The sequence below is a fragment of the Dipodomys spectabilis genome, unplaced genomic scaffold, assembly GCF_019054845.1.
Source record: "Dipodomys spectabilis isolate Male_0828 unplaced genomic scaffold, ASM1905484v1 ptg000238l, whole genome shotgun sequence".
Classification (NCBI taxonomy): domain Eukaryota; kingdom Metazoa; phylum Chordata; class Mammalia; order Rodentia; family Heteromyidae; genus Dipodomys; species Dipodomys spectabilis.
Window position 1 is genome coordinate 2,083,990 of NW_024870915.1, and position 144,179 is coordinate 2,228,168.

Here is a 144,179-nt window from a genome sequence, read left to right on the forward strand (position 1 = left end):
CTCTCTTTGTAGACACTAAATTCTGAGTTCAAAACTTCTACTTGTTGGCAGTCACTCTGAGAGTTAATTCTGTCAGCTCATTTTTAAATCAATCATAGCTTAAATAACTTGAAGCTTACAAGGTGTCTTTTGGCAAGAATAAGTGAAATAAGCCTAAACTCCTGCCTTTCGAGTAACTGAAGAAATCTTAACGTCTAGAATGTATAGACTCAAAATATGAAACACACAAAGAACATTAAGGGAAAAGAACAAATAATCTTATCAATAAATAGGTAAGTGAATTGACTAGATAGGTCCCAAATTAAATATAGATGTCTACAGAATACACGAAAAATATTCAATGTCTTTAGCAATCAAGGAAATGCAAATCAAATATATGTTGAAGTTCCATCTCTACCTAATGAGAATGCCTATTATCAAAGAAAACACAAATACTGGCAAAGAGGTGGGGAAAGACACTCTACACAGTGTTGGCAATTAAGTGAATCAATGTAACCACAACAGAAATCAGTGTGGAAATTCCACCCAGGAAATCCTACATATACACCTGAAGAAATTTAAGTCAGAGTTATAGTAGAGCTGTGTGCACACACATTTTTTATAGCAGGATTCAAAATAGTCATGTTTTAGAATAAGCCACCACAGTCAGGAAAGTATGTACAACTGTTATCTCCAATTAACAATAAAAACAAATCTGGGAATAGAGCTTTAGATCAAGTGGCAGAATACCAGCCTTGATGGATAAAAAGCCAAGCAAGAGATGAAGACCCTAGGGTCAAGCCTCAGGACTGCCAAATGTGCATGTACACATGCATTGTCCCCCTCCCCCGCACAATGCTGCCTATATTTTTTAGCCAAGCTTCTTATTCCCCTTTGATTCATGCACCTATGACAGAGCTAAATATAATGAGAAAGTGATATTTAAAATGGTAAACTTATACTGAATACCCAGGTATATTTCTCATTTTTTTTTTGTAGTCACTGGGCTTGATCTCACAACCTGAGTGCTTTCCTTGAGCTTTTTCACTGAAGGTTGGCTCTCTACAACTTGGAGCTACAGTTCAACTTCCGGTTTTGTGATGGTTCATTGTAGATAAAGAGTCTTTAGGACTCAGTCCTCCATACACTTTCTAACGGCAATTCTCAGATTTCAGCTTCCTGAATTGATAGAATTACAGGCTTGATCCACCAACACTGAGCTAGAACCTGAGTATTTTCACCATTGCCCATTGGAAGAATTCAATTCTTTTACCTCCGGAATGCTTGCCATGCACATTTCTCTCTGGATAGCAATTGAGCAAAGAGAGAGGTTCCAGTAGCTCACACCTATACATAATACCTACAGAAAAGTCTGATATCTGAGGATAGTCGTTCAAAGCCAGCCCAGACAGCAAAATCTGGTAGACTTTTCATCCCAATTAACCACAAAAAAGCTGTATGCTGAGCTGTGCCTCAATCAGTAGAGCTCTATGTTGATCAAATATCTCAGGGATAGACCTCAGTCACTGAGTTCAAACCCCAAGATCAGTGAACACGGGTACACACATGATGTGCATACACACACACACACACACACACACACACACAATTTTATAACAGAGTTCTCAAACCTAACAAGGTGCCATTCTAATCCCTTAATGTCATGCTTTGCCTGGGCTGCAATCCATGCGGGTAAACAGCATCTACAGGGATTAAGAAGCTCAGAGCCAATCTGGACCCACCTAGACCAGAAGCAGGAGTGAAGTAACACAAGCATGAGGCCCCAACTCACTCACACTGGAAGGAGGAGTGAGGTGACACAGGCATGCGGCCCCCTCTCATCCAGAGGGAACATAGGAGTAAGGTGACACAGACAATGGCAACTACCCAGCCAGACCAGAAGCAGGAGTGTTGTGGTGAAAGCCCACAGCCCCCACTCACCTAGACCAGAAGCAGGAGTGAGGTGGTGCAGTCAAATGGCCTTACCCACCAGACCGGAAGTGGGAGTGAAGTGACACAGGCATGTGGTCAGACTTATCCTTCCAGGAAGCAGAAGTGAGGTGACGGTAGCATGCCACACCAAAGGAGCCTCACGAACCATGGTGGCCCCCTGAGAAGGAAGGTATGGTTCTAGGTCAATGCAGCCTTCTCTCCTGGCCTTTTGTGAAGGGCTGCTGGGTTCAATGGTGCACTCAGTAGGTCATAGGGCTCAAGCTATGGAGCCTGCTGTCCTCTCCCAACTGGGACTGCACCTGCTGCAGCTTTGGCAGCAAACTTAATAAGTTCTAATTCACAGAATGTATACCATGAACCATTAGTGTCTTCAGGTACCATGTGACACTTGCTAGTCACTTAATATTACAGTTGCCAATGTCTTAAGTGCTTTCTGAAGAGAGGGAGAAGGGGTCATAGATCCAACTGTTCAAAAATGCCTTTGGATGACACTGTATTGGCCCAAGAATGAGTCGACACAGCTGGTATCCAGGTATTTTGGGAAATTCTTTTTGGCCATGCTTTCTGTTTGGCCTTGGAGAGTCTTAGACTTTTCTTTGTTGACACAGAAGATGGGAAAGTAATTGCTAAGGCTTATATAGTCAGGAGCCATTTCCTTTCTGCCCTTCTGAGATGGCATCTCACTACATAGCCAAGACAACCTTGGACTTAATGTGTTTCTGCCTCAGCCTCCCAAGTGATGGAATTACAGGCTTACACCACCATGCCCAACTATCTGTCATGGGCCATTTGAAATAGAAAAATCATGACATGTGTTCTATATCTACTAACACTCTTGTGCAAAGATCAAATAACTTACAGCCTGGTTGTTAAGAATATAGACTCAGATTCAACTGAATTTCAAATAAAATTCTTGTTTCTTACCTGCTTTTGGTTTCTTTAACCAATATAACACTATATCACTGAGCTTTATTCACTTGTATACAAATGTGAATGGAGCCAAGAACAGGTGGCTCATGCCTACACTCTTACTCAGGAGGCTGAGTTGGAAGGATTGTGTTTCAAAGCCAGCCCAGGCAGAAAAGGTCATATGAGAGTCTTAGTTCCAATTAATCCCTCAAAAACCATAAGTGGGCTGAGAAGGTGGCTCAGTAGAAGTGTGCTTTCCTTGCATGCATGAGGCCCTCGGTTGGAATCCTCAGAATCACATAAGAAGAAAAAGCCTGAAGTACACTATGGCTCAAATGGTAGAATGCTAGCCTTAACCTGAAGAGATGAGACACAGCACCCAGTCCCAGAGTTCAGGCCCCATGACTAGCAAGAATAACAACAACAACAAAATAAAACAGAAATGGAGCTGTGGCTCAAGTGGTGGAGTGCTAGAAAGTGGATCAGGGAGAGCACCCAGGCCCTGAGTTCAAGCTCCATGACCAACTAAACAAAAACAAAAACAGAAATGGAGCTGTGGTTCAAGAAGTAGAGTTCTAGAAAGTGAATCAGGAACAGGACCTGAGTTCAAGCACCACAATATACAATTGGATACTGGTATTTCCCATCTCCTAAGGTTGTCATGATTATTCAATGAACAGAATTTTTTGAGTATTTCCTATTGAAAAGAGGGGTTTTTAATGACCAGCAAATGATTTATGATGCTGCAGAGCATGCAATGGATACCCTCTACTTCAGTGGAGAATTGAATGTTAATTTTGTGAGTCCAGAAGCCAAACTGATGAGCCAGATACTCTTTTGGAAAATGGTTTCATATGGTAGACACAGTTTCCCACATGTCAGTTTGCTGTTCTGCTTCTAGTCAGAAGATCTCTAAGACTCAGGAAAGGATTCAAGCTCTCTGTTAAACCATGCTGTAGCCATTTTATTTGTATTAAAGGAATAAGTAATCTAGATATTGGTGGCTCATGCCTATTATCCTCGCTGCTTAGGAACCTGAGATCTGAGGATCATGATTTCAGACCAGCCCACGCAACAAAGTCCATGAGACTTGTCTCCAATTAAGCAGTGATAAACCCAGAAGAAGAGGTATGGCTTAATAGAGTATCTTTCCTAAGAAAAAGCTCTATTTAAGCTGTCCCTTATGTTGGGACATTGCCACCTACAATACTTCTGGACCATGTCTTCCTTTAGTGTGTTGGCTTATGGCCTGGCTTTCACTCCTGTGGGTATAGGCTGTTTGGCCATCCACCTTGGGGGTGGAATGATCCGTTTATCGAAAATACTGCCCAGAAAAAACAACTATGATATAAACAATGTTTGACAAGTTGTTAAGTCCAAAGTTACAGTGGTAAGGATGATTATTGTTTAGCTTTTTTTCATTAAATAGTTAATTACTTTTTAAAGTTTATCTGCTTATTTAATGTTATGTAGGAAACCAAAAGTTAATATTTGGGTTTTTTGGTAAAATTTGAAACTAGGCAAGTAAAAGTACTCATTGTCCCCAAATTCAACATTTAAAAATATTAAAACATTGTTCATATGTTTTAGTCACCAGAAATTTGGGACAGGCATGGTAGCTCACACTTGAATTGCTAGCTGCAGAGAGGATTATTAGGATTTGAGGCTAGCCTAGGCAAACATTCACTTTATTGGATCTCAATCAATATCTGAACCAAAATCATTGTGCTTTTAATTTCATCTACTCAGAAAAGGTAAAGAGAAGGATTGTGATCCATTCTGGCCTGCTCATAAACAGAAAACCCTGCCATAAAAATGGCTAAAGCAGAGCTGGCCACAGGTGGTTCATGCCTGTACTTTTATTTACTCAGGAGGCTGAGGTCTGAAGATCACAGCTCAAAGCCAGTCTAGGCAGGAAAGTTTGTAAGACTCCTGCCTCCAATATACCAATAGAAAACCAGAAGTGGAATTGTGGCTCAAACAGTAGTGCACTCGCCTTTAGCTGAAGAGTGCAGGTACAGTTTCCTGGCCCAGAGTTCAAGCCACATGACTAACAAAACAGAAGTAACTAAAGCAAAAAGCGCAGGTGTATGGTTCACCTTGTAGAGCACCTACCTAAAATGCATGAAGCCCTGAGTTTAATTGCTAGGATAGAAAGGAGGAAAGGATGTGAAGGAATGGAATGAAGAAAAGAAAGAAGGGAGGAGTTATGATATAATCAAATACTAGACTGACCTGAAGTATTAAAGGGATTACAAGTAGTTTATATAAAAATATACTGATTGTTTACTAAAAGGCAAATTTTAAAATGTTGAATTCAGGTTAAAATACATGTACAAGTTTTGTTTTTCTGTAAAACGATACTTATGTGCTCCTTTAGTTTAAAAGTAGTAAATGAGTTTAAAACAATACAAGAGTGGTTAGAATGAATAATTATTTCTTATCATTTTCTCTGCTACATCCACTACTTATAAAATCAAAAAAATGTTGATCATTTTAATTATTAATTCATTCGTATAATCTTTCATCTTTAGTGTATAGTCTATTGTACACATCATTTAAATGTTTGAACTCTTTTTGTTGTTTGTTTGTCTTTTGTGGGTCATGGTTCCTAAACTCATGGCCTGGGCACTTCAGCTCTTCAGCTCAAGGCTAGCACTCTACCACTTGAGCCACAGTGCCACTTCTGGCTTTTTCTGCTCATGTGGTACTGAGGAATTAAACCGAGAGGCTCGTACATGCAAGTCAAGAACTCTACCACTGAGCCACCTTTCCAGCAATGAACTCTTTTTTTTCCTTCAGATATGGGGCTTGAATACAGGGCATGGGTGCTGTCCCAGAGCTCCTTTGCTCAAGGTTAGGAGTATAGCATACCAGTTTAAAACACTGTGCCATTTCTTGTTTTTTAGGGATTAATTGGTAATAGGAGTCTCATGGGAACTTTTCTGCCCAGGTTGGCTTTGAACCACCATCCTCATTTCTTAGCCTCCCGAGAAGGTAGGATTACAGGCGTGAGCCACCTGCACATAGCTGCTCATTTTTTTCTTTTAACAGTTATACAAGTTTAGTTACACTCCGAATAAGTGCAAACTGGCTTTAAATAAACCACGAATTGAGGATGTTGAGATCACAAGTGATTGCAAATTCGTTTTTACTTATTTTTTTTATGTGGTGCTTGAACTCAGGGCCTGGTTGCAGTCCCTGCTCTTTTGTGCTCAAGGCTATCACTCTACCAGTTTGAATCTCAGTGCTCCTTCTGGTTTTTTGGTAACCAGTTAATGAGATCATAGTCTCACAGACTTTCTTACACAGGTTGTCTTTAAACCTCGATTATCAGATCTCAGCCACCTGAGTTGCTAAGATTACAGGCATGAGCCACTGGCACCAGCTTGTTAAAAAAAGAACGACAATTCATAAGCCAGGTACCTTGGGTCATGGCTGTAACCCAGAGGATGAGATCTGAAGATAATGATTTGAATCTAATGATGGTAAAACGTCTCTGTGATTCTTTTATCTCCAATAAACTGCACAAGAAAATCCAGAAGTGAAGATTTGGCTCAAATGGTAGAGTGCACTCAAGCAAAAATAAAGCTCAGGAACAGCACTTAGATCCCGAGTTCAAGCTCCATTTCTGGCACACACACACACACACACACACACACACACACACAAAACAAAAAGTAAATAGAAAATGTGAAGAAATCAAGGGAAAAAATTGAATATTGTAAGGACTTTTGGGTTTAGAGGTATGACTCAGTTGGTAGGAAAAAAGCTAATGATTGAAACTATCAGGTACCAAGGACTTACAAAAACATGATTATCTTCTCTTTATTTCCCTTTTTTCGTATGTTCTCATTTGGGAGCTTTCTTCTTTTTGAAAAAATATTGTTGTTTTAGCGGTGATATACAGCAAGGTTATCTTTCTGCATGTCAGGTAGCTAGTATATTTCCTTCCTTTTACATAGTCTAATCTGTTCCCCCATTCTGCTCCATTCCCTCCCATGTCGATCCGCAAGTTGCATGGTTCACTTTCATCAATGTCCAGTAGAGCTAGTGGGCTCCGCGGCTGCAATTTTTCATCCACTTTCCACTGATTCTGTGCCCTTCTCCCATCTTCCATCAGATATGCATGCATATATAGTGTATATTGGGTAAAGAATACAGAGTCATCAGAAAATGAAAAGAGAAATTAAGAAAAGTTCCTTGTATAGGTATGAGTCAAGCGGAAAAAGTCAGAGAATGTGATGTTAGGAAAACGAACCCTCAAATATGTATTTTAATGTTTTTGTTTCTTTCATGCATGTGTTTCTAACGCATTTATAATATTATTTCTTTGTTGCTTTGTATGGCCCTCCCCCACAGTGTAACCCCTGCTTTCACTATATTTGATGTCAGTATAACATGTGGAGGAGACGGGGACAAACAAGTCGTTTAAGGATTCAGGTGGACCTGTTGCAACAATGAGAAGTACAAAATGTCATGTCAAAACCAGCTTTACAATGTCGGTGGGGGGGGGGAGGGGGGGTATGATTGGGTGGGGGGGAGGGGGGAGGCTGGGAAGGGAGGTGAAGGGTAAACAAAGGAGGAGGCTGCAATGCTTGGTAAGAAATGTATGCATTTTTCTGCCCATGTAATTGTAACCCCTCTGTACAGTATGTTCTCAAATAAAATAAAATAAAATTAAAAAAAAAAAAAGAAAAGTTCCTTGTTTCTTTATCTTTACAATTCAATTTAGTATATATATATATATATGCATATGCATATATATATATTGTTTTATATACATAAGAAGAGGTGCTTGTGTATTATAACTTGGTGATTTTCTACAAAGGCTTTCCCCTACTGTACTAACTGTAGATGATGCCTAGAATCCTGTACAGTTTTCATATCCCATTGTGTTTTAAATCTAACTTCCACATAATCAGGAAGAAAATGTGCCATTTGTCTCTTTGATCTTGGCTTAACTTTATTAACATGATTTATTCTAGTTCCTTCCATTTCCCTGCAAATGACATTATTATATTCTTTCTAATGTCTCTGTCTTGTAAAATTTCATTGTATATAGATAGCATAATTATTGGATACATTCATTTATTGTGGGGCATCTGGGTGTGTACATATCTTGTCACTGTGAATTGAGCAGCAAGGAACATGGTTGTGCAAGTGTCCTTGCCATATTCTGGTTCATGATGCTCAGGGTAGATGCCTACAAGTGGTATGGCTGTAGGGAGGGTATTAGGGAAGGTCTGTGTTGCGATTTTTGAGCAACTTTCAGACTGCTTTCCAGAGTTGCTGTATTAGTATACATTCCCACCAGCTGTGCAGTAGGATTCCTCTTTTCTCCACTTCCCCATCAGCATTTGTTGTCAGAATTCAGAATATTTGGGTAAGATTGTATCTCAGGATTGCTTTGATTTACATTTTCTTTATGGCGAGGGATGAGGAACCTTTCCTAATATGTTTCTTTCCCATTCTTTACTTTTTCTTCTGAGAAGTCTCTTCTTGGCTCCCCTGCCCATTTAGTAATTGGTTTATGAGGTTTGGAGGGGTACTTTCCAGAGATCCATTTATACATTGAATATTAGCCCTATGTCTGATGTGTTGCAGGTAAATATCTTTTGCCAATTCCTTGGCTGTCTTTTTAGTTTAGTGGCTATGTCCTAGCCTGTGCAGAATTTTTTTTTCCTTTAATGTAGTCCCATTTGTTGGATCTATCTCCTATCTGTTCTGCCCCAGGAACTCTATTCAGGAAGTTCCTGCCTGTACATATAAGTTCTAATATCATCCCTATTATGTCTTACAGTAGTTTGGCTGATTTTAAGGTAGTTAATCCATTTTTAGTTGATGTTAGTGAAAGCACAGATCCACTTCTAGTTTTCTGCATATGGCTGCCAAGTTGCCCCAACAGGAATATTTGAAGAAGCTGTGATTTGTGTATGTGTGTGTGTGTGTGTGTGTGTGTGTGTATGTGGTCGATCGTGAGGCTTGAACTCTGGGTCTCGGCGCTGTTCCTCAGCTATCAGCTGAAGGCTAGTGCTTGAGCCACAGTTCCGGTTTCCATTTTCTTGTGGTTTATTAGAGATAAGAGTCTCATGGACTTCCCTGTCCCTGCTGGCTTTGAACAATTATCCTCAGATCACAGCAGTTACATAAGCTAGGTAATGAGTATATTTCTTATCATCATTGTTACTTCCTCCTTTGTTTTTCGCTACCATCCCTTTCCTCCCATCACCAAAACTACACTCTCACCCTACCCCCGGCCTAAATTGTAAAGGTCATTTTTCCACATAGTGTATTGTGCATCTCATTATTACAATGGGTCAACCTATATCTCTATTTAAGCATTTTGTTTTTCCCTTCCCCTCCCCAAATTAGAAAAGTGTATATAAAAGTTGCAAGGCACCAACATCAAATAGAGTGAAAACAGGGGTTTTACGATGGGGGGAGGAACATACAAAGAAACAAAAAAAAATCACATGGTATATTGTGAATACGTTAGAAACAATAGAAAGAAAAAAAAAAACACTTCGGTCCCTATCTTGAGGTTCATTTCTCTTAACATCATCTTATTGGGTCATATGTACATAGCTTTTGAACTTTTCTGCTTGTCCCTCAGATCTCTGCTTGATGTATACTAGTTATTAGAAATGAGGGAAACCATGAGACCTATGTTTCTTTAGGCCTGACTTACTTCACTTAATATAATCTTTTCCATTGGTCTTCAGATCTTTTTTATTTTTTTGTATTTTTCTTTTTTTATTGTGAAAATACCGTAAAGAGGAGTTACAATTACATGGACAAGATAATGAATACATTTATTAACAAGCATTGTTGCCTGTTCTTTGTATCCCCTTCCCCATTCCTTCCCATTCCCCCCCACCCGCTACTACCCCCCCCACCAAAGTTGTAATGTTTGTTTTTCGACATAACTACTTGTACATCTCATTGTTGCAATGCTTATGCCTGTATCTCTAGTTAAATGATTTGTTTTTGCCCTTCCCCTCCACAAATTATACCACCATCAAATACAGTGAAAGCAGGAGTTATATCATTGGGGAAGGACATACAAAGCAACATAGAAATCATCTTATAAATATGTTAGAAACAATTTTTATACCGATAACAAGCTGTTTTTGTTATTGTGGCTCTTTAGTATAACTTGAAGTCTCGTATAGTGGTACTGCCTGAATGGCTTATTTTGCCAAGAATTGCTTTGTCTGTTCTTGGTCTGTTTTTTTTTTTCCATATGAACTTTTGGATTCTTTCATTTATCTGAGTAAAGTACATCATTGGGATTTTGATGGGGATTGCCTTGAATTTTATGCCAATTTTTTGCATTATGGCCATTTTCACAATATTCTACCTATCCATGAACATGGAAGGTCTTTGCATATTCTGATATACTCTTTGATTTCTTTCTTTAGATTTTTGCAATTTTTACATCTTTGGTTATGTTAATTACTATTTTTTGAAGCTTTTGCAAATGGTGTCATTTTCATTATTTCCCTTTCTGCTTGTATATTCTTTGCCCAAGGAATGGTTCAGTAACCATTTGTTGTTGTTTTGGGTCCTGGTGCTTGAACTTTGAGCTGGGCGCTGTCCCTCATCTCTTCACCTCAAGGCGAGCAAAAGCGCCACTTTCAGTTTTCTGGTGGTTAATTGGAGACTCATGGACTTCCCTGCCTGGATTGGCTTTGAACAACGATCCTCAGATCTCAGCCTCCTGAGTAGCTAGAATTACAGGCATGAGCCACTGGTGCCTGGCCAAGGCTACTGAATTTTATGGATTGATTTTGCATTCTGATACTTTGCCAAAAGTATTAATTAGCCGTAGGAGTTTGGGAGTTGAGCTTTTGGGTCCTCAAGTATAAGAAATGGTCATCAGCAAATACCGTTAGTTTAAATTTTGCGTACTCTGTGTGGCTCCTTTAATGTCCTTTTCTTTCCTTATTGGTCTGGCTAAGAATTCCAGTATAGATTGAAGAGGAGGGGAGTGAAGGGGCAGCTTTGCCTTGTTCCTGATTTTAAGGAAAATAGTTTTAGCTTTCCCCATTTAGTATGGCCTGTTGTCTATGGCTCTTATTGTTTTAAGGAATGTTCCTTCTATTCCTTGTTTCTCCAGAGCTTTTAATGTCAATGCGTGGTCTTTTGTCGAAGGTTTGTTCTGGATTTACTGAGATGAGTATGTGGTTCTTGATATTGGCTCTACTGATGTGAATTATTGATTTGTATATGTTAAATCAACCTTGCATCTGTGGGATGAAGCTTACTTGATCATATTTTTATGACTTGTATTTGTTTCTGGGTTCTGTTGGCTAATATTTTATTGAGGAGTTTTGCATCTATGTTCATCAGAAAAATTGATCATTCATTCGCTTGTTTTGTTGGATCCTTACCTAGTTTTGGGATGAGTGTAATATTGGATTCCTAGAATGAGTTTGGGTTTGCTCCCTATTGCGTCTATTTCACAGAAAAGCTTGAGGAGGATTAGTATAACTTCATCTTTAAAAGCCTTATAGTGGGCTTGGAAGATAGGTTAGTGGTACAATGCTTGCCTAGTATACCTGAAGCCGTGTGTTCCATTCCTCAATGCCACATACACAGAAAAGCCAGAAATGGCATGGTTGCTCAAGTGATATAGCACTAGTACTAAAACTAGCCTCGAGCAAAAACAGCTTTGGGACAGGTTCAGATCCTGAGTTCAAGCCCTAAGACTGGACAAAATAAAATGTCTTATAGAATTGAGTAATGAATCCATCTGGTCTTGGACTCTTTCTTGTTGGAAGACTTCTGATTACTTTTATGTTATTCCTTTGTTTAGTTTGTTGGTATTTTCTTGGTTCAGTATAGGAAGTTTGTATGGGAAACTCTATTTATGGTCATGGGTCGCTGTCCCTCAGCTCTTCAGCTCAAGGCTAGTGCTCTACCACTTGAGCCATAGTGCCACTTCCAGCTTTCTCTGCTTATGTGGTGCTGAGGAATCAATCCCAGGGGCTCATGCATGCAAGGCAAACACGCTTCCACTGACCCACCTTCCCAGCCCAGAAACTCCATTCTAGGTGCTGGCACCCAGACAAAGAGGTTTGTTGGGCTTTTTGAACTGATGATGGAAAAGTGGGATTGTATGACAACTATTTCAACAAGTAAGAACTTGATAATGCTTACTTATTACTCAAATGACTGAGGAAAATATCAGCATGAATTCAATTTTGAGTTAATAAACATATATGCACATCATTATTATCTGAAAGACTTTCAAAAAATCTACCATGCTGACTAAGATTCAAAACTCAAAAATAAATAAATTTACTTATTTATTTTGGTGCCAATCCTACGACTGGAACTGAGGGTACAATGGTAAGCACTTACTACTTGATCAACCACTCCCATTCCAGGTTTTCATGGATAATTGGAAATAATGATTATTAACAAATGTTCTGGCCCAGGATGGTTTTGAAAATCTACGCCCAGGTCTTAGCCTCCTAAGTAGCTAGGGTTATAGGTAATTGGCCAGAGATATTTATTTATTTATTTATTTATACAACCAGACTTAGGACTTGAACTCATGTTCTGAGTCATTACCTGGACTTTTGTGCTCTAATACTTGAGACAGAGCTACAATTCCTGTTTTTTTAAAATAATTAATTGGATATAATTGTCTCCCTGAGTTTTCTTCTGGGTCTGCTTTAAATCTAGATTATCTGATCTCAGCCTTCTTGCTAGCTAGTATCACAGGCCTTAGCCACTGCTGCCTTGCTCAGAAATTTATTTTTAAAATATCTTTTCATTGGGTTTTAGGGGGAAACAGAGAAATGTATACATTTCCTGAATTGTGAACACCTTACAATACCTTAATAATAACAATAAATTATGTTTTTTTTTTCATTTTGTAGTAATTTGGCATTTGCAAACCACCAAAATGAACTCATTCTCTTTCAAAAACTATCATGCGTTTATGAAGTTGAAAGTCACATATTAAGTTAGGTTATTGTGGCTCAAATCTGTTATCCTAGCTACTCAGGAGGCTGTGTTCAAAGCTAGCCCAAACAAGAAATTCTGTGAGTTTGTAGGCAGGGGCTAGGTCTTCCTCCTTTTTGATCACAGTGAGCACAGTCCTTCACGTACTTGGCTCTTAAAAATCATACTTAGGCCAGGCATTTGGTCACTCATGCTTGTAATTGTCACTGGCCAGGATACTGAGATCTGAAGATAAAGGTTCAAAGCCAGACCCTGGAAGGGTTAGAGTCTTATATTGAGCTAAGCATAAAAAGTTTGAAACAGAGTTGTGTTTCAGATAATAGAGTGCTATCCTTGAGTGACAAAACCAAGCAGGAGCAAGCAGACCTGAATTCAAGACCCAGTACTGGTAAATATATATATATATAATAAAATAAAATAAAACCACCAAAAAAGTGCCTTTGTTCTTTTTAAAATTTTTGACATTTTTTCCTTACTTTTTTATCTGTATGTTCCTATATAAACAGACAGAAGTTTATGGAACAAAGTTAAATTTTAAGAATATTCTTCCATTATAGACCATTATACCTTCATTATACTTAAGAAAATTAATGATATTTTCATAATACTGTTATTATATCAAATACAGATACACATCTCTTTGTTTGAGACAGATATTATTCTTGCTATATTTCAAATTAAATTTTCAAATTAATTTTTCATTAGGGTTCATTTCATGTTGTTATGTCTCTTTTGTTTTTAGTACTCTAAAATATCATCCCAGCCAGGCATTGGTGGCTCATGCCTATAATCCTAGCTACTCAGGAGCTTAGATTTGAGGATCGTGATTCAAAGCCAGCCCAGGCAGGAAAGTTAGTAAGACTTTTTTCTCCAATAAACCACCAGAAAAGCGGAAGTGGTGGTTTGGGTCAAGTGGTAGAGCACTAGACTTGAGCATAATAGCTTAGGCAAAGTGCCCAGCCCAGATTTCAAGCCCTATTCCACTCCTAAAATAAATAAGTAAATTAAAATAAAATAAAATAAAATAACATGCCACCCCAGTCTTTCCTTTTCATGATACTGCCCTTTAAGTCAAAATATTCTAAATTAGTTTTTAAATAAGATATTCTTTATATTTTACTCGCCTAGCTATTTCTTTAAGGTGGATTCTCATTCGTTTTCCTTTTTTGTTGGTTGTGGGGTTTGTGCTCAGGTCCTGGATCCTGTCCTGAGCTTTTGTGCTCAAGGCTAGTGCTCTACCACTTTGAGTTACATTGCCACTTATGGTTTTCAGTGCTTAATTGGAAATAAGAATCTCATAGATTTTCTTCCCAGTCTGGTATTGAACCTTGATCCTCAGATCTCAGACTTCTGACAAGCTAGAATTACAGATGTGAGCCATTGGCTATGGACGCCGATTTGTTTTTCTTTTATTTAATTTTTTGTCAGTCTTAGTGCTGTCCCTGAGCTCTTCAGCTCAAGTCAAGTGCTCTATCATTTGAACCAATGCCCACTTTTGGTTTTCTGGTGGTTAATTGGAGATAAGAATCTCATTAGCTTTCCTACCTGTGCTAGCTCTGAACTGCAATCCTCAGATCTCAGCCTCACTAGTAGCGAGGATTACATGTGTGAGCCACCTGCACCCAGCTTCCTCATTTATTTTCTTATGGTGAGTTCTATCTGATTTCTCTACTTCTTGTATTTCCTACCAACTACAAAGTAGGCCTAGAGTTCCTCATCCATTACAGTAGTTCTTAGGTCCAAGTGATAGCTGAGTGCAGGAATGGAGATGAGTCCAATATAAAATACAATGCTGTCTTGGTATTTAAGAAAACTAACAATCACATGCTAGTGGTTCACATCTGTAATCCTAGCTACTCAGAATGCTGATCTGAGGATTATGGTTTAAATACAAGATAATTTATGCTGAATTTCGATAAAAGCTCCCTTGGTGTTGTTAAATGTAGGCTTTTATTTATTTATTATTCTAGTTTTTCTTATTGTGACTACCAAAAAGCTGAGTGACTTCAATGGCTTCTATTGATGGCTGACTTTTGAGGTGCTTTAGAGACTTCATCAGAAGCCAGACATGTTATAATCAATTGAGTAGCCAGCCACAAAGCTGTAAGTGACAATACTTAAAGTAAGCAAAATTACATAAAACCAAACATTCACTCAGTTTCAATAGCCATATTTCAAATAAAAATAGAATTCAAGTTTCAGGGAATGTTAGTAAAGTTTTAATGCACTCATTCTATCTGTGTCCTCTGTCATACTGCTACAGCAGAATGGAATACTGACAGCTTACCATGTGGCTCCCAATGTCTGGACATACTTACTCTGATCTTTACAGAAAATGTTTGCCTGACCTTTTTCCCTAGTGAACATCATTTATTATGCAGAGCTACCCTCTTTTCTATATGCAGTTATCTCTCTCCTTTCCTCCTTCCTTCTCTCTTCCCTCCCCCAATCGCTTCCACAATCCCTCCCTTTCCTTGTTTTAGGGATAAAACTCATGCATGTTAAGCTGCTAAGCTGAATCCCAGCCCTGTGTATGATTTTGTTTTTGGTGAGGGTATAGCTTTCCAGGGGCTTAAACTTTGATCCTGGACACTTTCTCTGACCTATTATCCTCAAGATTAGTGCTCTGCCACTTCAACCATAGCTTCACTTTTGTGTTTTTGATGGTTAATTGGAGATAAGAGTCTCACTGGTTTTCCTTCTTGGGCTGCGTTGGAACCACGATATTATAAGCTTGTGATTACAGGAATGAGAATTGGCATCCACCTTACATTTTTTTAAGTTTTCAAGTAGAACCTATATCCAAACGAATTCTATACCTTTTTTTAATTTAAAAAAGGACAAGTATGGGAACCATTCCAGAGAAGTAAACAACTTAAAACAGTGTAAATTTAAATAATTCTGTAAATATGTTAGAAACAATGGCAAGAAAGAAAAAAATTTGAATACTTATCTTGGGGTGCATTTCACCTAACATCAACTTATCTGACCTTTTCTGCATATGTCTCAGACACATCTTAGTTATGGCAAATAAGGGAAACCATGGGACCTATGTTTCTTTGCACCTGGACTATTTCACTTAATATAATTTTTTCAAAGTCTTTCCATTTCCAAACAAAGGGGCAATGTCATTCTTTCTGATGGAGGCATAGAACTCCATTGTGTATATATACCACATTTTCTTGATCCATTCATTAAATAATTCTGTATCATCACAAAATTGCTAAATAATTTTATTACTAAAATATTATACGGTGAATTTTCAGGACTAACACTAATAATGTAAATGGGGAAATGATATTGCTTTATTTTTAGGCATCCAATCCAGATACTTTATTCTATGTCTTAGCTGAAGAAAATCTGGGTCATTGTATACAATGATTCCTATCAATTTGTGAGGTACATAAAAATAATGACAAAGCTGGTTTAGTCATTGATTTTAGAGTTCTAAAACGATACCTACAAGATACTCTGTATTTTAAGTCATATAGTATAGCGATTTTGTCTAAAGCATGCTTTACTGACACACATCACTAGAAAAAATTTCCTTAAAAAGATAGTAAATTCAGAAAATCAGTCTATACTCAAATCTTGTCAAATTAAGAATATATTTGAATAGTCATGATATTTGGCTAAGCAATAACTTAAAATAATTATCACTGTCCTGACAGGTAGGATTAGTAGCTTCTTAAATTTCTAGTTGTCATAGTATTTATACTTCAGTAATGCTACAGCTGTATTAGAATACTTGGTAATTTTGAAATAGGCTGCCTCCAGGGACAGATAAGCAAGACACCAGTGGCTCACACCTATAATCCTAGCTACTCAGGAGGCTGAGATTTGAGGATCGCCATTCAAATCCAGCCCAGGCAGGGAAGTTTGTGAGACTGTTATCTCCAACAGACCTCTAAGAAAACAAGAAGTAAACTAGAAGTGGTGTTGTGGTTCAAGTGGTAGAGCACTAGCCTTAAGCTGAAGATCTGAGGGACAGCACCCAGGCCTAGAGTCCAAGTCCCATGACAGATAAAACAAACCAAAACAATACAAAACAAAACAATCCCACACTGGTTGAGAACTGACTATGTTTTCTAGATAAGGTATATTTAGGGTTAGTTTTTCTATATTTTGACTTACTTCATATATTAAATATTTTTTTCCAATCAACTGAAGAAGGTTCTGAAATGATTTTTAAATGAATAACTGAGTTTGTAGTAAAATCATTTTCGTAAAACATTGTTTATTTTCACTATTGCTTTTTAACTTTTAAATCTTCCTCTGTTCTGCACCACCTTCCACTCCAAAGACGTCCACAGATTTCCAGGGTGTACCATAAGAAGTCTGTGTACACTTTAGCCTGGGGTTCACCAGTGCCTCCCATTTCATTTGGTAAGGCTATGCAACATTCTTTAACAAATATGTAGGGTGTTTCTTTCCCTTTAATCCGAATGCATTTAAACTAGAAGAAGTTAAAAAAGTTCTAATTCAGTGACTGCACTTGTGTTTTGCTGTGTACCCAGAGATCGATGGAAGCAGTAGTAGCATGTGATAATGGAGCATCTAGGAGTTACTATTTACCTGTAAGTAAGCTCCGCTAACCTCTAAAGCACTGATAGGGCAGATATTTTTCATTTTACACATGTTTCTTTTTAGTGTCCTGACCTTTGATTAATACATTTGGTCGCTTTTTCTCTTCTAGCCAGTGTAAACATTGTCTTTGTTATTTTTTTTATTGTGAAAATACTGTACAGAGGGTTTACAATTGCATAGGCAAGGTAATGAGTACATATCAAGCATTGTTACCTCTTCTTTTGTTTTCCACTTCCCATCCCTTCCCATCTCCCCATTCTGCCCTACACTCCTGCATCCACCCCTTTCCCCGCCAAAGTTGTAAAGTTCAGTTTTTGACATAACGACTTGTACATATCAAAGAAATAAGTCAAACAGAGCATCAGTAACTCATGCCTATAATCCTAGCAACTCAGGAAGCTAAGATCTGAGCATCATGGATCATGGTTTAAAACCAGCCTAGGTAAGAAAGTCTATGTGCTTCTTATTTTCAGTAAAATTATGGTATTTCTTTATTACAATGAAACATCTTAAACATCTATAGTTCTTTTCTTAGATAGAGGAGCTAGATTATTAAGTCATCAAAACTTAATCAGTTAGTTTTTTCCAGCAATATAAGAATTGCTGTATATATGAGTGAAATACATGCTTTAGAAATGTTATAGTTGCTAGGCACTGGTGTCTCATGCCTCTAACGCTAGCCACTAAGAAGGGTGAAATCTGAGGATCATGCTTCAAAGCTAGCTTGGGCAGTAAAGTCCATGAGACTTTTATCTCTAGTTTACCACAAGATACCTGGAAGTGGTATTGTGGCTTACATAGTAGAGCACTAGTCTTGGGCTGAAGAGCTGAGGGACAACGCCTAGGCACAGAGGTGAAGTCTTATAACCAACAAAAAAATCTTATTGTTTAGTCATAGCAATTTTTGCAGTTCTGTATATTAAAATACCCAAAGGGTAGAATATATATGTGTGTGTGTGTGTGTGTGTGTGTGTGTGTGTGTGTGTGTGGCCTTAGTGGAACTTGACCTCAGTGGGCTCCCTAATTTTTTTCCAACCAAGCCTGGTACTCTACCCCTTGAGCTACACTTCCACTTCTGGTGTTTTTGCTGCTTAATTGGAGATGAGTCTCAGGATTGAGTTTCCTGCCCATGCTAGCTTTAAATTTCTATCCTCAGATGTCAGCCTTGTGAGTAGTAAGGATCACAGGCATGGATTTCTGGTTCCCAGCTTAGAATGCTGATTGGTTTTCTTGTAAATGAGAAAATTAAAGCTTGGTTTGCTAAAATTTTAGATTTTTTTATGAAAATTGAAATAACTATTTTTGAAAGTCTTAAAAGTTTTAAAACATACTTTTAAATAAAAGGAATGCTCAAAGACTGGTTAATTTATGAGCAATGAAATTTTATTTGGCTTATGGTATTAGAAATTTCAAGAGCATGGTGTTCACATATGTGACTAAGGTATTTTTTTCTGTCTCTCCCCATGAAGGAAGGTAGAAAGGAAAAAGAGCATAAATGAGAGACTGAGAGAATAAGATGGAACTGATTTTGCAATAGGATCATTTTCATAATGAAGTCATCTGTCTATGAGGGCAGCATTCTCCTCCATGATCATCTCTTAAAGATTCTACCCCTTTTTTTCTGTTCTTTTCTTTTTTCTGGATGTAGGGCGAGAATTCAGGGCCTGAGTGTTTTCCCTGAGCTCTTTTGCTCAAAGCTAGTACTCTACAACTTAGAGCCACAGTCCACTTCTGAGAATGCCTGGGCACTGATGTCTCACACCTATAATCCACGAGACTCTTATCTCCAATTAATCACAGAAAAATCTTGAAGTGGCACTGTGATTCAAGTGGTGGAGCACAAACTTTGAATAAAAGCAGCTCAAAACCCAGGACCAGAAAAAAAGAAGAGAATGCTACACAGATACCTTGAAGGAAAATATAGGAATGTCTAGAAATAAAGCAAGGCTTTCAAAAAGCAGTGATGATTAGGCTATGATCTAATATATTAGATATGAATTATCTGACTTAATACTGAAGCTGTCTAAAATCTTAGACTCTTTTCCCAAAATAACAAACAAAATTGAAATAAAAAAGGCTTTGATATCAAATATGATATGATTTTAAAAGTATGAGTCTTTATATATTGGCTGATAAACCTGCATGACCAAAATAATTAATTTCAGGGGATGTGGAGTATGGGTTACAATTCTCAATTTTTGCTTTAGGAACAATGTCTTTTCAGATTCCAGCTTTGATGTCCCAGAAAAAATGTTTAAAGTAATCATTTTCTGTCATAGAAATTATCACAGAATTAAGAATATCTCTTTTAATCTCTCTCCAACTGCGCAGAGCATCGTAAGGATAGTTTATTCCAGTGTATTAGATTACTTCAGATTTTTATTTTTTTATTTTCCTAGTGTTATAGTCATACTCTAAAATCAAATCCTTAAGATGTTATAAGCATTTTTTGTGCTACAGGAGTAGGACACAGAATTTGTTTCACTTTATACAGCTGTGGAGGGGAAGGGATTGTCTTACATCATAACTTTTGAACGCTTAGTGGTGAGGTCTTTGACATCAACATTCACATCAGGGACACCAATTCAACCAAAGTGAGTTGCTGTGATCTGAATTCTCCCCTCCCCTTCCTCTGTTGCCATTTTGCAAGCTGCATTTCCCATGTGATACCCTCCATGCTAGCCAGACTACTTAAGTTTTGTTGAAAGGCTATGAGTGAATGAAGGTGTTATCTTATGGTACTTTATCATTGAGTGACATGAACAAATTAAACACAATAGAAATCAGTCCTCAACTGCAGTGATTTATGAAGAGATTTCATATCTTAAAAATAAAGGTTTCTTTTATGCCAACTACTTTAACTTGAACCAAAATTATGTCATGGCAAGTAGAAACTATCACAGGGTTTTTAAATCCAACCAATAAGTTTCTGCACATGACAACATACAGTGAGCTAGCCTCATTTCCAGATTTAATAATTGTTTGACCATATGAAAATTCTTCATTATGATTAAAATCTTAATCTATTTTTAAAAATAAAAAATAATTTAAATTCCCATATTTGCATCCCATTAGGAAGTTGAAGTGAGGACCAGAAACACTCAGAACTGAATTTATGTCACTTAGATCTTTTTATGTGTGCTAGTATTCTTTTTGCTGGTTTTGTTTTGGTTTTACTTTAGGCTAGTGCTCTACCGCTTGCCATAGATCTACTTTCAAATGTCATTTTTTTCTAGTGGAGATATAGAATTCCATTGTGGATATATACCACATTTTCGTCATCCGTTCATCTACTGAGGGGCATCTGGGTTGGTTCCATATCTTAGCTATTGTAAGTAATGCTGCAATAAACACAGTTGTGCTGGTAGCTTTAGTATGGTCTTGTTTGTTTTAATTTGGTTAAATGCCCAAAAGTGGGATTGCTGAGTCATAGAGGAGCTCTATGTGGAGTCTCTTGAGGAACTTCCATACTACTTTCCAAAGTGATTGAACAAGTTTACACTCCCACCAACAATGCAGTAGGGTTCCCTCCTGGTCACATCCCCTCCAGCATTTGCTGCTATTAGAGTTCTTGATTATAGCCATTCTAACTTAGGTGATGTGGTATCTAAATGTTATTTTGATTTGCATTTCTTTTTATGGCTAGAGAGGTTGAGCATATCTTCATGAGTCTATTGGCCATTTGTATTTCCTCTTCAGAGAAGTTTCTCTTTAAGTCTTTAGCCCACTAATTTATTGGGCAGTTGTTTCTTTGATGATTTGTTGTAAAATGAAAATTACTGTTATGAAATGGTAGCCATTCTATACAACACATTAACAATATCATAAAATTATTATTATTATTAGGAGGAGAAATAGTAGTAGTTTGTATGGGGCTTGAATTCTGGGCCTGGACATTTTCCCTGCACTCAAGGCAAGTGCTCTTCCATTTGAGCCACAGCGTCACTTCTGGTTTTCCAATGGTTAATTGGAGATAAGGATCTCATGTAGTTATGGGAAGTTGGCACAGTGGTAGTGTTTGCCTGGCATGCATGAGGCCCTGGGTTCGATTTCTCAGCATCACATAAGCAGAAAAAGCCGGAAGTGGCACTATGGCTCAAGTGGTAGGTCTCTAGCCTTGAGTTGAGGAGCTGAGGGACAGAGCCCAGGCCCGGAATTCAAGCCCAGGTCTGGCAAAAAATAGTTTCATGGACTTTCTTGCCAGTGCTGGCTTTGAACTATGATCTTTAGATCTTAGCCTTCTTAGTAGCTTGTATTACAGCCATGAGTCACCAGTGCCAAGCTAAAATTATTTTTAAACCATAATTAAACTTTCTTTTATCATAATGTGGAAATTGCTATGTATAATGCTTGTTGTGGAGGCTGATGGATGGCCTCTTTTTCCAAAAATGCAGTTGTTTCTGTGCCCAATCTAAAAACTTTATTTTATCCTGGATTCAGTAACTTCCCATTCTGAGATTTGGTTTTTAGTTCTTTTAGGCATTATTATTTCAAAAATTACATTTGTTTTACTTTAAAATTCACGCATGCCAAAATGGTTAATGTAGAAAATTGCTAGTCCCCAGTGGCTCATGTTTTTAATCCTAGTTGCAAGGGAGTCTGAAATTTGTAGGTTCTCATTTAAAGCTTGCTGGTCAAAAAATTTGAGACACAATTATATCGGATTAACCAACCAAAATCCAAAAATAGAGATGTGACTCAAGGGGTAGAGTAATAACCTTGAACAAAAACACTAAAATTACTGAGAAGAGTAGTTCAAACTCCATTTCTCACTTATGGCAAAGTGCATGCATGCACACACACACACACACACACACACACACACACACACAAAACACATTTCTCTTATAATCTCATCCTTTAGTAGTAATCAATGGTATAAACAACACCAATTTTCTGCAACTTTTTCAGATATTAACCTAAATATATACATATGATAATATGTAGTTTTACATTTCTGTGTACTAATGTAAGAGAACATTCTGCTTCATTTGATGTAGAAGTCAAGGAATTGTTTTGTCCTTAACCTGTCCTTTACCCTGAGGGTTCTTTCTTATACATTCAAACCTAAAAACTAAGGAAACATCAAATTCTGTCTCCCTTTGGCCAGTTATGGACATGTTCTCCCTCCCTTCATGTCATCAGCTCTGCGCTCTAGAAGCCATTTTGCTTCTTCCAAACCCTTAAGGTAAGTCTGGACTTTATACTTAGAAAAAAAGAAAGGTTGTGATAACTATAGCATCCCTGTAAATCATCTTAAAAATAAAAAGAAATTAAAAAGGATGCCAGAGCTGGAATTTCAATAAAAATCTGAGAACTGCTAAAGCTAAGAGGATAAACATTGTAATTTATGGCTATTCAATATGGATACAGAGGACTTTTATTCATCTTCAAGGAGATATCAATCAATTTTTCAATATGGTGATAACATTGTATAGGTTCACACACCACTATTGGGTATGGATGCTCCAAATCACTTGGATATATAAACTTTAGTTGTTTCTTTTTTCATCTTCTCATAAAAAAAGAAACGTAGTGATAAAATATTTTTACACATTTCATTCTGATTTTCTTTTTTGCCAGTGTAGGGGCTTGAACTTAAGGTCTGCACACTGTCCCTGAGCTTCTTTCACTGAAGGCTACCACTCTACGACTTGAGCCCCAGCTTGGTTAACAGCTTTTTTAGTTTATGTGTTACTGAGGAATCAAACCCAGGACTTCAGGGTAGAGCCCCAGTGGGAGCAAAGCAGGAATGGAAGACAAAAGCTACATCCAAGAGATGCTGGAGGCAATGACTCAAGAATTAAAGCGAGAAATAGACCAGAAATGTAAAGAACACTGGGTCAAAATATCAAAAGAGATGCAGGATATCAAACAGGAGATGCATGCGAAAATAGAGGCAGCACACACTTCACTAAGAGGTGAGATTAGTGTAAAAATAGAGGCAATACACACCTCATTAAGAGGGGAGATTAGTAGTTTGAGAACAAATATCGAATGCATGAATGAGTCCATTTCCTCCATGCAAACCACAATGGAAGCCATAGATAACAGAGTGAACGAATTGGAATTTAGTGTCAGATCCAACAGACAGAATACACCAACTAGACCAAAAAATGACAGATATGGAAAAATCACTTAAATTATGCCAAAGGAAATCCAAGAGCAAGTGGATAGTGCCAAGAAATTTAACCTTTGTATAATTGGAGTGGACAAAGTTAGGGAATATCAAAGCAAGGGACTGCAACAACTATTCACCAAGATAATCGGTGAAAATTTCCACCATATCAAAAAAGAATATCTTACCTACATAACAGAAGCATATAGAACACCAAAGATGCAAGATCCCAGGAGAAACACTCCTAGACATATTATAGTAAAAATGATAGATCTGAATAATAAGAAAACAATTTTGCATGCAGAAAAAATGTAGAAGGAGCTATACTAGAATGGGAAAAAAAAATAGAATCACTGTAGATCTCTCCACAAAGACACTGAATGAAAGAAAGGCCTGGGAAAGTACCATGGGCCCTGAAAGGCAATAACTGCCAACCCAGGCTGATATACCCGGGAAAGCTCTCATTCACATTTGCTGGAGAACAGAAAAATGTTAATAGCAAAGAAAAACTAAATGAATACATAAACATTAAGCCAGCATTACAAAGAATACTAATGAAGGGAAACACAACCTAAAGAAAGCAACCAGGAAGAGAGACCCGCACCCAGACAGGCATTAATAGAAGTCTAACTGAGCAAGCACAGGAGGAAAGGTAAGAAGAAAAACTGAGGAAAACAGGAATGACAGGGACCACAGTGCATCTCTCCATACTATCTCTTAATATTAACGGTCTTAATTCACCAATCAAAAGAAAAAGAACTGCAGATTGGATAAAAAAAAAACAAAAAAACAAAAAAAAAACATGACCCATCCACCTATTGCCTTCAGGAGACCCAATTCTCAGCCAAACATACAAAGAAACTCAGAGTGAAGGGTTGGAAAAGTATCTACCAATCAAATGCCCCCAGTAGGAAAGCAGGTGTAGCAATCCTCATATCGGACAAAATAAACTTTTTACTAAAATCAATAGAAAAAGACAAGGAAGGACACTACATATTAAAACAGGGAACAATCCAAGAGGAGGATATTACCATTATTAACTTATATTCCCCAAACATTGGCAGACCCAAATATGTTAAGCAAATACTCTCAAATTTACAGAATAAAGTAGATCCTAACACAATAATACTAGGAGACTTTAACACCCCACTCTCACCAAAGGACAAGTCTACCAACCAGAGGATTGGCATAGAAGCTACCGAATTAAATGAGGATATACTTCAAGCAGAACTGACATCTATCAAGTATTTCCCCTAAAACAAGACAGTACACATTCTTCTCAGGAGCTCTAGGAACTTTATTCAAAATAGACCATAACATAATTCATGCAAGGAACTCAAGCAAATAGAAGGGGATTGAAATAATCCCTTGTATCTTATCTGACCACAGTGGAATCAATCTAGTTCCTAAAAACAAAGCGTACCGCAGAAATTACTCAAATACATGGAATTGAACAGCACACTTCTAAGTAATACCTGGTTAACAGTAGAGATTAAAGAAATAATTAAAAAATTCCTACAACTCAGTGACAATGAAAACACATCACAAAGAAACTTGTGGTACACAGCAAAAGCAGTCCTGAGGGGCAAATTTATTACCCTCAGTGCCCCCATCAAGAAAATAGAGACAGACCAAGTATATAATCTCATGTTGCAATTAAAACAGCTAGAAAAACATGAAAAAATGGAATCTAAAGTTACTAGATGGAGCCAGAAAACTAAATTAAGAGTGGAAACTAATGAAATAGTAGGAGAATCATAGCTAAAATTAACAAAACAAAAAGCTGGTTCTTTGAAAAAATAAATCAAATTGATGGACCATTGGCAAGATTAATTAAGAAAAGAAGAGAGGAAACCCATATTAAGGGGTGCCACGGGGAAAATCACAAGTACCCAAGATATCCAAACAATTTTAATGGACTGCTTTCAAAAGTTATACTCTCTAAAGAAAGAAAACCTGGCAGAAATGGATGCATTTTTAGAGAAATACAAGTTGCCCAAACTGAGCAAAGAAGAAATAAATCAATTAAATAAGCCAATATCTTACAACGAGATACAGGACGCAATCAGAAGTCTTCTAACAAAGAAAAGCTCAGGACCAGATGGATTCACAAGGGAATTCTATAAGACCTTGAAAGAAGAACTAATATCCATACTCCTTAAGCGCTTCAGAGAACAGAGAAGCAGGAAACTAACTCAAACTCATTCTATGATGCCAATATCACACTCATCCCCAAACCAAGCAAAGACCCAACGAAAAAAGAGAACTACAGGCCAATTTTCTTGAACACAAATGCAAAGATCCTTAACAAAATGCTAGCTAACAGAAGCCAGAAACATATAAAAAAAATCATACACTACGACCAGGTAGGCTTCATCCCAGAGATGCAGGGATGGTTTAACATACGTAAGTCAATCCAACACATCAACAGAGCCAAGGTCAAGAATAACATGATTATCTCTACAGATGCAGAAAAAGCCTTTGATAAAATTCAACATTCATTCATGCTAAAATCTCTGGAGGAGATAGGAATAGAATTTTAAATAATGAGATTCATCTACTCACTCTTGTCTGCTCAGTTTCCAAATAAGGAAGCGGAAGTTCTCACAAATATGGTGATAAAGTATAATCAAAGTGAAGAAAGTTCCATTGGATCCTAATTGCATGCCTGTGAATTATCTGAGCTTTGTGTCTTATAGAATTCAGTCATCACTCACCGAGCTTCACTTTCTTTTTTTGTGTCTGTTGTGGGGCTTGAACTCTGGGTCTGAGGGCTGTCCCTCAGCTCGCTCAAGGCTAGAGCTTTTCTGTCTTATAGAATTCATTCATCACTCACCTAGATTGATAGCTGGGAAGAAAGGGGTGGAGATAAACACAAGCTGCTTGGGATACAGAGAATTGCTCCCTGAAGGTGAAGGTTGAGCATGAATTTTTGTATATTTAGTAGACAGCAAAATGTGAAGAATCCTGTAGGTAGAAAAATAATGTTTGTATTTCAATATGTCAAACAGGTGCTTAGTGTATCAAAATGGAGAGATGTCAGAGAGGTGAATTCTATGAATATACAAATAAACACAGAAAATTTGCTACATTCTATTCCATGATAGGGCCTGGAATGAACTTTGATTCTTTGCACATACTCTGTAAATATGCACACACTAAAAAACAGAAATGTAATCCTTTATTACTGTTAAAATACATAGAATATCTTCTTAAAATATATTTGTGGATGTATTTTTCCCTTAATTTCTTCCACACCTGCATTAAGAAATGGGTCTAAGAGAAAAGTTTCTAGATGTGTAAAATTTGAACTCCATCAATTTCTTTTGTTGAATTGTACTCTGGATAGGATTGAAGTCCCTATTTCAACTTAAGGCTTAGAACTAGAAAAAGAATAAGTATTCTCAATAAATTGTCATGCCTCATTTTTAAAGAGAGCTATGTATTTAATAGGAGAAATATGTATTGGTCTTGGTAGCTAGGAACCTTCAAGAAACAAAAGAAAAACAAAAATTCCATGGCAGTCTCAAGTACTTGCATATCTAGATGTGAACACTAACTCCTCTATATTCTATATTACATTTTCAAGAATATTTTTACAAGCTATTCCTCAGCTATTGTCATCCTCCAATGTAAAGTTCAGGCATGCCTATTGCTCATTATTGAGACCGTAGTTGCTCAAAGTCACAATCCATTGTTTGTATAGGTTTCACATGGCTATCTTTACTTAGTGGCACTGAGGGCTGGGAGATTCACTTCAAATATATAAATACACACACAGACACAAATACACACACATCAAAAATCATCTAGCATCTTTAAAAATGTGACATGTTCATTATTAAATTTCAAGTAGCTTAGATCTCTAGCTTCACAAAATTCTAAATACTCATATGAAGAAAAATATATACCTAGAATTTTGGTGTGATTCTATATTATGAAGCTCTTACTTTTCATTTTATTTGCCCGGAGGAGGCAACAATGTTCCATAGGAAAAGTACTTATTACCTTGCTTATGTAACTGTAACTCCTCTGTATTCTTACAATCAAAAATGTACAAAAAGGAAAAAAATGTAATTGAAAGTCACATATTTCCCATTAGAACTAACTAAATTTTAGGGCTGTAACGTTCTACAGGTTTTTAAGTACCTAATAATTTGTGGATATTCCCCAAGGCCTTTACTAAAAGCTGAATGAGAGAGATCCAAAAGTGGAAGTAGACTGGCAACCAGAGCATAATTATGTAGCTTTAGTTCACTGTTACAATAACAGAAGTGTAAATCAATATGATGGTTCATAGTTAGAGGACCAGAAGCCATACAGGAAACTGACATCAGAGAAGGGTTATTCATTGTAGGGAAACACAAATAAGAATGCACCAAAGGATTTAATCAACAGTGTCCCAAAAAGAATTTATGTTGTGACAGATGATACATTATGGATGAATCTTTGGGACACTCTGCTAAGTGAAATAAGCTAGTCATAAAAAGATCAAATATTACATGATTCTACTTATATCATTTACACAGAACAGTAAAATTGATAGAGACAGGAAACAAAATCGAACTTGATGCATATCTTGAAGCAGAGGAGAGTGGAAAATTGTTTTAATGAATATAGAATTTGCATCGTGGAAGGTGAAAATAGTGTGGACCTTGAACTTGTACAATATTGTACATTTACTTACTACAACTATGCAGTATTCTTAAAATGATTAAGATAATAAAACCTGGGAGAGGAGAATGAGAATGATGAAGGGGTTAGTATAATCAAGGTACATTGTATGCCTATGTGGATATATCAAAATGAAATCCACTTATTTATCTAGCTAATGCTAATACAGTGTTTATAAAAGATAATAAATTCTAAGTTGTTTGCGTTTGAACACAAATATGGATAAAAAGAAAAAAAAAAAAAAAACAACCACAGGCTGGGAAAACAATTAAAATTGCCAGCATTCACGAAACCTGAGTTCAAAATTATATCTTACTTAAGTGTGTAAGGCCATTTGTTTAAACATGTTTTTATTTTTATTATCTTTAAGCTGTTGCATAAACAAGTTCCCATTCTACAAAACAGCCTATGAATACAAGGGGGCTGACAATATTATCACCCATCCTTCTTAAACCAACCTTTCTCCCACTGTTTTTTTTTTTTTTAATTGCGATAAGTAATTACATTTTACTCATATATTTCACAGTATTGTGGAAGCATGATAGTTAGTTAATGCCATAAACATGTTTTAAACTACACAAGGAAAATTATCATTTTCATGCTTAATAAAGTTTGTGAATTCTATGAGCTTTGACAATACAAATTATTATTCCACATCAGGTTATGTTTACGTTTCTTGCCTTATGCTTAATGTAGGCTATTCCTTCTTTCACTCTTATTCCTCCCTTCCTATCAGTGTTTTTGGATTGCTTAGTTCTTTTCCTTCTATGAGCAATGCAGCTGATGAGCCTCTTGGTTGTATGTTTTTCTGTTTCCCACTCATCCCTCCTCCTGGCTTCCCTCCATAGAGTGTGGTGAGATTGTTTTTTAATGTAATGAGAGTAGGCTCAAGGAAAAAAAAACACCTTTTGTCAAAATATATTGTAAATTTGCTGTAATTTGGATGTTATAATACACATTTTCAATATATTATAGCATATGTAACATATAAGGTACCTTAATCTTTTTCTTATACTTGAAAGTAGTTTCTAATTGCAAATAAAATGCATCGTCTATTCCCTATGAAAAATAGTAAAATATTACATATGAGGTCTAGAGCCCTCGATATACATAGCAAAACATCTCAGGTGCCTACCATAATATCCACTCTTCTTTTTTGAATCAATAGAAAGACCTTGATCGATATCACTCCTTTTATCATTTTTCTTTCATTTGTTCATCAAAATGTCATTACCAGTTATATATTGAACATACTGTTCTGCTACTAAGAACTTGCTTCATCTGCAGTTTAGACTCCTAGGTATATGCTTTCAGATGCACAAATATGATCTTTTGTCTGAATGCAGCTCAGAATGTACCTTCTGGAGAAATTATTTCCCACATAAAAATGTAGGACTATGAAGATAATACATGCACTTTGGAAATGGTGGCTCCTACTTCAACGGACTTTAGAAATACAGTCCATTTATTTCTCTGCCCTAGATTTGCTAAAGTTATCTTAGTATGTTGGCTCAAAGCAGAACTGAATTTGCCTTCTGCAAGTAGAAATCAAATTGCATTCAAGGTAAGTGTGCATTTTTAAGTCAGAGGGCTTTGCTGCTTCAAAACAGCAATGTAGACAGCCAATCTCTTTGTCATCATAGTGTTTCATGGGACACCACAAGGTACAGTGCCCTGTGAGTGACAAGTGGAGATGTGCCACTCAGAGGGAGTTAAATCACTTCAGCTAGGTAGTTATGGATAAAAGATGATGGTTAAAACAGGTTCCAACCAGGCGTGGCTGAATGACACAGCAAAAAATACACACCTTGCTCCCATCAACCTTTAAGAGCTAACACATGCACTGTTTCTGACTATGGTCTGGGGAGTGTCCCTCTACTTCCCATCCAATCAAAAGTGTTTTCCGCACTTGTGCTCTGAGATGGGGCATCCAATAAGCAAAATTCCATCCTTATGTTCTGAGACTGGGAAACCAAATATGAGACCCCATGTAGCACAAGCCCACCCATTGACCAGTCAATCCAGGAACATGCCCTAAGGAGCAGAGACAAAGGGCTCTACATGTACCTGAGGGATGTGGGCCCCTTCCAACCAGCTCTTGTTCCTCTTTTCCCTGAGGAGTATTTTTCACTGCTCTGTTTTCACTTTGATGAGGAGTCTGTTTCACTGCTCTGTTTTCTGTTTGAAGGAGACGGGCTTTAAAAACTTTTCTGCTCTCGAATTCTTTAAAGAAAACAAAGGCGAGACATAGACAATACTGCTATTCTGAAGATGTTGGTTGGAGGGAAGCCTTGGTCTTCAGCTTTGAGACTTGATTTAGAATTTGATAACTTAGGTGGTGTGTTTTCAAATTATTCTGAACCAAGCTAATGTCTGCATTGGCTCAAGTCTTCTTACTAGAATCTCTAAAAGAATTAGCGATGAGATGTACAAGATGTTATGTAGAAAAAAGAACTTTACAATTTTGGCACAGCAGGAGCGGGGAGGAGGGAAGGTGGGATATGGAGGCAGATGGGAAGGGATGGGAAGGGGAAACAAAGAGGAGGCACAAAAAATAACATTAAAAACAATCAGGAAAACAAAAAAAAAAAACAAACGAAAACAACAAGAACCCAGTACTAGGGTAGCAAAGGGTCCAGAAATTATCAGCATTTCTTTTTTTTCTTCTATGTATCTAACAATGAAACTTAATGCAGAGGCTAGTATGTTTAAGAAGTTAAATTCTGTGGAATGTGATTTCTTTTCTTCCTCTTGTTCTGACATAGAAGTTTATCTATTCTAAAGCCAAAAGATATGCTTTCCTCACCAGCTAGATCAGGTTTGCTGACCTTTTTCTGTTTTAGAAACTGCTTAACTCCTGTAAGAGCGAATTGAAGACTGCCAAGCAGGAGGGATTGAGTGTAAGTTGTGGGCAGTGTTCTCATCCTCTGCAACTAGAGGGCTAGAAAACATGTTGATCTGCTCGCTACCTCAAGAATTCAGAAAGTGGCTTGCATTTTCTAAAATCTAAATCCAAACTTTCACCTCCTTACCACTAAGAATTCTCCCTCAGGCCTCTTCCTACCATAGTGTCTTAGCAGCTTAGAACTGCTTTGCCTCAGAAATGTGGCATCAGAATTGTGCCTTGTGGTCAGCCAAGAAGCTGGGATCTGACTGATTCATCTATGGCTCTGAAAATGCTGCAGCCCAATCTGTTCTCAGGGTTCAATATGTGTCCTCCAGCTGCGTGCCTCAAGAGAGAGCAGGCTTTCCTCTTTCTATTAGCAGTAGGAGCAGAGGTACAAGACAGCTTCTTTGTGATGAAGCAGCCACACATAGCTGTTGGTTTCATACCCACTTGCGAGGTGAATTTGCCTAATGGAGCCAACGCAATATATGAATAAGTTGTTTTTAACTGGAATCTCTTAAGCCTCCATTCCAAAGAGGGAGCTGCTGATAATAAATTCTGTCTGAAAATGGACTGTGTAGGAGAATCTGTTTTCTCTGAATGTGATTTCTTGAGGGAAAGTATTAACTAAGAGTAGCCATCATCTTACAAAAAGCTATTTAAAGTAAAGTTTATCCTGTAACTAAAATCGTTCTAGGGACTTGAGGCATAGTTTAATCCACAGTGCACAAGCTGAACAAGAATTTTCTAACAATTTCTGGTCTGGTTGTCCTGGTTTAGTGGAGTGCTCTGAAACTGTTGACCCCTTTCAAACTGGCCAGCTGAACTACAAAAGAGACAATTGAGCAAATTTGTGAACACAACTTATGATCAATACCAGAATTAGTAACTCAATATGGGTAAAACCTGGGCAGAATTACTACTAAGAGTGGTTGATTAATTGGCTTCCTGTCAATAACAAGCCCTTGAACAGAACTAAACTTTGCCTTGCTAAGTTCCTTTCAAGTTGGTGATCTTTCTTGGGAAATTGGGTTACACTGTGAGAGTAGTCGACCAATTTGTGGAATTGTCATGCAAAGGGAATGCGGGGAGCCCCTCAGGAGGAAACTCATTTTGCCTTGTTGAAGTAGCTCAAGGTTGGGTTAAACACCATCCATTATGGTTAATGATGGAAAGCGTATCAGCAATGTCACGCAAGGGCCCAAGGAAGAACACAAATAACAAGCAACCTCATGCATTGGCTATGAGAGGAAAAATTGGACTGGAGCATATTACCTTGTTGTTTGGGATTTTCATGGGCTGAGTGAGTCTTAAGCACAAATAGAACATGAGTCTTGATTTGTGTTTTCATTCTCTGACCCAAGAATAAAAATTTGGGAGCTGGAGGAAGCCATTTTTTAGAAATCTCCAGTATGGGGAGAGTTGAGTATGAGAAGGGTGCACAAGAAACGTACAATAAGGAGGATTAAGTGCATCAAAAAATCACAAGAGACTTGCTAAAATGGGGGATAAGAAGTCTAGGCCTAAAGAACCCAAGAAAAGGGCTGGGAAGGTGGCTCAGTGGTAGAGCACTTGCCTTGCATGCTCGAGGCGCTGGGTTCGATTCCTCAGCAACACATAAGAAAAAAAAGCCGGAAGTGGCGTTGTGGCTCATGGTAGAGTGTTAGCCTTGAGCTGAAGAGCTGAGGGACAGTGCCCAGGCCCAGAGTTCGGGCCCCACGACCGGACCAAAAAAAAATAAAAAAAGAACCCAAGAAAAATGATCCAAGGACAGGATTCTGTTAATCCATTGGGAGAATGGTCAAAAAGGTCTGAGAACACTATTTATTATTTAATGGATGATTTTCATTATTGAGCTCCATAATGTGCACTTGTCCAAACGAAAACTTGTTATGCACATGTGCTTGCATGTGTGTGTTTTTAAATCTTATATCCTGAAAGGGGAACTCAAAAAAGTTCTACTCACTAAACTCCTTCAGCTGCCCACTTTGACTCTGAAGCCTGGATTGATCCTCTAGCTGATCCAAGGATATATGACATTGCAACCTCAGTTTCAGAAGCAGACTCTCTGGGTAGACTTGCAATTCAAGTCCAACGTCGGGAGCCAGTGGCTTGCACCTGAATTCCTATCTACTCAGGATCTGAGGATTGGGGTTCAAAGTCAGCCGGGCAGAAGAGTCCTTGAGACTCTTACCTCCAATTGACCGCCAGAAAACTGGAAGTGGCGCTGTGGCTGAAGTAGTAGGGGTTTCACTTTGAGCTGAAGTGCTCAGGGACAACTCCCAGGCCCAGAGTTCAAGTCCTATGACTAACAAAAATTAATACTTGTGTGAAATGGATTAAATATTCTGCCCACCATTACTGTTAAGATTGTGTGGCACAGAGACCAAAAAAACAAGTGGTCCACTTCCCAGGGAAAATATCTGATGGTATTGTGGAGCTCCTGTGCTGGAGACCTTCCTGGCCAACTAGAGTAGAACCTGTGCTTTGGTTCAATTTACCATCACTTACATCCTAGCATTTCATCCACCTGTCCATTCTAAAACATTTTATACTAGTTAGGAGAGACCCCTTCCCTAGAGGGTCATTCGTATTTCATATTTACATAGGTACTATTCAGGATCCTCCCCCAAATGTTTCCAAAAATTCAAGCCAGGCCTCAGATAGCAGTTTATGAATCAGTATAAATAAATTAGTATAATTAGTATAAATAAAATGTAGTTTGGAGGCTAGGAATATGGCTTAGTTTTAATTGTTTGCCTAGCATGCATGAAGCCCTGGGTTTTATTCCTCAGCACCACATAAACAGAAAAGGTTGGAAGTGGCACTGGGTCTCAACTGGTAGAGTGCTAGCTTTGAGCAAAACAAGCTCAGGGAGCAACAGGACTGGCCAAAATAAAATGTAGAGTAGAACAAGATCCACAAAGATTTGTTAATTATACTAAAAGATTTTTTAAACCCATAAATTAAATGCTCTATTCGGATGGCATTGGAAAATTAATTCTAGAAACCTTATCTGTAAAGGGTAGAGTTTGTGTGGTGATTGGAGGCAAAGCTGCACAAAGGCCTTAGAAGAATTCCACATTGGCAAGTGAGTGAACTAAAAACTCAGATGAAGGGCTGAGAAGGTGGCTCAGCAGTAGAGTGTTTGCCTTGCATGCTTGAGCCTCTGGGTTCGATTCCTCAGCACCACATAAGGAGAAAAAGCCAGAAGCGGTGCTGTGGCTCAAGTGGTAGAGTGCTATCCTTGAGCTGAAGAGCTGAGGAACAGTGTCCAGGCCCAGAGTTCAGTCCCAAGACTGACCAAAAAAGAAAAAAAGGCAAGCTACACATAAGGGTTTCCTACCAAGAGAAACAGAGGGTTTCCTACCAAGAAGGAGGGAGTTTGGTAGATTTCTATCTAGCAGGAATGCAAGTTCCCCTTCTAGTGGGAGAGGGATTGCCTTCTAATAAGGAGGGTGTTAATGATCAAATTGGTCAAAATCATCATTCAGTTTCATAATGCCCAGATAAGTGTCTAATGTTTGTCAGGTATTGACTTGTGATAACATCCTGCTTAGGGAACTCCAAACAGTCTTAATGCCCTTAATGTGAACTTGCTTAGTTCCAGGGCCTCAATGGACCCTCTAGTTAATGCTACAATATGATTGCAAATTCAGTCATGGAGCAGACACTCTGTATGACTTCCAATTTTCAGTCTAGCCAGATTGAAATTGTTACTGGATAAGCGAGGTAAATATTGTGGTGATTCTGTCCACATACTGAGTACTGCTATGACTGTGTGGCAGGGAGGCCACACAAAAGGTCCTCTTTGTGCTGTCATCGAGCTCAGACCGATGGGCATGAAATTCATGATAGGTCAGCAAAATATGATATGAGACAACTTGGAATACACTGTTGCTCTTATCAAAAGAAAGAGTCTATTTCAAAAACCCTGAAACTGACCAGCTCCATTCTTTCAAGGTCAACTATACCTGGGGAAAATTTGACATTTCTGGGAAATTTACCTGGATGTAGTGAAGGCCAACCCTTTGAGATGAGCAATAAGTACCAATAGCCAGGGAAAATGTCTGGTGGTATTTCAGAAGACCACTATTGGAGAGGTTACTGGCCAACTGGAATGGAATCTGTGCTTTGGGTCAATTTTGGTATGGCTGCATGCACAGTGGAAACATTAAAATTATTAATCACCCAGAACCTAGCCTCATCATAACATCTCCAAACTAGAAGAAACAGCCATCTCCTTATTTTGTGATACTCAAATCAGATCTCCTTCCCATTGAACTAGCCTGGAAGGACAATCACAAAATCCTGGGTAAAGCAGAGCATTTTTCTGCCTGCTCAAACAAACTGACTTAAAAAACCAACCAAGGCATAGAAAAATCAAACACCACAAAGACGATCAAGAGACTGGTTTATGGACACAAGAGAGATATAGGATCTTCCCATCCCCCCAAAAAATCAAAGAAATCTTTTTTTTTAACCCTTTATAAAATTTTTTTTCCGAAACTTTTTTCTAATATTTAATTCCTAACTTTTCAAAAACATTGATTTCTATTAACTTTTTTTTTCTTCCTCCTATAATTTTTATTTTAGGAGTATGTGTGTGTGAGCTTTTTTAAATTTTTTTTTGTTTATCTCTACTGACATTTTGATCCTTTTATTTCACTACTCATTCTTTTCACATTTTCTTCTCTTTTGTAACTAAATTGCATAACTAAATTGCTGTTTTGCTCATCCACAGATATACTTGGAGTCGATTATTAGACCTTATCCCCCATTGTGACACTTAATCCAGAAATTTATTAGTCAATTCAAAACCCCTTAGACTTAAATTCCTTAATAGCAGTACTACCTCTTTATTCTTATATAATATTTAAACATTTTTATATTTAAGTAATTTACCTCTCCTTTATATACTTCCCCTTCTCTTATTCTATCCACGTTCTTTTCTGAATATTATGATTTTAAATTTGCATATATTTAAGTGTTCCACTTTTTTTAATATTTGCTTTTCTATTTTTTCTTATCTCTCTTTTTCTTTGTCTTTCTTCTTCTTTCTCTCTCTCTACAATCATTCTATTCAACCACTTTTCTGCTTTGAGTTTAGGACTTAGTTAACTCTCCCTCTGCCTTTCCACATCCCTCTATTCCTATTTTAACCAACATCTCTCCCTAAACCTAATAATTTCTGGTTTGCCAAATTCTTATTTGCAGTTCGAAGCCCATTAATACATAGTTCTTTGATGTTGAATAGGTATATCTGTTGAACTAGATTGTATCTGCAGACTATTGTCTGTGCAACTACAGACTTTGGTTGATGCTTGCCTTAAGATAGTGTTCTAGCACAAAACAGGTCTTACTTTCATCCCACATGGGCAGAGCAAGTAGGAAAAACACAAGAAAAATGGCAAGTCCAGGTATCTGATCTCCCACTCGTGATAATCAGGGGACAGAACAGATAATGAATAATCCAGAAGAGGCTTCCCAAAAAGCTCTACAAACACAACTGGTAAACAGGGCAAATGAAAAGATGGGAAACCTGTAAAGGACTCTGTATGAGCATGATAGGGAGAGAGAGGAGGCAAATCAAAGGTCAATACAGGAATATCATGAGCCAAAGGAAGCTACTTAAAGATTCATACAGGAATTGCATGAGCTGCGTGAGAACTCTCAAAGATAAATAAAGGAATGGCATGAGCAGGCTGAGATCAGTCAAAGCGACAGTCAGGAATGGCGTGAGCAGGCAGAGAACACTTAAAGAAAACTACAGGAATTGTGTGAACATGAGGAAGCTAATCAAAGAGTAATACAGGAATTGAGAGAGAAGGATGAGAATACAGAAAGATCACTAAAGGCATTCATGGAATCCATAAACAGAGAGCTGAATAAAGTTAGGGAGACCACAAAGGGAATACTGAATGGAACCCAACAGAAGGAATGGGAGTCCAAGGAAACCACAACCCATCAACTAAGTAATTTGAGAATAAACACTAAGAACCAAATTAAGGAAGTAAAGAAGTTCATATGAGATCTAAAACAAATCCCCAAAAAAGAATTTGAAGCCATCGAAGTCAACCAACTAGAAGGAAAAGAAATTTTAAAAAAGTAGAAAGTCTTGATAGTAGGTTAGACCATGCAGAAGATCGAATCTCAGGAATTGAAGACAGCCTAGATATTACAGAGAAAGAACATACAACCATCCAAGACAAGTCCAAGAAATATGAGAAATCTATTCTAATCTGAGGATAATGGGTATAGAGGAGCATCTAGAGACAGAACTTAATGGTCTAGGAAATTTGCTTAACAAGATCTTAGCAGAGAACTTCCCAAACATGCAAAGAGATAGGCCTATTCAGATACAAGAAGCTTTTAGAACTCGAAATAGAGCAGACCAGAATAGGACATCCAACCATCACATTATAATCCACACAGGATAAATTCAAACCAAGGAAAAGATCCTTAAAGCTGTCAAGGAGAAAAGAACAATCACCTATAAAAGGAATCCACATAGAATCACCTCAGATTTCTCAGCAGAGCCAATCAAAGCAACAAGAACCTGGAATGATGTATGCTATGCCCTAAAGACAAACAATTATGAACCAAGAATTCTGTACCCAGCAAAACTCTCCTTCAAAACCTAAGGTCAAATAAAAACGAAGGATTTATTTTTTTTTTCAGGTAAGGGCTAGGTTTATTCAGTAGACCTGCTGGGACCAGGCAAGGGTGGCACTTCACATGGCTCGGAAAGGCCTGGGAAAGAGAGAGAGAGCTAGGAAAGGGAGAGAAAAGATATAGAAAAGAGCTAGAAAAGAGCAGCGAGAGGGTTTCTGGGCCTGGGCTAGGCCTTATCTAGGGTATGGGCAGAGAAAGGTGTGGGCACATCAAATCCAGATGTGACCTCAGCAGATGCAGATGTGACCTCTTCCAGGTGCCCCAGTTGCCTAGGTAATGGAGGTACTGGGTGGAGACTTTGCTGCGAGGAGGGTGGAGTCTGCTAGCTTTCCAGGAGCGGACCTTACATTCCAGCCTTTTAATAATCATGAAATCGGGTGCGGATTCTCTCTGGCTCCTTCCTGCTGACATGGGCTTCGACAATAGTGGTAAAAGGCTGGAATTTGGTTTCCTCCCAGAGAAGGCAGTGAGCACCAGCTGTCCGTTGGTGGCGTGAGTCCTTAGTTGAAGTCTGGAAAAGTCTCATGAGCATTGAGGGGCTGTAAAAAATACTAGAGAGCAAATAAATGGCAAGAGGAAGGACTTGAGGATAAAAATATTGGTAGAAATGTCCCTAGCTACTTCTGACATCTGGCGACTAGGTAGAGAAGTCCGGTGACAAAGGCAAGAATATAAATTCCAGTTCAGTTAATAGGTAGACAGGCATAGACATTGGATGGGCAGGCTTCTTACTTCTACTGACCTCCCAGCTCTGGTTAATTTTGAAAGGGCAGGCACAAAGTTTCTGATGTAATATCATGTCTTACTCCTCTCCATGGTCCTTGTTCCCCAGACTGGCTGAGTCTAGGTGCTTGTTGATGGGATGGCTTGTCCTAGTTGTTATTCAAGGAGGTTTTAACTCAAGGACTGGGCACTGTCCCTGAGCACTTCTGCTCAAGGTCAGCACTGAACCACTTTGAGTTACAGTACCATTTGCAGTGTTTCCTGGTTAGAGATGGGAGTCTTGAGCCATGCTTCCAACTTGAATCTATGCAGGTTATTTGGGAGATAGAGTCTGAGGGATTTTTCAGCCAGGGCTGGCTTTGAACTGCAATTTTTGCCATGAAAGCTCGTTATTATTTCCAATTAAAGCAACAAGGAGATCTACTAGAATAAGTAGAGCTTACCTGCTTCTTATCAAGAACTGACCAACACATATTCTGAAATGACGAAACTCGTTGTATGTGATGAGAATTTTAGCACAGATATAGTATTGCTTTCTTTCTGATAACCCTAACAATTCTTAAGCTAATCAACTTACGGAAAGAGCCTTACCTTTTACAAATCCAAAGCAATTTTTCACCAGGAAACCAGCTGCATGTGATGGAAACTAGCAAGACTCCAGTATATTTTTACCATGGTGGAGGTAGTCAGGATGGTCTAGTCAGGATTGAGGCCTGTCTTCCAAGTTGGAGGAGATGGACTGGATCTGGACTGCATGTAGACTGGCTATCCCTGAACTACATATCCAAACTAAACACACTTCTGGAATCTCAGACAATTTTAGAAATAACCTGATAACAATGCCAGATAACAAGTTCACACAGACACAGACATAAACACATAGGCATATACACAAAGAATCAAGTTGAGGTGGTGCAAAATCAAGTTGGTGGGAAATAGCAGCTGAGCTCTCAAGATGCCAAGATGGCACATCCTCCACTTGGTCAATAAAAACAAAGCTTTTTATAGCAAAGAAAAATTGAAACAATATATCTCCACCAAACCAGCCATACAAAAGATTCTTAAAGATGTCCTACACATAGAAAACCAACAAGACCACAATAAAGGCCAAGAAACTGCATCCAAACTGTGAATCTAAGAATCATAGGAAGAACCCAGTTGTTGTAACACCAAAGAAGGTAGATAAAATGGCAGGAACTCCCAAAAACCTCTCAGCACTATCTCTCAACACTAACGGACTTAACTCTCCAATTAAGCGACATAGACTGTCTAGTTGGATTAAAAAGCAAGATCCTACTATCTGCTGTATTTAGAAGTCACATCTTGCCCATAAAAACAAACACATTTTCCATATGAAAGGCTGGAACACAATCTACCAAGCAAAGGGCCCTCATGAAGAGGCAGGAGTTGCAATCCTAATATCAGATAAAATAGACTTCAAATTAAAATTAGTGAGAAGAGATAAAGAAGATTGCTACATGTTAATTAAGGGATCTCTCCTTCGGGATGATATTACAATTCTAAATAGCTATTGTCCAAGCAAAAGTGCACCCAAATTTATCCAAGAAACACTACTTTCCTTCAAAGCTCACATAGATCCAAAGACATTAATTGTTGAGGACTTTAACACACTACTTTCCACACTATATCAACTCGGCAAAAACTCAACAGAGAAACCACAGACCTAAACAACTTCAGAGATCAACTACATTTAACAGACATCTACTGAATATTTCACCCAGCAGCATCAGAATACACATTTTTCTCAACAGCACATGGAACAATTTCCAAAATAGACCACATTTTAGGTTACAAAGCAAACTTGTCCAAATTCAGAAACATTGAAGTTATACCTTGCATTCTCTCTGATCACAAGGGAATAAAATTAGAACTCAACACCAAAAGCCACCAAAGGAAATTCTGTAACACATGTAGGCTGAACAACACACTGCTGAATCACCAGTGGGTCATGGAAGAGATTAGAAAGGAAATTCAAATGTTCATGATATTCAACAAAAATGAACACATAAATTACCAGCTCAGCTGGGACACAGCAAAGACAGTAATCAGGGGCGAGTTTATAGCTCTGAGTTCCTATATCAACAAATTGGAGAGCTCTGAAACTAACGGTTTAATGTGACATCTGAACCTCCTTGAAAAAGATCAGCAAGATAAACCCAATCCAGTTGAGGGAAAGAAATAATTAAAATTAAAGCAGAATTAAATGAATTAGAATCCAAAAAAACCATAGAAAGAATCCACAAAACAAAGAGTTGGGTCTCTGAGAAAAATAACAAAATAGAGAGACCATTAGCAAGTCTTATCAGAAAAAGAAGAGAACACACCGAAATGAATAAACAGAGATGAGAATGGAAACATCACCACAGAAACAACCAAGATTCAAAACATTATAAGGGAATACTTCTCAAAACTTTATGCTAATAAGTTTGAGAACCCGGCAAAAATGGACCTTTTCCTAGCAAATATTGACATGCCGAAACTAAGTCAAGATAAGTTAAGCCATCTTAACAGGCCCATATCCAGCATTGAAATAGAAACAGTACTAAGAGACCTCCCATCTAAGAAAAGCCCAGGACCAGGTGGATTTACAGTGGAATTCTACAAGGCCTTCAGAGCAGAGCTCACACTAATACTCCTCCAACTCTTCAATAAATTTGAAAGAGAAAGTTCATTACCAAACTCATTCTATGAAGCCATCATAACCCTCATCCCAAAACCAGGCAGGGACTCTTCAAAGAAAGAGAACTATAGACCCATTTCTTTGACGAACATTGATGCAGAACTCCTCAACGATTTTGCCCAATCGACTTCAAAAATTCATCCAAAAAATCTTACATCACGATCAAACATGATTCAATTCAGGGATGGAAAGCTGCTTCAATATATGCAAATCGATTAATATAATTCATCATATAACAGGAGCAAGGATAATAACCACATGGTTATCACAATAGCTGCAGAAAAACATTTGACAAGTTCCAATACCCTTTTATGATGAAGGTTCTGGACAGTTTGAAGTCAGCCTGAGCTGGAAAGTCCATCAGTCTCATCTCCAATTAATGAGATGAGACAGGAAGTAATAGTTTTAAACTTGAGCAAAAACCCTCAAGTTCAAACCCATGTCTAGCACACTCAAAAAGAATTTAGTTGGGCTTTCCTGCAAAAGCTAGCTTCAAACTGTGATGTTTAGATTTCAGAATGGATTAAAGGTATGACTCTATATTTAAAAAACTAATTGGCTCTTTTCTTCTTCACATATATTTATTGTTTATTTTGTTGGTTCTCTGGCTTGTTTTGAGGGCCTCGCCAATCCTGCTGAAAGATAGCATGCTCTAAAACTTTAGCCACAGTTTCACTTTGGTTCACTTTTTGCTTTTAGTGGTTAGTAGGAGGTAAGTATAGAGACTCCCACAGCGTCCTGAATTGTGCTAATTGTGATTCAACGTCAGGGGGCAAGGAAAGTCCATGAGACTCTTTTTTTCACTATTTTTTATTTGAAAATACCATAAAGAGGAGTAACAATTACATCGGCAAGATAATGAGACTCATCTCAAGTTAACCTCCAAAAAACCAGAAATGATCAAGCAAAACCTTTTAGTTCCTATCCCAGAAAGGCACATATACACACACACACAACACACACACACACACACACACACACACACACACACACATAAACACACACACACACACGCACGCACACACACACACACACACACACACACACACACACACACACACACACACACACACACACACACAATGGTTTTTCCTGTCCAGGCTGGCTTGGAATGGTGATCCTCAATTTCAGTGTTTTGATTACCTAGAATTACAAGTGTGAGCGACCAGTTTCTTGGTCACTTTATCATTTTCAGTAGACTGTGCTCTCTTCCACTTTTTAAAAAATATATTTTGTGGTTGTCTTAGTGCTAAATCTGACTTACACTTAGCTTTTTTTAACCTTTTTTTCTTAGCTTTTTCTTAACTTTTTTTATGACCAAGGTTGCTTCTGTACGAATTCAGGCACAGCTCCACTTCTGCCTTTTTGCTGTTTAGTTGGAGATAAGAGGCTCATAGATTTTCCTGCCCAGGCTGGCTGTGAACCACAGTCCTCAGATTTGAGGATTCTGTGTAGTGTCCTTGGTTCCTGTGGTACATTTCTGTCCTATTTACCACCAAAGGAAAAGAGGGTGGGGCAGAAGTTGATCTGTGATTCAAATAAGAGAGCCTGCAAGCCTTGAGTTAAAAGAAATGTAGAAGTCTAATTCTGGTACTAATTGTACGCATTGCTTGATCTATTCAAACAAAACAAAAAAAATAAAACAAAAAACTTATGCACAGTGACCAGGTAATAAAGATTCGTGACTGATAACCAGGAACTAATTCTTGAACTCATCTCCTATAGCCTTTTTTAGATATACATGTCCATTTGGGTAAGCTGAGGAGAGATTAAAGACCACACTTTAAGGGCCAGTTACACAGTACTTGGAAATCAGGATACATTGACTAAGCTTTTCAGAGAGTGACTAAAAACTTACTCTTCAACATTGCAAATGGTTCTTCCCTCTGTGCAAGGGGAAGAGTGATGAGAAGGTATAAATATGGGAAAACTAAGAAACTTCAAATAAGATTAGGAATGTTAACTTTATAGATAAAGTAAAACCTAGGTGTTCAGTTTGAAGTCCAGAAAAGGACATGTCACTTCTGTATGGATCCCAGTTAATTTAGTTAATAAAATTAATCGATGGTAAAGAGGAAAACCCACTATTGTATTTATGGAAAGGAGGTACATGGCAGGCAAATCACTTCACTAACCTCTAGGATTTTGAACACAAAGGAGTGAAAGTGTTTGGCTTTGCTTGAGCAACAGGAAGGAACAGAGCTAAAGAGGACTGAGATGTGTAGACATTCCCAAGAAAGAACTCACTGACATCAAGTCTTCAGATGCATGCTGGTTGCTAGGGGCTCATGCTTGTAATCCTAGCTACTCAGAAGGCTTATAACTGAGGATTGTGTTTTGAAGCCATCTGAGATAAGAAAATTTGTAAGCCTTTTATGTTTTACACTCAAGAATGGTCTTATTTATTGCTAATCACAACCCAAAGCAGTGCAAATGGATACCAAGCTGAAGAAAATTAAAAAATACACAGACAAGTGTAGATAAAAAGAACAAAATCAGTGAGGACACGGGATCCCAAGGCTCACTGGCACCTGGGCCCCAGGTCACACAAGCAAACATATTTATTTGAATTCACACTGGGAAGGTTACTATGGATACATGAAAAAATGAAGCATCGATACTATAATCAGAGCCACACGGTGAGTGAGAAACACTGACTCCCTTATTGTTTTGAGAAAGAAGACTGCAACCCAGAGAAAGTGCAGACATGTGGTCTACTTTATCTAGCCTCCTAGGTTAAGTTATCATTTCTTTTACCTCCCAGGCTTCAAGGACTTTAAAGCACCATGGTGGGGGACAATAGATTAACCCTCTCCAGAGCTGTGTTTTCCACGGACAGATCTCAGCTTTCTATGTAATATTGAGGTGGTGTTCAACCTTTCAAATTTTTTTCAGGTTCAACAGTTCAGCTTGAGTCCCCTACTCCTATTAATATTAATAGCATGGATTACAAACACAGTAAAAATAGAAAAATAACATTAGACATTTAAACAGAAATAATTGACTCCATTCTTTTATCCAGTACAAGAAATTTGGCACTGCTGTTTAAGTCACTAATAACACTTTTTTAGGTATAATTTCCCGGCTTTCAAAGAACCTCCTATATAGTCCTTAGGGTGTCTTTTTGCTTCCCATTTTTATTTGTTGCATTTGCATAGTAGTATAGTATATCAACTTTAAAAGCATATTACCTCATAATTAAAGTTTATCTTGTAAGTAAATACTTGTGAGGATCAAAAAAAAAATTAAAAAAGCTGGAAATGGTGCTGTGGCTTAAGAGCTATAGTGCAATCCTTGAGCAAAAGAAGCTCAGGGGCAGTGTCCAGGCCCAAAGTTCAAGCCCAAGTGTCCAAACATACACACCTCCCCACCCGCCACCCCCAGAAACAATCAGATGATAATGTGTATCAGATTCTTCCTTAGGATGGTTTTGGTGATGTGAGCAACTGTATCAAGATTCTATCTCTCTTCCATGCCTTTGTTGTAATAGACAGCAGAGTCACTTATTATAACAGTACACATCTTGGGACTTTGATGGGACCCATGTACTCTTCAACTGGCTTTCCCATATTCTGTGTGACCTGCTTCAATGATTCACCATCCACGCCAAAGAGGCTTTCATAACCTTTCCCAAATTATCTGAATCCTGGATGCCAGAGACGTCATGGAAAACCTCTATGGCTATTCCCCTCCATGACAGGCCATTTTACCTCCTATGCTCTCCTCACAGATGTGGGCAATGGTCTCTGAGAGACTTCAGTGTCAGATCTTAGAGAGATTTAGTTTCATTGTGTCCATAAGCTTTGGGAAATCATGCAGTGAAGGGTCCAGTTTAGAAATATAGGGGTATGCATACCTCCTCTTTCTGGAAGTTTTCACATGTGTTCTCTTGGCCACTGAAAAGAAGTGGGGTCTCTGAAAGGAAACTTGTATGGTGATCTCTGTCTGCCTTGGTTCATACAACATAGAACCACTTTCCCATCCCTTCAATGATTTTGACATTCTCCATGTTATTTGTGCTGAACTGCTCTCAATGCTTTAACAATGTAGAGGTCACAACTGGATGTTGTGTGGATGGCTGTCCATGCTTAGGCATGAGTCCCCTTGCCAGGCAGGGCCCATAATTCCATGCTGGGAAAGTGAGAAGATGATTAGCTGCCTTATATCTGTGTAGTCTGAATGACCCCAGTAGGCATTGAGGCCTCATCTTCTTGTCCAAGGCCCCTCAGCATATTGATAAAGAGTGGTACACCATGGCCAGTCATCATCAAAATGCTGAGTTGTTCCTGGGCATTATCTCCAGGATCTTACCCACTTCTAGCAACTTTCCTTCTTTCAAGGTCTTGCCAATTCTCCTCCTTGTGTTCTCAGGTAAAATGCTGTTGTCAGTGAGTAAAGAGCTGAGGACAAGTAAGCAGGTACCATAGAGAAAGTAAAAACTGGAGCCTCTTCCATGTTGAGAAGATAATGCAGCCTGCAACTATAGTATAGTGAAAGGGTTAAGATGTTTGTGCACAGTTTGTGCATGAAAATTCCAGACCTAGTTCAGAGTTTCAGCCAATAATCTTCTGTAACAAAGGCATCACAATTTCAGCTAAACCAAGTTGATAGCGTCTTTTCTTCTTTTATTTGGTGCCATTCAGGGTCTTGCACTCAGGAAATGGACACTATCCCTGAAGTTTATTTTTTCCTTTTAAGGCTACTGCTTTACCACTGGAACCACAACTCTACTTCTAGATTGTTTTTATTTTTATTTTATTTTTATTTTTATTTTTTTTTATTTTTATTTTTTGTGCACATACTGTACAGAGGGGTTACAATTACATGGGCAAGATAATGAGTACATTTCTTATCAAGCATTGCAGCCTCCTCCTTTGTTTACCCTTCTTGTACATAATTGGAGGTAAAAGTCGTACAGGCTTTCCTGCCCAAGTTGGCTTCAATCACTGATCATCAGCTTCATGAATAGCTAGGATTTCAGGTGTGGCCGCTGAGCCTAGCAGCAACTCTCTTCCTTTTTTATTTCCTTTTCTATATTTTCTTTGTCATTTATGGGCCTGAATTCTGAGCTTGGGCACTGTCCCTCATCTCTTCAGCTCAAAGCTAGTGCTCTATCACTTGAGCCACAGCGTGACTTCCAGGTTTCTTTCTGCTTATGTGGTACAGAGGAATTGAATCCAGGGCCTCATGTATGCAAGGCAAGCACTCTACCACTGAGCCACCTTCCCAGCCTCATCTTTCTTTTTCTTAAAAAAAGTATTATTAGGAAAATGATGTTCAGAGGGTTAACAGTTAAGTAAGTTGAATTAAACTGTCATCAGGTAAAGAATACATTTTTTGGGGACAATTACACCCCTTCCCTTGCTCTCAGTTTATCCCTCCCACTAACCACTTTTTTGTGGTTAACTGGAGATAAGAGTCTCCCAGAATTTGCTGTCCAGGGTGACTTTGAGCCACGATCTTCAGACATCAGTCTGCTGATGAGCTAGAATTACAGGCTTGAGCCTGAAAGACAGGATGACTGTTCTGAAGGTTGTTCTATATTGGCTATAGGGCTTTTGGCCTGAATGGATTTAGGCAGTGAATGCCAGGCAAGTCACTCATCTGGAAGCATGTGTCCCTTTTTAACCCTGACTGTCTCTCAGAACAGATAGGTGATGCTTTCAGAGCAAGAACCAGTGTGTACTAGTACAAAGGAGGTCCTCATTGTATTTGTCTTATTCAACAAATATTGTGTTGCTTATATTATCAACATTTTTGCTTTCTTAAGAACATTTTATTGTGAGATTGCAATAACTACAGATTCATAATGACCTAGGAATACATGTCTTTTATCAGCTTTAATATCTAAGGCACATAGCAGCTCCAAATCATGTTTTGTTGGTCTTAAAGTTGTTCTTGAATATCACTCTTTATTAGTAATGATATTATTAATATAAGTATTAAAGTTCTTCAAACATATTTCTCTTATTAGATGAATCCTTACAGTGACATTGAAAACATCTGGAGCAGCATTGGAAAAGATACTTGGTTAATACTAAGAATGAAGGATGAGAAGTGTGAAAACCAGAACTAAGAGACTTACCAGTGTGACTAGGAAACATCTTCCACAGAGCAGAATCTCAGACTTCTGGAGGCATGTAAGTTTGAGAACAAGTCTTCAACCAGTACACGTGACCACATGGATGAGTCTCAATGTTGCCACATAGATATTATTCTGATTCTTATATAAAAGTCTCATGTCTGACGGGCTTTCACATACACAGATTTATGAAAGTTTATTGTCTTCTTTCCTTCAATATTACTTCATAATTTTCTATTGAGTGCAATTTTTCTTTTAAAACAGGAAAACTCAACACCATCTCTTGGACTGAGGCATTTCCTGTCTCCCTGTGAATTGATCTGTAATTTAAGAGGCTTCCTGACAGGTGCCAGTGCCTCACTCCTTTAATACTAGTACTCAGGAGGGTGGGATCTGAAGATCACACTTGAAGCCTCCTGAGTACGAAAGTCCATCAAACTCTCATTTCCAATCAATTGCCAAAAAAGCCAGAAGTGGAGCTGTGGCTGAGGTGGTACAGCACTAGCCTGGAGCAAAAAAGGCATAAGGTCAGGCAGCACCCAGCCTGAGCCTGGGCCACAGACGAGCCTCCAGGCACACACACACACACACACACACACACACACACACACACACACAATCACACACACACACACATAAGTGGTTTCCTGCCAGACTTGTCCATTTGGTCCCTGAAATGGTTGGAGACAGCTCTTCAAATGGATGTGCCCTTCCATTAATGTGCAAATTGACAATCAGTCACATATAGGTCCATTGGTTCAGGTTGTGTACATTGTATCCCACTTCCTCTGCTCCTTTTCTGAGGTGAGTCTTGTAGCTCAACACAGCTGTCCATACACTTCAAGATGCTACTTATGGTCTCAGGGCCTGGATTCACACTCCAAATGGACAAGCCTCCTATCCTATGATAGTCTACTCAATTCCTGTACCATCTGGAGGACATCATATGGAAAAAGTTAACTTTCCTTCCAAAAGGGTCTCAAATGAACCTTAAAACCATAGCCTCCTACTGTCCTGATTTAAATCTTATTTTCCTTCCCAACTACAAATACATATAAACTTGTGGAGGGTTCTAGAGAGATGGACAAAGACTTATAAAACATATACTATATTTCACTTCTGTAGAAAACTAAAACTAGATCCTTATATACCACCCTGCAACCAAATCAACTCCAAATGGATCAAAGACCTTGGAGTCATAGCAGATACCCTGAAGACATTACAGGAAGGAAGCAGAGAAACTCTAAGGCTCTTTGGGACATGCCGAAAGTTTCTTAATAAAGACCCAGAAACACATCAAATTAAAGAAAGCTTGGACAAATGGGATTGCATCAAACTGCAGAGCTTCTTCATGGCAAAGGACATAGCTAGCAAGATCAATAGAAAGCCAAAGGACTGGGAGAAGATTTTCACTAGAAATAAAATGGTCAAGGGTCTCATATCTAAAATATATTTAGAACTCAAAAAATTGAATCCCCCAAAAACAAATCCTCAAAGAAACAGCTGCCAGATAAATAAGTGGGCTAAAGACTTAAAGAGAAACTTCTCTGAAGAGGCAATATGAATGGCCAACAGACACATGAAGAAATGCTCAACTTCTCCAGCCATAAAACAAATGCAAATCAAAACAACATTGAGATACCACCTCACCCCAGTTCGAATGGCTATAATCAAGAAATCTAATAATAACAGATGCTGGAGGGGATGTGGTCAAAAGGGAACGATACTGCATTGTTGGTGGGAGTGTAAACTTGTTCAATTACTTTGGAAAGCAGTATGGATAATCTTCAAAAGACTCCATAGAGCTTCCCTATGACCCAGCAATCCCACTTTTTGGCATTTACCCAAATGATCACAAACAAGGCTATATTAAAGCTACCAGCACAACCATGCTTATTGCAGAATTATTTACCATAGCTAAGAACCAACCCAGATGCCCCTCAGTAGATGATTGGATCAAGAAAATATACACAAAGTAATTCTAGACCTCTGTAAGAAAGAATTACATCACCCCACTTGTTAGGAAATGAAAGACTTGGGAAAAAATTATATTAAGTGAAGTAGGCAAGCCCCCCCAAAATGTAGGTCCTATAGTTTCCCTTTTTTACAATAACTAGTATATGTCTAGGACATGCAGAAAGGGTCAAAAGCTATATACATTTGACCATATAAGTGATGTTAAGCAAAATGTATCCCAAGACAGGAACTCAAGTGTTTTTTTTTCTTGCTATTGTTTTTAACGTATTTATAATGTACTATGCGATTTTTTTTTATTTCTCTGGTATGTTCTTCCAACACAGTATTACACCTGTTTTCACTGTATTTGTTTCTGGTGACCTGCATCTTATATGTATGTTTTTTATTTGAGGAAGGGAAAGGAAATAACTTAATACTTAAATAAGGATAATACCCATTGTAACAATGAGATATATAAGACAGTATTTTGAAAACAAACTTTACAACATTGGGGGAGCGGGGGAGGCGTTGGTGACGTGGTGAGGGAAGAATGGTAGGGGAAAAAGAAAGGAGGAGGTGACAATGCCGTTAGGAAATGTACTCATTATCTTAGTCATGTAACTGTAACCCTTCTGTACAATATTTTTACAATAAAAACATTTTTAAAACAGCTTAAATAACATATACTATGTTTCAATAAATTGAATGAGAAATCAAAGCAAGCATGTTTTGAATTTTCTTTATTTTTAAAATGAAATGAGGTCTGGTAAGGTGGCTTAGGAGTAGAGTGATTTTCTCGCAAGCATGAGGCGCTGAGTTGGATTTCTTAGCACCACATAAGCAGGAAAAAACCAGAAGTGGTGCTGTGGCTCAAATGGTAGAGCACTATCCTTCAGCTGAAGAGCCGAGGGACAGCGCCCAGGCCAAGAGTTCAGAATTCAGGCCCCATGACCAATGAAATGAAAGAAAACAAGAAAGAAAGAAAGAAAGAGAGAGAGAGAGAGAGAGAGAGAGAGAGAGAGAGAGAGAGAGAGAGAGAGAGAGAAAGAAAGGAAGAAAGAAAGAGAGAAAGAAAAGAAAAAAGAAAGAAAGAAAAGAAAAAAAGAAAGATGGAAAGAGGGAGGGATGGAGAAAGGAAGGAAGGAAGGAATGAAGGATGGAAGGAAGGAAGGAAGGAAAGAAGGAAGGAAAGAATGAAGGAAGGAAGGAAAGAAAGAAGGAAGGAAGGAAGGAAGGGAGGGAGGGAGGAGGAAGGAAAAAACAAAGAAATAAAGAAGGAAGGAAAGATATAGAGAAAGAATGAAAACATGTACACTGAGCCTGATCATATCAGGGAATGTTTGATGGTTTGGTTGCTGAGCTATTGGACTGGCTTCAACTTGATTGTCTGATTTCAGCGTGCTGAGTAAGTAGGATTCCTAAGTATGGAACCCCACTGTCTTGTGTACCTCAGGTGGGGGTGTGGGTGGTGGTGGTGGTCCCCCCTCACAGCTTCAAAAAACAAAAGCCATATATTACTTCTTTTATTTTGCCAGACTTGGGACTTGAACACAATGTGTGGGCAATGTCCTTGTGCTTTTTTTGCTGAAGGCTAGCTCTCTACCACTTGAACCACAGTGACCCTTTTGTCTTTTTCTGTTTGTGTGCTGCTTAATCATTGAGCCTAGGGTTTTATGCATGGTAGGCAACCAGTCTACCACTAAGCCAAATTCCCAGCCCAGGCCATTAATTTCTATGATATCACAGCCACCTTTCCCATGGCAACAAGTAGGTGTCAAGCACTAATCTTGTCTTATAGTGGACTCAGCTAGCCAGAGAGGCAAAAAGAATGAGAGGAAATGACAGCTAGCTACCAGACTACAGCTTGATGAGTTTTCCTGACTGGATTCTAAGATTACCAGAGCTGAATCAGGTTCAATTCCACAAAATGCTCCTCTGATCTAAAAGAGTTAGGACTACTGCTGTCTTTGGAGAGACAAAAGTGAGTGCAGCTGCCTCCATGCAGCTTTCACACTGGAGAAGAAAAACAGAAATCACTATGATAATTTCTGTAAATCAGAGGCATGAGGTTAGTGATGTGGTGGGAATAACTTCACAGTAGGGATGAGAGGAGACATCCCTGAGGAGGAGACATTTGATCTGAGAGCAAGGCCATTGTCCATGCAATTATTCAAGAGAAGGTTTTCCAGGCAGTGAGAACAGCAAGTAAAACCCCAATGAGGGGAATGGACGTGACTTGCTTCACAGCACTGACATGTTGAAACTCACGAAGCAAGAAAGGAATGGTACAAAAGAAAGAAATAGAACAGATGTGAAGACAGGAATAAATTAGACAGATATTGTATGTTACAGGTTACAAGGAGAAACAATTGATTTTGTTCTAATTGTTTTGTTACCCACTGCAGCCAAAGTGTTCAAATGGTAGCCACATATATCAGAAAAACCTAGAGAATATTTTTAAAAAAATTTATCATGAAAATAGCGTACAGAGGGGTTACAATTACATGGGCAAGGTAATGAGGACATTTCGTATCAAACATTGTTGCCTCCTCCTTTGTTTCCTTTTCCCATTCCTTCCCATCTCCCACCTCGCACCCCCCACCCCCCACCCCCACCCAATCCCTGGTGAAAGTTGTAAAGTTCGTTTTTCCACATAACGACTGTACCTCACATTGCTGCAATGGGTCCATCTACAAATTCAATGCGATACCTATCAATATTCCTACCTCATTCTTCAAGGAAATAGAAGAGGCAATCCAAAAATTCATATGGAACAATAAAAGACCCTGAATAGCAGAAACGATACTCAACAGAAAGAACAGAGCTGGAGGAATGTCAATACCAAATTTCAAACTCTACTACAAAGCCATAGTAATCAAAACAGCTTGGTACTGGCACAAGAAAGCCTTCAGGACCAATGAAATAGAACTGAAAACCCAGAAATGAACCTAAAGACAAATAGCCATCTAATCTTTGGTAAGGGAGCTAAAAAAATAGGATAAAGAACACTTAAAATGTGACTCTAGCCAAGTTAAGGTGCCTCAATCCTGGAATCCCACTTACTCAGGAGGCTGATATCTGAGGATTAGATTTTTTTTTTTGGGGGGGGGGGGGAGTCTGGTCGTGGGAACTGAACTCTGGGCCTGAGTGCTGTCCCTCAGCTCTTCAGCTCAAGGCTAGCATTCTACCACTTGAGCCACAGCGCTACTTCTGGCTTTTTTTCTTTTTGCATTTGTGATGCTGAGGAATCGAACCCAGAGCCTCATGCGCGCAAGGCAAGTGCTCTAACACTGAGCCACATTCCCAGCCCCCTGAGGATTAGAGTTAAAGCCAGACCAAATAGGAAATTCAATGAGAATCTATCTTCAATTAAACACCAACATTTTGAAGTGGAGTTATAGTTCCAGTAGTAGAGAACTAGCATGGAGCAAAAAAAAAAAAAAAAGTCAGTGACAGTTCCAGGGTCTCATTTCAAATTCCAAGATAGAGATGAACCAACAAAATGTGACTCTGATTCCTTATGCTTGGGGGTTCTAGTTCATGAGCCCTGGAAATGATATCACTACCAAATGTTCTCCTCCCAATCCTGCTTCACAGACACTTTTCAAGGCTCCAGCATCACCACTGTCTCCTGACAGTTAGCATAGCAGTCTACCACTGAAAATTGGAAGCCACAGCACCACTTCCAGTTTTCTGGCGGTTCGATGGAGATAAGAGTCTCAGGGTCTTTCCTGCCAAGGCTGGCTTTAAACTGTGATCCTCAGATCTCAGTTCCTGAGTATCTGGGATAATAGCCATGAGTTACTGACACCCGGCCAAAGATACTTTTCCATGCTTTCACCCTATCTCCTCAGGAGACTGAGATCTGAGGACTGCAATTGGATGCCACCTTTGGCAGCAAAGTCCATGAGAACTATTTACCTCCAATTAAACACTCAAAACAGTTGGAAGTGGAGCTGTGGCTCAAATGGTAGTGTGCTAGCTTTGAGCATCAAAGACAAGGGATAGAACCGACTCCCTAGTTTCAAGCTTTTTCTATCATACACCCACCCAAGAAAAGGAAGCAGGTGGGCACATGGGAGCTCAAAGCTCACACATAATACTCAAGCCTCCTAGAACAGACCCCATCTTGCTCTGATTCTCTATATTCTGTGTCCTATATCATGGCAGTCTTAGATGGGACTGACCATGTACCAAGTTAGGACGGTCAAGTACAATCTCATACTGAGGATCCCCTGACCTTATCAAAGACTCAGGATTTCTCACTTTTCTGCTTTGACACTGGCAGTGATGTGAGGTCTAGTTATCCAACCACAGGATGTGGGAATGAAAGGATTTCTCAGCCAAGGGATGCAGATTGGAGGGCTCTAGGTCCCTCTATCTCAGGAAGGAGAAAAGGGCTGATCCATCCCAGCAATGTTCCTGGGTTGTATCTTCAAAGAAACAACTCTTCTCAGAGCCCAGGGCCTCTTGTATTCCCACCAGCCTCTACCCAACCCTGCCCCACATTCAGTTGGCCCTCTCTGCATCCCAGATGTGCCATCTAGACTAAAGGCTGAGCCAGAAAAGAGACCCAGCTCTGCCTCTGAGAATGGCAGTCAAGGGGTCCTAGTGGCCCCTAGAGGAAGTCTCGGGGATACACGGGTCCCGACTCCTGCCTTCATTCCCTGGCTGTCCTGTGCAGTGGCACACTTACCTCTCTCTCTGGTGGAGGAATGAACACCAGGGGTGTTGTAAAGCCTAATTCAGGAATCCTTACCCAAAAGACCGCCAGAGACCATCACCAAGGCAACGGTTACAACACTTTTTATACACTTTTTTAGGTAAGGCAGGGCTTTGCATAATCATAATTTCTTGTAACATATCATTATAAACCACGGGAAAAATAATAAAACAACTCTATAGTATGATTGGCGCACTACAAAGTGGGAAAGGACCAGAAACAAGTTGTTGGTTATGGGTCCCGATGTTCTTTAAACTGTGGCTTGCACCACAGGGGAGTCTCAAGAGGATACATGCTAAACTGCAAAGTTCCTTTCTTAAACAAACACCACCTGTGGCCTGACTGCTGGTTCACCAAGCCCTCCAGCACCTGCCTGCCTGTTGTTTTACCAAGGATTGTTTATGTTCCTAGGATTGTTTATGTTCCTAGGATTGTTTATGTTCACCTGGGAATTGCTTCTTCTGTTCATTCCCAGATAGGGTTAATGGTCATCTGCATAACTCATACCTCAGAAGATGCTCACTAATTCAAGATAGAGTCACCCGGGCCTCAGGCTTCTCAGAGTCATCTTCAAATTGAGCTTGGGAAAGTCCCAATCCTCAAGCATCCTGCAGCAGATGACAGCCGGGTGGTCAATGGTGAACCCAACGTGCCAGGACTTTTAATACCCATATGGCTGGGTTGAAGGCTCTATCAATGATGGTCTAGGTTTCAGGCAAGGTAATGGCTCCAATGTCCTGACACACCTGACCTGGGATTTTCCTCCCTCTTCATCTTCCTGCTTGTACCTTGCCCCACTCACCCGCTTGACACTCTGTCACCCCAAAACCTCCTTAGCTCTTGGACTAGAAAATAAACTTGTTGGGGCTAGGGATGTTCAAAACCTGGTGACACACCCTAAGCCCTAGGGTCTACCTGAGGCTGCTTCCCTCTGCAGTCGGTGACCACAAAGCTCTTGGATGTCATGAAGTTGCTGAGGTGTCAGTGGCTTGGCCCTACATACTGGCTTTAGGCTCTGAAACTGTCCCACAGAGATTGTGAATGGTTGGCTCCCTTGATCCAAGGACTCCAAACAAAGGCTCGTACACTCCTTTCTTCCTTCCTTTCTTCCTTTTCTCCCACCATCCTTCCCTCCTCTCTCACTCTTTCCTTTCTTTCTCTGACTCCTGTGCCTTGAACTCGGAGCCTGGGTGCTGCCCCTGAGTCTTTTTACTCAAGGCCAACAGACTACGGATTGAGCCACACACCCACTTTTGGTGTTTTCTTTTTGGCAGTTAGTTGGAGATAAGAATCTTACAGGCTTTCCTGCCCAGAACTTAAGCCTCAATCCTCCCATCTCAGCCTCCTAAGTAGCTAGGATGACAGATACGAAGCACCGGCATCCAGCTCAAACCAAGTTTTCTTCATGTGTTGTGGAACCAGCACTGGAAATTTTCATCATCTATGACCCCCCGGAGCCTGGCGCACACTGTAACTCTGTTGGATAAATAAATGAGCATCTATCAACAATACTACAAAAAAGTCCCATCCGATTCTGGCAAGCATCTTGTGTGGGGGCAAAGCCTCATGTAGCTCTCCCACAGTTCTCCCTACTCCCTCTTCCTGCCTTTCTGGTGCTACTGCACTTAACTTTTTGAATCCAAGGATGTAAGCCACTATGTACTCATTGGATTCTGGGGCCTCTTGGAAGCCTGTCTTCCCAAAGATCTCTGTCCAGCGGCTGAGTAGCTTTGTGGCACTCAATTCCCCACTCAGGTGTGAACAAGTTTGCCATGAGCTGAACGCCTGGCTCAAGTGTCCTCCTTTCCGGCCCTGAGGCCAGACAGGATGGTCCACCATATGCGGCTCCCAACTTTCATGTTGCTTGAGGCATCCCGCGTCTCTGAATCTCCCAGAGTCCAGTACAGGTGCTGGGAATCATCTCTGCTCAGAGCTGGCAGGCTGGGGATGGTGAAGTCACAATCTCTGCTCCCCACGACGTCCTTGACTGTGGTGGTCACCCTAGAGAGAGCCAGAAGCTTATCAGTAGCTGCTGGAGAAAGGCAATCAGGGCACAACATTCATAGCAGGAGAGAATCTGGCTTGGGAACTCTGCCTGTGCTGCTTTGAACATCATTGTTTTGCAGCTGAAATGGTCGGTCTAATTTGACCCATAATCCCAGGTGTTAGTGGAAATTGCCAACTTCAAGAAAAAAAACCCTGAAAAAAGTGGCATTTCACTTTTCCCAATCAAACTTAAAGGGTTCCAAAGTCAGTGGGCCCTTTTCCTTCCAGACAGCCCTTCAGCAGGCTACAGAAACTGGCATTCAGAGAGTCCTAGCTAACTGCCATGTCCTCATACTGAGCAGGCTCCCGCAGAGAGAACGCACTTGCCTACCACTACCCAGCTGGAAATGGCCTAGTCGGAACACAGATTTGAGTCTACAGGACTCCAGGGAGGACTGCATAGGAGTGCACTGACCCAGAAGGGAATCCACACCACCAGTGGGGGCCTGGAGCCCCCGCCCAGATACCCACCGACACCATTAATGCCCTGTGTAAGGTTCCCCTCTCATCCTCTCTCGTGGTGAGCCATCTGCCATATCACACCATTCGCCACTACCCAGACCCTCCTAGCTTCACAGCCCCTGCCCTACCCCCACAACTCATTCCCTAATTATGTTTTGCAGAAACATTCCCAACCCTTGAATTAGCTCCAGCTATACACACGAGAGCAGAGTGTCTGGCTGGAAGAGTGCGGCTGTGGTCACACTCACCTCATGAGCCTTCTGGATGAAGACAGAAGGACAGGTGTCCACTCTGGTCTGCGGTTCACACAGGCCTCCTATGGGAGACCCACACAGGCCCAGCAGATACAGTGGGCTACGGAAAAGGGGAAGCGGGAGGTGGAAAGAAGTGGAAAGGAAATCTACTGAAAACTTCCCCAAAGGAGCCATGAAACTTTGAAGGAGAAAACAAAAATTGTGGCTGGGCTTGTACTGGGTATTCATAAAAAAGAACAACAAATACATATACACACAAATAAAATGCGTTTGCTCTTTTTAGACATGGTGACTTAAATATATTTTCATTGTTCTCATCTCCCTAATCTCCCAACACACACACACACACACACACACACACACACACACACACACACACACACACAAATCTAAACCGGTGACAGAAGACTCATCCATGCAGCACCTGCCATTTGCCAACTGATCATTTACCTGAGCACAGTCAGGCTGTGATCTCTCTCTCTGTCTCTCTCTCTCTCTCTCTCTGCCTCTCTCTCTCTCTCCTCTCCCTCTCGCTCTCTTTTCTCTCTCTCTCACTCTCTCTCTCTCTCTTTCTCTCTCTCTCACTCTCTCTCTGTCCCTCTCTCACACACACATAGACTCAGAGCAGTGTCTCTCCCAAGTTAGTTGGTTCCTCATCTGGGAAATGTAGAAGCTTGAGCTTGGGGGTTCCCTTGTCACAACTAGGACTCCCACCCAAGGGGAATATTGTTCTAATAACGCAGAACCACCCTGCCTTGCCCTTTCTCCAGGGCCAGATCCTACCCCTTGGTAGCAACCAGCTTTGACTCCCCATTCACTAAAACCCTAGGCCAGGACGCTGGGTGAAGGAGTCCCAGGATAGGTGGCTCCTCAGAACCGGGAGAGAAAACAAAGCAGAGGGTCATGGTGCCTCCAGAGGGGTGTCTGACCTGGAGTGGGGGCATTGTGGGGAATTTGATAGGGTCCTAAAGGCTATATACATGGATGACCTCCCTACTTCCATCCTAGGTGCTTCTAGGTGACTTTGTGGATTCATGGGGAGAATGAGGAGACCAGATGGACCGGGAGCACTAGCAGAGCTGGCAGAACTGGGAAATGTGATCACCCTGTGAGAACTGTTAACAGCTGGGGTGGGGGTAAGACAGGACAGGTGTATGTGTGTCAGAGGGGGTGTGTTCCTCTCAAATATTCACCTCCTATCTGACCCCCAGTGCCTTTGCCTCCCTACTGGGCTCTTCTGGGACCCTCCTCAGGTGAAAATATGACTGAGCACAGAAGACAAGTGATCCTAAAGCACCGGGGTCTCCATGCCAGAGTCCTCTACGTGGTCGGGAACCCTGACCTCTCCTTCGGCAGTTTCTAAACTGTCTTGAAGTTGCAATTCTTCAAAACCTCTCTGCTCCTCCATCCTTTCGCCCATTCCGGAGCCTGAGACGTCTGAAGTGGCGGTAGTGTCGGGGAGCTCAGCCTGTGCTGGCATCTGAAGCATGCTGTCCACGCCTTCCCCTGCGAGGAGCAACAGCAGCTCCCACAGATCTCTCTTCTTCTCCATCTTCTCCTAGGAGAGCTGGCAAACGTGCTTAGCTTTCTCCTGACACAGCTCAACCAGGACAAACTTCTGCTCTTTATACGCCACGATGGACTCTGCTATGATGCAAATGTGTGCCGACAGCTATCTGCATGTATGGTGGAGTTCATCCGCTGGACTATGGATGTCCACCTCATCATGCAGGTTATGAACGAAGAAGATTTTCTTCTCAGATGCCCGCGTGTGCCACATACTATCTTCACCCTTGCTGTGGTGGAAGCTCACAGCATGGGGGGCCTGTGGCTCCAGCTCTGTCTGGCACTGAGCTGCCTGGTGGGCCGGGCACCTACACCAGGGTCGCCGCTACTGCATTAGGAGTTTCCACCTGTGGATCTCAGCCTCTGAGAGTGCTCACAGAGCCATGTCACTCTAGGTCTGGGGCATGTCTTCAAACTCTGCGATGGTCACGTTGGGAGGCGTCACCTCCTCACATTTTGCTTCTCCAAGGCTCACACCTTCCCCTCCCAAGGGAAAGCCAGGAATCTCAGTTGGGCCTGCAGGTGCTCCTCTTGTGGTCTAGTCACTTCCAGGCACTTGAGAGTATCCTGCCACTTTGGGCGCACCATCTGGTCCCCCAGTTGGTTGGGCCCTACACTTGCTTCAGCTGCACAAGCAGCTGGGTCTGCCTCTGCAGGTGCTATTGCAGGGCCTCCTTTTCAGAGTTCAGCCACATATTGGAGGTAATGTGTTGCTCACAGGTGGCTCTGAGCTCCTGTAGGTTGTCCAGGGGCTGCTCCTGCCGCTCCTACAGCTTCCAAGCCACTTGGCTCTCTCTCTCAGCTTCCTCTTTCAATTCCTCTATCTTCTCCTCTGGGTAGTCTAGCTGTTCCAACAGATGTTTCTTCACCTGCTGATCTGAGTCCAGGATGCTAGCAAGCTCCTCCTTCTCACCGCTCAAGCTGTGGAGAGCATCCCACAGCAGAGCCAGCTGTTCCTCTTGCTATGCGTTGCACACACATGCGCATCATGGGATCTTGGGATCTCCTGCAGATACGTGACCTTCTCCTCTAGTCTCCATAGTTGCTCCTGCTGCTCTGCATTCTGGAGACAGAGACTCTGGTTTTCCTTGACCTGGATGTGAAGTTGTTCCTACAGGTTTTTCAACTCCACCTGCGTGTGGTAGGCCTGTGCCAGCCACTGCTGCTTGGCCTGAGATGGTTCTGCCGCTTCCTTCGTAGTTCCCCCAGCTCATTCTCTATGTCCAGCACCTGCCTCATCCTTTGCTCCTTCTCCTCTGTCAGTTGGTTTACCTGGTCGGTGAGCCACTGAAACACCTCCTTCCATGCAGACCTCTCAAAGCTCAGATCCTCCGTGATGGTGTCTCTCTTCAGATTTGCAGAGGTCACCATCCAGTTCATGTTGTACAGTAGTCCCTTCAGTACACATGCCTCGCCAGCACTTGTTGGAATATGAAGATTCTGTTCTTCCTGTTACTTTTCTCTTTTCAGAACACTTCCAGCTTCTCCTGCAACTCTGTGTTCACTTGCTCCAGTCGTCGAACCTTTTGGTCTTTTCCTCGAGCTGAAGTGTCACATCTTTCATCTGTTTGAAGAACATTTCTATCTCCTTCTGTGCAGTAGTGACCACAGAAGCCGCCATCTCCAACTCCGCCATGCGCCACTTTGCGACCTGCAGGCAGCTGGTGAGAGCTTCTCGCTCCATTTCTTTTCCATTGACTGCGTGCTTGACTTGGGCTGGTGCAGATTGTAAATCGCTTTCTGCTGAAACCAACCTCTGTATGGGTGGCTTGTGGATCTCTAGCTCTGATTTTGGTGCTTTGTGCGCCTGAGCTATCTTCTCCCTCTCTTTCTCCAGTCAATCCCACAGGTCTGTCTTTTCCTGCTTCAGTGGTTGGATCTTGGCACAGAGTGCCTGGTTTCTTTTGCTGCAGTCCAGGGTGGGCATCACGTGTCGCTAGCACCTCTGCAGATCCTTGGTGGTATCGGGAACATTGACACTCTGGACCCTGGTGGCTATGACTGTGGTAAAAGGCAAGGGAGGCCCGCAATCAGCATCACCTTTGGCCAGACCCTCCATTGAATCACGCTCCCCAGTGGTGTTTGTCTTGGGGATCCCTCCCTTTTTTGTGTTGTTTGTTTTCTTGAATGTTGCAGGTCTGATGGGAGGATTCTTCCACCGGTGTTCTGGTAGTAGTTTCTTGTCTGTAGCTCTCTTATGGAGTCTTGTTTCAGACATCTGAGCACTGGGATGGGAAAGATGGGCTGGCCACATTCCTACCCTCTGGGAAATCCTCTATTCTCCCACTCACTGACTCGGACATCAATTTCCTATTCTAATCCAAAGTCTCCTTGAGTCTCCTGCTCCCCTCTATGTTCCTCAACTGCTGGTGGTAGTGTCAACCAACTGAGGGAATCCTGGTGATGGGCAGCATGGAATGTGGGCATGGCTACAATTCTTGTACGCATTGATCAGAAAGATCCATGAAAAAATGGGGGTGTGGCCAGAATTCTGTGATGCAAGCAGCATGGCCAGAGTCAAGCTGACAGCACCTCCCCCAGCTCCTTTCCCAGGGAACTCGGTCCAATTCAGTTGGTACAAGAGGGTGACCTACTTTAGCCAGATAGCTGCACAGATCGTTGTATATATCTGCTTGTTGCCAGTCCTGGACCTTTTACTCAGGATCTGGTCACATTTCTTGAGCTGCTTTTGCTCAAGGCTAGCCCTCTACCACTGGAGCCACACAGCTCTACTTCTGGCTTTGTTGGCACTGAAGTTGGATGGGGGTCTTAAGGACTTTCCTGCCTAGGGTGAATTATACCATGATCCTCCTATAACAGCCTTATAAATATCAAGGATGACTGCTGAGAACCACTGGGGCCTGCCTAATCATTGATCTTGCTGTTCTTAGACAGACCAGTGAGTACCCTATCCTCAGGTTTAAGTGGTGGGAGCTGGAACCCACAGTTGGAATCCTGGTCCTGCCACCACCAAATGGCAAGAGAGCCATAAAAACCCATTTCTATCTATATGAATACCAGTGGAATGTGATGTATGTTATGACTGAATAGGCAGTTCTTGAATGATTCTAGGAAAAAATTATGCACAATTTTATTATAGGATACTGATTGATTCCAATCAATACTTTATGAAGCATTTAAACAATCACATTCATTGAATGTAGGCATAATGAAATACCTAAGAATTGGGCATCACATAGTATAAAGGTGCCAATTTTTTCTGCCAGAACTGGGATTGGAACCCTTGGTCTGCATAACTCTGTTGCACTGTGTGGGTAGGGGAAGCTTGCCTCCTTGATGTCAAGAAATTCATGTATGCTCCTTAGGTCTGAAATGATCCCCAGCAGTAGATGACATTTTATTCATATACATTTTAAATATATGATATATATTTACACACATATGTTGACTCTATATTACATTCAGTGTATTCATTTTATGTTTTGTTTCATTCATGTAGTGACTATTTTATTGATTATTATAGCACATAGAACATTGATTACTTTGATTACATAGGATATAGGTCTGCATATGTATTACAGTTATACCTGACACCAAGGACTTTCACAGGAAAGGAAAACATGTGTCACCATCAGCTTCTTACTCCACGATTCATTGTCTGAACTCATGGCCTATAGGGCCAAATTCATGAATGGGTGAGGGTCAGCATGCCATCCTGGGACAAATGGAGCTGACAGGCAGTTCCCAGGACCTGAAATAGAGCCCCAGGGGTTGACAAAATATGAACAGATTGACATTCAGATTGCAGTACACAAATATATATGTTTATAGAGTGCCAGAGATGTCTATACATTATTCAGTTATAGAGACTATATTCCTACCAATTCTTGGGTATTTATTATGCCTCCATGTAATTAATGTTATTATTTTCATTCTTAATAAACTACTAAGTAAAGTAGTGTCCTGAAATTATTGCATCCCTGTGAGAATCAGTATTTTTAATACTTCATAAGATAATTAAATAAAATCAGCCAACTGATATCATGAAGTCTAATTTTATATGACTACCATTCATGAACAACTTATTCAACCGTGACATTGATAACATTCCATAGTTATTCCTGTGGATGGGAACGAGTCTCTTAGGATCCCCCACCATCCAGAAGTGACATGACTGGGATTCGAACTGCAGGGCTATGCTGCCGTGCAGGACTATGGCTTCCCCAATAGCCACAATTAAAAATATTATTTAGCTTCCTGGTTCAGAATTTGAGCAAATTTTTCTGCCAGGCCTGGGATTTGAACCAAGGTCCAGGTAAATATGCAGCACTGTGAGGGAAGGAAATCTGACCATTCTTGAAGAAATGAAATTCAGGACTGTTCTCTAGGCCAGAATTCAAGCCTCAGGCCTGGAAAACATACTCCTTATATCCATTTTAAAGATAGGATTTATACTTCCATACAGATATTCAGTCCATATCGTGTTTGGTGAGGTTATTCATTATATTTCTTGTTTTATTCATTTATTTACCATTTATTTTATTGAATCTGATGACACCTCTACCATTTGTTACATTGTTTACATCCTATCACATAGCATCCAGATTTGTAGATATGTTCTCCATCATGCCTGACACCAAGGACTCTCCTAGAAAAGGAAAACATGTGTCTCTCTTGGCTTGTTATTCCAAGATTAAATTTTTGGCAGTGCTGGGATCTGAATTCAGGGCCTAGCAGGCCCAATTCATGAATGGATGAGTGTGAGCATGGCAGCCTCTAGCCAATGAAGCTGTCGGGTGGTTCCAAGGTGCTGACATCCAGCCTCAGGTTTGGCCAAAACAGTGATACATGGATATGCAGATGGTGGTATACAAATAAATATATATTGGTAAAGAGCACCAGAACAGTCTATCTATGATTGAATGACACCTACTACGTTCCTACCAACTCTTAGGCATGTATTATACGACAATTGAAGGAATATTATTCTTTTCATGGTTAATAAACTATTAATTAGGATCAATCAGCTTCTTAGGATTATTGCATCCAATTTTAGACTATAACAAAGCATGACCTACTCTTTCAATTGGTATTCCTATGCATAGGAACGAGTCTCTTGTTATCTCCTGCCATTGGTAGGTATCAGGACCAGGATTTAAACCCAGGGCCTATGTTCACAGATTGGCCTTTGGCTTCCCTGATAGCCCGCCATCTTCAGCAATGGCAGGTCAGGTCCACTTTGCAACCGTGTCATTCAGACCCAGGATGGTCACTGCAAAGGATAAAACGTAAAACCACCAGCCTTCTGCAGTTTCCCACGTTTTGTTCTATACTACTTTTTCTTCTTCTTGCAAGCCCCGTGGGCCTAGGATCCCAGGACTGGCTATGGGTCCAGAGGCTGCACTCCAGCCTAGGGAGATTGAAACTGAGGCAGAGTTGCCACTACCTGAGTTCAAGCCGCTTGTTGGCAAAATAAAGAATAAATTAAAAATTAATTCATTATTTAACTAAATTAAAAAAGAAATAAAAATCCCTGGTTGGGAATTTCTGCCAGTTTTGTTTCCTAATCTGGGATTTGAATTCAGGGTCTTGGTAAATCTGTAGCAGTGTGCGGGAAAGTGCAGAGTTGCCACTTCTTGAGTTCAAACCCAGTGTAAAGACAAAAATAAAAAATTAGCTCACTGAGTTCAGCAGGGGGAAGAGATGTGGAGATGGGAGGAAAGGGATGGTAGGTGGAAAACAAAGGAGGAGACAACAATGCTCAAAAGGAGCATTACCTTGCTCATTTAACTGTAACCCCTTTATACAATATTTTTAAAATAAAAAATGAAAAAAAAGTAGTGCTCAGAGAAGCAGTTTGGGGGTAAGGGAAAGACATCTGAATAGATGTACAAAATTCTACACTGCTTTCATTTTAATATTCAGTATGGAACTGAATAAACAAAACTGCTTCCATTAAAAAAAAATAAGTCACTGTCTTGGAACTGGGACCAGAATTCTCTTCAGTGCTGGGATTGGATCTCATCATCCAGGTAACATTTTTGCACCTTGGGTGAAAGCAAACTCACTGTCCTTGAGGAAAAGTAATTCAGGTTCGAGTTACCAGGGTCTGAATGAAGGCCCTGCAATGGAAAAATATTTCTATATATGTGTAATATATGATATATTTACATATGTATGTTTATAACATATTATGATTTGTATTATTGATTTTGTATTTATTTTAGTTTTTATTTGATTCATTTATTTTAGTTTTTACTTGATTCATTTATTTATTGTCTATTGTATTTAGAATTATTATTTTTTTTTGGGGGGGGGATCTGGTCGCAGGCCTGAACTCTGGACCTGGGCGCTGTCCCTCAGCTCTTCAGCTCAAGGGTAGCATTCTACCACTTGAGCCACAGTGCCACTTCTGGATTATTTTCTGCTTATGTGGTGCTGAGGAATCGAACCCAGGGCCTCGTGCATTCAAGGCAAGCGCACTACCACTAAGCCACCTTCCCAGGCCCAATTTAGTATTATTGTACACATAATGTTTAGTACATGTTGTACATCTATTATAAAATTATACACAATAGTATGGGATATTGACTCATTTTTATTAATACTTTTTTAAGTGTTGAAACATGATACATAATTAAATAGAAGCATTTGTCATAGTCTTCACATGTTTAGATTCCCTCCCAAATATAAGCTTTTTCTTCTGTATCTTTGGATAACTTCCTATACGGATTTCTTTAAATGATTTATACTCAGAAGCCTTTTCTTGAGGACAGGAAAGTTGAGGGATAAAATTGTAAGGGTAGGGCTAGAAATGTGGCTTAGTGGTAGAAAACTTGCTCAGCATGCATGAATGCCAGGGTTGAATCCTCAGTGCCACATACAAAGGAAAAGCCAGAAGCTATGGAGTGACTAAAGGGGTAGAGCGCTAGCCTTGTGAAAAAGAAGCTAGATACAATACCTAGGCCCTAAGATAAAGCCCCATAACTGTTAAAAACAATAGGCCAGATGCCAGTGGTTCACAACTGGAACACTAGATTCTCAGCAGGCTGAGATCTGCAGACCACAGTTCAAAGACAGCCTAGTCAAGGAAAGCCTGTTAGACTCTTACCTTCAATGAACCACCAAAAACCCTATGTGGTGTTGTGGCTCAAGTGGTAGAGTGTTCGCCTTGAGATGAAGGGCTCAGGGACAGTGCCCAAGTTTGAGTTCGAGACACACAACTGGAAAAAAAAGAGGGTTAAAGTACTCTTTTCTATTTTCTAAATAGGAGAACATTCTCTGGAAAATGAATGCTGATGTACACCAGAATTGGAGTCAGAGCTCAAGGTTCAAGTGTAGCAGCTCCAGATGCCCAGCCTATCAGACTCTAGCATTATAACCTTGTGTCCTACAGGGTTCTGAAAGATCCAATGTTGAAAGGGTTAATATAATTCCCAACCCCATTGTGATAAGCAGTTGAATTGTATTGTCAATGACATTACAGTTCTGAACCTAGCAGAGCACCAGTAGCTCATGCCTGTCACCTTAGCTCAGGAGACTGAGGTCTGAGGGTCACAGAGTGAAACCAACCAGGGACACTAAGTCTATGAGACTCTGACTTCCACTTCTGAAAAGTCAGATGTTCAAGAGCATCCTGGGTTTTCCTTTGTGATATATTATTTGCACTCTAAATGTTCTTAGACTTCTTAAGCTATAGTAGCAGGAAAGAAACATTATTTACCAATTTTGGGTTCAAATGAAGTTCTCAGGATCTGAGCCCTAGCCCTGTTAGCAGGAAGAACTCCAGTGTAACACTGTATTTGAAGGACAGGAAACAGTTTCAAAAGCCAGGCTAGGAAAAGAGACCCAGGCCTGCGGGATTAGGAGGCAGAATGTACACACTTAACAGGGAATTGTGCTACAAAACCACTTCATACATTCCAGGAACGCCAGCAATGAGGGGAAACCTGAAACATTTGTTAGAGTTACACCAAGGTCAGGCTTTTCTCAGCCTCTTGAAACAATGACTAATTAACATTCTCCTTCAGGTGAAGGGAGCCTCAGGCTATCTTTATGTTAACAATAGACTTGGAAAAATATTAAGTGAAGTAATCCAGGCCCAAAGGAACATAGGTTCCATGGTTTCCCTTATTTGCAATAACTAGTATATGTCCCAGTAAAGCAGTAAAGGTCAGATAAGTTGATGTTGGGGGAATGAACCCCAAGATAAGTATTCAAAAATTTTTTTTGTTTTTTTTTTTCCTTGCATGCAATTGTTTCTAACATATTTATAAGATGATTTCTATGTTGCTTTGCATGTCCCTCCCCCACGGTATAAGCCATGCTTTCACTGTATTTTATGTAGGTATAATTTGTGGAGGGAAAGGGCAAAAACAAATCATTTAACTAGGGATACAGGTGGACCCATTCCAACAATGAAGTGTACAAGTCGTTATGTCAAAAAATGAATTTTACATCTTTGGCGGGGAGTGGGCATAGGATTGGGTAGGGGGAAGGGCGAGTATGTGAAGGGATGGGAAGGGGTAACAAAGAGGAGGCAACAATGCTTGATAAGAAAGGTACTCATTATCTTGCCCATGTAATTGTAATTCCTCTGTACTGTATTCTCACAATAAAAAAAAGATAAAAAAAATAGAGAGTCAGTTTAATGGGGGAGAGGGGAGGATTTCTTTGTTGCTTTGTATGTCTCTCGCCCACCATATAACCCATGCTTTCACTGTATTTGATGTTGTTATAATTTGTAGAGGGGAAGGGAAAAACAAATCGTTTAAATAGGAATACAGGTGGACACATTGCAACAATGAGACGTACAAGTCGTTATGTCGAAAATGAACTTTACAATTTTGGTAGGGGGGCAGGAGGAGGGTTGGGGGGTGGGGGGAGGATAGGATGGGAAGGGGAAACAAAGGAGGAGGCTACAATGCTTGATAAGAAATGTATTCATTATCTGGCGCACGTAATTGTAACCCCTCTGTACAGTATTTTCACAATAAAAAAAGAATAGAAAAACACTGCTCTCTGATCTTAGGAAGTGGGTTTTTGACTCTCCATCTGTCAGATTTGAAGGCCCTTCTACATCTGCCTGTCCATTTTCCTTCCTTCCTTCTCCACATAATTAATGCAAATCCCCAGTCCAAGGAGATCCAGAGTCCTTTCTCTACTGTGTCTGAGCACTTGGGTTAGAACCTGGCTCTGCCTTCTTGGCTTTGGTGCCTTCGGCTGCCAGAGAAGTGGGACAGAGACAGTCTTCCTGCTCTGTGGTTGTGTGAAGGCGATGCTGGTGTCCTGGCACATTACAGTAGGCCTCATGACTGGGAATTGTTCCCTTCTTTCCTCCTGACGTTCAAGACCGTATTAATCTGTCATCTATCTATCTATCTATCTATCTATCTATCTATCTATCTATCTATCTATCTATCTATCTATCTATCTATCTATCTATCTATCTATCTATCTATCTATCTATCTATCTATCTATCTATCTATCTATCTATCTATCTATCCCATCCACCTACATACCTACCTACTTAACTATCTCTTTGCCAGTTCTTGGGTTGAACTCAAGGGCGGGGTAATGTCTCTAGCACTCTGCTACTTGAGTCACAGCATGAATTCTGGCTTTTTCTGTGTATGTGCTACTGAGGAATCAAACCCAGGGCTTCTTGCATTCTAGGCAAGCACTCTCTCAGTAATCCACATTCCCAGGCCCCTCATCTTTTTCTTAGTGGTAGTTTTTACATAATTATGCTACCATCTTACATTTCCAAGTTTAATTTTCTGAATACTGGTTATTTCCATGAAACCGAACCTTCTCTTCCCCTACCTGATTTGTGACTCTACTGGCCTTAGCCTCATAATAAAACGTAAATAAAGGCTGCTGAGCGTTTAAGTGTGCATCATACAACGACACAGACCTGGAACCCTAGAAGAGAAAAGCAATGGGCCTGAAATGAAGAGAATGATGTGGTATGTGCAACAAGCATATCTGAAAAATAAATCAGTAAATAAAAGCAGAGGCATTGCTTATGGTCTGTTTGCCCTCTGGGAGGTAATATACACACATAAGTTATTAGAGCACTGATACATAACATGGCCTTCACTTTTTGAATTTTTGTGGCCATCCCAGTGCCAAAAGTCAGGGCCCCATGTGTTCCTCAGATGTTTTGCTCAAGGCTGAGGCTCCACCACCACCACCACAGCTCCATGTCCAGGCATCTGGTTATTAATTGGATATAAGGGCCACCCAGGCTTTCCTGGTCTGTCCTGAATCTCCTGCTCGGCTCTCTAAAAACTGGAGCTCTACCCTCTGAGCCACTGCTCCACTTCTGATTTTCTGGTGGTGTATTTGAGATAAGAGCCTCACAGACTTTTCTGCTTGGGTTGGCTTTTGATGGCAATCTCTTGAGGAGGCTTCAAGCGGCTTTCCTCAGGGATTCATCGAAGAGTTGCTCAACACAATACATTATTCTAAATCTCGGGGTACTAGAAAAAATCAGAAACATGAAGATGCTTCTAGTGTGTTCTAGATACTTAAGTTTGGAGACACATAACATTCATAACTATTAGATCATTTTATAGGCAAAAGGACCAATGAAGACAGTGTGTGGATCACTCCAGCCTTTGGTCCTCTCATCCGGAGACAGTAAATTTACTGCAACTCAAAGCTAAGTGACAGAGCTGACATGAACTGTGGACTTTAGTTTCCAAATACTATGACACTCATTTCTCACTTTTGGCTTCTAACCTGTGACCAGAGGGGAAGATGAGGAAAGAAAATCCTTCTCAGAGAAAGCAGCTATAAAGAACATTGGGTAGTTTGCTTATAAATTCAAACCATGGGAATGACCTGGTGAAGAAGTCAGATTGTCCAGATTAAAAAAATGAAGAAAAGAAAGGCAGGTGCCAGTGTCTGCTGATTATAATCCCAGCTCCTCAGATGGATGAGATGTAGAGATTCTCAGTTTGAATATAGCCCAGGTAGGAAAGTCCTTAACATGCTTATTTCTAAGAGAACACAAAAAAGCAAAACAAAACCCAGAAGTGTGATTCAAGGGTAATGAGCTACCCTGGAGCAAAATGAGCTCAGGGACAACCTCTAGGCTCATAGTTCAACTTCAGGACTTTCCCACCAAAAGAGCCTGTACCTCCATGTCTTTGTGTATGTATGGATGCACTCCATATATGCATTCCATATATATGTGAATCTCCAGAGTAGCTATTATGAATGGCATCAAGCTAGGAAATTTGTTCTCAATACAATGATTTCATAGCACAGAGATGGTTTTCATGACAGTGTTTGTTCTGGGGCTCCCCTCACTGTTCCCAGTGTAGCCTGAGGGTTTCTCTGCTCCTCAGGCCTGCTGAAAGAAGTCTTTCATATTGTCTGAACAGGCACACTAAAGGCCTCACTCCTGTACAGCTATATAACAAACAACTCCATCTGGGTCAATTAGTGAGGATGAGTCTGAGCAAGCTCGGAAGGTCAGGGGAAAAAGGCCTCTTTGTACCCCAAGCTCTCTCTCTCCCCAGTGCACTGTTTTGACAGGAATCCTTTATTTGTGCCACCTTCCATGGCAGGCCAAGTTCCCTGCACTTATTCTGCCTTTGTGAGGCTGTGTTCTGGTATTCATATACAGTGCTAAATGTAATTCAGGAATCATTCAGGAACTCAACTAGGGCACTGAACCTAATGAAATGTTTCATTGCAGATGAGGATCGGCATTTGATCCCTCTCCTAGGATTCCTGAAGCTTGGGAAATCCAAGCACATGTCAGATATCACAATACTTCCTGTCATATGGGGCTGGTGAAGCTCATGAGGTTTTGAAACCTTTGACCTCTCCTAGTTGGGCCCTAGGTGGCTAGGTTTGATTGTGAACACAGGGCATGGATGCTGTCCATGAGATCAGAGCAGAAGACTAGTGCTTTATCATTTTGTGTCACAGCTTCACTTCTCCTTTCTCTCTGTGTGGTGTGTGTGTGTGTGTGTGTGTGTGTGTGTGTGTGTGTGTGTGTGTGTGTGTGTGTGTGTATACACTAGTCCTGGAGCTTGAACTCAGGACTTGAGCACTGTACCTAGTTTCTCTTGTACAAGGATAGCCCTCTCCCACTTGAGCCACAGAGGTACTTCAGGCTTTTTTCTGGTAATGTGGTACTGAGAAATCAAAACCAGGGTTTCATATATGCAAAGAACTCTACCCCTAACGCACATTTCCAGCCCTCTACTTCAGGTTTGTTAGTTTGTTTATGTCTTTTTGTTGTTGTTGTTGTCAGTTGTAGGAGTTGAAGTCTAGGCCTGGGTTCTTCAGCTAAAGTCGTGTGCCCTACCACTTGAAGCACCGGGCCACTTCAGGTTTTCTGGTGGTTCATTGGAGCTAAATGTCTCAAGGACTTTCCTGCCCATGATCTTCAGATCTCATCCTCCTGAGTAGCTAGGATGACAGGCAGAGCCACAAGCACCCAGCTTCCACTTCAGGTTTCTTAGTGGTGAATTGGAGATAATAGTGTCATGAGACCTTTTGTGTCCGGAATAGTTTGGAACCCAGGTCCTCAGATCTCAGCTTCCTGAGAAGGCAGGATGATAGTCCTCAGCTATAGACCCCTAGGTCATGGCACTCTGTTGCAAGGGGGTCCTTGGCTCCACATGGTAGAGTGCTGGCCATGAGCACAAGAGGTAAGGGTCAGCACCTTGGCCCTGAGTTCAAGATTCATGACTGAGGAAAAACAAAACAATTGTCTGCAGGAGACAACTCACCAACACTTTGGTAATACATAATTTTGTCCCTGCCAAGGGACATATCTGGGCGTCAATATTCGTGTCTTCATAATCATCTCAGTTGTGGAGCTCTTACAAGGACCAGATGCAAGAATGCACCCTATGAAGGACACAGCACATAGCACTCTTTGAAGGACTCAGCCCACAGCATCATGTGATAGACTCAGCACACTGAACCCTGTGAAGGACTCAGCACATAACTCTATTCCACAAGCTGTCATTAGAATTAGGGTGCTTTCATCAGTATCACCATTCTTTGAGGAACATTTTATAAGCCACACAAGTTCATATCTAATAGTTTATTGGGGTGATTTTTTTGGGGGGGTTATACATGGGACTTGTACTAAATGCATAGGGATACTGTTCTAATAACATTTGCTCAAAGCTAGAAATCTACCTCTTCGAGCCACATTTCCAGGATTCTCACAGACTTCCTGACAGGGCTGGGTTTTAAAGCCCCCAAGCAGCCAGGATGAGGGGGGGTAAACCAGCAGTGTCTGGTTTCTTGGAGCTGAGTTGCAGCAGTTTACATCTGGCTGTCAGGTTAAGTGGCAGCTGTCAGGACCAGACTCCTAGCTTGCTCTGTGATGAGGTATTTGAAGTCCTAGCCTTCTACAGTTGCAGTTAGAACATTCTACCTTTTTTTGGCTGCAGTCCTGGGCTTTGAGTAAGGGCTTAGACACTGTCCTTAAGCATTTGTGCTCCAGGCTAGCACTCAATTGATTGAATGACAGCAGAACTTCTGGGTTTTCTGTTTATGTGGCCCTGAGGAATTGAACCCAGGGCTTCCTGCTTACTAAGGAAGCACTCAACCATCAAGCCCCATGACTGAATGAGGTATAAGTAGGTAGACTTTGCTGCATATAAATATTATGTACACAAAAAGAGACATCCCTATATTATTAACATAGATATTACTGCCAATTATTAGATATTAAATTATGTCTCCACTTAATGATGTGTCCCAGTTGAACAATTAATAAAGCATCAATTAAAATTACTCAATATCCTGATATTATTTATCATATATGTACATATATACATACATTTACATACTTTATAGAATAAGACAGATGTCAATATATAATTAAATATACATCATGTGTCACTACCAATTATTAGTTATTTAATTATGACTCCATGCAATTTTTATTCTGTTAGTGCTTAATAAAATATTAATAAAACTTAATACACATCCTATAATTATTGTGTCTCATTTTATCTAGAATGATTCACTAATTCAACCCTTCATCATTTATGGTAGTGACAATTATTCCACCTATGACATTTATTACCTTTACAACATCCTATTACATAGCATATAGATTTGCATCCGAATTATACATCCTAGTTGACACCGAGGACTTTTGAAGAAAAAAAAATGTGTCATGTTCGGCTTCTCACTCCAAGAATACATTTTTGGCTGTGCTGTGATCGAAACTCAGGGCTTAGAAGTTCATGAATGGGTAATTTTCAGCGCAGCAGCCTCTAGCCAATTCAGCTCCTAGGCAGTTCCCAGGCCCTGAGATGGAGCCCCAAATGTTGACTCCATATTGTGCCTAGTGTAGTTATTCATTTTATTTTTGTTTTATTCATCTATTTACCATTTATTTTATTGACTTATTATTACACATGGAATATTTATTACATTTATTACAGAGGTTATAGATTTGCCTATGTATGAAACTTCATACCTGATACCCAGCACTTTCACAGCAAAAGAAAACATGTGTCACCATAGGCTTCTTACTCCACGATTCAATTTTTCGGAGGGCTTGCATCTGAACTCACAGGCTACAAGGCTCAATGCATGAATGGGTGACTGTCAGCACGCCAACCTGGTGAATATTGAGCTGACAAGTAGTTCCCAGCACCTGAGATCGAGCTCCAGGGGTTGAGAAAATGAGAACAGATTGACATGCAGATGGTAGTACACAAATAAATATAGATCTTTATAGAATGCCAGAAATGTCTATACAATATTCAGTTATATAAGCTACATTCCTACCAATTCTTGGGTAATTATTATGCCTCCATGTAATTAATATTGTTTTCATCCTTAATGAATTATTAATTAAATCAACCACTGTCCTGGAATTATTGTGCCCATGTAATTAAAAGTATTCTTTTAATGTGTCAAAAATATTCAGTAATATCCATCAGCCTCCTAAAATCACTCTAATTTTATAATAGTATCATTCAGGAACAACTAATTCAACCTTGACATTCATAACCTTCCATTGGTATTCCTATGAATAGGAACAAGACTCTTAGGATCTCCCACCATTGGTAAAGGTCAGGACCGAGCTTCAAACCCAGAGCCTATTTTGTCCTGTTGGCCAATGGCTTCCCTGGAAGCCCACCAGCCTTCAGCAATGCCAGGTTACCAGCACTTTTCATGTCAATCAAACCCAGGAAGGTCACCTTGCAAAGAAAACAAATGTAAAACCTGCAGCTATCTGCAAGTTGCTGTTTTTTTTTTTCCTGTTTTGTTTTATTGTATTTTTTCCTGTCAGCCTTTGGGCCCAGAATCCAGGTTCGGCTGTGGGTCCAATGGCTGCACCCTAGCCTAGAGTGATCGAAGCTGAGGCAGAGTTGACACGACCTGAGTTCAAGCCCTGTCTTTGACAAAATAAAAATACATACAAAAATACATACATACATTTAAAATATTTTTAAAATTTTGAGGCTCCTTGGTTTGGAATTCATGCTATTTTTTTTTTTCTGCCAGACCTGGGATTTGAACTCAGGGTTGGGTAAATCTGCAGCATAGTGGGGTAAGGGGAAGCTCACCGTGCTGGAAGACAAGAAAGCCAGGCCTGCTCCCAGGGCCTGACTTCAAGTCCTACCACTTGTATACATTTTAAATACATGATTTATATTTACATACACATGTTTACTGCATATTTCAATTAGTGTATTTATTCATTTTATTTTGTGTTATATTTATGTATTATGTAATTTAGTGAGTATGATTACACATATAGTATTTTTTACATCCTATTACCTAGGACATAGATTTGCGTATGTATTATGCATCATTCCTGAGACCCAGGACTTTCACTAATAAGGAAAATAAGTAGAACAGTTGGCTTCTTCCACAAGGATTAAGTTTTTGGCAGTTCTGTGATTTGAACACCATGCCTAGAAGGCCCAATGCATGAATGGGTCAATGTTATCCCACCAGTCTGATGCAAGTGAAGTTATCGGCAAATTTGAGGACTGGAGATCAAGCCCTAAGAGTGGCCAATATATAAACACATACATGTGTAGATTGCAGTGTGTGTGTATTTACATATATATATGCATATATAAATGTATACAGAGACAGGTAAACATTTATGTAGATTCTAGTGTATAACTCTATATAGAGTGATGTCTATATCTTAATTTCATATGTTCTAATACTACCAATTATTTGGTCTAAAATTATGCCTCCAATAATTAATCACAGAAGAAGACTTAATTAATTATTAAATTAATCAATGACCTGTATTTATTGCATACAATCTTATATTAGAATGACTAGCTAAGTAGTAATTCAATTAGTACATTTCAAACATTCTATTAGTGTTCCTATACATAGGAGTGAGTTTTCTAGGATCTTCAGCAGTGTGTAGGTGCCGTTCCCAGGATCCAACTCAGGGCCTAGGTGTGTGAGTTGGGCTCGGGCTTCACTGACAGCCCACTAGCATTCAGCCAGGCAAGGTCAGGTTCAATTTTCAAGCTGAGTCATTGAGACCCAAGATGGTCAAGTTCAAAGGAAACAAAGGTAAAACGGTTGTGTAAAACTTCCTGTTTTTTTTTCTTCTCCATTTGTGTTGATTTGATGTTTTTATGCCAGTGTTGGGAGTGGAACTCAGACCCTAGGATCCCCAGATCATCTGTGGGTGTAAAAGCTGCACCCCAGCCTAGGGTAATCTTAGTTTAAGACACAATAAATTGCTTCATTTAGCAAAAAGAGCTCACGGAAAATGTCTAGGCTAACAGTTCAAGCCTCAGGACCTGCCACACAAAAATAGAGCCAGTAACTCCATGCATGCATTTCTATTGGTGAACATCCAGAGTCTCTCTGAAGAAAGGCACCCAGCTAGGAAATTTGCTTTGAATAGAATGATTTCATAATACAGAGAGTGCTTTCAAGACAGTTCATGTTCGGGGCTCTCCTCACTGTTCCCAGTGTAGCCTGAGTATTTCCCCACACCTCAGGCTGCTGGAGGAAGTCTGCCTCATTGTTGGAACAGGCAGACAAAAAAACCTCACTCCTGTACTACTGCGTAACAAACAATTCATCCAGGGCCAATTAGTGAGGATGAATGTGGGTGAGCTCTGAAGTCCAGGAGATAAAGGCCTCTTTGTACCCCAAGCTCTTTCTCTCCCCAGTGCTCTGTTTTGACAGGAAGCCTTCATTTGTGTCACCTTCCATGGCAGGCCAAGTTCCTTGTACTTATCCTGTCTTTGTTAGACTATGTCCCATTGTTGAAACAAACTGCTACAATTAATTCAAGAGTCCTTCTGGCAGACAACTGGGGAGCTGAACCTAATGAAATGATTCACCATTGGCAATGGTGCCTCACTTGGTTTCCAGAAGCTTGGTAAATCTAAGTACATGTGTAATATCACAATGCTTCCTGTCATCTAGGGCTGGTGAAGCTCATCAGGTTTTGAAACCTTTGACCTCTCCTAGTTGGGCCCTGGGTGGCTAGGTTTTGAGGTTGAGCACAGGGCCAGGGTGCTGACCATGAGTTCAGAGCAGAAGCTCTTTGCTTTACCATTTGGTGTCACAGTTTCATTTCTGGTATCCTTATCTGTGTGTGTGTGTGTGTGTGCGTGCATGTGGTGTGTGTGTGTGTGTGTGTGTGTGTGTGTGTGTGTGTGTGTGTGTGTGTGAGTGTGTGTGCACCAGTCCTGGAGATTGAACTCAGGACCTGAGCACTGTACATGAGTTTCTCCTGTATGAGGATAGCACTCTACCACTTGAGCCACAGAGCCACTTCAGGCTTTTTTCCCCCTAGGGATGTGGTACTGAGGATTCAAACCCAGGGTTTCATATATGCAAGGCACTCTACTAAGACACATTCCCAGCACTCCACTTCAGGTTTCTTGCTTTATTTTCTTGTAAGTTGAAGGAATTGAAGTCTGGGCCTGGGTGCTGTCTCTGAGCTCTTCAGCTCAAATCTAGAACTCTACTACTTGAGCTACAATGTCCCTTCAGCTTTCTGGTGTTTCATTGGAGATAACCATCTCAAGGAACCTCCTGCCCAGGATGGCTTTGGACCCTGATCCTCAGCTCTCAGGCTCCTGAGTAGCTAGGATGAGAGGTGCAACTCACCAGTTCCCAGCTTCCACTTTAAGTTTTTAAGTGGTAAATAGGAGATAATAGTCTCATGGGACCTTTTGTGTCTGGGATAATGTTGAACCCAGATTGTTAGATCTCAGCTTCCTGAGTAGGCAAGATGACAGACCTCAGCTACAGATGCCAAGGGTCATTGGCTCCACGTGATAGGACACTAGCCATGAAACCAACAGGGAAGGGTCAGTGCCTAGGCCCTGAGTTCAAAATTTACAACTGGAAAAAATAAACCAAGACAATTGTCTGCAGGAGACAGCTCATTAGAGTTCAGAACATCCAAAATTTTGGCCCTGACATGGGACATATTTGAGCCTCAACTTTCTCATATGCACAATCATCTTACATGTGGAGCTCTTACAAGGACCAGATGAAAGAACGCACCCCATGATGGACTCAGCACATAACACCTCATGAAGGACTAATCACATAGCTCTATCCCACAAGCTGTCATTAGGATTAGGGTGTTTTCATCAGTATCACCTTTTTTTTTCAGAAACACATCACAAACTGCACAAAGTTCACATCTAATGGTTTAATGGGGTGAGGTTTTTTAGGAGGAAGTTATCCACGAAGATTGCACTCAAAGGTTGGGGCTACTGCCCGAAGATTTTAGCTCAAGGCCAGAGCTCTTACACTTTGAGCAACAGCTTAGAGTTTCACAGACTTCCTGCCAGGGCTGGGTTTTAAAACCACCAGTGTTATATCTCAGCCCCGGAGTATCTTGGATGATAAGGGTGAGTGAGCCAGCAGCATCTGGTTCCGTGGAGCTGGGTTGCAGCAGTTTACCTCTGGCTAAATCAGGTTAGATGGCAACTGTCAGCACCAGACTCCCAGCTTGCTCTGTGATGAGATATTTGCAGTCCTATCCTTATATCGTTGAGGTCAGAACATTCTTTTTTTTCTTTTTTGGGGCCAGTCTTGGGTCTTGAGTAAGGGTCTAGACACAGTCCCGAAGCTTTTATGCTCAAAACTAGTGCTCAACTGCTTGAGCAACAGCACAACTTCTGGATTTTTCTGTGCATGTGGTAGCCAGGAATCGAACCCAGGGCTTTGTACGTACTAGGGGAGCAGTCTACCACAAAGCCCCAGGAGTAACAAGTGTATAAACAGATAAATGTGTAGATTGGTAGATAGATAGATAGATAGATGTATATGTATAAACTAAGAGAAATTTCTATATTATGAAATTGCGTATACGTTATTACTACTAATTATTGGCAACTAAATTATTCCTTCCGTTTTTAAGTATCATGATTGAATACATAATAAAGTATTAATTGAAAATTAGTCAATGTAGTATAATTGTGTATAATATGAAAATCATACACTACTAATTTGTTACTTTTATAACAATCCATTTGTATGGATGTATCATCAGAATGTATTTCTTAGAACCTCCCATCATTCATTAGTGACAGTTCCGGGATTAGAACTCCAGGCCCAAGTTGCCGGTTTTGGCTATGGCTTCCCTAATAGCCTGCCAAACATCAGCAATGCAAGGTCATGTGCAGTTTCTGGGCCTTGTCATTTAGACCCAGGATGGTCACAATACCAAAGGAAAAAAAAAGTAAAATCCCTTTCTTGAACTTCTCAGTTTTATGCTTTTCCTTGTTTTTGTTTTTTATTTTTGCCAGCCCTGAGATTTGAACTCGGGTCCTAGGATCCCAGGGTTGGTTGTGGCAGAGGTGCCAAGACCTAAGTTAAAGCCCTGTGCTGGGCCAAAAAATAAATAAATAATAATAATAAGGCCCTGGCTTGGAATATGCATCATTTTTCTGGCAGGCCTGGGATTTAAACTCAGGGCCTGGATAACTCTGTGACATTGTGGGTGAAGGAGAAGCTCACCATCCTTGAAGACAAGAAATTCAGAGCAGTTCCCAGGGCATGGACTCAAGCCCCAGCACTTGGAAAAAATAATATTCATATATTGTATCTATTTACATACATGGGTTTACTGCATATGACCTTTATTACCCTTATTTATGTGGTATTATTACACATATAACACTTCATTTATTACATCATATCACCTAGATTATATTTGCATACGGATTATACATCATATTGAGACTCAGGACTTTCTCAGAGAAGGAAAAAAAATGTGTCAAAATTGGCTTCTTACTGCATGAATAAATTTTTGGCCATGCTGGGATTTCAACTCCCTGCCTGCAATGCCCAATCCATACATGGGGTCACAGTCTTAACACACCAGCCTCCAGCAAACTGAGATGCCAGGAAATTCTGAGGACCTTTGATCAAGCCACAGTAGTGACCAATACATACATTGATAGATATGTATATGTGTATGTGTATATATATATATATATATATATATATATATACGTACATACACACACACACACATATATATATATATATATATTCCTTCGCATATATATACATATATATATATATATATATATATGAGAAGGAATGTGAGGATATTAATTTATATATATGTATATTATTACCAATTATTTGTTATTACATTATGGCAACATTTAATGAAGTATCATGGTTGAATACATATAAAAGCATTAATTAAAAATTAGTTAATATCCTTCCATTAGAGGAATCATACCATGGTGCTAAAATGGAAGATATAAATCCAATAATATTTGTGTGGCATTCTAAAATAGAATCATGAATTAACTGCAAATTTAATTATTATTTAATAGCATTCCATTAGCATTCACACGAGTAGGAATGAGTTTGTCAGGATCTCCCTCCATTTTTAGGTAGTAGTCCTAGCATTCGAACTCCAAGCCTGGGTAGCTTACCTTGAATGCAAACAATTAGAATGACACCATGAATATTTTAGATTGTCACTATTAAAAAAATAACAACAAGAAGAAAACAAAGCCAGGTGTCAGCAGCTCCTGCCTGTAATCCTAGCTCCTCAGGAGGCTGAGAATGTAGAGAATGCCAATTTGAATTCAGCCAGGGCAGGAAAGTCGGTGACACTCTTATTTCTAACAGATCACAGGAAAAAAAATGAGTGGGATTGTGTCTCAAGTTGCAGAGTGTTACCTTTGAGCAAAAGGAGCTCAGGGACAGAGCGTAGGCTCACAGTTCAACCCCAGACTTGCCTCCCCAGCCACCCCACCCAGAATAAAAAAGGCAGCAGTAACTTCATGTCTCTGTGTATGAAAGGATGTTGTATGGATGATGGGCATTCAGCAGGTTGCCCATGCTCAGCCCACCCAACTTGGGCAAGCTGGGACAAGCCCTCAGAGTTCCTAGGCTGTAGGAGTGGTGGAAGGTTCTGGATCCATATTCTCTATCCCTAGACCTCTAGGGCCTGGTGACTTTCACTCATTCATCATTCCTCATTGCCGAGTCAAAGACTGGTTCCAAATCTCGGCAAAGATATGAAATAGTCACCAATTTCTATGCCTGAAGGGATAAGCCAATAAATCTCAACCTCATAACTCCTGTTAAAAGTCAGCCTTGGGCTATGAATGTGGCTGAGTGGTAGAGTGCTTATCTAGCATGCAAGAAGCCCTGAGTTCGATTCCTCAGTAATACAGAAACAGAAAAAGGCAAAAGTGTCATCATGGCTAGCCCTCAGGAAAAAAATCTAAGGAACATGCCCAGACCCTAAGTTCAAGCCCCAAACTGGCAAAAATAAGTGAGCCTGGTGAGACATATTCTTCTGGGACTCAAGAGGGCTGAGGTCATAGGTAAGAGATAGAGGGCAGCTACTTGTGGCTCACCCCTGTAATCTCAGCTACTCAGAAGGCTGAGATCTGAGGATCATAATTACAAGTAGGAAATTCTATATGAGAAACTTTTCTCCAATTAAACACCCAGAAGTAGAGCTGTGTTTCAAGTAGTAGACTGCTGGCCTTAAGCAGAAAAGCTCAGGGATAGTGTCCACGCCATGAATTCAAACCCTAGGACTGGAAAACACACACACACACACACACACACACACACACACACACACACACACACACCAAGATAGAGCATTTTCCAGTAAGCCTACAAAATTTGAACCTCTAGAGAGAGAAAGGAAGGAAAGACTTGCTCCAGGAGGTGATATAATCAGTGCCAAAATTCCACAGGAGTTCTAAGGTGTGGAACAGGACAGAACCTCAGGCAGAAGGTACAGAATAGGCAAATATCCTGAGGTGTGGTATAGAGCAGGTGGTGTGGGTGGAATGAAGGTTCTGTGGCTTCAGAAAAGTCTGGCAGGGCATTCAAGGCTGGGTCAAGGTTTGTACTTGAGTCACAGGTTTGGAAGAGGGTGGAGTCCCAGAATGGGGTCCAGGGGGAAGATTAGCTTGGCTTTTCACCATGGACCCCAGCCATTTCCTGTGGCTGGAAGTCTATTTTTCACAGCTCCTGACCCTTGGGCCTCTTTTGCATTGAGGAGTCAGGAAAAATGCAGGGAAGAACCCTTGCTTAAGAAAAGCTTCTGGGCTGGGAAGGTGGCTTAGTAGTAGAGTACTTGCCTTGCATCCATGAGGCTCTGGGTTCGATTCTTCAGCACCACAAAAGAAAAAAGAAAAAAGCCAGAAGTGTCGATGTGGCTCAAGTGTTAGAGTGCTAGCCTTGAGCTGAAGAGCTGAGGGACAGTGCCCAGGCCCAGAGTTCAGGCCCCAGGACCAGAGCCCCCCCTCCAAAAAAAAGAAAAGAAAAGTTTCTACCCCAATGCCACCATTAGCTCCCTCCCTTTAGCTACTCAGGAGACTGGGATCAGAGATCATGGACCAAAGCCAGCTCAGGAAAGGTATGTTAGTGAGACTTTTCTTGCCAGTGAACTACCAAAAGCCAGAAATGGCACTGTTGCTCAAGTGGTGGAGTGCCAACCTTGAGGGAAAAACTTAAGTGACTGGAACCAGACCCTGAGCTCAAGGCCAGTAATGACATAGCAAAAAAAAGAAAAAGAAAAGAAAAGCTGTCAGGAGCTCCTAGTTCACTGTGATGAATGGCCAGATCAGCTGGGCGCCGGTGACTCACGTCTGTCCGCCTACCTCCTCAGGAGGCTGAAATCTGAGGAGCTTGGTTGAAAGCCAGCCCAAGCAGGAAAGTCTGTGAGACTCTGATCTCCAAGGAAGCACCAGCAAACTGGAAGAGGCACTGTGGCTCAAGCGATAAGCTGGAGAGCTGAGGGGACAGCACCCAGGCCCAGAGTTCCAGTCCCATGACCAACTCCCCTGGCCTGCTTGGAACTCACTCTTTGGATCTAGTCAGAGTATTTTCCAGTGGGCCCCTGAGTTTCTCCCAATGTCTAGGTGTCCTACAGGTCTTGAGAGCAGCCCATTTGGAAGCCTTTGCTACAGAGCAGGCCACATTATCAGAGAAGTTTCCAGCCTTGGGGAACAGAGGTCATCGGCTGGGTCATCAGAATGGCATCTGTGATGGGTGCAGTGTGGATCTGAGCAGTAAATCAACTTCTCAGACCACGGGTTTGGGGCAAGGAGGGCCAGAAGTTGCAACTGGCATGGCAGGTAACAGCCGCTCAAACGGGTATCACAAGTGTGCGAATCTGTCAGGCACACCTCCGGTGGGTGTTTATTTGGGCTCATGAAAGTCTTGTGGGATCACAAACCTACAGCCAGCTAGCTGGCTGCTGCTCGTAGCAGTCGCTATCCCAGGAGTCCCAAGGCTCGGATCCCTGCTTTCCTCACCAGTGCTCAGGGGCAGATGAAGGTCTGCAAAAGGGGCCCAACTACAAAGTTGCATCCACAGTGTCCTTTCCCTTGGTCCTGTGGCCCCATGGATGGTGGAGGTCAGGAGCTCTTGGCTCCCACTCATCATCCTGGCTATTCGGGAGTCTGAGGCCTGATGGTCGTGACGCAGAGCCAGCCCGGCTGGGAAAGTCCATGAGATTATTATCTCCCATATACCACCTGTCCCGCCCCCAACCAACACACAAAAAAGCCAGATGTGGTGCTGTGGCTCAAGTGGTAGAGCCTCAGCCTTGAACAAAAGAAGCTCAGAGATAACACCCAGGCCCTGAATCCAAGCCCTAGGACTCACACAATCATAATAAATGAACAGTGTACACATTTTATCTGAATACCAAGAAAGATGAATTCAGTCTTTGATCTGGCTGGTATTTTTAGCCAAAGTTAAGGGGCTTCCCTTGATGTTCCCCTAAACCTCTCCTTCTCTCCTTTATCTGTCCAGCCTTCGGTTGAAGGACAGAATTCGGATCATACCCCTGGATGTGACCTTAAATACCCTCTCCTATCCACCTTCCTTGGGGTCAGAATACTGGATGCACTTCCTGCTGGGAAGATGAGGCACTGAAGAGAGGAGGGTAGGTATCCCCGACACTTACACACACACACACACACACACACACACACACACACACACACACACACACACACCCTAAGGCCAACTCAGACTAGCCTTTTCCAAAGACACTTTAGTGACAGAGCTCCTGATCCACAGCCCACATCCAGAATGAGAGGGCCACCTTGGGTTCCAGCCACATGGGGATGCTCTGCTCGGCCACCTCTTCCAGCACCCATTCAAACAGTTCCAGTTCCAGAGAGAGAGAAAGAGAGGGAGGGAGGGAAAGAGAGAGAGAGTGAGAGAGAGAGAGAGACACAGACAGACAGACAGACAGACAGAGACAGAGAGAGACAGAGACAGAGACGGAGAGGGAGAGGGAGAGGGAGAGGGAGAGAGGGCCAGAATTACACTTAAGCCAGTTGCCGGTGACTCAGGCCTATAATCCTAACTACACAGGAGGCTGAGATGTGAAGATCATGGTTCATGGGTGGCCAGGGCAGAAACATCTGTGAGACTCTTATCCTCTAAGAGCCACAAGAAAAATGGAAAAGACATTGTGTCTCATGAGGTAGAGCACTAGCCTTGATCTGAGGAGCTTGGGGACAGCATCCAGGCCCAGAATTCTAGCCCCACGAATGACAAGAAGTGGACTTCCCACCACAAGAAGTGGACTGAATAACACCCACTGTCCTAAGGAGCATGGCAGAGAAGTCAGGCTGAACTTCCTGTCAGCTGGGGGTCATGAGTAGTTCACCCAGCTTCTCCATGCCACGTTTTCTCCAGCTGCACAACTGATTACAGTGAAGGATTCCCTTCCTCATGGGGATAGAGTAATGATGAAAGACAGCCATGTTTTGTTTCATAATCCCACACGTGTTGCACGATTAATAACAGGCCCCATCTGAGCCCTTTCCTCGTAACTTCCTGTCATATGCTCACAGAATTGCTGACAACCGTATCTGACAGCTGCACCATTTGTGCCTAGCCCTGCTCAGGAGATCCCTCTGTATAAGTTCCTTATTTTTCTCACAACTCTCCTGTGAGGAGACTGAGGTCCGATGGATGACGTCCAACCCAGAGCTTCACCTGGGTTCAAGAATCAGCTGCTGTGGACTAAGAGTTTGGGACAATCCATCTAAACCAATGACTGAGCATGGCACTAATGTCTACCATCCCACCCACCCCCCCCCCCCCCCACACACATCCACAGTCCTTTGCAGGCAAAGATATTGTACTTTCTTTTTGTTGGTTGTGGCGCTTGAACTTTGGGCCTGGATGCTGTTCTGGAGCTCCTCAGCTCAAGGCCAGCACTCTACTACTTGAGCCACAACACCACTTCTGGTTTTCTGGTGTTTTGTTGGAGAGAAGAGTCTGAGGGTCTTTCCTGCCCAAGCTTGCTTTGAACCGTGATCTTCAGATCTCAGCTCCTGAGTCCTTAGGATGACAACCATTAGCCACTGGCACCCGGCCAAAGATGCTTTTCCATTCCTGTCATCCTATCCCCTCAGGAGGCTGAGATCTGTTGCCTGCAGTTGGATGCCACCCTTGGCAGCAAAGTCCATGAGTACTCTTATCTCCAATTAAATACCCAAAAACCTTGCAAGTGGAGCTGTGGCTCAAATGGCAGAGTGCTAGCTTTGAGCATAAAACAACAGATGAGACCCAGGCCCTAGTTTTTAGCTTTTTCTAGCATAGACCCACCCAAGAAAGGGAAGCAGGTGTGCACACAGGAGCTCAAAGCTCACAAATAATACTCAAGACTCACAGAATAGATCCCATCCTGCTCTGATTGTCTGGATTCTATGTCCTAGGTCACAGCAGTCTTAGATGGGACTGACCATGCACCAAGTCAGGATGGTCAAGTACAATCTCATACTGAGGATCCCGTGACCTCATTAAGGACTCAAGATCTCACTGTCCTGCATCGACACTGGGCAGGCAGGTGAGGTCTAGTTATCCAACCACAAGATATGGGAACGAAAGGATTTCTTGGCCAAGGGATGCAGACTGGAGGGCTCTCGGTCCCTCTCTCTAAGGAGGGAGAAAAGGGCCAATCCATCCCAGGAATGTTCCTCGGTTGTGATTATCCTCAATAAAACAACCCTGCTCAGAGTCAGTGCCTCTGTTTTTTCCACCAGCCTCTACCCAGCCCTGCCCCACTTACAATCGGCCCTCTCTGAATCCCAGATCTGCCATCTGGACTAAAGCCTGAGCCAGCAAAGTGACCCACCTCTGCCTCTGAGAATGGCAGTCACAGGGTCCTAGAATCCCCTAGAGGAAGTCTCAGGGCAACACGGGTCTAACTCCAGCCCTCATTCTCTGGCTGTCCTGTGCCAGTGGCACACTCACATCTGTCTCTTGTCAAGGAATGAACACCGGGGGTGTCCTCTTCAGATAGAGCCAGCAATAATCCCAGTCCCCAAGGATGTACCGCACAGGCATCCTGCAGTGGATGACAGCCAGCTTTTCAATAGTGAAACCAAAGTGCCAGGATTTTTAACAGCCATGTGGCTTGGTCGAAGGCTCTATCACTGATGGTCTAGGTTGTCAGGTGAGGTCATGGCTCCAATGGCCTGACACACCTGACCTGGGATGGTCCTCCCTCTTCATCTTCCTGTTTATCCATTACCCCCCTCCTCTTGACACTCCCTCAGCCTATACCTCCCTATTTCTTGGACACTTTCTTCTTATCTGACCAGAAAATAAACTTGGAGGGCCTGCGGAGACTGAAATTTGGTGACACATCCTGGGCCCTAAGGTCTACTGGAGGCTGTTTCCCTCTGCAGTCAGCGAACACACAGCTCCTGGATGTCATGAAGTTGCTGAGGGTTCAATGGCTTTGTCCTACATACTGGCTTTAGGCTCTGAAACTGTCCCCACAGAGACTGTGAATGGTTGGCTCCCTTGATCCAGGGACTCCAAACCAAGGCTTGCATGTTCCGTTCTTCCTTCCTTTCCTCCTTTTCTCCCTCCATCCTTCCCTCCTCTCTTTCTCTTTCCTTTCTTTGTGTCACTTCTGGGCCTTGAACTCAAATCCTGGGTGCTGTCTCTGAGCCTTTTTACTCAAGGCCAACAGTCCACAGTTTGAGCCACTCATCCATTTCTGGCATTTTCTTTTTGGTTGTTTGTTGGAGATAAGAGTCTTACAGGCAGGCTGGGAAGGTGGCTCAGTGGTAGAGCGCTTGCCTTGCATGTTCAAGGCCCTGGGTTCGATTCCTCAGCACCACATAAGAAAAAAGAAAAAAGCCAGCAGTGGCGCTGTGGCTCAAGTGGTAGAGCGCTAGCCTTGAGCTGAAGAGCTGAGGGACAGCACCCAAGCCCAGAGTTCAGGCCCCACGACCGGAACCCCCACCCCAAAAAAAAGAGTCTTACAGGCTTTTCTGCCTGTGAATTAAGCCTCAGTCCTCCTATCTCAGCCTCCTAAGTAGCTAGGATGTCAGGTGTGAAGCACCCGCATCCAGCTCAAATCAAGATTTCTCCATGTGCTGTGGAACCGGCACTGGAACCTTTCATCGTCTATGACTGCCTGGATCTGGCACACACACTGTAACGGTTTTTTGGACAAATAAATGAGCATCTCTCTATGACAATATTACAGAAAACTCCCATCCAACTCAGGTAAGTATCCTGGAGGTGGAAGGATTGGTGAGGGAGGTGTCAAAGCCTATGTAGTTCTACCACAGTTCTCCCTCGTCCCTCGTCCTGCCCTCCTGGTGCCACTGCACTTAACTGTTTTGGCTCTGAGGATGTGAGCCATGATGTACTCGCTGGATTCTGGGGCCTCTTGGATGCCTCTCTTCTCAAAGATCTTTGTCCAGCGGCTGACGCACACTTTGCCACTCAGTTCCGCCCTCTTGCCACTCAGTTCCGCCCTCAGGTATGAATGAGGTTGCCATGAGGTGAACAACTGGCTCAAGGGGTCTCCTCTTCTCCCCCTGGGGCCAGACAGGATGGTCCACCACATACGGCCCCCAAGTCTCATGTTGCAGAGAAAGGATGCTTGAGGCATCTGTGGTCTCTGGATCTCTCAGATTCCAGTGCAGGTGCTGGGAATCATCTCTGCTCACAGCTGGCAGGCTTGGGATGCAAGGTCGCCGTCTCTGCTTCCCATGTTGTCCTTGACTGTGGTGGTCACACTAGAGAGAACCAGAGGAGGATCAGCATCTGCTGGAGGAAGGCAGTTATGGTACGATATTCATGACAAGAGACGATCTGGCTTGGGAACTCTGCATGTGCTGCTTTGAACATCATAGTTTGGCAGCTGAAATCCTCCATCTAATTTGATCTATTATCCCAGTCATTAGTAGTAATTGCCAGCTTAAAGATAAAACCCTGGAAAAGCTGGCATGTCAGTTGTCCTAATCAAACTTAAAGTGTTCCAAAGTTGAGGTGATGTGTCTGCTGTGCCAGCTCCATATGCTCTGGGCTCCTGGCCAGGACCTTCACTTCAATTGAGGCCTCAGACAGCCACTGAAGCCACTTCCTCTCATGCATGTGCTCGCTCCTCTCTGCTCTATGTCTCTCTGTCTCTCTGTCTCTCTCTCTGTCTCTCTCTCTCTGCCTCCACTCCTCTTGTGGGGAGCTTAGCCCCCTCCATGCATGCGTGCCTACCACTGAGAGACCCTGGCCACTGCTGCCACCACAGTGAGCCTCCTGGTCCATGCCTCCTCCTCCCCTGGGCCCCACCCCCTCCTCTCCTCAGCCCAGCTCCCCCACCTTGACTACTAGAGCAGCTCTGACTGGGCCCTAAGGCTTCCAGGCCATGGGAATTGCAACCTCACTTCAGCTCAGCCCTCCCTGCCAAGCCTAGTACTTGCCCGGGGGACCAAATCTCCCCTCAGCCCCACCTCTGGAGGAGACTCTCCTCCATTCTTCTTCACTCCACACAACAAGCAAGTGCACAGTGTTCGCTGTGTGTGTGTGTGTGTGTGTGTGTGTGTGTGTGTGTGAGAGAGAGAGAGAGAGAGAGAGAGAGAGAGAGAGAGTGAGAAAGATTGTTGGGGATAACTACCTCAGAACATAGCACCCTTTGGGATAACTCAGCACACAGCACACTTCAAAACCCAGCACAAAGCAGCCTGCGTAAAGGACTCAGCACAGTGCACCCTTTGAAGGACTTAGTATATAGTAACCTTTGGGATGACTCAGCACACAGCTCCCTTTGAAGGAGGAAGTCCATAGCACACAGTGTATAGGACACAGTGCATGGCAGGCTTTGAAAAACTCAGCACATAACGCTCTTTCCCAGAACTCAGCACATAGCACCCTGTGTGAAGACTCCACACACACACCACTCTTTGAAGGGCTGAGTATGTAGCACCTTGTGTAAAACATTCAGTGCACAGCACCCTTTGAAAAACTCAGCACATAACACAGTTTTTTTTTTTTTTAGAGTTTCATGATGATTTTTTTTAATTTAATTTAATTTTATTTGTGAACATACTGTACAGAGGGGTTACAATTAAGGACTCACACATACCACCCTGTGAAAGGACTCAGCACACAGCACCATTTGAAGGACAGTACAGAGCAACCTGTGTAAAAGACTCGGCATACAGCACTCGAAAAATTCACCTTGTCTCACTCTTCTCAAGGATGCAGCACATTGCAATCATTGGAATGATTCAGCACACAGCCTCTTTTGAAGGACTCAGCAAAAGTACCCTGTGTAAAGGACTCAGCCCACAGAACCCATTGAAAAATTCACCTGTCCCTCCCTTCTCAAAGGCTCAGCACATAGCACCTTTTGGGATGAATTGGCACACTGCACCTTTTGACGGACTCAGCATAAAGTACATTGTGTAATGGACTCAGGACACAGCACACTTTGGAAAACCCAGCACAGCCCACTGTTCTCAAGGACTCAGAACTTAGCACCCTTTGGGATGACTCAGTACACAAAATGCTTTTTGAGGACTCAGCACAAAACCCTCATGTGGGAAGGATCCAGAAAACAGCACCCTGTGAAGGACTAAGCACATAGCTGTATGTCACAAGTTCAGCTGTAATTAGAATTTGGGTGCTTTCTTCTGTATCACCGTTCATCAGAAACACTTCACAAATCCTACTAGCTCACATTTAGCTAACCTATATTTTATGGGGGAGGGTCAGCTGGGTGTCTTGAACTCAAAGCTTGGGGGCCCTGTCTCTGAGCTCTTTGGTTCACTGTTAGAGCTCTACCAGTTTGAGCCACAGCTCCAATTTTTTGGGGAGGTTGTTCTTTGACAGGTATTATGGGGATCAGGAAGGGCAAGTTGGGGTGTTCGTGGGCAAAGGCTCTTAGCTGGGCCTGGACCTGACCTCTCCCTTCCTTGTGCCCCTGGAAGCTGGGCCTCCTAGAGCTCTCTTGGCCTAGGGTAGAACAGATCTGCTCTGGAATCAGCATTCAGGGTGGGCAAAAGTCAGCGTGGCCCTGGTCACTTCCCCCAATTGAACTCTACAGGACAATAGTCCCCCACAATTGCATGAGGCCACATGTCCCACGTCCAGCTACAAGGGGACAGGAGTCTCCCACCATAGGGATTATACTTGCAAGTTGTGTTTACTCTTGCTTCCCTGAGGCCACCATTATGCTTCAAAGCCACCCTGGACAGGAAAATCCTTGAGATTCTTACCTAAAATTAACCATCGAAAAACAATTGGGGCTATGGCTCATGTGGCAGAGCACTAGCCTTGAGCAAGAAAACTCAGGATAGAGCCTAGGCCCTGAGTTCACACACACACACACACACACACACACACACACACACACACACATACACACACACACACTACACACACCACATGCATGCAAAATCAGATTTCTACACTGCAATCTTTGGATATTCTCTACCTTTTCTCCACTAAGCCTGGTGGTGGTTGACCTAGGTGTTTCATGCATCCAACACCAGGTGGCATCTTTAATTTTGGGGAACAGAATGGCTAGAACATCAGCCTTCCCCCATCCCAGCTCCTTGATTGAGTCAAGGTCTATCCAGGCCCTTTGGAGCTCCTTTTACAGACTTGCCAAGAAGCCTTCAAAAGGTATCACATGCTGGGCACTGATGGCTCATGTCTGTCATCCTAGCTACTCTGGAAGCTGAGATCTGGAGGATCACAGTTCAAAACCATCCTAGGCAGGAAAGTATGTGAGACTCTTATCCTCAATGAACCATCAGAAAACAAGAAGTGGCACTGTGCTTCAAGTGGTAGAGTGCTAGCCATGAGAAAAAGAACTCAGGGACAGTGGCCAAGCCCTGAGTTCAAGCCCCAGGACTGGAAGAACAAATCTTTGTTGGAGGCATGTTTTCCCTTTGAAAACAATTCATTCTTTGTGATAAGCATAACATGGGCCTCTTCCCTGGCCACCAATGGTCCATTAGATGTCACTTGAATATGGACCACCTCCTGGCAGCCTCTGCCCTACCCGACCCGCAGTTTACCCTTCCCATCACCTGTCAGATGGAGGCCTGAGAGAAGGGCACCTGACCACCTACTTGTGGTGGCTGCTGAGGCTTTTGAGAGTCAGTATGTCACATAAAGGGTCATCATCCACATCAGTCTACAGAAGAAAGGGAGGGAGTGCTCTTCACCTGAGCCCTCGAACTGTGGGCGATCAGGATGTGGTGCTTCTGTGGCAGGATGTGCTCCAAGGGGGAGTCCTCTACGGGGTAGGGAACCCCGACCTCTCCTCTGGAAGTTTCCACACTGTGTTGAGGTGGCAATTCATAAAATCTTTCTGTTCCTCACTCATTTGGCCACCCTGGAGCCTGAGGCGTCTGAAGTGGCGATGGTGGCGGGGGACTCAGCCTGTGCTGGTGTCTGGTGCCTGCTGTCCATGCTTTCCTCTGAGAGGAACCACAGCGGCTCCTACAGCTCTCCCCTCTTCTCCACCTTCTCCTGGGACAGCCAACACATGTACTCAGGTTTCTCCTGACACAGCTCATCCAGGACAAACATCTGGTATTTAAACGCCACAAGGGAGTCCTCAATGGTGCTGATGTGTGCCAACAGCTGGCTGCATCAATGGTGGAGCTCATCCTCTGGACTCTAGAAGTCCACCTCATCATGCAGGTCGTGGATGAAGAAGATTTTCTTCTCTGACGCCCACGTGTCCCACTTCCCATCCCCATGCAGGCTGAGGTGCCAGCCTGTGGCTCCAGCTTTCTCTGACACTGGGCTGCCAGATGGGCTGGGCACCCACAGTAGGTCTGCCACTCTTGGCACAGGAGTTTCCCCCTGTGGATTTCAGCCACTGAGAGCGCTCATAGATCCACATCCCTCTAGGTTTGGGGGACGTCTCCATCCTCTGCAATGGTCACGTTGGGAAGAGTTGCCTCCTCATCTTTTGCTTTTCCAGGGCTCTCATCTTCACCTTCCCCAGGGAAAGCCAGGAAGCTCAGCTGGGACTGCAGGCACTCCTCCTGTGGTCTGATCACTTCCAGGCATTTAAGGGTGTCCTGCCACTTTAGGGGCACCATGTGGTCCTTCCAGTTGGTGGGGCCCTGCACTTGCTTCAGCTGCTACAGCAGCTGGGTCTTCCTCTCTAGGTGCTGCTGCAGTGCCTCCTTCTCGGAGCTCAGCTGCTCATTGGAGGTGATGTGTGGCTCACAGGTGGTTCTGAGCTCCTGCAGCTGGGCAAGGGACTGCTCCTGCCACTCCTGAACTGCTTGGCTCTCTCTCAGCCATCTCTTTCCATTCCTATATCTTCTCCTCTGGGTGGTCCAGCTGTTCCAGCAGGTGTTTCTTCATCTGCTGCTCTGAATACAGGATGCTGGCGAGCTTCTCCTTCTCACTGCTCACCCTGTGAAGAGCATCCCGCAGCAGGGCCAGCTGTTCCTCCATCTGTCCACTGCACACACATGTGCATCGTGGGGTCTCAGGGATCTCTTGCTGATCCTTGGTCTTTTCCTCCGGTCTCCACAGTTGCTTCTGCTGCTCCGTTCTGGAAACAGAGCCTCTGGTTTTCCTGGACCTGGATGTGAAGTTGTTCCTCCAGGCTTTTCAACTCCATCTGCGTGCAGTAAGCCTGGGCCTGCACCTGCTGCTTGGCTGGAGATGGTCCCGCAGGGGGCCGTGGTTCTGCCTGCTTCCGTCTCAGTTCCTGCAGCTCCTCCTCTAGGTCAAACACCTGCCTTGCTCCTCGATCTTCTCCTCTGTCAGTTGGTTCATCCACTGGGTCTGCCACCGGGCCTCCTCCTTCTGCATGGACTTCTCAATGCTCAGGTCTTCCATGAAGGTGTGTCTCTCTAGATTCGCTGCAGTCACCATCCAGTTCAGGTTGTCCAGTAGTGTCTTTAGTAACTCATGGCCCACCAGCGCTTGTTGGAACTTGCAGATTCTCTTCTTCATGTTGCTCCACTGTGTCCAGAGCACTTCCAGCTTCTCCTGCAACTCGGTGTTCACTTGCTCCAGATCATTGAAGCTTCTAATATTTTCCTCGAGCTGAAGGGTCACATCATTCAGCTGTTTGAAGAACATTTCGGTCTCATTCTGTGAGCAGTGACCACAGACGCTGCCATCTCTAGCTCCACCAGCCTGCAGGCAGCTGGTGAGAACTTCGTGCTCTCTTCTCTGTCATTGGTCGCGTGCTGCAAGCGGGACAGTGCATATTGTAAATAACTTTATACCAAACCGACCTCTGTATGGGTGCCTGGTGGATCTCTAGCTCCGTTTTCAGTGCTGCGTACAGCTGGCCTATCTTCTCCCTCTCTTTCTCCCATTGATCCTGAAGGTCTGGCCTTTTCTGCTCCAGTGATTGGATCTTGGCCCAGAGCGACTCTTTACTTCTTTTGCTGAGATCCAGGGCAGGAACCTCATGTCAGTAACACCTCTGTGGATCCTTGGTGGTATCGGGACCATCGACACTCTGGACGCTGGTGGCTGTGACTGTGTCCATAGGCAGGGGAGGCCCGTGGTCAGCATCACCTTTGGCCGGACTCTGCTTTGAATCACGCTCCCCAGGGGCGTTTGTCTTGGGGATCCTTCACTTTTTCGTGTTCTTTGTTTTCTTGAATGTTGCAGGTCTGTCGGGAGGATTCTTCTGCCAGTGTTCTTGTTGCAGTTTCTTGCCTGCAGCTCTATCATGGAGTCTTGTTGTTTCAGATATCTGAGCACTGGGAAAGATGGGCTGTCCACGTTCCCAGGCTTTGGGAAATTCTCTATTCTCCGACTCATTGACTAGGACGTCAATTTCCTACTTTAGTCCAAAGTCTCCTCAAGTCTCTTGCTCACCACTCAGCCACCTCTACCTTCCTCAACTGCTGGTATTGGTGTCAACCAACTGAGGGAATCCAGGTGTTACCGAGCAGCATGGAATGTGGGCGTGGGCACCATTCTTATTTCCCATTGGTCAGAAAGAACCATGAAAGAATGGGGGTGTGGCAGGAATCCTGTGATGCAGGCAGAATGGGCAGAGTCAAGATGACAGCAGCCCCTTTCCCAGGAAACTCAGTCCAATCCAGTCGGGGACAAGAGGGTGACCTGCTTTAGCTGGATAGCTGCACAGATTGTTGTGTATGTCTGTTTGTTGCTAGTCCTGGACCTTGAACTCAGAATCTGGGCACAGTCCTTGAGCTGCTTTTGCTCAAGGCTAGCCTCAACCAGTGAAGCCACATGGCTCTACTTCTGGCTTTGTTGGCACTGAAGTTGGACAGGGTCTCAAGGAGTTTCCTGCCTAGGGTGACTTTGACCATGATCCTCCTATCACAGCCTTGAAAGTGTCAAGCAGGACTGCTGAGAGCCATTGGTGCCTACCTAATCATTGGCCTTGCTGATGTTCTGGCACAGACCAGTGAGTTCCCTATCCTAGGGTTGAAGTGGTGGGAACTGGAACCCACAATTGGAATCCTGGTCCTGCCACGTCCAAATGGCTAGAGATCCTAAGAAACTCAATCCTATCCATATGAATACCAAAGGCATGTGATATATGTCATGATTGAATGGGCAGTCCTTGAATGATTCTAGTATAAAATTGTACAAAATTATATTCTATGAAATGGATTGATTTTAATTAATAGTTTATGAAGCATTTAAACAATCACATTCATTGAATGGAGGCATAATGAAATACCTAAGAATTGGGCATCACATAGTATAGAGCTGCCATTTTTTTCTGTCAAGATTGGGATTGGAACTCATGGTCTGGGTAACTCTGTTGCACTGTGTGAGAAGGGGAGGCTCACCTCCTTGAAGTTGTGAAATTCAAGTCTATTCCTTAGGCCTGAAATTAATCCCTAGCACTAGAAAACATCCTATTCATGTACATTTTAAATATATGATTTATATTTACATACATAGGTTGACTCCATATAGCATTCAGTGTATTCATTTTATTTTTTGTTTTATTCATGTATTGACCATTCATTTTATTGAATATTATGGCACACAGAACATTGATTACATTGATTCCATAGGATATAGGTCTGCATATGTGTTCCACTTCATACCTGACACCCAGGACTTTCACAAAAAAGGAAAACTTGTGTCACCATCACCTTCTTACTCCACGATTCATTTTTGGGGAATGCTGGAATCTGAACTCATGGCCTACAAGGCCCAATTCACTAATGGATGAGTGTCAGCATGCTATCCTGGGGCAAATTGACCTGACAGGCAGCTCCTAAGACCTGAGATCGAGCCCCAGGGTTTGACAAAATAAGAACAGAGTGACACGCAGATGGTAGTATGCTAATAAATATATATCTTTATAGAGTGCCAGAGATGTCTACACATTATTCAGTTACATAGACTACATTTCTACCAGTTCTTGAGTATTTATTACACCTCCATATAATTAATGTTATTGTTTTCATCCTTAATAAACTACTAAGTAAATCAGTGTCCTGGAATTATTGCATATCTGTAAGAAATAGTATTCTTTTAATGCTTCATATTGAATGGAATCGGTCTACTGAAATCATGAAGTCTAATTTCATATGAGTAGCATTCACGATCAGCTCATCATTATTCCTATGGATGGGAACGAGTCTCTTAGGATCTCCCGCTATCTGGAAGTGGCATTACTGGTATTCAAACTCTAGGCCTGCAATGCCGTGTGAAACTATGGCTTCCCCAATACCCTGCCATCTTTCAGCAATGCAAGGTGAAGTACCCTTTGGAGCAATGTCATTCAGACCCAGATGGTCACGGTGCAAAGGAAGAAAATGTAAAAACGCAATCCCATCACTTTTTTTTTTTTTTTGGTCGGTCATAAGGCTTGAACTCTGGGCCTGGGCGCTGTTCCTGTGCTCTTCAGCAGAAGGCAAGCACTCTACCGCTTGAGTCACATCACCACTTCCATTTTTCTAGTGATTTCTTGGAGATAAGTGTCTCACTGACTTTCCTGTACAGGCTAGCTTTGAACCGAGATACTCAGATCTCAGTCTCCTGAGTAGCTATGATGACAGTTGTGAGCCACCGGCACCTGGCTCTACCTCCTTTTTTTGTGGGGAGGGGTCCAATCGTGGGCTTGAACTCTGGGCCTGGGCCTTGTCCCTCAGCTCTTCAGCTCAAGGCTAGCGCTCTACCACTTGAGCTACAACACCACTTCCGGCTTTTTTATTTTTGCTTATATGGTGCTGAGGAATCAAACCCAGGGCCTCAAGCATGCAAGGCAAGTGCTCTACCACTGAGCCACCTTCCTAGCCCTATTTTTTTCTTCCCACCACTTTTTTTCTGTGCACATTTTTTCCCCACACAAGGCCTGGAGATCTAGAATCTCAGGATTGTCTGTTGCTCCAGTGGCTGCACCCCAGCCTAGGGTGATGGAAGCTGAAGCAGATTTGCCACGACCTGAGTTCAAGATCTTGCTTTGCAAAACAAACACACACACACACACACACACACACACACACACACACACACACAATTTAGCTCCCTGCTTTCAATTCTCGCCAATTTTCCCTACCAGGCTTTGGATTTGAACTCAGGGTCTGGGTAACTGCAGCACTGTGGATGAAGGGGAAGCTCAACATGCTTGAAGACAAGAAAGTCGGGCCTGGTCCCTAGGCCTGAATTCAATCCCAGCCCTGGAAAACATACTGTTTATATACATTATAAAGATAGGATTTGTACTTACCTATAGATGTTCATTCTATATCCTGTTTATTGACTGTATTTTTGTTTTATTCATTAATTTACCATTTATTGACTGTGATGACATATGATATACATTCCATTTATTATATTGATGACATCCCATCACATAGTATCTAAATTTGTAGACGTGTTCTCCATAATGTCTGACACCCAGAGAAAAGGAAAACAGGTTTCACACTTGGTTTCTGATTCCACAATCCAATTGTTTGAAGTGCTGGGATCTGAGCTCAGGGCCTAGCAGACCCAATTCATGAATGAGTGTGTCAACATGGCATCCTCTAGTCAAAAAGTTGCAGGCAGTTCCCAGACACTGAGATTGAGCCACATGGGAGGACAAAATAGCCATACATGGATAGGCAGGTGGTAGTATATCAATAAATACATATTTGTATAGAATTCCAGAGACATCTACCTAGGATTCAATGACATAAACTACATTCCTACCAACTCTTAGGAATTTATTATGCCGCCATTGAAGGAATAGTATTGTTTTCATGCTTAATAAATCATTCATTAAGATCAATCAGCATCTTAGGATCATTGCCTCTAATTTTATACTAGACTGATGCCCGCAGAAACTTCTCATTCAATCATGAGTTTGCTCACATTCTATTGTTATTCCTATGCATAAGAACGAGTCTCTTGGGAAGTCTCTGCATTGGTAGGTGTCAGCACCAGGATTAAAAATCAGGGCCTACGATGACATATGGGCCTGTGGCTTCCCTGATAGCACGCTAGCCATGGCCAATGCAAAGTGAAGTACCTTTTATAGCCGTGTAATTCGGACCCAGATTGGTCACCATGCAAAGGAAGAAAATTTTAAAAATTCATCCCATGGCTATTTTTCTGTGTGGGGTTTTTTTTTTTTAACTTTTGCGAAGCTTCAGGGCCTAGGATCACAGGATCGACTATGGGCCTGTGCCAGCCCACCAGCCTAAAGTGATTGAAGCTGAGGCAGCGTTGCCATGAACTGAGTTCAAATACCTTGGTGAGCAAAAACAAAACTAAAAAAAGTAATAAAGCACCCTAGTTCAAAATTCACACCATTTTTCTGCCACAGCTGGGCTTCCAACTCAGGTTTAGGTAACACTATAGCACTGTTGGAGAAGAGAAGCTTACCATCCTTGAAGACTACAAGGTCAGGTCTGCTCCCAGGGCCTAAATTGAACCCCCAGCACTGACAAAAATCATATGCCTACCTATTTTAAACATAGGATCTCTATTCACATACATTTGTTCAGTGTAGTTATTCGTTTTATTGTATGTCTTAGTCATGGATGCATTTTGTTTATTGGGCATGATGACAGATATAACTGTGCTGGCATGGTTGACAATCTATTCTCATGTCTATAGAATTGCTTAAGCCTTCTCCATCATATCTGAGACCCAGAACTTTCACAGGACAGGAAAACAGGTGGACAGATTGGATTCTCACACCTGCATTCCTCGTTTGGCAGTGTTGGGATTTGAACTCAGAGCCTAACAGGCCCAATTGGAGAAAGGGTCAAGGGGAGGACACCATGATGTGAGCAACTAAGGAACTTGGCTGTTCCCAGGACCTATATTGAGCCCCGGGAGTAGGGCAGGTAGAGAGCACAATAGTCTTCCATTCATAAGCTGAAGACAGTATGCATATTTGTATAGAGTAGAAGAGATGGCAACCTGTGATCGAATTCAATCTACCCTGTGACTACTGATTGTTGGATCTTTCCGGATGCCTCCATTTCATGACTGTGATGATTATGGTCATGCTTCATCAACTCTTCATTAAAAATAATTGATACCCAAGGAATCTTGCCTATCATTTCCTGCTCACATCCTGCAGGAACTACTCATTCAAGGATGAGATTGATCACATTCCACGATTCTTACTAGGTCCGGAAATGAGTATCTCAGGATCTCCCACCATTCCCTCAATGAAGGGAGCTGACCGGGATTAGACCTCGGGGCCTCCGTTGCCCGGTCGGCCTGGGCTTCCCCAACAGCTTCAGGCCTTCACCAACTCCAGGTCAACTTCACTCTGTAGGTCTCCGGGTTCAGAACCACCATGGTCACCGTGCAAAGGAAAATGAATGTAAAAGCACCAGGTGGAAATTCCCACCGCTCTTTTTCCCCTCGTGGATTTTGATTGTCCTGCAAGCCCTGGGGTCCTAGGACCTGAGCATGGGCTGTAGGTCCACAGGCCACAGGCTAGGATGATCGGAGCTGAGGCAGAGTTGCCACGACTTGAGTTCAAGCACCGGGTCTGGTTAAAAAAAAAAAAAAAAAATATATATATATATATATATATACACATATGTATATATGTATATTTATATATATGTGTATACATATACATATATGTATACATATGTATGTATACATATATGTATACATATATACACATATGTATACATACATGTATATATACATATATACGTATATATGTATATATACATATATGTACGTATATATATGTGTATATATACATATATATGAAGCACCCTAGCTCAGAATTCACACCATATTACTGCTAGAGCTGGGATTTGAACTCAGGTCTGGGAAACATTGTTGCACTGTTGGGGAAGGAGAAGCTCACCATCATTGAAGACTACAAATCAGGTCTGGTCCCAGGGCCTGAATTGAATCCCAAGCACTGGCAAAAATCATATGCCCACCTATTTTACACATAGGATCTCTATTTACATACATGTCTGGAATGCATCATGTTTTCAGTGTAGTTATTCTTTTTATTGTGTGTCTTAGTCAGGGATGCATTTTGTATTTTATTGAGTATGATGACAGATATAAATGTGCTGACATGGATAACAACCTATTTCTATGTCCATGGAGTTGCCTATGCCTTCTCCATCCTAGCTCAGACCAAGGACTTTCACAGGACAAAAAAACAAGTGGACCGATGGGCTTCTCACATCAGGATTCATGTTTTGGCACTGTTGGGATTTGAACTCAGGACCTAGCAGGCCCAATTGTTGAAAGGGTCAAGGTGAGTACACTGGCCTGTGAGCAACTGAAGAGCTAGACTGTTCCCAGGACCTGACATCGAGCACCAGGGAGGGCCAGGATAAGAATAAATTCATAATTTAAACGTAGGATATATATATTGATAAATATGTGTGGACAGCATCTTGCATTCGGTGCACTTCTTAATTTGTGTCTAATTCATGGAGTTATTGTGTATTTTAATGTGTATGGTGACAGGTATAACTGTGCTAAAACTGGATGTCAACCTACTCCCATGGCTATAGGTTGGCTACATAGTATGCTCCATTCATAGCTGAGAAGCAGTACTTTCACAGCACAGGAAAAGGGGTGGATCAATTGGCTTCTCACATCAGTATTAATCTTTTGACAGTGCTGGGATTTGAACTCAAGGCCTAGAAAGCCCAACTGGTGAATGGGTAATGGTGAGCACACCAGCCCATGAGCCAATAGGGGGTTAGGTCCATCCCAGGACCTGTGATCAAACCCTGGTGGGGTCTATTATTGATACAAATTCATAATTTACAGAGATGTTCTCTATTTACATACATCTGTGGAATGCATCATGTATTCAGTGTAGTTATTCTTTTTATTGTGTGTCTTAATCAGGGATGCATTTTGTATTTTATTGCGTGTGATGACAGATATAACTGTGATGACATGGATGGCAACGGATTCCAATGAGTATAGAGTTGCCTATATAGCATACGGCAACCTAGCTGAGACCCAGAACTTTCACAGTACAGGAAAACAGATGCAACTCTGGGCTTTTCACACCAGCATTCATGTTTTGGCAGAGTTGGGATTTGAACTCAAAGCTTAGCAGGCCCAATTGGCTAAAGGGTCAAAGGGAGGACACTGGCCTGTGAGAAACTGAGAAGGTAAGCCTGTCATCGAGCACCAGGGAGGGCCAGGATAGGCATAAATTCATACTTCAAACATAGGATCTGTATTGACATACATTTGTGGAACCATCTTGCATTCAGTGCAATTCTCCTTAATTTGTGTCTAATTCATGGTAGTATTGTGTATTTTACTGAGTATGGTGGCAGGTATAACTACTGACATGGATGATGACGTGTTCCCATGGTTATAAGGTTGCCTATGCATTCATTCTCCATCCTAGCTGAGACCCAGGAAAACAGGTGCAACGACTGGCTTCTGACATCAGGATGAATCTTTTGTCAGTTCTGGGATTTGAACTCAAGTCTGGGTAACCCCATTGCCCTGGGGGGAAGGGGAAGCTTTCCATCCTTGAAGACTAGAATGTCAGGCCTGGTTCAGGGCCTGATTTGGAGCCCTAGCACTGAACAAAATAACAAGCCCCCCTCTTTTAATCATAGGATATCTATTTACATACAGGTGTGGTATGTGTTATTTTCTAATTTTGAGTCTTATTCATGGATGTATTGTGTATTTTATTGAGTATGGTGACAGGTATATCTGTGATGCCATGGATGACAACCTATTCCCATGACTATGGAGTTGTGTATATAGCATTTTCCATCCTCTCTGAGGCTCAGGACCTTCACAGGACAGGAAATCATGTGGAACCATTGGTTTCTCACATCAGGATGTCTCTTTTGGCTGTGCTGGTTTTTGAACTGAGAGCCTAGCAGGCAGAATTGGTGAATGGGTCAAGGTGAGCACACCAGCCTGTGAGCCACTAAGATGCTAGGCCATTCCCAGGGCCTGAGGTAGTGCCCTGCGATGGTCAATATATTCATGAATTTATAATTTAAACACAGGAGCTATATTTCCATACATAGGTGGAAAGCATCTTGCGTTCTGTGTACTGGTTCTCTTGATTTTGTGTCTTATTCATGGGTGCATTGTGTATTTTATTGAGTGTGATGACAACTGTAACTGTGCTGACATGGATGTCAACCGATTACCATGAGTATAGAGTTGCCTATATGGCATACTCCATCCTAGCTGAGATCCAGGACTTTCACAGCATAGGAAAACAGGTGCAATGATTGACTTCTAACATCAGGATGAATCTTTTGGTAGTGCTTGGATTTGAACTCAAGGCCTAGCAGACCCAAGTGGTGGATGGGTCATGGTGAGCACACCAGCCCGTGAGCCACTAAGCAGCTAGGTTTTTCCCGGGACCTGAGACTGAGCCCCAGTGGGGGCCATCGTAGTCATAAATTCAGAATTTAAACAGAGGATCTCTATTTCCATACATGGGTGGGCGGCATCTTGGGTTCGGTGTAGTCATTGTCTTTATCTGGTGTCTTATTCATTGATGTATTGTGTATTTTCTTGAGTATAGGATGACAGATATAAGTGTGGTGACCTGGATTACAACCTATTCCCATGAGTATAGAGTTGCCTAATCATTCTCCATCCTAGCTGAGACGAAGAACTTGCACAGCACAGAAGAACAGGTGCAATGAATGGTTTCTCACATCAGGGTGAATTTTTGGCAGTGCTCAGATTCAAACTCAGTGCCTAGGAGCCCCAATTGCCCAATGGGTCCTCATGAGCAAACCAGCCTGCGAGCCACTAAGGAGCTGGGCCATTCCCAGGAACTGAGATCGAGCACCAGGGTGGTCACAAGAGTCCTCAATACATTATTGAAACATGGGATGTATATTCACATCCATTGTGTGGACTGGTTCGCGCATTGAGTGTAGTTATCCTCTTTATTCTTGTATGCTATTCATGGACGTATTGTGTATGTTTTTGAGTATATATGACAGGTGTAACTGGGCTGACACGGATGAAAACCTTTTGCCATGGCCACTGGCCATGGCATCATAGCTGGGACCCAGGACTCACACAGGTAAGGAAAACAGGTGCAACATCTGGTTTCTGACAGGATGAATCTTTGGCACTGCTGGGATGTGAACTCACCACTTAGCAGGCCCAGTAGGTGAATGGGTCCATGTAAGCACAACAGCCATTGAGCCACTAAGGAGCTAGGGAGTTCCCAGGACTTGAGATCTAGCCCCGGGAGTAAGGCAGGGGGAGCACAATAATCGTCCATTCATCAGCTGAAGGTAGTATGCAAATAAGTACATATCTGTATGGAGTAGGAGAGATGGCGAGCTGTGATGTAATCCAATCTACCCTGTGACTCCCAATTCTTGAACCTTCCCCGATGCCTCCATTTCATGACTGTGATGATTATAGATATGCTTCATCAACTCTTCATTAAAAATAATTGATACCCCATGAATCTTGACTATCATTTCCTACTCACATTCTCAGGAACTACTCATTCAAAGATGAGATTGATCTCATTTCACGATTCTTCGTAGGTCCGGAATCGAGTATCTCAGGATCTCCTGCCATTCCCGCAATGTAGGGGGGCTGACTGGGATTCAACCTCGGGGCCTCCATTGCCCGGTCATCCTGTGGCTCCCCTGATAGCCAGCAGGCCTTCAGCCACATCCGGTCACCTTCAATCTGCAGTCTGCCCGGTTTGGTCCCACTATGGTCAACATTCAAAAAAAAAAAAATCTAAAAGCGCCAGCTGGAACTTCCCACCGCTTTTTTTTCCCCCATCCAGCTTTTCTTTTTCCTCCAAGCCCTGGGGTCCTAGGATCCAAGGATGGGCTGTGGGTCCAGAGGCTGCAGCCTAGGATGATCGGACCTGAGGCAGAGTTGCCACAACTTGAGTTCAAGCCCTGGGTGTGGCAAAATTTAAAAAATTATAAATGAAGCACCCTAGCTCAGAATTCACACCATTTTATTGCTAGAGCTGGAATGTGAACTCAGGTCTAGGTAACTCTGTTGCACTGTGGGGGAAGGAGAAGCTCACCATCGTTGAAGAATACAAATCAGGCCTGGTCCCAGGGCCTGAATTGAAGCCCCAGCTCTGAAAAAAAATCATATGCCCACCTATTTTACACATAGGATCTCTATTTACATACATGTGTGGAATGCATCATGTTTTCAGTGTAGTTATTCTTTTTGTTGTGTGTCTTAATCAGGGCTACATTCTGTATTTTATGAAGTATGATGACAGATATAAATGTGCTGACATGGATAGGAACCTAGTTCTATGTCCATGGAGTTGCCTATGCCTTCTCCATCCTAGCTCAGACCAAGGACTTTCACAGGACAAAAAAACAAGTGGACCGATGGGCTTCTCACATCAGGATTCATGTTTTGGCACTGTTGGGATTTGAACTCAGGACCTAGCAGGCCCAATTGGCAAAAGGGTCAAAGTGAGGACACTGGCCTGTGAGCAACTGAAGAGCTAGACTGTTCCCAGGACCTGACATCGAGCACCAAGGAGGGTCAGGATAGGCATAAAATCATACTTGAAACATAGGATATATATTGATAAATATGTGTGGACAGCATTTTGCATTCTGTGCACTTCTCCTTAATTTGTGTCTAATTTATGAATGTATTGTGTATTTTACCGAGTATGGTGACATGTTAACTGTGCTAACATGGATGACGACCTGTTCCCATGGTTATAAGTTTGCCTATGCATTCACTCTCCATCCAAGCTGAGACCCAGGACTTCCACACGAGAGGAAAACAGGTGCAACGACTGGCTTCTGACATCAGGATGAATCTTTTGTCAGTGCTGAAATTTGAGCTCAAGTCTGGGTAACCCCATTGCACTGTGGGGGAAGGGGAAGCTCATCATCCCTGAAGACTAGAATGTCAAGCTTGGTCAAAGGCCAGATTTGAAGACCCAGCAGTGGACAAAATAAGAAGCCCACCTCCTTTAAACATGGGATCTCTATTTACATACAGGTGTGATATGCATCTTGCATTCAATGTAATTATTTTTTAAATTTTGAGTCTTATTCATGGGTGTATTGTGTATTTTATTGAGTATGGTGACAGGTATATCTGTGCTGCCATGGATGACAACCTATTCCTATGGCTATAGAATTGCCTATACAGCATTCTCCATCCTCGCTGAGTCCCAGAACTTTCACAGGATAGGAAAACAGCTGTAAAGATTGCCTTCACACAGCTGGATGAACCTTTTGGCATTGCTGGGAGTTGAACTCCGGGCCTACCAATCCCAACTTTCTAATGGGTCCACATGAGCACACTAGCTTTTGAGCTATTAAGGATCTAGGCTATACCCAGGACCAGAGATTTATCCCCGGGTTGGGATTTGTGCACCATATTCATCCATTCATAAGCTGAAGCTAGTATGCTAATAAATACCTATTTGTATAGAGATGTGGCAAGTTGTGTTGGAATCCTATCTACCATGTGACTACTAATTCTTGGATCTTTCCCAATGCCTCGATTTCCTGAAGGTAATTATTATTGTCACACTTCGTGAAGTCTTAATTAAAAATAATCATTTTGCCAAAGTTCTTGCCTATCATTTCCTATATGAATCATGCATGAACTTCTCAACTCTTCCCTAGACCAGAATTCAAGCACTAGCCTGAAAAACGTAACATTTATAGACATTTTAAATATATGCTTTGTACTTACATCTATATATTCAGTCTATATCAAGTTTGCTGGAGTGATTCATTATATTTTATTATTGACTGATTGAATTAGCATTTATTTTATGGACTTGAGTGCACCTATATCATTTATTACATTTATTCCAATCTATTCCATAACATGTAGCTTTGCACACATATTATGTATATCATAACTGACACCCAGCACTTGCACAAAAAAGGAAAACAGGTGTCACACTTGTAATCTTATTCCAAGATGAAATTTTTGGCAATGCTGGGACCTGAACTGAGGGCTTAGAAGGCCCAACTCATGAATGGGTGAGTGTCAGCATGGCAGCCTCTAGCCCATTCAGCTGCCAAGTGGATCCTAGGACCTGGTATGTAGCCACATGTTTGGCCAAAATAGCAATACCTTTCTATGCAGACGGTGGTATACAGGTAAATATATATTTAGATATTTTGATACTGCCAGTGATGTCTATCTAGTATTAAATGACATATATTATGTTCATACAGGTTCTCGGGTCTTTAGTGAGGACTCCATTTAATGAATAGCATTCTTTTAATGCATAATAAACTATGATTTAATGCATAATAAACTGTGATCATTGGGTCTAAATTTATATTAGACTGATTGATGAACTACTCATCCAACCATGACATTGATTACATTTCTCTGGTGTTCCTATAGACAGGCAATAGCTTCTCAGGCTCTCCAGCCCTTTGTAAGTGGCATGACTGAGATTCAAACTCAGGGCATAGGTGTCCAGACTGGCCTATGGCTTCTCTGCCAGCCTGCCAGCCTTCAGCAAGGCCAGGTGACCTACAGGTTGCAACCATGTTATTTAGACCCAGGACAGTCAACATCCAAGGAAGGAAAAGAGAGAATCTGCCAGGTGACCTACAGGTTACAGCAGTGTTATTTGGACCCAGGATGATCACCATGCAAGGAGGGAAAACTAAGAAAACACCATCCATGGTCGGTTCCTAGATTTTTTTTTTTTTTTTTTGGTGCCGTTTTCATTTTGTTTTCCTCAGGTGAAGGGAGCCTCAGGCTATCTTTAGTTTAACAATCAAGAGCCAGTTTAGAGGGGGATAGGGGAGGAACAGAGTAGAAAACCTTGCTCGTTGGTTTTAGGGAGTGGGTTTTTGACTCTCCATCTGTCAGATTTAAAGGCCCTTCTTCTACCTCTGCCAGTGCTTTTTCCTTCCTTCATTCTCCACATCATTAATGAAAATCCCAGGTCCAAGGAGAGAGGTAGGGCTGTTTCTTTTCTGTCTCTGAACACCTGAGTTAGAACCTGGCTCTGCCTTCTTGGCTTTGGAGCCCTCGGCTTCCTGAGAAGTGGGACAGACACAGTCTTCCTGCTCTGTGGTTGTGTGAAGGCGATGCTGGTGGCATGGCACACTGCAGAAGGCCTCATCACTGGAAAGTATTCCCTTCGTTACTCCTGACATCCAAGAGCAGGTTCATCTATCTATCTATCTATCTATCTATCTATCTATCTATCTATCTATCTATCTATCTATCTATCTATCTATCTATCTATCTATCTATCTATCTATCTATCTATCTATCTATCTATCTATCTATCTATCTATCTATCTATCTATCTATCTATCTATCTATCTATTTATCTATCTATCTATCCATCCATCCATCTATCTACTTAGGTATCTACATACCTACCTAGCTATCTCTTTGCCAGTTCTTCGGTTGAACTCAAGGCCTGGGCACTATCCCTAACATTCTACTACTTGAGCCACACCATGCTACTGAGGAATCAAACCCAGGGCTTCTTGCATCTTAGGCAAGCACTCTTTCAGTAATCCACATTCCCAGGCCCCTATCTTTTCCTTTGTGGTAGTTTTTACATAATTATGCTACCAGCCAACATCTCCAAGTTTAATTTTCTGAATACAGGTTATTTCTACAAAACATAACCTTCTCTTCCCCTACCTGATTTGTGACTGTACTGGCCTTCACCTCATAATAAAATGTAAATAAAGGCTACTGTGAGCTTAGGTGGGCATCATATAAGGTCACATGCCCGGAACCCTGGAAGAGAAAAGCCATGGGCCAGAAATGAAGAGAATGATGCAGTATGCACAAGAGCATATCTGAAAAATAAATCTGTAAATAAAAGCAGAAGCATTTCATAGGGTCTGTTTGCACTCAGGGAGGTAATATACACACATTAGTAGTTAAGGCTCTCATTTTTTTGAATTTTTTTGGCCTCTCTTTTTGAAATTTTTTGTGGTCATCCCAGGGCTTATACTCAAGGCCGGATGCATTCTTCAGCTGTTTTGCTCAAGGCTGAGGCTCTACCACTGCCACAACTCCACTTACAGCCATCTGGGCGTTAATTGGACATAAGCGCCTCCCAGACTTTCCTGCGTGGTCTGGACTGTATCTACTACTTGGCTTTATCAAAGCTGGAGCTCTACCCTCTGGGCCACTGCTCCACTTCTGTTTTTCTGGTGGCTTATTGGAGATAAGCCTCTCACAGTCTCTCCTGCTCAGGTTGGCTTTGGATTGTGATCTCTTGAGGAGGCTTCAAGCGGCTTTCCTCAGGGATTCACCAAGAGCAGATTCACAGAAACCCTTAGTCTAAATCTCGAGAGCAACTAGAGTAAAACAGACACATGAAGATGCTTCTAGTGTGTTCTAGATAATTAAAGTGGGAGACAAAAAACACTCATAATAATTAGATCATTTTATAGGCAAAAAGAGCAATGCAGACAGCATGAAGATTGCTCCAGCTTTCGGTCCTCTCATCCTGAGACAATAAATTCACTGCAGCTCAATGCTAAGTTACAGAACTGGTATGTCTTGTGGACATTTGCTCCCAAATCCTGCGACACTCATTTCTCACTTTTGGCTTCCAACCTCTGACCAGAGGAGAAGATGACAAGAGCGATTCATTCTCAGAGAAAGCATCTATAAAGAACATTTGGTAGTTAACTTATAAATTCAAACTATTGGAATGACCTTGTGAAGAAGTCAGATTATCCAGATTAAAAAATGAAGAAGAAAAGGAAGGCAGGTGGCCAGTGGCTGCTGTAATTCCAGCTCCTACGGAGGCTGAGATGTAGAGAATCTGAGTTTGAATCCAGCCAGCATAGGAAAGTCTATGACAATATTATTTCTAAAAGATCAAATTAAAACACAGAAGTGAGGCAGTGACTCAAGGTTAATGCATGACCCTTGAACAAAGGAGTTCAGGGACAACACCTGAAATATGACCCTTAGGGTCATATTTCAACTGCAGGACCTGCCCCCCCCCAAAAATAGCCTGTACATCATGTCTTTTGTATATATGGATGTATTCCTATAGGTGAAGGTCCAGATTGGCACCAAGCTAGGAAATTTGTATTCAATACAATTATTTCATAACACAGAGACTGCTTTCATGACAGTACATATTTCAGGCTTCCTTCACTGTTCCCAGGGTAGGCTGAGGGTTTCTCTGCCTCCAAGGCCTGCTGGAAGAAGTCTCTCTCATTGTCTGGATATGCAGACAAAAGGCCTCACTCCTGTACAGCTGTGTAACAAACAATTCCATCAGGGCCACTTAGTGAGGAGGAGTGTGGGAAGGCTCTGACGGTCAGGAGAAAAAGGCCTCTTTGTACCCAAAATTATCTATCTCCCCAGTGCTCCATGTTGACAGGAAGCCTTCATTTGTGCTACCTCCTGTGGCAGGCCAAGTTCTGTTCACTTATCCTGCCTTCCTGAGACAATATAACTGGTGTTCAAATACAGTGCTCAATATAATTCAGGAGTCCTTCTGGCAGACAACTCGGGCAAGAGGCCTTATGAGATGTTTCATTGATGGTGATGATGGGCCTATGACATCTCTTCTAGGTTTGCAGAAGCTTGAGAAATCCAAGTGTATGTCAGATATCACAACGCTCCCTGTCATATGGGGTTGGTGAAGCTCATCAGGTTTTGAAATCTTTGACCTCTCCTACTTGGGCCCTGGGTGGCTAGGTTTTGGGTTGAACACAGGGCCTGGTTGCTGAGCATGAGCTCAGTGCAGAATCCCAGTGCTTTACCATTTTGTGTCATAGCTTCACTTCTGGTCTGCTTGTGTGTGTGTGTGTGTGGGTGTCCATGTGCGTGCACACTTACACCAGTCCTGGAGCTTGAACTCAGCACCTGAGTACTGTACCTAGTTTCTCTTGTACAAGGATAGCCCTCTCCCACTTGAGCCACAGAGACACTTCAGGCTTTTTTTTTCTAGTGATGTGATCCTGAGAAATCATGCCCAGGGTTTCATATATGCAAAGCACTCTACCCCTAAGGCACATTCCCAGCCCTCTACTTCAGGTTTGTTAGTTAGTTTCTTTCTTTTTTGTTGTTATCGGTTGCAGGAGTTGAAGCCTAGGCTGGGTGCTGTCCCAGAGCTCTTCAGCTCGTCTTGTGCTTTACCACTTGAGCCACAGAGCCACTTCAAGTTTTCTGGTTGGTCATTGGAGCTAAATGTCTCAAGGACTTTCTTGCCCAGGCTAGCTTTGAACCATGATCCTCAGATCTCATCCTCCTGAGTAGCTAGGATGACCAACATGAGCCTCAAGCACCTTGCTTCCACTTCAGGTTTCTTAGTGATGAATTGGAGATATAATCTCATGGGACCTTTTGTGTCAGGGATAGTTTGGAACCCAGATCCTCAGATTTCAGTTTCCTGAGAAGGCAGGATGACAGACATTGGCTATAGAACCCTAGGCCATGGCACTCTGCTGCAAGGGGCTCATTGGCTCCACATGGTGGAGTGCTAGCCATGAGCCCAAGAGGTAAGGGTCAGTGCCTAGGCCCCGAGTTCAAGATTCATGACTGAGGAAAAACAAAACAAAAAAATTGTCTGCAGGAGACAACTCACCCACTCTTTAGTAATACATAATTTCGTCCCTGCCATCGGGACATATCTGAGCCTCAATATTCTTGTCTGCATAATCATCTCATTTCAAAGAGACTCACTGACTTCCTGTCAGGGCTGGGTTTTATAGCCCCCGAGCAGCTTGGATGATGGGGGTAAGCCAGCAGCCTCTGGTTCCATGTAGCTGGGTTGCAGCGGCTTACATCTGGCTAAGTCAGGTTAAGTGGCAGTTGTCAGCGCCAGACTCCTAGCTTGCTTTGTGATGAGGTGTTTGAAGTCCTGCCCTTCTGTAGTTGCAGTTAGAACATTCTACCTTTTTTGCAGCAGTCCTGGGCCTTGAGTAAGGGCTTAGACACTGTCCTTAAGCGTTTGTGCTCCAGGATAATGCTCAATTGATTGAAAGACAGCAGAACTTCTGGGTTTTCTGTTTATATGGCACTGAGGAATCTAACCCAGGGCTTTGTGCTTACTAGGTGAGCACTCAACCACCTAGCCCCAGAAGGTATAGAAATTGCATAAGAAGAGAGATGTCTGTATATTATTAGTTTATAGATAATTACTACCATTTATTACGTATTAAGTTATGTCTCCTTAATGATTTGTCTCTGTAGAACAACTAATAAAACATTAATTAATAATTACTTAATATCCTGCTATTGTTTATAATATATGTATATACATCCATACATATAATTACATATTTTATAGAATGAGACAGATGTCTATATATAATTAAATTATGCATCATGTGTTACAACCAATTATTAGGTATTTAATTATGTCTCCATATAATTTTTATTCTGTTAATGCTTAATAATATAGTAATTTTACTTAATTCACGTTCTATAACTATTGTGTCTAATTTTATCCCAGAATGATTCACTACTAATTCAATCTGTTTTTCATTTATTGTAGCGACAATCCTTCCGCCTATGACATTTCTTACCTTTATGACATTCTCTTACATAGCATATAGATTTGCATCCAAATTATACATCCTACCTGACACTGAGCACTTTAAAAGAAAAGGAAAACATGTGTCACGCTCGGCTTCTTACTCCAAGATTACATTTTTGCCAGTGCTGGGATCTAAACTCAGGGCCTAGAAGGCTCAATTCATGAATTGGTGACTGCAAGCACAGCAGCCTCTAGCCATATTGCACTTAGTGTACTTATTCATTTTATTTTTTATTCATTTATATACCATTATTTTATTGAATGTTATTACACATGGAATATTTACTACATTTATTGTATAGGATATACATTTGCCTATGTATGAAACTTAACACCTGACACCCAGACTTTTCATAGAAAAGGAAAACGTGTCAACATAGTCTTCTTACTCCATGATTCAATTTTTGCGAGTGCTGGCATTTGAACTCACAGCATACATGGATCAATTCATGAATAGGTGAGTGTCAGCACTCCAGCATGGGGCATATGGAGCTGACAAGCAGGTCCCAGCACCTAAGATCCAGCCCCAGGTGTTGACAAAACAAGAACAGATTGACATGCTGATGGTAGTACACAAATAAATATATATCCTTAAAATGTGCCAGAGATGTCTACACATTATTCAGTTATATAGGCTACATTCCTACCAATTCTTGGGTATTTATTATGCCTCCATGTAATTATTGTTTTCATCCTTAATGAATTATTAATTAAATCAACCGCTGTCCCGAAACTATTGCATCCATGTAATTAATAGTACTCTTTGAATGTGTCAAAAGTATTCATTAAAATCCATTGGCCTCCTAAAATCACTCTCTAATTTTATACTAGTATCATTCAGGAAAAACTAATTCAACCTTGATATTCATAACCATCCATCCATATTCCTATGGATAGGAATGAGACTCTTAGGATCTCCCTCCATTGGTAGGGGTCAGGACCAGGCTTCAAACACAGGTCCTATGTTGCTGTGTTGGTCTATGGCTTCCTTGGCAGCCTGCCAGCCCTCAGCAATGCCAGGTAACAAACACTTTTCAGCCATGTCATTCAGACCCAGTATGGTCAACTTGAAAAAAAAAATGTAAAACTGGCAGCCGTCTTCAAGTTGCTGGGTTTTTTTTTCTGTGTCATTTTATTTATTTATTTATTTCCTGTCAACCTTTGAGGCTCAGGAACCCAGGTTTGGCTGTGGGTCCAGTGGCTTACATTTAAAATATTTAAAAAATTATGTGGCTCCTTGGCTTGGAATTCATGCCATTTTCTTCTGCCGGACTTGGGGTTTGAACTCAGGGTTTGGGTAAATCTGCAGCACTGTTGGCGAAGGGAAAGCTCACCATGCTAAAAGACAAGAAAGTCAGGCCTGTTCCCAGGGGCTGAATTCAAGCCCTAGCACTAGAATAAATAATATTCATATACATTTTAAATACATGATTTATATTTACATACACATGTTTACTACATATTACAATTAGTGTAGTTATTCATTTTATTTTGTGTTTTATTTATTTCTTATGTATTTTAGAGAGTATGATTAAATGTATAACATTTTTTACATTCTATTACATAGGACATAGATTTGACTATGTATTATACATCATCCTCAGACCCAGGACTTTCACTGATAAGGAAAACAAGTGGGACAATTGGTTTCTACCACAAGGATTAAGTTTTTGGTAGTTCTGTGATTTGAACTCTGGGCCTCGAAGGCCCACTTCATGAATGGGTCAATGTTAGCACACCAGTCTGATGCAAGTGAAGTTGGCAGGCAAATTTGATGACTTGAGATCAAGCCCTAGAAGTGGCTAATATATAAACCGATAGATGTGTAGATTGCAGTGTGTGTGTGAGTGTGTGTGTATTTACGTATGTATATACATCTATAAATAAATGTACATAGAGACAGATGAACATTTAAGTAGATTCTAGTGTATAACTCTATATGAAGTTATGTTTTATATGTTCTATTACTATAAATTATTTGGTCTAAAATTATGCCTCCATCAAATAATCATGGTAGAAAACTTACAAAGAATTAATTAAATTAATCATTGACCCATGTTTATTGCATACAATCTTATTTTAGAATTATTAGCTAATTAGTAATTCAATTAGTAAATATCAAACGTACTATTAGTTCCTATAGAGAGGAAAGAGTTTTCTAGGATCTTCAGAAATGTTTAGGTGGCAGTCCCAGGATCAAACTAAAGGCCTAGGTGTCTGGGTTGGGCTCAGGGTTCACCGACAGACCGGGAGCCTTCGGCCATGTAACGTCACATACAATTTTCAAGCCGAATCATTGAGACCCAGGATCGTCCCAGTGCAAACGAAACAAAGGTAAAACGGTTGTGCAAAATTACTGGTTTTTTCCTCCTCCATTTTTGTTGGTTTGATGCATTTTTGCCAGTGTTGGGAGTTGAACTCAGGTCCTAGGAAGACTGGATCATATGTGGGTGTAAATGCGGCACCCCAGCCTAAGGTAAGCATAAGTTAAGACACAATACAGTGCTTCCTTGTGCAAAAGTAGCTCAGGGACAGTGCCTAAGCTCACAGTTCAAGCCTCAGGACCTGTCACAAAAAAAAGAGCCAGTAACTACATGTGTCTGTGTATGTATGCATGTATTTTTATCAGTGAACATCCAGAGTTGCTATGAAGAAAGGTTTGAATAGAATGATTTCATAGCACAGAGAGTGGTTTCAAGACAGTGTATGTTCTGGGGCTCCCCTCACTGTTCCCAGTGTAGCCTGAGGGTTTCTGCGCACCCCAGGCTGCTGGAGGAAGTCTGCCTCATTGTTGTAACAAGCAGACAAAAGGCCTCACTCCTGTACAACTGTATAACAAACAATTCATCCAGGGCAATTAGTGAGGATGAGTGTGGGCAGATTCTGAAGGCCAGGAGAAAAAGGCCTCTTTGTACCCCAAGCTATCTCTCTCCCCAGTGCTCTCTTTTGACAGGAAGCATTCATTTGTGCCACCTCCTTTGGCAGGCCAAGTCCCCTGCACTTATCCTGTCTTTGTTAGACTATGTTCCAGTGTTGAAACAAATTGCTACAATTAATTCAAAGGTCTTTCAGACAACAAGTTAACTGAACCTAATGAAAAGATTCCTAATTGGCAAAGGTGCCTCCCTAGGTTTCCTGAAGCTTGCTAATTCTAAGCACTTGTGCAAAATCACAACGCTTCCTGTCATCTATAGCTGGTGAACCTCATCAGGTTTTGAAACCTTTGACCTATCCTAGTTGGGCCCTGGGTGGCTAGGTTTTGTGGTTGAAAACAGGGCCAGGGTGTTGACCATGAGCTCAGAGCAGAAGCTCTTCGCTTTACCACCATTTGGTGTCACAGTTCCACTTTTGGTATCTGTTTTGTGTGTGTGTGTGTGTGTGTGTGTGTGTGTGTGTGTGTGTGTGTGTGTGTATGTGTGTGTGTGCGCGTGCATGTGCAAACACCAGTCCTGGAGCTTGAACTCAGTACCTGAGCACTGTACCTGAGTTTATCCTGTATAAAGATAGTGCACTACCACATGAGCCACAGAGCCACTTCAGGCTTTTTGTCTAGGAAAGTGGTACTGAGGATTCAAACCAAGGGTTTCATACATGCAAAACACTCTACCCCTAGGACACATTCCCAGCACTCCACTTCAGGTTTCTTTCTTTTCTTGTAAGTTGGAGGAATTGAAGACTGGGACTGGGTGCTCAAGTCTAGCACTCTACCACTTGAGCTACAGTGCCTCCTCAGGCTTTCTGGTGGTTCACTGGAGAAAGCATCTCAAGGAATCTCCTGCCCAGGCTGGCTTTGAACTGTGATCCTCAGCATTCAGGTTCCTGAGTAGCTAGGATGACAGGCATGAGTCACCAGTGCCCAGCTTCCACTTCAAGTTTCTAAGTAGTGAATAGAAGATAATAGTCTCATGGGACTTTTCAGTCTGGGATAGTTTGGAAACCAGATCCTCAGATTCCTGACCAGGCAGGATGACAGACCTCAGCTAAAGACAACTAAGCTGTGACACTTTGCTGCAAGGGGGTGCTTGGCTCCACGTGGTAGAGCGCTAGCCATGAGCACAAGAGGAAAGTCAGCGCCTAGGCTCTGAGTTGAAGGTTCATGATGGAGAAAACTAAACCAAAACAATTGTCTGTAGGAGACAAGTCACTAGAGTTCAGTACATACATAAATTTGGCTCTTCTTTGGGGACATATCTGAACCTCAACTTTCTCACCAGCACAATCATCTTACTTGTTGAGCTATAACAAGGACCAGATGAAAGAAAACCCCCTTTGAATGGCTCAGTACATAGCACCCTGTGAAGGACTCGGCACACAGCATCCCAGGAAGGACTTGTACACTTCAAATTGAGAAATTGTAATAGAGTGGATTGAAAACTACACATAAATATTTTCTCAGTCTACACATATAAAAGCACACAAGAAGAAGGGTCTAGTGTGGGCTAGGATGAGATTAAATAGGTTTCCTGTCATAGTTCCACCTTGCCTGAGTTGCCTTGTGTTTCCCTTTGTTTCTTACTATAATAAGGCCTGGGACATTGGTTTCGTACTTTAGCACTGATCCAATGTCTGCAGCATTGAGTGAGGCACTCACATCTCTCATGCCTGAGACCTGAGTCTCTTGAACTTTGAAAACAACACAGGAACATCTTTCTTGTTCCTGAGCCACAGGCCAAGTGAGCTGGCTTGAGCTGTCAGTTACAGTTACTTGGCGCTCAGAATTCCATTATGAGTGAGGTAGTGTCATCTCTCAGAGCCCAATGTTCTAAGCTGCTTTTTTCACATAAGACCATCCCAAAGACAAACTGGAGGTTGAAATCTCCCATCCCACATTACTTTATACACACATGGACATTGTTAAATCCCAACATCCTCAGCTGGGACTAGATACAGGCATTGTCTCAGCCTCAAAGAACCCTTCCTAGGTGAGATTCAGGCCTTATTTGTCACTATTCTTCACATCCTGCACAAATCATTTTGCTTCTCAGGGCCCTATCAGCCTGCCATGGGCTTCTTGCATGTATTCCTAGGACATTGTTAGGTTTTTGTTTCCTAATCTTCTGTTTGCTCTTGAAGCCCCTGTGTGCTGTCACTTGGAAAAAAGATAAGTACTTAGAGGTGGGAAAAATCAAAAAAGTATTGAAAACAAACATTACACATATAGCAGACATTTTTACAGGTGTACAGTCTTGTAAGACAAGAGTATTTTTGATACTTTTATCATATTTTATGACAGATGGGAAGGGGAGAAAGGAAGAGGTGCTGCATTGTATTCTCATAATTCAATGATTATTATTTTAAAATACTGTATTTGAAGGAATGTAATATTTAAAGATAAAAACTGTGCTCCTGTTCTTTTTGTAAGCTAGTCGTTTATAAAGCATTCCTCACTAAAGTCTTGTCGTCTGTGTCCCATGAACTATCCTCCTCCTTCAAAATAATCAAGGAAAACCCTTCACAAATAAGTGGACTGTTGTCCAATCTCTGGATAAGAATTTAAGATACAACATTGCCTGTGATTTTGTGCGTGTACATGTGTGCTGGAGTGTGTTTGTATGTAGGTGAACGTGTGTCTGTGCATATGGGTGTTTTAGGACTTGAAAAGGGACTATATGACAATCCCAAGCATCTTTACCTTGACTGTAGTGCTGTACCAATTGTGCCACAGTTCCAATGCAAACTTTTCGTAGTGAACTGGAGAGGAGAGACTCATAAAAATTCCTGATCAGGCTGTCTGAACTAAATCTCACGTCTCAACCTCTTGATTAGGTAGAGTTATAATTATGAGTCTCCAGAACCTGGTGATAAAGCACTGTTACTGGAGAGAGTGGGATTGCATGTTTCAGTCCAGCTTCACAACACTCTATATCATGAAAGAGCAACAGCAAAACCCTATATCAAAATAAAATGATAAGGTGTAATTAGAATACAATTTAGTGATATAGTCTGCTAGCATAACTTTCAGGAAAAGTTGGTCTTAATGATTTAGCAAAACAAAACCAAACAAAATGAGATAATTTCAGTAGATTCTATGAATTTTTTAAATTCCATCTTAATAATTTCAAAACATTATAAGGAACAAGAAAACATTCATACTTCTAAGGAGAATGTTAAAAAGATAAAAGATGGCAGATTATGAAATGGAATATTCTACATTGCAGGAATATTATTGTCATGGTGAATATATGGTGGTATTGTTATGGTGAATATTTGATAATGTTCTTCAGAGGAGCAATAGATAAATATACACTTACTGCACATAGTTTAACTTGTCTATCTCTATCAACTTCCAGTCTTCTAGTGCACATTATCAATGTATTCATGTTTATGGTGTATTCAAAAAAATAACTATCAGAGGCAGGAGTTACCAAAATACATTAGCTTCAATGTTTTAGGAGATAAACGTGTTAATCATATTGACTATATTATATAAATTAAACATGTAATGTGTTATCATTGTATCTCTAAGTATGTACAAACACTACTTCAAAGTGAAATGAAATACAACAAGGATTTGAAGGCATATGCCTATAAAGCTAGCTATTTGAGACATCAGTTCATGACCAGTGTAGTTTTACCTGCAATGGTCCCCAACCCCTGGCTCTGTGTGATGGAATACGTCTATCGTCCCAGGTCTATGGGGAGCTGAGGGCAGGAGGATTTGAATTTCATGCCATACTTGGCAAGAATTTCCACATGGCTCCATCTCAACCAAAGAATGTTCAACACTCCCCCACCTAAGGGAAAATAAAAATAAGAGCATTATAGTATAAGAAATGAACAATATTAAAACATGCCAATACAAACCATCATGAAGAACACACATCTAGTGTTTGTTTCTCATACCTGTAATCCTAACTATAGCTAGGATTATATATGTGAGCAGAGGAACTAAGCAGTTCATTATTTTAAAAATGACTATTTGAGTGTCTGCTTTGACTCCAAGTACTTTGATCTATTTGGAGTTGATTCTGGTGCAGGGGGATATATAAGGATATAGTTTTAGTTTTATACAAGTGATTAACCAATTTTGCCAGTACCATTCACTGAAGAGCCTGTCTTTCTTCCATTGTATTTTTTACCTTCCTTATCGAAGATTAATGGCTATGTCTATAGGTTCATTTCTGGGATATTAATTCTATTCCATTAGTCCTAAAAATTTTTCTTGTGCCAGAACCAAGCTGTTTTGATTACTATGGCTTTGTAGTAGAGATTGAAATTTGGTATTGATATTCCTCCAGCAATGTTCTTTCTATTAAGGATCATTTCTGCTATTCGAGGTCTTTTATTGTTCCATATGAATTTTTGGACTGCTTGTTCTATTTTCTTGAAGAATGAGGTTGGAATATGGATATCCCATTGAAATTGTAGATAGTCTTGGGAAATATTGACATTTTCGCGATGTTGATCCTTACCATACAGGAGCACGGGAGGTTTTTCCACTTTGTAAGTTCTGTTTTGATTTCCTTTTTCAGGTTGTAAAATTTTCAACCTAGATGTCCTTCACTTCTTTGGTTAAGTTAATTCCTAGGTATTTTAATTTTGTGGGGCTATTACAAATGGAGTTGCTTTAATGACTTCAGCCACGCTTTTCTCATTGTTGGCATACAGAAAAGCCATTGCTTTTTGAGGGTTAATTTTATACCCTGCCACTTTGCCAAAGTTTTGAATCAGCTGAGTAATTTGTGAGTGGAGTCCGTGAATAGGAGAAACCTAGGTCTCCTTGGCACAGGCAGAAATTTTCTTAATAGAAACTCAGAAAAACAACTATTCAAAGAAAAGTTGGACAAATGGGATTGCATGAAATTGCAGAGATTCTGCATGGCAAAGGGCATAGGTAGCAAGATCAATAGAAAGCCCACTACTGGGAGATCTTCACTAGCCATACAACGGACAAAGGTCTCATATCTAAAATATACTTGGAACTCAAAAAATTAAATCCCCCAACAACAAGTTCTCAAAGAAACAACTGCCCAATAAATAAGTAGGCTAAGACTTAAAGATAAACTTCTCTGAAGAGGAAAAAGGATGGCCAATAGACACATGAAGAAATGCTCAACCTCCCTAGCCATCAAAGAAATTCAAATCAAAACAACACTGATACATCACCTCACCCCAGTTAGAATGGCTATAATCAAGAGCTCTAATAACAACAGATGCTGGAGTGGATGTGGACAGAAGGGAACCTTACTGCACTGTTGGTGCGAGTGTAAACTTGTTCAACCACTTTGGAAAGTAATATGGAGGTTCCTCAAAAGACTCCACATAGAGCTCCCCTATGACCCAGCAATCCCACTTTTGGGCATTTATCCAAATGTTTACAAACAAGACCACACTAAAGCTACCAGCACAGCTATGTTTATTGCAGTATTATTTACTATTGCTAAGATATGGAACCAACCCAGATGCCCCTCAGAAGATGAATGGATCCAGAGAATGTGGTATATATACACAATGGAATTCTATGCCTCCATCAGAAAGAATGGCATTGCCCCATTTGTTAGGAAATGGAAAGACTTGGAAAAATTATATTAAGTGAAGTAAGCCAAGCCAAAGAAACATAGGTCTCATGGTTTCCCTTATTTGCAATATCTAGTATATGTATGAGCCAAGCAGAAAAGGTCAGATAAGGTGATGTTAGGAAAATGAGCCCTAAGTTATGTATTCAATTGTTTTTTTTTCCTTTCATGCATTCGTTTGTAACACATTTATAAGATTATTTCTTTATTGCTTTGTATGTCCCTCTCCCACAGTATAACCCCTGCTTTCACTGTATTTGATGTCGGTATAATTTGTGGAGGGGAAGGGGAAAAACAAGTCGTTTAAATAAGAAAATCTATTCCCTATTCTAAAACATATATCAATTTAGTGGATGTTAGTGCTATCAGTATAAATTATGCATGCATAATATATGTAATGTATTATATTACATAACATATAAATGATATATTTATAATGTATGTACAATTACTGATATTCTATAAATACTATAAATAATATATGTTTAAAACTGGTTTTAGTATTATATTCTGAAGGATACAAAGAATGACAACTTTATTTGAATAAATATATTTGTATGCTTTAATCACATTATTTTTTTCTGTGTCAGTACTGAGGCTTGAACTATGGTCTGGGTGTTGTCCCTGAGCCATTTAATTCAAACTGGCTTCATATAGCTATATGTAGATTTCCGCCCCTACGTAGCTGGGATTACAATCATGAGTCATGTTATTTTTTTTTAAACTCCATCCTTGGCATGTTCTTACATAATTATTTTTGAATGTTCAATTATATTATGATATTTCACTTCTAAACCAATTCAGAATAAATAACTACTTATTGGGCAAAGCTATTTGTTGCAATAGAAATTGTAGGGACCCTACTTTACTATCAATTTTCAAAGATATTGCTAGTTTAATACCTGGACAGACGAGTAGAAAAATTAAATTAAGTGTTCATAATATATGTACTATATTATATTACATAACATGTAAATGATATATTTATAATATATGCATAATTAAGGATATTCTATAATTACTATAAAAATATATGTATAAAACTGGTTTTAATATTATACTGTGAAGGATACAAGGAAAGAAAACATCCCTATCTTAACTGTCTCATTTTCAACGGTAGACAAACTATGCTATAAAAATATATCTTCAAGAAAGCACACCTCTGAAATCACGTGTTCATCTTCATCTCTATGAACATCTTCTAAGATTGGCTACACTTATCCACTAGCGTCAGCTTACAATCACAAACATTTTGTGATACTTTCTGTATAAAATTGCTTGTCCTCATTCTCATGGACCTTTCAGTAACTTCAGTGCAGAACATTTTCCCCTGCTTAGCCTGTAGATGATATCATCCTTTGTTATTTCCCATCAAAGAAATTGTGGCTAGCAGGCTTGAGTATTGGTATATTCAGAAGTAACTGTAACTCCTCTGTACAGTATGTTCACAAATAAAATTAAATTAAAATAAAAAAAAAAAGAAGTTTTTTGGTTGTGAATTTTTCCTTTCCTTTCTTGGCAAGTGAGCTGGAATAATGAAAAACATTTAAGGCAATGTGCTTTACTGTAAATAAAATCATACTGATTTGAAAATACTACAAATATTCATTCTTTAAATTTATTTTTAATTCAAATATAATAGGGATGGTTTTAGTGTTGCATGCCTTTAAATCTAGCAATTTAGATGGCTGAAAACAGAGGATCATAGGTTCAAGCTAGAATAGGTAAATAGACCATGAGTCACTTATCTTCAACTAAGAACTAAAAAGCTAAAAGTGGAGCTGTGGTTCAAATAGAAGACTGCAAGCTTGAACAAAAAGAAGAGTAAAAGAACCTAGGCCCCAAATTTAAGTCATAGTACTAGCACACATATACCATATAGATATATGGTTCCTAATATATTCGAAACCTGATCATAGATTAAATGTGAAGTGTGAAAAAGTATGTAAGTCTGAAATGACTCCGAGGTATTTTGACAAGACAACTGGAAGAGTTATCACTTAATCAAATAGTAATGAGGGATTGGTTTTAGATAAAGATCAAAGCTCACTTTGGAAACTGGTGAGTTTGTTAAAATCAGTAGCTAGGAGTTGTCAGTAAGCAGGTCAGTAAGTAGGATGCTATTAAGCACTGTAATTAAAGAAAGAACAAAGCTGGAGAAAAAACAGAAATAATTACATGTACTCAGTGGTAACAACCATGAGAAGGAATATTATAGAACTAAGATAGAAGTAAGCCCTGGGATACAAATATGTAAAACATGACAAATGAAGAAAAACAGTAATAAGTATGCAATGCAGACTTATATGGATAAGTATTTTTAATGTTTAAGGCCTATGAAGTGATTGTGTGATGACCTAAAATTTAAGAAATTGGTAAGGTCAACTATCCTTTGTGCCAACCATAGCTGATAGTTTAAGTAAAACAGGGCCACAATAGTGTGTCTTGATTTACCAAAGTGAAAACAGGCCAATATTTGGAAAGCCAATTTTTGGACATGTGGTTGGAGTGACAATTACTGCAGTTTGTTCAAGTATCAGTAGAAGGGTACAGTTTTAGCACAATGATAGAAATCTTTCAGGGATCTGGTAGATTTCCCTCGGTCTTCAATTTTACTTTTTTTCTGAGTACCAAAATATCATTACTGGAAGCCAGTCCCAAATTTTGCCTTTGGCAATTTAGCAGATATTCAGTTTATCACATGTCCAAATAATAGAGAATGGGAACAGTTCTACATTGAGCACTCACAGGAGACAGGTCTCTGGAATTTCTCAGGAAGAGCTTTCTGCAATCGTGGGATGGATAGAGCTGGATTATATACAAAATAGACATCATAGATTGAAAGTATTCTGCTAAATTGACACTTGAGATATTGGATGTTTTAACTGCATTGTATTGATTTTTATGAATCAATTAATTAGATACTTTATACCATATGATATTTACTAGACAATGAATTGCATGCTTACTGCATTTCCTTTGTATAACATATACTATGTTTTGAAATTTGGTAAAATAAATTCATCTTTTTATTTTTTTTAATAAGGATTACTCCTAGTTCTCAAGAGTGGGGAAATGCCCTGGAACATTGTAACTTCAAGTCATATGATGCCATGTGTCATATCCTATTTTCCTTGTAGAGACTTGGTAATAAATTATATGTAATTTATTTTTTATTTTTATTTATTTTCTATTGCAGCACCTTGATATGTGTAATTAAAACTGTAGTTTTCTTCAAGTTATGTGTAATTAAAACTGTAGTTTTCTTCAAGTATTTCATCTTACACTCAAGTTTTTTTCTTCCAAGCTTTCTAATAAATATGTAATCTATTCAATTTTGAAAAGTACTGCTGTACTTCCCACTTATTTGTGGCATTTCTGAAACCCTGTGAGTCAGGATGGATACCTTTGCCTGTAACAAGTATTGTTGTTGAATACATAACATTTGGCTACTTAGAGAACAAAGGATGTGAAGCTACACTAGCCAGATAAAGATCTTCCAGGACAATTCAAGGGCAACTCATGTACTCTCTATGTAGGTGAATAGGGAGCATAGAAAAGAAATTCTTACACTTGAAAATGATTGAGTGTGTGTGCACATAGGTGTTCACTTATTTATCTGTTGCTAGAGTTTTACACATTCACAGTTTCCAAAATCCAGAGAACCACATCCATGGGCATTGCTTTCCTATGTTGCTCTTTGGGTAATAAGAATGAAATGTGATATTGTTTTTTTCTTTCAATATGTTGCTTGTTCCTACCTCTAAAATTAGGAAGTCTGTTAATACATAATACATTTTAAATTATTACATATTTAATACATAACACATAATATATTATATATAATACCTGACAGTATTATATATTCATAAGGTTAAATATGACAAACGTATCAATGTCCATACTTTCCTAGCCATGATTAGGTTCAGTAGAGTTAGGTGCATTACATCTCCACAGGGAAAGTCTACTGAAGTTATGATGACCTTGACCTAGATAAGGAGAATTCCTGTAAAAGGAGCCTCTCCTCAATTATGAGAAAAGATAAGTTTGGAAGTTTTTTGGTTTTTTTTTTTTGTTTTTATTTTGGCCGGTCAAAGGGCCTGAATTTTGGGCCTGGGCACTGCCTTTCACTTCTTCAGCTCAAGGTTAGTGCTCTACCACTCAAGCCATAGCACCACTTCTGGCTTTTTCTACTTATGTGGCACTGAAGAATCGAACCCAGGGCCTCATGCATACAAGGCAAGCACTCTACCACTGAGCCACCTTCCCAGCCCAAGTATGGAAGTTTTTGAGAAGAGGGATTTGGCATTTGCTTTGCATCCTTGATTATTAATGAATAGGTATTATTTTACTCCAAATTTCGTCTCCTTTTATGTTCCATAAACAGTTACACATGATCATCATTCCATCGCATATCTTTAAGTCCTTCTTTTGTTTCTTTTATCATTATTATTTTGTTGTTGTAGTTTTGCTGATCCTGAAGCTTGAATTCAGGTCCTAGGCAGTGTCCCTGAGCTCAAAGCTAGTACTCTGCCACTTGAGTCACAGCACAACTTTTGGGTTTTTCAGCCTTGGCTTGCTTTGAAGCATAATACTCAGATCTCAGCCTCCTGGGTAGCTAGGATTACAGGTGTGAGCCACCAGTGCCCAGCAAGTCCCTCTCTTTTAGATATTATTCTAAAAGCCTCCTGTCCAGGGTCACTCCTAAGAGAGTAAATGGACCTATACCAATAGTTCCTTCAAACTCTTATCTCCTGTTATGGCTACGGTGTGTCTTTTGCATCATATCCTTGACCTAATTCACTGTTCTCTTTCCAATCCATCATTCTAGATGTGTTCCTAATAATTACGTAAATTTTGTGGCTATAAACCCTAAATCACTCAACTATTAATTTCATTTAAATTTTTTTCAATATGATTGTTCTTCAGTACAAATCTGAGCTTATACTCACCTCTTCCACCTACCTCTTGGCATGAGCAGAGCCTGGGCCTATTCTACCTCAAATGCAAGAGGTTAGCCAAAGAATAGCCTACAGTAATCCTGCCTAGGAGTCCGGACAAGTAGTTGAGTGCCTGAAAGAAGCAATGCATTCCTGGCATGGGAAGGGGTGAGAGAGACAACAGCCTAGAGAACAAACTGACAATCACAACATTTATCAACTTCCTTTTGGAGAAACTGACCTCCTGCAAAGTGGCAGTGAGATAACTCACCTAGCGAATTTTCGTATTTGAAGGAAGTAGTCATGTTTCACTACACAACTCACTTGTAGTCAAAGAGAGGGTCATTCTTTTGTGTCCTCCTTAGGCCCAGTCTCATTTTATCTCCATCTTAGACTTTGCTCATAGTCTGTTCTTTCCAGAAGGTCCTTCATGAAGAAAGTGTGATCTTTTGGCTTCTGACTGGCCCTGTGGGAACTGAGGCCACTTTTAGTTTTGAACCTGTTCTTTCTGACATTGGGAAAGCTCATTCTCTGAATTTTGCCTGAGCGAGTGAGTTTCTCCAATTCCAAAGAGGTCAATAAATATCTAATTCTAAGACCCAAGTGGAAGTCCTTCACCAGATCCTCCAAGCTGGAGTGGATGTTAGCTCAGACTCTAGGCTATCCTCATATTTCTCCAGCTCTTTCTCATGAACCAAAAGATTACAGGAGTTCAGTTCAGAAACAAAGATAAATGAGAGTAGCAGAAGAATCATTGGCAGGGGGAGGAGTTAGAAAAATTGGAGGAAACAAGGACTCAGAAAATCTAGGATCACTCACATCATTTGGGAATGACATCATAAGATTAGGAAATAAAAGTAATATATTACTACCTAAATTAGTAACTCGTCTATTGTACATCACAACTGTTCTGTCAAAAGGTAGCTGTCCTAGTTGTATTTTGATGAGGGAAATGGAGCACATTTTTCCTAACTGAGTTCTACTGAGTATCTTCATCCATACCCCAGGTTGTTCTCACTCTCTACTTCTCTGTTACTTTCCTTTGCTGGATTCAATCAATGACACTTGAAAGTGTTATCATCTTCAGACATGTAATTACATTTTCTTCTAATCCATTTGTTATCAAATAAAAAAAATTAAGTGGAAATATATGTCTATGGTAAATTTTCTCCATGGCATATTTATTTGATGATATTAAGTATTATTTTTATAGTTTCAACTTTAAAACTTGAGGAAAATGTTTTGTTATTATTAGCACTAACTTTTTGCACATTTTTTTTGTATTTTTCCATGTCTGTGTATTTGGTATTAACCTTCTAAAATTGTCTTTTTCCCCAACTGTCGCCTTCTTAAAATTCCAAGTTACAAGCTATATATGATGGTCCTGTATGCATGCAGTGATATATTTAAATTTTGATCTGATATCCACATATTATAGGATATCATCAACCTATTGTAACTGCTCTGAAAATAAATAGGGAGGTCCTCAACTGCATGGATCAACTATATTTATCAGACATCTACCAAATATTTCGGCCAGCACCATCAGAATACACGTTTTCCTCAGAAGCACATGGGATATTTTTCAAAATAGACCACATTTCAGGTCACAAAGCAAACTTCTCTAAATTCAGAAACATTGTACTTTTACCTTGTGTTCTCTCAGACAACAAGGGAATAAAATTAGAACTCAACACCAAAAGCCACCAAAGAAAGTCCTGTAACACATGGAGGCTGAACAACACACTGTTGAATCACCAGTGGGTCATGGAAGTGATTAGAAAGGAAATTCAAATATTCATGATATTAAACAAAAATTAACACACAATTACCAGCTCCTCAGGGAAACACCAAATACAGTACTCAGAGGCAGTTTAGAGCTCTGAGTTCCTACACCAACAAATTGGAGAGATCTGAAACCAACAATTTAATGAGACATCTGAACGTCCTAGAAAAAGAGCAAAAAGATAAATCCCAGTCCAGGAGACAGAAATGAATAATTAAAATTACATCAGAATTAAACGAATTAGTTTTAAATATGATAAAAATAATCAACAAAACAAAGACTTGGTTCTTTGAAAAAATTAACAAAACTGACAGACCCTTAGCAAATCTTATCAGTAAAAGGAGAGAAAACACCCAAGTAAATAAACTCAGAGATGAGAATGGAAACTTCACCACAGAAACAACCAAGATTCAGAACATTATAAGGGAATACTTCTCAAAACTTTACGTTAATAAGTTTGAAAACGTGGCAGAAATGAACCTTTTCCTGGCAGATATCGACATGCCGAAACTCAACCACAATGAGTTAAACCAACTTAACAGGCTCATACCAAGCATTGAAATAGAAACAGCAGTAAGAGACCTTCCATCTAAGAAAAGCCCAGGACTAGATGGATTTACCGTGGAATTCTACAAAACCTTCAAAGCAGAGGCCACACCAATAGTCCCTCCAATTCTTCAATGAAATTGAAAGAGAATGTGACCTACCGAACTCATTTTATGAAGCCATGATAACCCTCATCCCAAACCCAGGCAGGGAGTCATCAAAGAAAAAAAACTATAAGCCCATTTCTTTGATGAACATTGATGCAAAACTTCTCAACAAAATTTTGGCCAATCGATTTCAACAATTCATCCAAAAAATCATAAACTGTGATCAAACAATATTCATTTCAGGGATGGAAAGCTGGTTCAATATAGTCAAATCAATTAATATGACTCATCACATCAACAAACAGCAAGGATTAGAACCATATGATTATCTCAATAGATGCAGAAAAAGCATTTGACAAGATCCAACCAACCCTTTATGATGAAGTTTCTGGAAAAATTAGGAAATCATGGAACATTCCTCAACACAATAAAGGCTGTATATGACAAACCTACAGCAAGCATTATAATTAATGGTGAAAAACTAAAGCTATTTCCCCTTATCTCAGGAATGAGACAAGGATGTCCACTCTCCACTTCTGTTCAATTTAGCATTAGAATGCCTAGCTACAGCGATAAGACAAGATGCAAACATCAAAGGGATCCAAATTGGGAAAGATGAAGTAAAATTCTCCCTCTTTGTAGATGACATGATTTGCTATTTAAAGTATCCAACGGACTCCACTATCAAATTACTGAAGCTGATTCAAAATTTGGCAAAGTAGCAGGGTATAAAATTAACCCTCAATAATCAATGGTTTTTCTGTATGACAACAATGCGAATATCATGGATGAAATCAAGAAGGCAACTCCATTCATAATAGCCCCACAACAAATAAAAAACCTAGGAATTAACTTAACCAAAAAAGTGAAGGACCTCTATGATGAAAACTTTAAAAACCTTAAAAAGGAAATCAAAAGAGAACTTTGGAAGCAGAAAAACCTCCCATGCTCCTGGATTGGAAGGATCAACATCGTGAAAATGGCAATACTTCCCAAAGCTATCTACAAATTCAATGTGATACATATCAGTATTCCAACCTTATTCATCAAGGAAATAGAAGAGGCAATCCAAAAATTCATATAGAACAATAAAAAAACCAAATAGCAAAAATAATCCTTAACAGAAAGAACAGTGCTGGAGGAATATCAATACCAAATTTCAAACTCCACTACAAAGCCATAGTAATCAAAACAGCCTGCTACTGGCACAAGAACAGACCTCAGGACCAATGGAATAGAATTGAAAACCCAGAAATGAACCTACACCTAATCTTCGATAAGGGAGCTAAAAAATAGAATGGAAGAAAGACAGCCTCTTCTGTGAAGGGTGCTGGCTAAATTGGTTGATCACTTATAGAAAACTAAAGCTAGAGCCTTATATAGCATCCTGCACAAGAATCAACACCAAATGTATCAAAGAACTCAGAGTCAACGCAGACACCCTGAAAACAGTACAGAATGGAATACAAGATACCCTATGTCTCCTTGGCACAGGTAGAAATTTTCTTAATAGAAACCCAGAAACACAACAAATCAAAGAAAGCTTGGACAAACGGGATTGCATGAAATCACAGAGCTTCTGCTGGCAAAGGATATAGCTATCAAGATCAATAGAAATCCCAAGGATTTGGAGAAGATCTTCACTAGCCATACAATGGACAAGGGTCTCACATCTAAAATATACCTGAAACTCAAATAATTAAAATGCCCAACAACAAACCCTCAAAGAAACAACTGCCCATTGAATAAGTGAGCTAAAGACTTAAAGAGAAACTTCTCTGAAGAGGAAAGAAGGGTGGCCAATAGACACATGAAGAAATGCACAACTTCCATAGCCGTAAAAGTAATGCAAATCAAAACACCATTGAGATACCACCTCATTCCATTTAGAATGTTTATATTCAAGAATTGTAATAAAAACAGATGCTGGAGGAGATGTGGACAAAAGGGAACCTTACTGCATTGTTGGTGGGAGTGTAAACTTGTTCAACCACTTGGGAAGGTAGTATGGAGGTTCCTCAAAAGACTCCACTTACAGCTCCCCTATGACCCAGCAATCCCACTTCTGGGCATTTACCCAAATGATCACAAACAAAGCTATCAGCACAACTATGTTTATTGGAACATTATTTACTACAGCTAAGATGTGGAACTAACCCAGATACCCCTCAGCAAATGAATGGAACAATAAAATGTGGTATATATACACAATGGAATTCTATGCCTCCATCAGAAAAGATGGCATTGCCCCATTTGTTATGAAATGGAACGACTTGGAAAAAATTATATTATGTGAAGTAAACCAGGCCCAAAGAAACATAGGTCCCATGGTTTCCCTTATTTGCAATAACTAATATATGTCTGAGACAAGCAGAAACTGTCAGATAAGTTGATGTTAGGAGAAATTAACTCCAAGATAAGGATTCAAATGTATTTTTTTTCTTGTGATTGTTTCTAACATATGTATAAGGTGATTTCTTTGTTTCTTTGTATGTCCTTCCCCCACGGTAAGGCCTTGATTTCACTGTATTTGATGTTTGTATAATTTCTGGAGGGGAGGGAAAAAACATATTGTTTAAATAGGGATACAGGTGGACCCATTCCAGCAATGAGATGTACAAGACTTTATGTCGAAAAACAAAATGTACAACTTTGGCTGGGAGGTGGTGTGAGGGAAGATGGGAAGGGATGGGAAGGGGAAACAAATGAGGAGGCAACAACGCTTGATAAGAAATGAACTCATTACATTGCCCATTTAATTGTAACCCCTCTAAAAGGTACGTTCACAATTTTTAAAAAAAGAGGCAAAAAATCACCTCTATGGTTTCTTGTGAAAAGACAGAAGAATACAATCAGTTTCTCAAGGAAATTGACCCATAACTATAGTATTGTCAATTTCATCAATGATGTAAGAAGACATGAACAAATTTCAACTCAAAGTGTATGTTATAAAATTTACTTTGTCTCCTGTGAACAACCTTTCAATTCTATCTATGTCTTCTTCCCAAAGTTATTGGTATTTTATTCTAATCATATTTTTAAATTAACTTTAAGTAGCTGTATAGAAATTGCTGTTTGACAAAGCAGTTTATGTATAGTATTTAGTGTGTTTTTTTTCTTTTCTTTTTTCTTTCCTGAGGTTTGAAATCTGGGTCTGGGCGCTGTCCCTGAGCTCCTTTGGATGAACGCTAGAACTCTTTCACTTGAGGCACAGCAGCACTTTCAGATTTTTCTGAGATTTAATTGGAGATAAGAATCTCATGGACTTTCCTGCGAGGGCTGGCTTCAAAACTCAATCCTCAGCCTCCTGAGCTTCTAGGACAACAGGCGTGAGCCTCTAGTGCCAGGCTTAATAAAATGCATCATGCTTATTTTTGGCTAGTCCTGGGGGTTGAACTCAGGGCCTTGGCAATGTTCTTGAGCTTCTTTTCCTCATGCTAGCACTCTATGACTTGTCATAGTGCCAATTACAGATTGTTTTGTTTATGTAGTACTGAGGAATCAAACCCAGGGCTTCACACATGCAAGGCAAACATTGCATGATCTAGAAGTCAGAGAAAAAAAAATGTGTTACCAGGATGAAACAGGTTTGGGATGGGACAAAGAGAAGTAGTGGGTTTAATTATAAAAACGAAGCATGAGACAGACTCATTTTTGGTAAAGAAACATGTCTGTAAATATGGTATATTCATAGAGTTGATAAAATTATGTTGGACTTAATATGTGCGCAAAATAATTAAAACTACTGAAGTCTGCATAAAGTACTTGTGAAATATTAATGTTCTACTTGTGATGTCATGCTATAAATATTTAAAGAAACCAGGAAAATTATTCCAGGGATATTTCTGTGTTCTTCTTATAACTTCATAAAGATCCATACTAACCTCAATAGAATTTAATGATAACTAGAAAACAGAAGTTAATGTGGAATGTTTACATTGAAAAATAGCCTGGGTCCAAGCTTGAGCTGAAATATACCCTGCTAATTAGAAGGCAGAGATTTAGAAGACATAACAGGGCCAGTTCTGACAAAAAAAATAGTGAGAAATTACAAAACCAAAGTGAGATATAGTGTAATTTCCCTGTTATCTCACGTTTGTGGAAGTCATAGAGAATAGATCATTGCTCACGAGAGGCTTGGCCAGAAAAATAATCTAAAGTGGTTAGAGTCTTAGCAACTTCAAGCACCAGTAGTGCCAAAGGAAAAAAAGAAAAAGAAGGAAACAGAAAAGGAAAGGAAAGGACAGAAAAGGAAACTATTTCCATTTCATTCTTAGTTTTATGTCACTGGGTACAAGAATTGAAAATATTTTGCTTAGTTTTTGAGGATTCAGGACTCTCTAGTATGAAAGTATTTATTTCAAGTAACTATTGTATTACTACTATTTATTAAATTATTATTAGGCCTTCTTGGAGATTGAACCCATGGCTTTGTATATATTAGTCTGTTTCTACAACTGAACTGTACCCCAGCTCTCTTGTAAAGTTTAGAAATTGTTTATGAATTCTTGAATAGTTAGCTATTCTACTTTTCATCTTATCTTTTCTCTCCCACCTTTTCCACCGTGTATTTTAGTTTGTGTTGAAAACTTCCCTCAATTTTATCTTCTAAACTTAGAATGTTGCTGTTGAGTTTATAGAGAAGTCGGTTGTTTCTATGACATTTTTTAAAATTATGTGCAAATATATGTTCTTCACATGTATGATTGATTATTACAGTTCATTGCAATAATCAACATTTTATATGGTCACATGCACATACGTATTGAGCCATTGTGATCCTCTCCTAAGAATAGCTTCCCATCTTCTTGCCATGTGAATGCTTAGAGTGCAGTTAGTTAATCATGTCCAAGAGGAATTATTTGTCGTTTACTATCTATTGGATTAACTTGAAGATTTATGCACATAGTGTAGTTATTTCAAATGAGGAAAACTTTGCAGCATATATTTAATTGGTCCTGAGGTGTGGTGTAGAGCAGATGGTATGGGTGGAATGAAGGTTCTGTGGCTTCAGGCAAGTATGGCAGGACATTCAAGGCTGAGTCACAGGTAGGGCAGAGTGTGGGGTCCCAGAATGGGGCCCAGGGTGAAGATTAGCTCAGCTTTTACCAGGGACCCCATCCATTTCCTGTGGCTGGGAGCTTATTTTTTAACAGCTCCTGACCCTCAGACCTCCTTTGCATGTAGGATTCAGGGCAAATGCAGGGAATAATGCTTGCTTAAGAAAAGCTTCTAGCCCAATGCCACCAGTGGCTCAACCCCTGTAAATCTTAGCTACTCAGGAGACTAAAATAGATATCTTGTGTCAAGCCAGCTCAGGGGAGGAAAGTTAATGAGACTCTTCTTGCCGATGAACTACCAAAAGCCAGAAATGGAGCTGTGGCTCAAGTGGTAAAGTGCTAACCTTGAGTGAAAAAGTTAAGAGACCAGAGCCCAGATCCTGTGTTCAAGCCCAAGTACTGGCACAGAAAAATAAAGAAAAGCTTTCAGGAGCTCCTAGCCCACTGTGGTGAAAGGCCATATCAGCTGGGCACTGGTGGCTCACACCTGTCCTCCTAGTCCCCAGAAGACTGAGATGTGAGGACCAAGGTTCAAAGCCAGCCCAAGCAGGAAATTCTGAGAGACTCTGATCTCCAAGGAACCTCCGTAAAACTGGAAGTGGCTCTGTAGCTCAAGTGGTAAGCTGAAGAGCTTGGGGACAGCGCCCAGGCCCAGAGTTCAAGCCCCATGACCAACCCCTGCCCTGCTTGTACCTCACTCTGTGGCTCTAGGCCCACTTTCCAGTGGGCCCCTAAGGGTCTCCCAATTCTAGGTGTCCTACAAGTCTTGAGAGCAGCCTGTTTGGAGGCCATTCCCTACAGAGCAAGACACAGTACCAAAGAAGGGTGGAGCCTTGGGGCATGGAGATAATCAGAATGGCATCTGTCATGGATGTAATGTGGATCTGAACAGTAAATTGAAGTCTCAAACCACAGTTCTGAGCCAGGAGGGGCAGAAGCTGCAAGATGTCACACCAGGTAATGCCCACTCATGCGGGTATCACAAGAGTGTGAATTTGTCAGGCACACCTTGGGCAGGTGTTGTGTTGGGCTCATGAAAGACTTGTAGTCTCAGGAATCCACAGCCAGCTGGCTGATGCTTGTAGCACTCACTGTCCCTGGAGTCCCAGGGCTCAGAGGCCTCCTTTCCTCACCATGCTCAGGGGCACATGAAGGTCTGCAATCGTGGGCCGACTGCAAATGAGCATCCATAGTGCCCTCCCCTTGGTCCTGTGGCCCAGTGCACAGATGGAGGGACAGGTTTCATGGAACTTACTGCCATGGCCCAGACCCCTCAGCCCAAGAAGGATTTAGGGAGAAACCACTTGATATGCCTATAGAGTTTACTGTGACAATGCCTCAGGACTGCCCCCAGTTCTAGCTCAGCTCATCATTACCACCTTCCTGTGTATGTGTTTTGTGTGTGTGTGTGTGTGTGTGTGTGTGTGTGTGTGTGTGTGTGTGTGTCTGCATGTCTGTGTGTCTGTGTGTGTCTGTGTGTGCACGCATAAGCACCTTGGTACTAGGGTTTGACCTCAGGGCCTGGGCTCTGTCCCTCACTTTTTTCATTCAGGACTAGCACTCTACCACTTAAGTCACAGCTTTTCTTCCAGGTTTTGGGTGGCTATTTGCAGAAGAGAGTCTCACAGACTTTTCTATCTAGACTGCCTCTGAATGGCAATCCTCAGATCTCGGACTCCTGAAGAGCTAGGAGTATGAGAGCATGAGCTATTAGCATCTGGCCACACTTCCTTTCTTGGCTAAAACATACTACCTCTCTCCCAGGTGAGCACCCATCTACAGCTATCCCTCCTACCCCAGGCTTCAGATGAAACATAACCTCCTCCCCTGAGGAAAAAGAATGGGATCAAGTTTGAGTTATATGTTCTTCACACAGTCAGGGGCTGGAGATCTAGCCCATGGCAAGTAGACAGCTGTTAGAACAGAAGAGATTAGGAAAAGACATCCATGCAGCTGGATGCCAGTGGCTCATGCCTATAATCCTAGCTACTCAAGGCTGAGACCTATGGATCAATCAAGATTCAAAGCTAGCCTGGGCAAACTCTTATCTCCACAGAATCATGAAAAAGATGGGAAGCGGAGCTACTGTAGTTCAAGTACTACAGCACCACCCTTGTGCAAACAAGTTAAAGATACCTAGGATACCACCTAAGCTCTGAGTTTAAGCCCTGGTAAACACACACACACACACACACACACACACACACACACACACACACACACACATCCTTAGCAGTTGCCAGAGGCTCATACCAGAAATCCTAACTACTCAAGTGGTTGAGCTCTTAGGGCAGCAACTTGAAGCCAGCCAAGGCAGGAAAGTATGTGATACTCTTCTGTCTACTCAGCTACTAAAAAAAATGAAAGGTGAGCTATGGTTCAAGTGTTAGAGTGTTAGCTTTGAACAAAGGAAGCTCAGGGACAGTGCCAAGCTGTGAATTCCAGCTCTAAGATTTTTTTAAAGACACCTTACACCCCATTCAGGCCATAAATCCCGATTTTGGTCATCCTAGATCTCACTCTGCTCCTACCACTTCCACAGCACAAGTGGCCGGTGTGTGGCCAGCACTGGGTTAAGAACTTACACAAGGGGGACATAGCCAGTTCAAGGTTAATGCCCCAGAACATTGAGGCACTGGCCATACCAGTCTCTCATCCCCTAGTTCTCTGGCCCTGGAGCTCAGTCTGTGCCTCTGTATTCTGACATCTGGAATTGTCTAGAGGCCCTGCTAGGGTTAGAAGATAGACTTACCTGTGAAAAGATATGTTGACATTTCCTAGACATCGACCTTGGCCTCACCTCCCATGTAAACCCTGATCATCCTTGCTGGGTTAGCCTTCAGTCAGCTATCAAGCTCGAGTTGGTCAGAGCCACTGGCAACCACCCTTCCCCCACTCCACTGCCAGACTGCTGAGAGTGGGACGTATAGCCAGAGGCCCAGCTGAGGAAAATGACAAGACATCACATGACTGACCCTGCCCCCCCCCCAGAGGCAGGGGAGAACATATGCCAGCTGGCCCTGCTGACCCAGAATCCTCTGTAGGTGTACAAAGATATGGACAGCCGAATTTGGGCTCCAAAGGAAAAGTGGAATATTCAGGTCTCTGACAATTTAAGACTCATTACAGATCCTGATCGAAGCTAAAGGCAAATATGCAATGGAGAAGGGGCACTATCCGAGATTAGGAATAGGCAGACAGGCACTCACAAAGTGGACAGGGGAAAATGAGGGAAACACACACACACACACACACACACACACACACACACACACACACACACACACCAACGGGTAGCCCAAGGCCTCAGGGAGTCCTTGAGCACATGAATATTCCAACCCCCGAGAAGATGGCACTATTGTTATCAGAAAACTGTAGACAAAACTCAGAGGCTCTACACATCTGGAATGGCTCCTAACACAGTAGGTCATTTCCTACTGTACACACAGCTTTTCCCAGAATTTATTTTTTATTTCAGTTTTCTCAAGGCTAGCATTTTATTGCTTGTACCACAGCTCCATTTCTAGTTTTTGCTGGTTACATTCAAATCAGAATCTAATGGACTTTTTTTTCTTGGTCTGCTTTCAAACCACAATCCTCAGATTTCATCTTTCTGATTAACTAGTATTAATGACATGAGCCACTAGTGTGGCTTCTATTTTTTTTCTCTATAACTATCTAATGCACATACTTAGATAGTAATGTAAAACTGAGAGTATGGAAGCAAGATGTACAGTGATGATACTGTCCTGTCAGAAATTCAAGTTAGTTATGTAAATTTCTTAAGACCATAAACAAAAAATACCATGATACAGTGTAAGAGAACTCACTATTGAACATATGAGCTTTAAGAGCCTTCTAATAAATCCATTATTTATTGTTCCCCAACATTATAAAAAATGTATGAGGCATTGGTAAAATAGAAGTCCTATGCATGACTACATAAATTCTTTGTTTTTTAAAAGACACTTGTTTTCATCTAATAAAGTAAGCCTGTCTATTTTCTTCATGTGATTTTGATGATTGAAGGTGCTTAGTGAGAAGTTCAAAATATATTAGTAGTCCTAAATTATCAATTCTCATTTTTTCTTCTTGGAGAATATAATGATCAAAGCAATAGTTCAGAATCAGCAAGCAATACTTCAGAATCATGCTTCCAGTGCAAGTGGATCACCAGTGAGAAGTCCTCAATACCATTTTCCACAAAGTTTTGTCACAGATACAATCTTCCTGCCTTCTCTAGCTGCTTTACTAGCTTGGGCCTATTTCTTCATTGTACAGGAAAAGTGTGATTCAACTGATTTCAGTCAAATTTTACTAGAATTACCAAGGATTTACTAGAATTACCAAGGGTTTAGATTCTTGTCTGTAATTTGGTCAAATCTATGTCTCTTTATGTAGGCTACTAAAATGTATTTACTAATTCCAAGTAAATATATAAATTCTATTTCCATCTTTTTTAAAAAATAAAATTTTGTTTGCTCTATCAATTGATCAGAGGCATGAATTTTGTGGCTAGCTAGGTCATTGCACATCTGTATCTCTCTTCCTTTCTCTATTTCATGGTTCTCATAGATAATATGATTGCTCCATAATTATCCTAATTTATTTTGCTTTTATATTTTTGGTTGCATCATTTCACTTTTTGCTCTGCCATTTCCCAAATCATTTATATAGAAGGCATTATTTCATATTTTCTCATTCCTAGAGTAAGCTGCACATGAAGACATCACTGGTCCTAATTTTCAGTCTGTACCTTTGAATACGGAGGAACATCTTTCCTCTGTTCTCCATCAGTTCCCTACTCTCCAGTTAGAATAATTTCGAATAGTAAAATTGGAAAAAGGATATAAATCAGATATGCAGAAAATTCACTAGATTTTTCTGACCAGTTCAACCAATGTGAACTATTAGGGAAATACATGGAAACTTCATTCCCACTGGCACGCAAAGTCTCTGGTTAGGCAATTCTTAGGAAGATGAGGAACAAGATGAAAAAATAAGGAATGGTATCAATTGCAAGACAAAAATTGGAGAAGGATCCAAGTAAATTTCTTCATTGGGCTGCTGAAAATATTCAGCTTACTACAATGCGGAGACTACTTTCCAAAAAGGCCACTCATGTGAATACTAGGGATGATGATGAGTATACCCCTCTTCATCAGGAAGCCTACAGTGGACACTTAGACATTGTCCATGAGTTGGTGGCTCAAGTGGCAAATGCAATAACTGTAGATGGCTGGACAACCCTGCACAGTGTATATATGCAGAATAATACCAGAGTGGCTTCTTTCTTACTTCATCATGATATAGATACCAATGCCCAAACTAAAGGCCTCTTGCTGCTGAGAATTGAGATAGCAAAGATACAATGGACCTCTGCGGCTGACTGGCTCTGTCGGGACGATGGAGGACACCTAGTGGAGGAACTGGAACAGGTGGGGAGATGGCAAACAGACAACTCACACAGAAGAGGAGTGAATGCTGAGTGCGATTTATTGCAGAGGATAACATGCTTTTATAGCAAAAGTCTTCATGAGAAAGGGCAAAAAGTTACACAATCTTGCTGCAAGGCTTCGTTTTTGGGTGTTCACCAGCTGGTCGCCTGATCCTTTTTTTGGGTGACGAGCTATGACAATAGGCACTTGTTTTCGGCTTTACCTCTATTTTTAAGAAATACAATTGGTTTTGATGTTTATCACCTATTAACCATTAACCAGAGCCCATGGGTAAAGTACTGGACAGAAAGGCATGAACTCTAGTACTTTATAGTTACTTTTGTTTAGTTTTGTACTTTATATGTTTCAGATCTTTTTTAAGCAATTGTGCTTCTTTGCCATTCTTTAGAGGGTCCCCAATTTGTGGCCAAAATCATGATATTTAGTATACTTAATTAAATCTGGCCATATATCAAATTTAAGCTCATAGTGTCTTTTCTGTAACCCTTTCACATAATCGTTTACTCTTCTCCATAGAGGCCTTAACTGTCTCATAAGATCTTTCTTGTTCCTTCTTTGATAGTAAGTACCAAGGGGACCTAAATCTAGCAAGTCTCTCAGTAAATGAAAGAGAGTAATAGGAAGTTCTTTCTTCTAAGTACTTTTCCCAATGGTTGCCATCCTTATCATACACACCTGTAAAAGGCTATGGATCTGGGGGAAGTCGTTGAGGTCCTCCAGATAATGGAGGATCCCACCATTTTCCTCTGATAAGCCATTGCCACCTTCCATCTACCAACTTTTTAAGAATCTTATTTAGCTTTTGGTCTAAATATCCCTCTACATCTTTCTTACCTACAGGATATCTATATGAGTCTATTGTATATGCTTTAGGATTAAAGGAAAGTCTCCAGTAGCCATACACTTTTTGCTCTAGCCGTGCCTACAGCTTCCTGTAAATCTCTTACAAACAATTCCTTCTGCTGAAGTGATGTCATGAAACCCCCAAATACTTTTATATTTACTTATGACTTGTCTAATAGCTTCCATAAGAGGGGCTTTTATGGTAGCACTTAACTCTGGTGAGTTAGTCATATTCTCAGGACACTCATCGGATGTTGGAGTCATCAACACTTTTAAGAAAGAGCCTTAAATAAGGGAACATTGAGCATGAGTAAGTAGAACAAGCAGCAGGAACAGTAAAAGATTAATAGGCACTCCTATACAACGAAGAAAAGAAAAACAGGAACAGAAACACATCTTTCCCAGGGGCTTGCCAGCCTTTCCAGGAGGTAGGCCTCTTTGAAGCCCCATTCTCTGAGGTAGACTTCAGTGAAGTCCCATTCTCAGAGATAGGCCTCTTTGAAGCCCCATTCTCTGAGGTAGACTTCGGTGAAGTCCCATTCTCAGAGATAGGCTTCTGTGAAGCCCCATTCTCAGGTCTGAATGCAGGTGTTCCATGCTAAGCAGACTCCACCGGAGTAGGCATGGCATTTGCCCCTTTCTTATATTTTAGATGTGCCAGAGAAATTTCTTCTCATATAGAGAAGATGGAGCAGAAGACTAGTTTGAAGAGGACTAGAAAGACAACAAGAATACATATAACAATTAGCATTATGACTCCAAATGTAACCAAGTAGTGCCATCAATCTAAAGGTTTAAGACTTTTTAATCATCTCTGTAAGTCTTCCGCCAAAGAATTTATCCCCACGGTTTCCAAATGAGCTTGACTAAGGGCTGAGATGTCTTCCTGTAGCTGTCCTATCTCATGAGTTAAGCTATTGTCCTTCCAGATTTTTTGTAAATGCACTTTGGAAACTTCCCAATCTAAGCTCTCATTATAAGGTAATGGGGTAACACAAATATATTTAAATGACTGATGACATCTAGTTGTCAGCTGGGTTTTTAGATTATTGACTTGAGTCCCTTACTTTAAGACTACTTTTTCCAAAGCCTCTATTTTGTTTTTTTTAATTTTGGTTCAATAATTTGTTGCTCTGTTATTGTTAGAGAAACATCCTTATTTAACTCATTAACAAAATGTGCCGAGCCTTTTCAACCAGCTTCTTGATCTTTCCCCATATAGGTGGTGTTGCGGTTTTTGTTGAATTAGCCTCTCAATTGTTCTTGAACTAAGTCCGGTATGGCTTGAATCTTTTCTTGAGTTAGGGGCCACTGATTAATCCATACAGGATCATCACTTTTCCATATTATTTTGTCAGCATAAAGCTGTTCCTCAGTGGCCCCTATGAAAAATTTTGCTCCGTGGAATTCTTCCAAGTGAATTGCCTGCATTAGATGTCAAAATGTATTCAAGAGTTTTTGTATACATGTATAATGATTTCTGCAGAGTTTGTGAAATTTTAATCAGAAATAATTTTAATTTATCCGTTTAAATGAATAGTACAGAAACTAAAGTATTTCTGGTGCTTGTCTGAAAAAGAATATTTTAAAATATTCTATGTTTGTATAATGTGTTCTTTCAGATTGTATTCCATATAGAAAGTTTTAGATTCCTTTTTTTCCTCGGTCCTAATATTATTTTTCATTGGGATAAAATGACAATGTTGTCTAATTTCAAAAGTTTTGTAAAGTTTATGGTATGTAAACGCCTTTCTGAGGTGAAGATTTAATACACTGATGTCAAACTAAATTTAATTATATGAATTACATGTGTTGTTACACTTGTTATTTTGTAATCAACTTTTTAATAACTGTTTTTCATTTCTTGCATCTGAAGAATGAAAAATACAGAATACTTCACAAATTTTCATATCATTCTTGTGCAATTGCCATGTTAATCTCTGTATTGTAATTTGGGAATACGTGCTGCTGAAGCATGTAGTATCTTCTAAATTTAAGCAGTTAATGATGCAATCTTTATACAGATTTATATCCACGGTTCCCTACTTGTAATAAGGAAACTATATTGTTCCTGACAATGCTACTGATCTTATTTCCCTAAAATTCTGTGAATAGTGGAAAAAAATATATTGTTCATCTTAATGCTCACATTTGCAAATTTTTTTTTCAATGACAATTTTAAGTCTTTTTCATTTGGAATTTGATCATACTTTCAATAATTTATTGCTAGGTCCAAAGGTGATGGCTTTTTCATGTACTAATTGATCCAACTGAATTACCTTTGTGGAGCTAATAGATTCAAAGTAAGCCTTGCTTAAGAGCTACTTCTAACCTTCTGCAGCTGACATTTTCCCAAGTGAGGTCTTACTGGCACAAATGTCTACCTGACCCTTTATTCTTCTTCCATGTAGGAACAGACCAATCAGAATATCTTACTCTGACAGCAATAGATTGTTTTACTTGAACAACACTAATCTTAGTTACAAGGGATCATAGAGAGATGAACAGTTCAGTCATAACTGTTCCGACTAGAAGGTATTTTATCAAAATATAATTGTTTATTATATCTAACATTTCAAAAGTAACTAAAGCCAAGAAGGTGAAAAAATTGATCATATTCATGATTACTTAATATCCTGGCCTGTCTACCATCCTACCAGGCAGGAAGTTACACTACTGCATTTCTATCACCAAATATTTTCATAGTTGCAGAAGTCCAGATGTTTCTTCTCATTATTAGGCCTTAAATTGGTAATGTTTTAATCACAGTGTTTTCTCTAGCCTACAGGCTGTAAATCTACAAATGGTAAAGCTTTAGGTCCAACTCTATCAAACACTGAGGTAGAGATAATGTAATAATACTTTAAAACAGAGATGCCTTTGATACTGTACCCACAACAGAACAATGCAAAACATGTGTCTTTTTTCTTATATTATATATAGTTATATATTTTATATTTATATGTGCTGATTTTATATTTCACACAATGAAACTTACTAGAATTAGTTGATAATTTCACAAATAAATTAAAATTTATTTATTCCAATAAATAGAATTGGAATAAAATAATTAGGTTTAAAATGTATATTAGAATATAAAAAGTATCAACGCAGTGTCTTTGGTATAAACTTGTGATACATTCTAACTGTTCTTGGTCTTCTGAATTCACATGGTAAAAAACAATTTTGTTTTCCTCTAATCTATAAGGGATTTTACTCTGCTTCTCTGTTTATTGTTTTAATTCACTGATCCCAAACTGTTTTTCTCCATATTTCTGAAGCATTCCTACTGATTATGCCCAAATTTTTCTGATAAGATGTCTAACAAATATTATTCTTCTGCACGACCCAATGATTCCTAGGGTCCCAGGTACCAGTTACCTGCATCATCAGATAACAAGGGCAAGACTTCTCACATAGGCCCATGCAACATGCAACAAAGTAATTGAAGACCCATTTCAATTTCTCATTTCCTATATTTCAGGGCCCCAATTCCTTGAGATACAGGATTTAGCAGTAAGCAATTGTGAAATGCAAGGCAACTTAAAATGAAAGATGAGATCACAAAATTTGAGAGTATATACTATGATTCAAATATTCAACTTACAGATGGACAGCCCATATCAGTGAACAAGTTCACAAGGTGTCATAAGATTATTTTTAATACCCCTCCCCTATGATTAATGAAAGATTTTAGTCCAGCATAAGTGGACCAAAAAATAGTTCCTGGAAGGATAGATCCATAATTGGTCTACCAAGTCCCAGAAAAATTTACTTAGAGTTCAAATATAATTCAGAAAAACATTGAGAAGATCCTTAGTGCTTCAAAACACTGGGACATCAGTACAACATGGTTCAGTGGTATAAAATGTCACTCTCAAACCAATGATTAAATCTACATTTAATCTCCTGAAAGTTATTCCTTTACAAATTAACTTTTTAAAATCACATTCGCCAAAATAACATTTGACAAGTAGATGATACTTAGTGACATTACAAGTTTTTCAAGTGTAGGGAGCAAGTTACAATAGAGTTGAATTATTTACCCAGCACTAATGCCAAACACGTTCAACCATTCATTAAAGTCTAGAAATAGTACCAACCACAATTTGTGTTTTTCAGTAGGAGCCTTCCAGAAAAGTGTTAAATAGATCAGCCTGCCAAATTTAAAACCAAAAGGTTTGCTAAAAAAGTAAATGTCATCATTTAATAAGGTACATTTTAAAACGTCACAAATAGTTGTCTTATCATATGTAATATTATGTTTTCCCTATCTGTATAACATAGGGAGAAATATGACCTTAAGTCTTGAATATGGGTACTCATCAGAGATATGACAAACAAAATCTGTCTTCTATTTCTATCACATTCCTCTATAGGAATAAATTTCAGTTTTCTTCTTTTTCCAAAACTTATAGGTAGTAAAAATATTATACCATGTAAAATAAAACAATCACACCACTGTACAAAGCCATTTATAAAAATTGGTAGCTAGGAGTACATTCTATGCATTTTTTAACTTTCTTTTTGGCTGAAGATTAATCTTCCAAATGGATGAGAATAAAATCATGTTTAGGTGCTTCACGTCTCCAGTCTTGCAAATTGTTACTGCAGATGAATGAATTATGGAAATATAAGCTGACATCAGTTCAAGCATATGCAGAATGGAAACTCCATGAAATGTATATAAACCTTTCAAAGTATTAATAGACAGTTTAACAGGATGACTATCAGGAAGTTGAAAGCAGAAAGAAATTATAGTAAAGACATAGAATGAATGAAAAATGAACAAGGGGCAGGTACAGCTAGAATACTCAATGTACACATATGATAAAGGAAGTGGTAAATCTGAAATAAATATTGGAGAAGCATTTGTTTGAGAATGATGGAAGGAGTGACTCTGATCCAAGAGCAATGGACAATTAGATGGATATATTTAATTGTAACACACTTGTACAACCCTTTGAAATTCAGTTTAAAAACACAACAAAAAACAAAAACACACAAAAATCACAACCAACCAGAAATCTCTAGAGAGTATGAATATTTCCTCCCAAAATTTTAAGCAGTTAATGAAGGGTAGTCTTGGGAAAAGCAAACAACGCTGTCCAAAGAGAGAAGTTTGGGATAGGAGAGAATTTTGAAGAGATTTAAATAGATTTTCTAAGGTTATAAATCACCTACATCTGCTGCAAATAGTATCTTTCTTCTAGGAGTTCTCTGTCTGAACTGGATAATCCAGTCGTGAGACACACTTGATAGCTTGTGAAGATAGAATGGAAGAAACAAGATCAAGAACGCGTTACTCCACTGGAAAGAAAACAGTCCTCTATATTTTCTCTAATCTGTCTTCACTACGCTTTCTTTATGCTTTTAAGTCAATTGATTTTGAATTATATTTTTCCTTCTTTCTTCTGGCAAAGTAATTGGTCAAAGTAATTCATTAAATATTATTTGCCATTTTCTTCTTTCATGCTGATTAATTGGCCAGGCGAGTCTATTAAACTTCCCTCTTGCATTTGGTTGCCATGAAACAACATCTATATGAATGAGAAGAAATCTAATGTAAAACTTTGTCTCCAGAAAACAGTCCAAGAAGCTGTGATCACAAATATTTGGCTGTATATTTTCTTGTTTCTTTTACCTTGAAAGTCTTCTTTTGTCTAAAGTTCCCACAAACATAAGTACTCCATCACTTTTTGGTTCAATCAATTCTAACCTAAAAGATATATTTTGCTAAGAAAATGGTTAGAGGAAACTGAAAAATACTGCACTTTTATCTTCTATCGTAAGACTCTCCTTAGATACCATATCAAGAACAATGAAGTTATTCTATGCAAAATTATTTCAATAGATTATTTTTCTCTTGGTCTTGCATTTGTTCACCAAGATGTATGGAGGAGAGTAGAGTTAAATCACCTATACCTGGAAAGACAGTATCTGTTACAAAAGGACAATGCTTCTATGTCCTGCTTCTATGTCCTCCTCTTAGCTCTTGCCTGATTTCCAATTAAATACAGCATCTTGGCTTCAAGTCTAGTAAAGCTGAAGGACTATATGGGCTCCACCACTGTTACATCTTCATGATTTGTCTTTGAAAACTCTTTAATTTGCCTCATTTGGATGTGGAATGTATTTTCATGTCCCCATTCAATCTGTTCGGCATTGTAGTGAGCCAAATCGGCTCTGTAAAATCACTTTAGATAGTAAAATATTAACACAATTTAGGGCTGGGAAGTTGGCTTTTTGGTAGAGTGCTTGCCTTGAATGCCTGAGACCCTAGGTTTGATTCCTCAGCACCACATAAGCAAAAAGAAAAAAAGCCGAAAGTGGTGTTGTGGCTCAAGTGGTAGAGCGCTAGCCTTGACCTGAAGACCTGAGGGACAGCACCCAGGCCCAGAGTTCAGGCCCCATGACCGGACCCTCCAAAAAATATTAATACAATTTAAAAAAAAATTTGGACTTCCTTCACTGCTAAAGCCAATGCGCTTAGGTAGGGCTTCTAAGAACTATGTTTTCTTACCTTTACCATTTGCTCAATTATTTTCTGAACCCAAAACATTTTGGCTTATGTAATAAGAGAAGTCTTCACTATCTCATGTTATTAAGGGTATTATTTTTTGTGAGCCACTTAGAAATGTGAAATCATTGGTTTGAATTACATAATCAGATTTTTTTCTGTTTCACTGCTTCAAATGCAAAGACATTGTGGAAAATGTTACAAACAGAAATGTGTAAACCCAACACCTTCTTGCATTTTGGAGGGCACTTTCTCCCTAAATATTTTGACTCAAATTATCTTTTTCAGAGAATTACTGTTTGGTAATTAAAGGTAAATTCACAAATTTTGATGTCTTATTTTTTTAAGAACTTGAATTTAAATTCCAATACAACCTTGTTTCACACAGTGAGAATATATTTCCTGGGTAAGGATAATTCCAAGGGAACCAACCGGATTTACAGCAACGTTTCTGAGGTTTGTTTGTTTAGTGTGAAAAAGAGCCA

General features: G+C 40.7%; 1 pseudogene; it reads right to left on the reverse strand.

The window, feature by feature from the left end:
• Positions 1-139,054: 139,054 nt before the first annotated feature.
• LOC122124515 lies at positions 139,055-139,151 on the reverse strand (annotated as a pseudogene).
• Between the last annotated feature and the right edge of the window lie 5,028 nt (positions 139,152-144,179).